Here is a 144,179-nt window from a genome sequence, read left to right as displayed (position 1 = left end):
TAACAGCCACTCTGTAGCCTGAATTTTGCCTGGACTTTTGTCCAGGTTTTTGGCTACACACTTTCTTTTAGTTGGTTCTAAATGGTGGTGTATAAGCTTTTTTTACTTGTTAGCTACATTAGCCTTGCGGCTCCAAAACTAAATAAGGAAAAAAACAGACACCAGCCTGTCTTGGCTCAGATAGACCTCAGACGCCTAACATGTCTTGGCTCATTTTACTTAACTACTGCTAAACTAAACCTATATATGTACAGCTCATCGGTGACTGCCTCTCTGACCTGCCCAGCACTGTCATGGCCTCTCCGTCATCCTTGCAGTTGAGCAGCTGGTGTATATTGGCATCCAGGACGGACAGCGCCAGCTGGAAGATGAGCTTGATGCCCTCGTAGAAGAAGCAGTCCACGACCACCACAGCGCTTTCGAAAGGCATGACTGACAGGAAGAGTGTGAGGAACCAGGAGAGAGAGATGGTGGAGATCACACCAAGCTCTTGCATGCAGTCATACAGCTGAGGTACGTAGACACGGGCGAGTTCTTCAAACACACCCTGATCAACTAATGCACCTGAAGAGAGAATGCAACACACAAAAATCATACAGAGAAGGGTCCGATTTCATACATAGAACAGTGGTATAAATGGGTAATCATTTATTGGGCTAACTTATTATGTGTTAACCTTGAAATCACTTTAAACAAGATTTAGTTTTAAATACTAAACTGTTATATGTTTGACCAGATGTTTTTGGTGTAATCATCACTCACCAACAACTCTGGTGTTATAGTAGTCTGGCAGCATCCTTTCACACAGCGCCACCAACAGCCAGAAAGCCTCCTCCTCTTTAGCATAGAGCAGCAACACTGACGTCACGATGTTCATTGCCTGGACAAAGACAACAATGCTACTGTTTTATACAGCATCACTACAACAGCTCATTTCTCCACTGTGTGTGTGTGTGTGTGTGTGTGTGTGTGTGTGTGTGTTGTATGTGCTGGAGTACAGCCACTGTTTGAGTTCTGGACAGCGTTTGTTCACAGAGTGTGTGTCTGTGTGTGGAAAGCCTGCATTATGTGCATGCACATGTGTTTGCTTGCAGTTGAAAGTATCAGTGCTGTGCTGGTGGAAGGTGCAGGTGCGTGCTGTACGCGGCATGTCGGTTTGTATGATTGTGTGTGTGGCTGGTGGTGACTGATGCTGCAGTGTGTGTGTGTGTGTGTGTGTGTGTGTGTGTGTGTGTGTGTGTGTGTATGTGTGTGCACGCACGCGTGCATATGTATCAGGTCGTAACCTGCGGTGGTGTTGTGGAAACTGCACGTGGGTGTGCACCTGGTGTTAACCAAAGGTTGCTTTGTGAAATGTGTGTGGGTTTGTTTTTATACATTTTCAAGATAATACATCCAGAGTTTACAGGAAACCAGCGGAAAAAACTGGTAATCTACAGCACCAACAAAATGCTGAATATTGCGAAGTGCCTGTTATTTTCCTTTGCCTAAAATAGAACTGGCAAAACATTTTTTGTTTACTCAGGTAAAGATTGGGATTAGGTTTAGTATTAGACTTAACAATTCATAATAAGTACAAACAGTTTTATAATACAAATATTATATATTATTACTTATAGGTCTGTACAAATATTTTAAACACAAAACAATAATTTGCAAATAATGACTATCTGGGCAGTATGCATATATTTGCACAGAAAACACTAAAATTACAATAAATACAAACAACATTATTATAATAAGATATTTTGTATGTCAATAGGTGCATTTCCAGAAATCTCTTATTTTGGCAGCCCAGTATTACTTGCAGTTATCATCCAGTACCTGGTTTGGCTCAATCAATGTCTCATTAGATTAAATCAGCTGTACTGGTGTGATTTGAACAAAACTTTGCAATGGCTGGGGCATCGAGGAGAAATTTGGAAAGAAAAGTCTTCCACTAACTAGCTCACAAGATATGTACTTTCCTGAAAATATGACATTCATACAAGTTTTACCATATTTCTACTTATTTGTATTTATTGTAATGATGTATAGAATTTTGCTTGAATATTTGAATTTAAAAAGCTCATTTATTGCAGAGAGAAATACTTTCAAATAGTTTGTTTAGATGCCCAAGACATTTGTATAGTACTGTGAATATGTATACATTAGGTATGCACACGGTATGTGTGTGTGTGTGTGTGTGTGTGTGTGTGTGTGTGTGTGTGTGTGTGTGTGTGTATACCTGGCAATAGCCGATGTTGGGGTTGCGGAAGGCGTATGCAGTCAGAACTCTCCTGAGGGCAGCGATGCCCATCTCATTCTGAAAGGCTGGATGCTCTGGAAGTGAGCGGTGAAGATCCCGCTCTATCTCCTCTGTAGCCAAATTATACTTCCCCATAGACTTCTCCACCAAATCCTCATAATACCCCGGGTGAGTGGCCATCTCATTAATCGCCCCTGTTCACACACATACACACAGACAGTGTGACCTTTACATTAGTTTCAGCAACAGCTTGTGAACAGGAAATGGTTTTAGGACAAAGGTGTGTGTGTGTGTGCACTACTGACACGACCATGTGGAGAAAGTAGGCCAACAGGTGTGTGCACCCGTGCATGCAGCTGTATTTCTCTACACACAGAAATACATTAAAGTGTGTAAAAGCAGCTGAACACTGTAACCACTTCCTCCCCCATATTTACTCAATGTATCGCACATTACTGAACAATCTCTAAACTGAACACTGCAGAAGGAAATGACCAAGACCCAGCAATGGACTAACAGAAGTCCTGTTTTTGAAAAAAAAGATCGTAGAAATCAATGTTCAGTTTGCTTCTTTAGTTTTACACTGGAGCTAAAGTAAACAAGTGTTCAGCATCATGCAAACTGCAAGCCTCACAAGTCACAACATAATCGCAAATAGACTTGCTTGTGTGGCTTCTAGCACTGTATGACATACCGGCAAAATTACTGACGTAAGTCAGGCTTCACAAAGGCAGATAATATTGTTTTAAGTTATGTAATAACAGTATAGTCAGTGGCACGTGCGTGACTCATTTAGACATGCAGTTTGCACAGTAATACCTGTTGGGCTATAAGTTTCCACTACTTGTCAGCTACATTAGCCTTGTAGCGTAAGTGATAAAACTAAAGAAGAAAACCTCAGACACTACACAGCTCTCAGCTGATCAACAACATATGAGATAAGAGGGAATTGTTGTCTGTCTTTAAGATTTGTGGTGTTGATGGTGTTAATGTTATTTCAAGTGTTTGCAATGCACGCATGTAAAAGGAAATAAACCAGTCACAAAAGAGAAACATAAAAAGAAAGTGTACAGCTGAGACAGCTTAACAAACAAACTCTACCCCTATCAAAATGATCAGATTACTGCCTATCTGCTCTACAGAACATCCACATAAAGAGTGTGAGGTTGCCAAAAAAAATCAAATCAAATCAAATCATGTGAACCACACCATTCAGTTCATATCAGAACATATTTCTGCCTATTATTACATTTATTCCGCTTATAAATCAGACACATAACTTCAGCCAGTGGTGCTATGAAACAGCCGTTGGATGTTTGCAAATATTTCCAATAAAATTTGAATTATGTACATTTGGCAGCCATTGTGTATGAGATGGGAATTGTGTAGCTGCACTGTCAACTTTTATTTATCTTAGCTCTGGACTCTGAGGAGTTTAGCAATTTTAATGTGTACTGCAAGGCAAGAAAATTCTGAAATGAAGCACTGATCTCCTGGGCCTTTATAAATTAAATTGTCTGCAGTTATTTACTGTACTGTATCATCATTCACTGACTCAAGCAATTATATTAGTTTGTAGTCCTTTCTTATCTCACATTTATCATAAAGTGTTTTTGTATCTCAGTGACAAACAATGGAACAAAATCTGACATTGTAAAGGCTTTAAACTGACATAGCAGAAAATACATGATATTATTGTTATTAATAATTGCTTTTTTAAATATTGGTTTATAAGTCATTAGAAACCATGACATTATGTAATTGTACATGTAATTTTACACCTAGTTTTACATTTGTATTGCTTCATGTCAGCTTTAACCTCCCAACATTGGTCGCCCTGCTTATTGGACCGAATTTGCACCCCAGTACAGCTTGAGCATTCTTGTAGTTGTATGTGGGTCAATGTATATCTATCTATGCATGTATGTGCCTGTGTCTCACCAGAAAACAGCAGCCACAGCTCTCCTCTCATGTTCTCTGGAATTCCTTTGAGCACCAGTTCTTTGGTCTTCTCTGTGCGATACATACACACGCCCTGCCCGTACTCTGCAAAGTGATTCTTCCAGGCTTGCTCCTTCAGAAACTCCTTAGCCTGAACACATATCAGCATGCACACACACACACACACACACACACACACACACACACACAAAGTTAGAAAACAGCACATTTCATGTAGCTGTAGAACTCCAGAGCTGACTCGCTTTCAACAACCAAATTTTGATCTTTGTCTTCACTTAGTCTCAGATACGTTGCTCTTGGTATTTTCTCAGTTTATGACTGGAAATGTTTAAGATGTAAACATAGTCATTCAGAGTGGATTAACATGAAACGCGCCATTCTAGAGAATCCAGGCCAGAATGGTTCAATTGTTCAGTGGTGGTTATAGGAACTAGATGTCCGAAGGGGTTAATATCTCTGAAACCTTGCTCAAATTAAGTTATTATATGAAATAGTTAAGAACACACTGCATGATGCCAGACATCAGCATTGTTTCACAATAGTTTTGAGATATGCTTCTGGCCAAAAACACATTTTTCTAATCCATTCATGGCAGTGAGGCACGTGAAGGATGTTCTATAGCAAAATTGGAAAACATGTACCACTATTTTACCATTATCAACATTATATATTAAAAACTCAGAAGATGTGTCGGTTCACTGGTCAATTTGTGTGGTAAATAAAAAGGTTATATATAAAGGTTTCCTGTCAACAACACTGTACGTTGCTCTACAATTAATCATTTCAAATGAAACCAGTGTCAAATATTCCAATAATATCTCAGTGACTGAATTATGTGGAATTCCTCTATACGAGTAGTTAACAACTGTAAGACAGTTTTACTCTTACTGTTCTTTCTCATTAAATTCATTTAAAAATGCATAGGATTCATGTTTATCAGTTGGTATTTATAGTGCATTACTTTTCTGAGTCCTGCTTGCACAATCTCATTTAGCTGGATGGTTATATGGCTCCTTTTCTGTAAGACTTAAAGGTATGATTTTAAGTTACTTTTGCTTAAGGACTTGTGCTGCTTCGGTTCATTTACTCTCTCTTGCACTCTGCCTCCACTCGCCCACTCATGTCAGTTCTTGGACTTGAACTTGTGTGTGTGCTTGTGTGTGTAAGTTCAAAGCCTAGCAGAGATCAGTGCAGTGTATAGGGAACTGTCACTGCGGTGTAAAGTGCGGTTATTTTTTAGCATTTTGTAAATAAGCATGTCATTTCAATGCATGAGCATTCCATGCATGAGTGTTTAGATATGCCACCAGAATATAGCACAAATGTTCTAGACAACTGAAAGTGTTTAGATACATACATACATACATACATACATACATACATCTTGCATTGTTCTGAGTATCTGTCATTTGTTTTGGACAGAATAAACATCTAAAACAACTGCTAAGCATTAGTGTTTTGATAGTGTGAGCAATTCTTTTTGACTGCCAGTGCATTTCGCTACGTTTAGATGACAAGCTTCATTGCTCAAATCCAATTTTTTGCTCAAATCCAATCTCTCTGACATGACAGTTCAAACTAGAGCAGGTAAGCTGAATGATGGCGCACGCGCACTGGAAAGAAAGCACATGAATTCCAAGCCTTCGCATTAAGGTCACATGGCTACAAATTGGATACATATTTGAAGTAGGACCACATATGAAGGTGGCTCAGGTCAGATTTGAGATCTGAGATTTGCATGTCCACACAGCTCTGAAAACACCAGACCTGAGCCATATCAGGGTAAAAAAATCGAATTTGTGCCACTTCAACATAGCCTTAGTGTTTTTCCGTCCTTGTGTTTTGTTCCAATTCCATCTGCACACATTTTTTTTTATCCTTGTGTATGTATTTTGTTTGTAATTCAGATTACCTGCTTTAAATCTACCTGTAAAGCACTTTGCAAACTTGTTTATTACTGTTTTGATGAGCACAAGGTAACATGTACAAATGTGTACCAGTTTGGGGTTGAACTCCTCGGGTGAGCGGCGGCGGTACATGGTCATGAGGGCCTGCGTTGCTGTGGGAACGCTGTTGTCATTGAGGTTGAACTGGCGCTCGCTCTCGCCCTCGGAGCCGAGACTGCTGCGCTGAGGACTACAGGAGAGCAGACTGCCCTGCTGGGAGTACACCTGGACACACACACACGCACACGCACAACAAATAAATAATAAAATAACTCTTTAATCCAGTCTTTATATGAGTTTTCCCCTGTTATTTATTCTTTTATGAGGAACAACTCATTTTTCTGGAGGTTTTTGTATATTTTGTACTTTAATGATCACTACTCTCATTGGCTGACTCAGTAGAGGGGGTGGGGTAGGGGTGTGGCCCATTACACAGTCAAAGTACCACCAAGGCATGTTGCAGCAATGTTTAATGAAAAAACACACATTGAAAGACACTGATTTACTTTAGCTGCTAACAGGGATTTGCTTTTTATGTAATCATCAAGCTAAGGGTGTTGAAATATGTACATTTTTAAGCAGCTCCCAAGATTAAATGCAGATATTTGAAACTCATAACAAATACAAATAAAAATAAACTATTCGTTACTTTGTATTCTATAGGCTGGATGTTGATTCCTTCAGTAAAGATTTAAACTTAAAGCCTGTCTCTAGAGCCTGTTTGGTTACTTCAGTGAGAACAGCATGGTCCCCAGAGAGCCTATTAACATGAAAGAGTCGGCTGTACCAGTCACTAGCACAGAAGTTTGATGTGAAAGTATGCAGACTGGCTGGGCGGACGTGTTTGTTCAAGGAGGGTGGGGTGGTGGGGTGGGGTGCCTGTTCACTGTGACAGGATTGAGCAGCAAATCCTGACAGGACTAGAATCACGAGCCTTTTGTGGAAGGGAAAATGGTAGATGCAAAGACATGCAAGAAAATGCAGGTTTGTTTAATGTCTCCTTCAAAGCCCCAAGCAGACATTCCAAAACTCCTTGAAATACTCTATTGTTGTAAGAAAAGGACTGCAGTGACTCCAGATTGAAGCCTTGAGACTGTTAGAAAGTATACAGCTGCAGACAAGGCAGAAAAGGCAAATGGTAATTATGGTGTCCAACCTCGTCATCAGAGCTGTTGAGGCTGCCCGTGATATCCCTCTCAAAGTAGATCTTGGAGGAGGTCTGCTGCAGGAAGTCTGAGATTCTCTGCACCAAGAAGTCTCGATCTTTCAGGTTGGCAAACAGGAAGGTCATTCGGTTCTTGGTGCTGATGGACAGAGGGCTGGGCAGGACATTGGAGCTGTCTGCCTTCTCCACAATGGTCACCTGTAGGACAGATGTTGCATAATTACACATGAAATTGAGCTCTTAAATTTTTATAGCCTCAAAGTAAAGGTAGAGAACTGGCAGTAAGACAGACAGTGTGATATTAACTTACATACAATAAAGCAACAAAGACAGAGTGATACAGTGATTCTGGAGTACAGTGATTCTAGTATGGTTAAAATCACTGCAACAAAACAGTGCTAACATATAATTTGATACAAAACACCAGTGTTCAATAAATAATTTATTTCTGATAATAATCATAATACATTTTCAAGATTTAAGAGTTTATGGTCATATGTTCAGGTAAAACAGTCACACCACACAATTAAATTCTTACTCTGTACATCAAGCCCTTCAAAGTTACTATACAAACACTACGTACCAAGTAAAGAAATGCAAAAAAATCTACTGAAAAAAAAAATGTATTCATACTGATTAATACACAATATACCAATAGATACAGTACACTAAATATGTTATATAGAACATACCATCACAGCCCAAAGAAGAACAAATGTCTCCAAAATGGCAAATTTTCAGAAGGACGCAAAACCGATCTTTACTTCTAATGTAAGCTAATGTAAAGAGACTTAATTCCAAATGATGAAAATGAAAATTAAAAAAAAATTTTAAATGGATATATATTACAGTGCTCTATATACATGTACAGACACACACACACACACACACACACATATATACACACCCATACATACATAAAAAATAAAGATTAAACAAATAAACATTTTTTGTAAAGAATGTAAAGGATAACAGGTACTTTCAAATTCTGTCAAAAACTGAAAAATGACATGGAGATGCAAGGTTTTCTATCAAAAACACATACATACACACACACACACACACACACACACACACAATATATATATATATATAGCTGCTGTCATGAGAAAACCTTGTATCTCCATTTTTCAGTTTTTGACATAAATTGAAAATAACTGTGACCCTCCATGTTGTGTGTAAATTTCATGATGATCGGACCAGAATAAATAGCCCAAAATGACTTGGGAAAAAATCTGGTTCCATTGACTTACATTAAAATTAAAGTAGGGTTTTCCTTCTCCTGTAAAATTGCCATTTTGGAAATACGAGGTTATGTTCCGACAACAGCGAAATATGTGTGTAAAGCAAAAAACATTTGTAAACCTGCAACTTGAAAAGCACATCCAGTTAGGGGCAGACAGCTGGGTCCTGGCAAGCACTAACAAACATTAACAGAGCCTGACAGCTCACTACATCAGCCTTTCATACTGCCACAATATCTAACACGGGTTTCATCAACACCCACCTATACAAGCACACACACACACACACACACAGAGAGCTGATAAACACTGATAAATGAATCAGGAGCTAGTCTGGTTGGCCATTACTGAACAGCACACCCTATTCATCCACAGCAAACAGCAGATCAAAGAGAAAATTAAAGTAATTACTGTAGTATTATGTATGACTCAATACAAGCACTGCATTCTGTAAAGATTATTATCTGCAGGCTCCCATTGGAGAAGACACCAGCTGGATACGGTGTCACGGTGCAGGTAATAAAACTGATATGCACTTCACAAAGGAGCTAACCTGCTACAGCAATAAGGTCCTGCAGGTGTGTCTTATGTTGACATATATACTGCTGTATTAGAAACCTTCAAGACACTTATTACCTCTGAGCTACGCTTGTCAGGCTGTTTATCTGGATCTAAGCAATTTTTCAAACTTTTCTGTTTTCTGCTGTTTCATCTTCAGCGTCTCTGGCTTCAACAAAAATCAATTTTCAATTTTCATATGGACGTCAGAGTCAATGTAAATAATGACCTATACGATAATACATTAATGGCTGCTCTATTCACTCTGAAGGTTTAAATTAACTATTGGTATATCATCTTTGGAACAGTGCTGAGGCTTCTTGGCTTGTTCATCAATTCTGTACAGCACTGGTAATTTTCTGTGTCAGTCAAAACATCCAGAAATAATTAACCACCCAAAAGGAGGTGAATTACTCATGAGAGGTATTCTAAGCTTCCATGTTCTTGGTAAAGTTTATAACACTAGCATGTCCGAGCAGTTAACATGAATCCCACAGTTCAGATGGGTGACTACATCTCCATTCTCATCCTCAGCCATCCAGCAACATGAACATCTGATTTGTATTGTTTTCTCTGTAACCATGTTAGAGCAATACGTTACAAGAGGCTGTGTGTTAGTGACTTCACACATGACACAGAAGGAGGGGCCCTTAATTCCACTTCCAGAGACCACCCTTCAAAGAGTGAATCCGTCATAACCGTGAAACGTGATTTTGGACGGCAGTGAACCTCCAACAGCTAAGAGTGTTCACTGTTGGTTCCACAAAACTGGATCTCCAAAATCGCATTGAAAGAGCCGTGACTCCAGTGACACCTGACATGCTCAATCGAGTAGGGGATGAATTTGACGTCCGTATCGTGTTGATGTCCGTACAGCTGGGGGAAGTTCATATTGAGCACTTGCAAAATGACATAATAAACTTTAAACTCACTTAAACCATTTACAATTTCCTGCATTGTTTTGTGATTTACAAGTAAATATATTATTTCGAAATTGCCTAAATTACTTAATATAGCATTTATCAGTATTTAGCATGTCCACTTTTTGCCTCCCTTTTAGTTTTTCAAATAGATCTACAGTAATATTTTGAAATACATCCCAATCCCAAGTTCAGTCTTAGAAGTTGGTTGCATTTTCTGTTTCTCACGATCCAAGCAATCCCAAAACACAATGACTTTGACCTCTGGACTCTGGAGCGGTCAGCCAGTCATTCTGAAAACACAGGTGGATTTCTACAAAATTTCTTCTTTTTGTAAGGGCTTTCTAGACAGCTACACATCTTCAGACTAATAGCGTTGAGTTGTCTTCTCACATTGGAGTGACATGCGGAATTCTGTCACATCTGAAGCAAAAGTTTCTCAATTGATTTTCTCCTAAAGATGAAATCTTTGAGTGCTGTTTATCTGATGGTGACAGCTTTGGTGGTCTACCAGTCACTGCTCGGGTGTTAGGAGTCTCATTTTCTCTATCATTTAATTATTTTTTAAAGTCAGTTTTTGGAAAATGTTTTCCAAATTTTCTGTTTTTGACTTTTTTTGACAGTTTTTGACCCCTTTGACTTTCTCCTTTTTTATACAAGTAGATTATCATCTAAATATCTCCTGAAAAAATAATAACTTGGCTGTCTGCCAACAGCCATTCGGAGTGGAAATAAATAAATCAAGGCTGGTTTTGAGTTTGCACAGTAGTGCATGCATATGGAGTAAAACATTATAATGACCTGGTATGAGTACTCATGCAGAAGCCACTACTTCAGCCCAGCTTCAGGCTTTACCCAAACTGACCTCTCTGAGGGGGATGATGAGGCTGCAGGTGGTTTCCTCTTTACTGGTGAAGCAGATGTAGTTTGTGGAGACAAACATTTGGCCCAGGATGTGCATCTTGTTAAAGGGGGTCCACAGCGTGCAGTCCGTGTGGCCGTCCAGCTTCTCGTCTTTAGGCAGGCGGAACAGCGCTCGGTAGCGCTCGCTTTTAGCCCTGGCGTCAAGATCCCTGGAGATGCAGAAATATAAGGATGAGATGAACATAACAGATGACATACTTGCATTCAGACAATGAAATATCAGCTCTAAGAACTTCAAGACATTAGGGCTTTCTATGGTCAACTTATATTCAGTTAATTTGCTAATTGTACTATCAAGCCTTCTGTCATTTCTTCTTACTTTGCCACATCCTTCAACATTTCATTTGTTTTACAAGCAATTTCTTCTTTCATGGTGCATGAAACAACAGAAGACACATCTTAGGCTTCAATCTGTCAGAACGACAATGTGCATCACATGAACATTACAAAACACTTTCTATAATTAACACCATTCATGACTAATGCTGTTGTCTAGAGCAGCTTTCATAGACCAAATACAGGCTCTTTTCTTCAGGAGCAACTTGGAGTTGAGTAACTTTCAACTTTCTGACCAACCATTACACCACTGCAGCAAGTTAATTACTAAAATTACACATTTACACACCTTTTCAGCTCTAACTGATAAACCAAGCAGCAAAACTATTTCTCACCAGTCAACTGAGGTTGAAAGCTTTCATAATTTCAGAAGCACTGCTGTGTGCTTGCTTTGCAAAAAATGAGATTTGCGACGTTCAGTTTTATAAGCTTGGCAGCAAGCCATTTTCCAAAGATTTACATTACAATCTTTCTGCACTTCATAAAATGCTTGAACACTCAAATTCTTTTACAAGGGCAATTTGGGTTCGGCACTTTGCTGAGGCTTAAATCATTTCATAAGCATGCAGCGCAGGTGGTTGTCACAATCTCAGCAGCAGCGCACTGGCACTCTAAAGCAACTGTTAACATGTTCAACTATTCAACTTTGCGTAAAAAGGTGAAACAGGTCGCCTACCATCGACGCTCTTATGGGAAATACAGGTTACCACCTTCATTTCCCATCACTCCATTTTTGATACGAGTGCTAAATGGGGGTGGGATAAAATATTGATACGCTGATGTATCGCATAGCTTTCTTTTGCAATAAGTTATCGATAAACTGGCACCAAATGTAGTTTTATTTATTGAAAAATGTGTGCGCTGTAAACGCTCTGGGCAGACTCCCCCTCCAATTTGATTGACCAGATTCACTACTTCACGACTCCACATGGTGGCGCTAAGGCACTAATGCAATGAATAGGGTAAACCTGCGGTGAAAAAAAAAGAAACTCACAGGGGAGAAACAGTGATGGGAAACTAATCAGACAGGCACTGTCCTCTTTCAGATTGACTGTTATTTGCAAGACCTGACTCTTAAAAAAGCACATGGGCAACACAACGAACATGCATAGCCACTTTCTTTGTCATCATCCTGAAAGGGTTGAGAAAAGAGCCAACATTGTCACAACTCAGTCAGCCTACAATTAATGCGGTTTTTAAAACAAAACTTCCTTTTTACATCCCAGAGGGCAGCCAGTGCTTTTGCATTAATGTATATTTTCTATATATGATTTCTGTATATGATTTCAGTGAGCCACAGTTGTGGATATTTAATATTGAAATGATGATACATGCAGTCACAGTGTGTGTATGGCATGAAGTTAAGCTATGTACTTGTGCATGTTGTACATTGTTTCATATTGGTTGTCAAATTCTGCGACACTAATAAAAAAAAATTCTGCCATTTGCATATTTATGAGTATTTTATTTCCTTCAATTACACAGATATTGTGATGTATCGTAAAGGACTGTCTTGCAATATATTGTGTATCACAGAATCGCAGTATCGTGCCATCATCATTATCATGGGCAACGTATTGTGATAATATTCTATCATGAGTTGTCCTGTGATTCCCAGCTGAGAACTGAGCAGCCTCCCTTATATTTCAGACCACCACAAAATGTAAAACTGAACTTAATAACATTGAAAATAAGGTCAACACACCCTTATCACAGTGTTAGCCGGTTCACTAACTACACTGTTTCATTCAACTGGGCTCAGACTGTTCGTGCGATGTTCGTCCACTTCCTGTAACTGTCATTTCAAATGAAAAGCAGAATCTTGTAATTGCAACTTCATGACATTCAATAACATTCTGAAGCAGCAGCGGACACATTGCTAGCGTACCATAGCAGACTTGCTTTTATGCAGCATCAATTCAATGCACACGAGTGTTAATGTGGTGATAGCTTGGATGTGGCACTAATCATATTTTGACTCCGTAATGACCTCCTCAACCACAGGACCCAGGAATATTTGGGTTAAGTATGAATGCAGCACAAAATGTACTGACGTTGGGACACTTGTGTTTAACAACAGGGTGAGACAGCAGCAATTCTTGAAAACAGTATTTATTTTTCCTATAAAGAAAAACAGCTTGAACCTAGAATTCCTTATATGGGCATGATGCTGGTTGGAAATTACTTCAGAGGTCTATGACTGGTAATGTATTACGAGTAAGGAGGACACTTGCTGAAGAATGAAGTTCTATCGAGATCCAGCAAAATACGAGTAGGCTATAAGCACTTACAAGCCAACTACTTCAGCTGTACTGTGTTTATTTCATGCACCCTTTATCAGTGCACCAGATGCAAACTTTACTTCCTTCTCCTTTCCATTTAGAACCTCACTCTAGCTCTGTTTATTAGCATTAGCAACTAAAGCCATTAACACTGGCAACTAACCTCTTGAGGGCTGACACTTTCTTGGGTGACTTTTTCTTGAGTTTGGGCAGAGAGCGGTCCTGCTCAAAGCCCTTGTTGTCCAGAAGCTGCCTCATGGCGATGTTGGCCAGCTGCTCCATGAGCTTAAAGGTCTCGTTGACATTGAGAAAGACGGAGAAGACGTGCTCGCTGCAGCGGGTGCTGACTCGCACCATGTCCGGCAGCAGGAGGGTCGCATTCTTCTCCAGCTGTGTGATGTCTGCCCAGCGGACCACCAGCTTGGCTATAAAATGGGAGAGGAACAAAGAGCAGTATTAACACCACAGTAACTCCATAGTATTTAAGATTTAGAAGTGAACAACCTGGTAAAGTGATTTACCTGCCAGGCATAAGTGTCAACATCAAGTTTGCTATTTGCTGTTGCCACATGCTTTTTTTCTTGAAATCAAGAAATACTGGATATCATGGATATGTTGATTTTAATTTCAGTCCACAAAGCAACATAAATTACTTTTACATATAATATATATATTTTTACATTTACATTTATATATTTATATTTACACACACACACACACACATACATCCATCATACATACATACATACATACATACATACATACATACATACATATATATATATATATATATATATATATATATATATATATACACATATACACACACATACATATATACAAATACACACACACACATATACACACACACACACCACATACATACACACACACACACACATATATAATATAATATAATATTATATATATATATATATATATATATATATATATATATATATATATATATATATATATATATATATATATATATATATTGTGTGTGTGTGTGTGTGGTGTTGTCGGAACAAAAATTTGTATCTCCAAAATGATAACTTTACCGGAGAAGGAAAAACTTTTCTTTTTCTTTCGGCTGCTCCTTTTAGGGGTCGCCACAGCGGATCATCTGCCTGCATCTTGCCCTATCCATTGCCTCCTCTACTTTCACACCAACCATCTCCATGTCCACCTTCACTACATCCATAAACCTTCTCTGAGGTCTACCTCTTCTCCTTCTACCCAGCAGCTCCATCTCCAACATTCTTTGCCCAATATATCCACTATTCATGTTATACTCAACACATGTCCAAACCATCTCAACCTGGCCTCTCTGGCTTTATCTCCAAACTGCTCCACCTTCACTGTCCCTCTGATCTGCTCATTTCTAATCTTGTCCAGCCTTGTCACTCCCAACGAAAATCTCAGCATCTTCATCTCCGCCACCTCCAGCTCAGCCTCCTGTCTTTTAGAAAGAGCCACAGTCTCCAAACCATACATCATAGCAGAACGCACTACTGTCTTGTAAACCTCCACCTCTCCAGATTCTCTTCCACCTGCTCTCTACTCTCACCACAGATTACAACTTTACTGCTTTACTTTTAATGTAGGACAATGGAACCAGACTCCACCACACCCACCCCCCACCCCCGAAGTAATTTTTGTCCATTTCTTTTGGTCCATTCATCACAAATTGTACTGCACAGTGGAAAGGGCCTCAGGCATTTTTGACAAATTATGTCAAAAACTTAAAAACATACATTTATTATACATATAAATTGCACTATAGTGCATTGACGTTATGAATAATGGCCCTCATTCACTGATATCTTTCCTCAAGAACAAATGTAAGAAAAAAGTCCTAACAAAGTGTCACATTCATGATGTGTTCTTAAAGAACAAAATTATTTAAAACTTACCTAAGAACAACCCCCTAATAAGAAAACATTGATGAATGTCAGTCACTGTGCAAATTGCATAAGAAGGTTTTCTGAAAAAAAGTCTTCTTAAGAATGGTTAGAGAATGAGGCCCATTGTTTTTCTTCCCATAGAAAATTACCATTTCTGTGACACAAGGTTTACGAACAGAGAGGAGATGTTTTTGTGCTTGTATCTTGCTGTAACACTCACCCTCCTTCCCCAGCAGGTAGGAGTAGAAGCAGAGGTGGTTAATACTGAGGTAGAGCCAGCCCTGCCTGGGCACTTTACCCTTCCAGTAACTGCAAGAGTAGTAGTTCACCAGCTTCTCCTCCTCCGGCATTCCAAAGAGTTTCCGGAACTTCGCTATGGCCTCCTTGAACTTATCAGTGTCATCATCCTCTTTGATATCATGATTTTTGTTGTATTCAGCAATGATACCCTGTAAGGGTAGGAGTGAGAGAGTGAGTGAGGAAATGCGAGTGAGAGAGACAGACAGAGAGAGACTGCAAATACAAACACCATCTGTTTCCTATCATCTGTGTCTTTCAGTAACATAACAGCAGGGAACAGGTACAACTCTCTTGGTTGAAAGTAACAAGCAACATAAAACAATAAGAACTAATTTCATAGCATTTACCAAACCAATTTCACCTATATTAAAATTGAAAAGGGGAACATTAATACTCTTAAGAAGATGGTTCTTCAAGGGTTCATTAGCAAAAAGAATGGTTCTAACTAAGACCCACAAGTTTTACAAAGTACCATTTCAGGCTTAAACGGTTCACTGCATAGTGAAATGCTTTTTCTGATTGATAGAGACGGTGTTGTGTTTGGTTCTGTATACAACCTTTTTAAAAATGATTCTATATCGCACCAAATGGGTTCTTCAACTGATACAAGCTTGACATCATAATAATAAAAGAACCCTCTTTTCATAAAGGTTCTATGTAGAACTATATAAACACTGTTGTATGCATTCATGGTTCTAAACAGAACCATTCCCTTTAAAATAGAAACTTTCAAGAACCATCTTTATAGATTTATTCCAAAGCTATGCATGTTTATATGATGACCAAGTGTGTAATATGTTATACAACACATTCATCTGTCTAATATACTGACCTAAACAGTTCATTCAAAAGCTAATAAAAGGCAAATTCAGTTGTGAGTAACTAATCTTGGTCTCATAATCCCTCATGAGGCCTAAGAGAAGGAAGAACTGAGAAAGAAAAGATCATTTAAGTGATTACCTACAAGATCCATGACTTTTATCAAGTATGAATCTGTAGTGTCAGTATTTTTAGAGTCTGACAGGAATAACTGTGGAGTGAACCACCTTCTATAATGAACCTGAATCTCAGTAACAATAGTCCTGTTCCAAACCACCTCTCACAGACGAACAGAACCTGCTAACAGAAATGGCCGCGCTATGTGTTGTTATTGTTATTGAGTGTGAACCTGAATCTCAGTAACAATAGTCCTGTTCCAAACCACCTCTCACAGACGAACAGAACCTGCTAACAGAAATGGCCGCGCTCCGTGTTGTTATTGTTATTGAGTGTGGCATAATACCTCACCTGAATCTTGCCCTTGACGAAAGTAGTGATGTCGTTCTCATTCTCAAAGATGGACAGAGTCTGCAGCAGGTTGTGCTCCAGCCATTCCCAGTGTTCAGTGATCTCTCTTCTAGAGCTCCCTAAGAAATATACACACATACACAGCATAAACTATGAGCAAGCTACTGACAAGCTACTCACCTTAATACACAACATTTCTAAAATAATAAAATGAAAACTGTTAGAGCTACACAATATAGTGTTTGTTTATCATTATTATGGCATTGGCCTTTGATGCCCAAATGAGCCTTCTTACCAATCACAATGTTTTTTCACAGGTTAACGGGCTCACAGTGTTCTAAAGAAACAAGCTGTTCATGTAACACTGACAATTGTAGTATTTTGTCCACATCACCCAGCCCTAACAATTGCGCAAATTTAAGTTTCTTCATCACAATGAAATGGTAATTTCTTCTGTAGCAAAGCTTTAACACTGTCTTTATTTGCCGTGATGCAGCATTACACACTCAGTCAGCTATAAACATGATGAGGCTTTATTGTTTGACATTCACTTTTTATGGAGCATATAAAAATATTTTTGTTTCTTTTTACATTGAAATTTAGAGCAAAGGCATCAACTTCAGCCTGTGTGAGAAACAAATTTCACTTGCAATTAAGTAGAAGTTTAGATTAACAGGTTTTTAAGATGATAGAAATGCATATTCAGTTTCTGACTGGTCATGTGCATTTACACAAATTGGTTATTCTACATAAAATGGCAATGATATGATCTTATAACTTTCATTTAATAATTTATTTGTTATTTTATCTACTGTTATGTTCAAAATTTAAAAACACTAGCTATCACTTGTCCTCCGGGTTCTCCGGTTTCCTCCTGCAGTCCAAAGACATGCAGTCAGGCCGATTGGATATGCTAAATTGCCCCGGGGTGTGAGTGACTGTCTGTGTCTGTCTGTCTGCAATGCAATGGACTGGCGACCTGTCCAGGGTGTATCCTGCCTTCCGCCCGATGACTGCTGGGATAGGCTCCAGCACCCCCCTGCGACCCTGACGGAGAAGCGGCTTAGAAAATGGATGGATGGGATGGATGGATAGCTGTCACTTACAGTACAAATTTTTTAATTTTAAATTTATTCACAATGTAAAGGGCCACAGGCATTTTCAAATAAAAAAAATGCATACATTATACATAAATTGTACTATAGTGCATTAAAGTTAATGATGGGTCTTCTTCACCTAAATCTTTTTTCTCAAATTTGTCCAAGTCCAAGTCAGATTTAACACTGTCTTTATTTGCCGAACATAAAAATAGCGAAAATGACAGAGCTTAGCATAGATATAATACATGGCCTATTAATATATTCAATATTTCTACAGCTCCCTATAGACCTACACTAATTTTCACATATTAGCCATTTGCACTGTCCACATAATAAGCTTATCTTAGCCTCTGCTCCAAGGGCCTCCATTAGTTGACGACCTGCATATACAAGGTTCAATTCATGTCAGATCACTGGAGCTTGACTGTTACTGGCACTGACCTCAAAGAACGTTGAAATTTCAACATTACACTAGAACTTATTAATATATCGCATTTTTAACCAGCAGATTTAGTCACCACCAGCTGGTGAATATACAACGTATCAGTGCTTCAGTAAGACTCTAACAGTAGGCCTGTTAAAAGCTATTCTAACCCGCTTCCATCGCACTACAGTGAACATGTGACCCAAATATTATTTTTAAGTTATCAGAAGAATAAAGACTGCTTTGGTTCATTTATTGCAGCTGTATCACATGAAATTACTGCTACATTACATAATAATCAGTCTGTTTTCGGCTACTGGTGCTCACACGGTTAAAGCATGACCTGGCTTGGTCTCCACTGGCCTCTTTTTGTTTTTTCTTTAATGCCTGACAGACTCAGAGCTGGAAAATCATCCACTGTGCCCAGGTTTCCATTAACAAGACATGGACTCAAAGCAATGGTCCAGCTTGTGCAGTCTCTTCAATATTTATTAACAGCTTTTGTAAGAACCGTACCATCATTAACTTGGTTTCAGCTTCTAAACAATTTTGCCCCAGACAACACCTCCTCTAGACGCCTATTAACTTTTCACACTAAAACATCTATAAGAGCTCACAGTCATTTCTTTTAGACAGCTTAATTTGCAAACTGGAGATAAGATGTGATAGTATGTTCAGGGCAGTATTATTGCCCAGTTATTGCAGTAATAGCAGTTATTTTTAAAAGGCTTTGGAGCTTACTGAAAGAGGCTGTAATAAAGTGAATTCCAGTAATAACTTGCAGTAATCCACGGGTAAGCCATAAACTATTCTTCACAAAGGGAGTATTTAATAAGAAGTACACAGCATCAAGAGTGCTTCGGTAATAATCAAAACAGAATTAAAAGCAAGGCTACAAAGAAGGCAAATAAGGCAAAAATGAGCTTCCTCTGGTGCCAGACCTGGAGATCTGACACAGAATGACACAATGTTCTTTTGGTCAAGATGTTGGTATTTGTCCTTTAACACTGTGTGTGCTCAGATACAGAATCTGAAAGTATAATAATCAAAGAAATATAGGCATAATATGGGACCATACATAATGGCCTGTTATTTCTCAGCTGTGCAGTAATGACTCTCGAGAGGAGTCACTTCAAAAGCTCTCAGAACGAAAACCCTGACCAACATACACTCTGACATACACCGGGACTGGGTACTACACACACACATACACATACACGATCACTCAAAGTGTGATATAGAAATGGATGGATGGTTAGAGTAGGGAAGGAATGAATGTAGGAAGGAAAATGAATTACAAATATACTGTAAACATTAAAGCACACTCACAGTCCATTAAAGAAATTGATGCAAATGTACATACATACATGCATACATATACATACATTCAGAAAGAAAGAAAAAAGAAAAACAAACAAACAAAGGAAGGAAAGAGGAAAGAAAATATTGAAAAATATATGTAAACAGTTTTTTCAGGAACACTTACAGTGCACTAAAGAAATGATGGATGGAAAGGTAGTTGGCAGAAGGAAAGAAAGAACGAAGAAAAGAGAAATATATATGCTGGGAAGTGTATTTCAGGCAGTGAGGCAGTGTGCGTGTATGAGAGAGTGCGAGAGAGAGAGAAAGAGAGAAAGAGCGAGAGAGAGACACTGTGTAATAAAGAAGTGGGTGGACAGAAGAAAAAACAAAGATAGTATGGAAATGTATGCAGTTTGATGAATATATATTTCAGGCACAGTGAGGATTAAACTTTCTGTCCTCCATTGGAGGATTCAGCATCAGAGTGACCGCCACTGTGCAGGAGGTAAAGCAGTGAAGCGGTGAGTGCTGTAAAATCTGCCCACCCCTGCTGAGCAGCCCCCGTCTTGCTCAGACCACATTAAAGACCTGGAGAGAACACTGTCTCCCTCAGGGGGGCGAGGAGTCCCTCCATTTCTCTCTCTCTCTCTCTCTCTCTCTCTCTCTCTCTCTCTCTAAAAATATTCTGACAGCACACTCATAATGAGCAATATCAGAAATGATTCTATGTACAGTAAACATGGAATGAGTAACACCAGATAAATGTAGTCAATCACTTCTGATATTACTCATCACTCAAAATGAGATGAAATGACTGACCAGATTTAAGCCGATTTCATTTGCCAGGATACAATTTTTGCAGAAAGAAATCATGTAGGACTGATTTTAATCTCTGAGCAGAGCCATTATTCGCCTTCACACTACAGGTAAAGTGACTGTGGTTCTAAACCGTCCAGTGAAGACTGAGGGGATGGAGAATATCATACTCAGCTACCGTAAGTGCCAAGGCCAAATTCAATTAAGCACGCTCAGTTGCACTATTCTTGAAAGCCTGCAGCTAAGAGGGAGATTTTTGGCTCTTCGATCAATAGTGCACTAGTAGCAGTGCACATCAGAGTAAACAACACAAACCACGGCCAAAGACCAGAGCAGTTTATATTAGGGATGCAGAGTAATATTGGATATCTGTATTACCAGATAACTGCTTAAAAGATGTAGCAGCATTGGGTGGATATTTAGATTTGACAGATATTTCAAACCAATATTTAATGATGTATTTATTGTCCTCTGGAAGTGCAGAATGTTTAGGCCATGCTGGGCTACAGCACTAAAATGTCTATATTTTATTTATTTTAAAGTATAAAAGTCACACTGGGAATAGATCCACCTGGATTTGCATTACAGATACACATCACATTTCTTTGTAATTCAGGTGGATTTCAAGTGAATATCTATGTTATAATGTGCTGTTTGTGTACTGGCATCAGCAGAAATGTGCATGGAAAACAAGCCTAATTTATTATACATATTTAAAAGTCATTCATATTTTAAATTTACACACCAAGTTGTCTTGGATATATACCCCACCTGACCATTTGAACCCACCCTCCCATTTGAACAATTACACCACTGCTTGTGATTCTATACAAATAAATGATAGACTTTTCTGTAATGCTAATAAACTTAAATCTATTTTATACATTTTATAAATATATCAGCATCAGCATCAACAAATATGTACCTATAACTAAACTATACTATAGCAAGAAACTATACTGGCATAGACTCACAATTCATATATGTTGCATCCCTAGTTTATATAAGGAATCATCGACCTACCAAAACAGCACCTCAATGCCTACTACTCCATCATTCAAGCGCTGAGATCATACAATTACGTGCACACCAGTTAAACACCATTTGAAGGGGAGGAAGATAAAGATCATTGATTTTTGAGCTTTTGACTGCCCCCCCCGTAAGCCCAGTGGGGCATGAGGTAATCGCTGGCATTCTGAGATTGCCGGAGAAAGAGGCTGAATGTGAGAGAATATTCTAGAATGTGGGTGGTGAGGGTCTAAAGAGGGTTACTGAAGACAGCATGTTACCGTGAGCAATGGTCCAGTAGACCAGAGAGTCGGGCGTCTGGTAAAGGATCCTGTACGGGGCCACACGGGCACTGGAGTCCAGCACTACGTCCAGAGTTCCCACTAGCAAACCTGCAGGAAAACAAGGAATTCTTCATTAGTAACTGGAGAGAATGGGAAAATGTGGATCATGACAGCAATTCAACTGCACAAACTTTGGAATGTTAAACTGGAATATAATAATACTTATGAGAGAAAAATACCCCTATGTTTGGGCGAAGTAAATGTATCATTGTCAAACACTGCATGAAAATCATTCTGAAATAATCCAAAATAATCTAAATCAAATTGAAATCTGGGATCTCAAGATGGATAAAGCATCATAATCACAACAGCAATCAAAGTGTAAATGAAAGGTCTCGCAGGGAAAACACTGCTTTGACTGTGTGATCAGAGAAAAATACCTGAAGTGCTGATATTTACACACAAGCTGAGCCTCCAGAGCAAAGAGAGTACAACATATTTACTAAGGAAGTGAAAAGAAACATTCCACACTTCCAAAACTTTGTGAAGCATATGACCATGATGAAGCGATTGCAGTGGAATGATTCACACAGATGTGACACTGGGGATGTCCATTATTACACACCTCTCGGATTTGACAGTGTGGAACTCCACTTGTTAACGGGTTATAGGGTGTATGTGTGAGTGAGACAGTGGGTGAGTGAGAGAGTGAGAGGGGAAATACGGAGTGTCAGTTTCTGTCACCTAAATAAAATGAATCAAAGCCGATCGCTGGGCTCCAAACACTGCTGGAGGCGTCTGAAAAGGCTCTGCTGAACACTTTCACACCTCAGCAGTTTTAGGTTGGTGTGACACAGTTTCACGCATCAAGACACTATGGTTTCACACCAGCTACCAACTAGGCGTGAACATGACAAGAGGCCACTCAGTCCTTTTAAGTGGCCCAGGATCTGCAATAAAACATTCACGCAAAGCTGTTAAAGAGGTGACGATGTAATTAGACAGTGAAACATCACTTAGCGAGGTTGGTTCATTATACGGATAGTGAAGACATGGGAAACAGGTATGGGAACAAATGAGGTTTTAGCTGTAGTTAAACAGCTGCAATGAGATAAGACGATTTCCCAGCTTGTAAAGGTCAAATTTTGGTATCAGAAGCAAAGGTGTTGAGATGGAGCCCCCAACATTCTGCATTTATTTCAGGTTAACTGTGCATAAGATTTTCATTCATAGCATAGGAGCAGTTCTTTCAAAGATTCTTTCAAAAAGCTTACCATACCATACAGGGCAAAATCAAGTTCTGTATGAAAACAGCTAATGTTAATGGCAGCTAATAAAGTCAATTCATTTGTCTATTCACAGCCCACAGTTATGTTACTGAAGTTAGAGCTGATGGAATCCATTACGTTTTCTAAAGCCAGACAATATGACAATATACATCTTTATCATGATAAATTATTTCACAATACAATACAATATGCTTTTCTAAACATATCATGGGTATCATCAGTCCTTGTGGACACTGACCAACTGCATATTTCGTTATAAAGAGAGCTAAATGAGTCCAGTTTGACTGGATTTAGTGCCAAATACTGAATCAAAATCATTGCAATCACAGTTTTTAGAGTAGTTTTTAATGTAGACAGCATAATTAGGCCAGTTTAATTGGATTTAGTGCAATGCAGGATGTAAAGCATTAATACAAAATATTATTTTAATATGTGGCACCAGGTTCTAGTTTGTCTGTTCCAATTTATTAATCTCACCAAAACGAAATGCTGTGATGCGTATCATGTAGTGTGAACATGTCGAAGTATAGCATTATTATATTTTTGCCATAAATCATACAACAAATAAATGGATATAATGCAACGTACAAACAGTGCAAGTATCTTACCTCCTGTGTAATGAGTTGTGATACTACAGATTAAATTGAAGAACAATTTCTCACCTCCAGTTTAGTGCAAATTGGTTCGTTCAGATTAACAGAGAACGTGTATATGGTTCTATATATAAACTTTTTGAAAATAGCTCTATATAAGGGCTCTGCTATTTCACCATGCAAAGACCCATTTAAGCATGAAATGGTTCTTAACAGAACCAGTGCCTTTACTGAAGAACCCTTGAAGAACCAGTTTTAAGTGTGTAGCACCAAGACTAACTCAAGCACTCGCTCAGCCAGCTGCTTCAGGTGACGTGAAAGTCTATTTGGCCTCGCTACAAGTCAAGGAGCTCCGCAGCTTCTCAGCTAATACTGATATTGTGAATGGCTTGTAACATATACCTGCGTCTGACGGCCATACATGAAGGCTCATGAGCAAGGGAGGTGCCATGAGACAAATTATAATACAGTATTTAGCGGCATCTTCTCTCACAGCATATGCCTGATTCTGAGGTGTTTGTAGAAAGTGCCAAAAATCTGCTTTGGAAAACCGAGAGGGCCATGCCACCTGCTGCCACTCCCCCACCCCAAAGTCTTCCCAGTACACCTCAACAGCCTTTGACAGAAGCTAGTGGCTTTGCGGATAGTTGTGAGCTGCTTTGAAGGAATGTGTATGAAAGCAACTTTAGCATAATTCAAAGGCAACAGCATGGCTGCTCTGGTAAAAGCAGAACCATGGCTTTGTGCTTGTCTGCAGGGAGGACTCTCAGTTCTCTTCTGCATCTACAAACTGACTGATGCTCATCCACACAATCTCTCTCTCTCTCTCTCGTTGTTCTGCTCCAGGGGCTCCTTAAATAAGGCATCTGAATACAATTACATATCAATGGCTCCATCTCTCCTACTCACTCCTCATCTGCAACCCTCTTTACTCTGTCCTTCTGGCAGCCTGCATAGAACTACAGGCTGAACAGGGAACTCAGCTGTAATAAACAGATTGTCTAATTTAACAGATGAAGCTGGTGTGGAAAGTGAGCTGAAAACATAAGTGCAGCCAACATATTTTCAATCCAATTAATAATCCTTTGGTTTTTCCACTTACACCATACTTAGACATACGTAGACATGCATACAAATCATAATACCCCCATAACCATATGCTGATAATACGTTTGCATTCACAGAAGTGATCAGATGAGGGAGCCACATTTCATGCTCTAATACAAGCACATGGCACAAACACAAAAAGAGAGCATCAAAGGGTTAATCAGGCAAAACATTGATATAGAAGATGACAAAACACATTATGTGGCTTGACCTAAAAGGCCAGGCTAGAATCTTGCCTGATCACATATGTAGTGTAAGGGAAACAAGGACTTCAAAAGAGACGGCATAAGGGTGGGGATACAAATAGATCACATGATTGCACCCTTAAGCACAGCCAACGATCCTGTTCTTCCTGCTCATCCAGCTCCTTAATGCTTGCACAACATTCTCAGCATTACTCATGTACATGAGGTGTCCTTACAAAACCAATTAAGGCTCACCTCAGCCTTGAATTCCAAGCTTTTAAAAATTTCATAGATTTATAAACTTTTATAAACTATAAAGTTTTTTTTAATATGGGAGAGCAGTAATTTTTCATATGTATAAGGTTTCACATGGGTTTAGTAAAACATACACACTTAGCTGATATTAGTCAGTACTAACCAGGAACGACAGATAAAGATTTTCCCAAAATCTAAAGGTAAACATCAATTACATCTTGGCGGAAATCACCAACATTAAACAGAGGTCGTAAATCTCTTTTATTGAGTCATGGAATTAACATATCTAGCTACTGAGGCCAAATAGTCTCTCAAATTCGTTTTGTAGAACTGACATTAAAGGTTTGATGTGAAATGCTTCATTCTAGACACAGCAAGTCATAATTGCAGAGGTGAACCAGATGGCTGAAGAGAAGAACACCTCTAAAAGCTACTTGACTGTAAATTTTCACCTGAAATAGCAACATTGCCTGATGCCTAAGACATGGTTTTGTGATAGTTTCGAGATAAGCTTTTGTCTAAAATGTATATTTATAATTATGTTCTTGGTGGAGGTACATACAGGATGCTTTAAGGCAAACAAGTACACAGAGGAAACTTTACTATTATCAACAGTCCATACATAAACTCAAAAGACACAGTATATAGGTGCACTGGTTATTATAGTCTATGTATGCCCTGAATACATCGCAATTGCTGGTTACTACAACCACCATTATAAAGAAATGAATCAGTAAGTTTCTTTGCAATGAGCCATTTCACATCTCTGCATGACCTTGTTTCCATTTCAACAGATGAAATATGCAGTAGTCTTTAAATTGATGGACTTCATCTTTAAAAAATTAAAGATGAGTTCAAGTTGCTGTGTTTGTTTGAGTGACAGACTTTCAGGGCAGACATCAAGAGCTTTTCTACTGACTAAAGTTGGGAGCCATTGCAACCAGCTTGAAATCACTATAGACTACTCCACAGCAAAATCTTCTGGAGCTCAAGACATTTGGGCTTCTAACAGGCCAAAATACATAGACAAACCGGTAAACAAGGTGTCTTATGATAAAACAGCCACAAATGGATCCAACTTCCTCTCTCCAGCCCTGACCGTAAATGTGGAAATGTGAGGACTCCTCCTGGCCAGATGACCATTTCGGTTCCTTCTTTAAAAGCTGGTGAGCCGTGCTTTCCTCGCTCGCTCGAGAGGAACAGTTAGGATCATGTGATGTTTTGCATTTAGAAACAGAGGCAAGGTCATTTAGTGAAACCTATTGTCCTGCGAGATCAGCTACATACAATACAAACCGATCTACTGTTCGTCCTTCATGCTGGAAGCCACAGAGCTGGCTTTCAGGCAAAATAATCATTTCTCTCATTATTGTCATGTTTAACTGCAGCCTGCTTTCAGTTCTCTTCCATTTGATTTCTGGCTTCTGCTCAGGCAGAGCGTCGCTCTCTGGTGAAGGCTTAAAATCAATACGGTCTCGAATAACATGAACCTAAGAGGTCTGCGGTGAAAAGCAATAAACTGGGGAGCAGCTGCCTGTATGCTTACTCCTCCAGAGCACAAAAACAACATCCTTTTTCTCTAACCTTTATTCCTCCCTAGACTGTTAGATAAGCTGGGAAACTGGGCTTGGCATTACAGCGACAAAAGACAATGAGTTATTTAATGATATGGAAGCAGAGGTTTGACTGAATTTGCCTGCAAAGTGGCAGTAGGGCCTGTACTGGGGCATGAATGCACATAAATAAATACCTTACTCACTCTTTGTCTCAATAGTGTTTATTAACCTATGGGCATCCATTGGCATGGTCCAAAGTTCCCACCATCCAGGTGGCCAGGCCAAGCTACTTTATTACACCTGAGCTTCTCTCCTCACTTTAATTAAGACCACAATCTCAGATTTGATTCATTCACGTTCTCCAGCTCAGCTCAGGCCTTGGTGCCAAACGTGGATGGTGCATGTGCCTCTGGAGCTTTGATCCAAACCCTGGCTGCTCAGGCCTTCTCCGGGCAAGCTGCAGAAAAGGTGGGGCCAGTGTGCCAGGCTCTCTGCCTCTCCTCTCAGCGCCAACTGGCACTCCGCTCACGCATTTACATAACAATGACATCACCACCACCCACCAGCGCTGCGACTAAGATCCTGTCCCTCACAGGAACTAATGGACTTACGCACATGTGCCCGCTAATTTCTCCAAAGATTAGAAAAATCAAGGGTTTACTTTGCTTGGTGAGCAGCTTCTCAGCATGTGTGCTTGAATTAAGCACAGAAACAACCATCAAATCTTCGGTCAGGTGTGTTTCTCACATGGCCAAAACAAAAACACAGTGTTGCAGGCTCTTGTGGACGAGATCCAGACAGCAAGTGAAAGATCAGAATTGATTGTTCTATTGTGCTTCAAATGGATTGGTTGAGGAACAGCTGCTCTCTTTCTGAAAACCAAAGATGGTTAGGTAGTAACCATCAGAAGCTCCTTACTATTGTCCCCTTTAATGCAACATCTCAAAGCATGATGCAGCTTCAGTTGTTCAATTACAGATAACAACACTGGTGGAAGAGGGAGATGACATACTGACCTACCTATGGATGCTGATAAGGAGACCTAGGAAAAGTAAGTGTCAATTGAAATGCTTCTTAGGAGCTGTACTCAACATGGATTTTCTGCTGGTAAGGTTTACTTAGATAGTCTCTATTGCTGCCAAGATGGCCTACTGAGGAATCCATTCTGCTTGTAGGAGCTCAATGAATGTCAGTAGCCTCAGTTACTCTACTGCACACAAACGAGGAGGAGCTCAGTAATTTCAAGGCACTTTCCAAACACAGACACACTCACATATGCTATGATTCCTGACGGAAAATCTTCTGCAAAATGAGGACTCTTCAGTGGGACAGTCTTTTTTTTCTCCTTCCAAAAGAACACCACAAGCGAGGGCTGTAATAATCTCACAATGATTAAAACTGATTACAGTTCAAATGTACTGTACGGTTGGTGTAGTGTAATGGTTAACACCTCTGCCTTCTACGCTGTAGACTGGGGTTCAATCCCCCCACCTGGGTAAGCACCCTATACTATACCAATAAGAGTCCTTGGGCAAGATTCCTAACACTACCTTCGCCTACTTGTGTAAAAATTATCAAATTGTAAGTCGCTCTGGATAAGAGCGTCAGCCAGATGCTGTAAATGTAAAATGTAAATGATTATGAAATTTCATTCACTGGTGAGACTCCGATTTGTTTTACACTGAATACACAACGTTCTGTGGCATACAGACAGTAAAAGCAATATACTCCATGTCATTTTTAGATTTTTAAGGTACCATTTGGGTGCAAAATGAACTTACAGAACTATGCAAAATTCTGAGATCACCCAAAAAAGAAATCAGAGACCCATTTTCAACAGAAACTGACCTCAACACTAAGTCTACCATCAAATTTCTCTTTGTGTTCATTACAGATTTCATTCTTTTCAGGAGACTTGCTTTCAGATGTCCAAAGAAATCTTTTCCACACCTACAAAGTTTCATCTGTTTAATCAGTGATGCTGAGGTCTGGACTCTGGGGTGGTCAGTCCATTGTTCTCCCAGCAGCTTCCATATGTGATTTGCAAATTTTCTTCTTTTTTGCCCATTTTCTTTTCTCACTAATGCCTTGGAAGCTACGCATCTTTGTAGACTCATAGTGCCGAGTTGTCTTCTCACAGTGGAAGGATGGACTAAAACACCTGTGGATTGTTTTTTAGATCTGAGTTAAGAGTGGAGCTAGATTTGATCTCAAAAGATGAAAGCTTTAATTATTGCTTATCTGTAACAGTTTTGGTAGTCGACCAGGTCTTGCAGGTGGTTGTTAGGAAACTCATTGTCCCTGCACTTTTTAAATATACATTCCAGTTTTTTCCCCACTTTCTTTCCATTGACTTTTTCCTTCCTTGTGCAGCTTGAGTATCTTAAATCCAATCTCCTCACAAATGAATTCTCTGTACTTAAAGGACATTTTGACTGAAGATAAAATAACTAGAGGGGTTCTCTTCCTTTGTTGTTAAAAATCTACTGAAAGATTGTAAAAAAAAGATGCTGCTAAAATTAACTTTACATCAATTTGTCAATGCATGTTTACACCATTAACACCACATATATGCCATGATAATGTATCACATAATATGCCACAAATGCAATTGACATGAAATACAGTCTTGAATAAGCTCCTTCGGCGTTTCACTGGAAACAGCTTTGCTTTTTCACAGTTACGAGAGTCTAAAGAAAGCAAGGCCCCCTCCTCATACAATCCCTCCTGCACATTGAGGGATTATATTGATCCTTCTGCTCTGCTTCTATCGGTGGCCCACTTTAAGCAATGAATGCACACAGCTGGGGCAATGATTCAGCAGGAATGTCTCAGTGAGCTCTGCACACACCCAGAGGAGCCGTTGTAAGCGTGCCAGAGGAGCGTTTTACAGTCGAGAACAGCACATGGTCAGGTGTAAACAAAAACGGACCTCTCATTTGAGGGGTCAACTGAGCAGTCACACGTCATCTACAGCTTGTAATTATACAGAAGTTTTTAAAGCTTTAAAAATGGCCATTATTTTCAAAGGTACTGTATTTTTGCAATTACTCAACTCGTAAAAATGCACGTAGGCTCTATTGTTCACTGTTACGATCTTTCAACACTCTTCTCTACAATGATCAAACCTGGGCTTAGATGTTGGTCTTAAAAAAGCTTTTCCGTGGATAATCCCTTCAGTTCTGTGACTTAAACCAAGATTTTCTTGATTTGTATCCACAGCCCTTAAATGCTGTAAGCTATTAAGAGCAGATTTTGATTAAATAACAATCAACTATTTCTGAATACTTGTGAAACTACAGTAAAGCACTGCTACAGTGATTACATACAGTGAGGAAATATACAGTGAAACAGCACCTATTCAGCCCTGCATCTGGACAGCAGTGACCTCAAACACCTGATATGTGATGTTAACTTGCACGGCCCTTGACCTGGAGATTCCAGACCATAAACACCTAATGTGACCCGGTCAACCATGACATGGCTATGCATAACCATAAACAGCTGAGGTGTGACCTGGATATACCAAACATGGCCATGTGTGACCATAAAGATCAGAAATGGTGTAGGAGGTGGTCCACGCGTCAGGATGTCTCACCTTCAGACTTGGGTGAGGAGTGTCCAGTAGGAATGGTTCTTTTTCCTGTTGGACAAGCTGGACTGTGGGTTGATATTATCTAGTTAAACTAGGAATTCTATGTGAAATGTATCACTGAGCATACGTCACACCTCACGTGTGCTCTGCACGCCTGCCTTCAAAACATCTCAAGCATGACTTGGACATACATGACGAGGACAAGAGTGACCCCAAAACGCCTGACTTGAGGGACTGGTTAGCTGGACCTGCGTGTAGAGTCAGCAATATGACAATATTGACGGACATCGTGACTGAGATTGCGACCGCTTTTCTAAGCAGATCATGAATATCGTGTAACATCATGTATGTTTAATTTGGTTCGAAGCAACACAGACTGTACAATGTTTAATAAAAATAAGCGAATTCATAGCTTCTGATTGTGTTTTTAAAATGTGGGCTTACTTTGTCTGCTGTAACTTATCAGATGGCAGAACAAAATACCGTGGGAGCCTTGAAGTATCGTGATATGACACATCGCACACCTCTACATGCGTGACCCTCCAAACACAAGACCGTGTGATCCAAACACGCATGTTCTCCCCATTCCTGACTCTAAAGCATGAGGTGGACAGCGGTGATCCTCCCAAACACCTGACCCACGACCTGACCGCACGCAGTCATCCCATTTCTAATCACACTCGTTGTAAATACCCCAAACTCGTCACGCGGCGACACCACAGCACGAGCCCGTTCACTCATCCATTCACACAAAGCCAAGGCCTTTACGCGTTTACGCGCACTGCTCAGCGTAGTAACCGACGCTAGTTAGCACTCACCGGCCAGCCCTCCTCCGCCGTCTCCGTGTCCTTTCCGCTTCTGTAGGATGAAGTACGGATTGGCCCTCTCGGTCATCCACAGCGCGCTGGCCAGGAGCACCTCCTCGGGGTTCACCCACATCTTCTTCAGCTCAGCTCGATTCCAGCGCTACGATGGCATCAAAAACACAACAAAAAGCCGAACCTCCAGCGACCCGCGGCTCTCTCTCTCTTTCTCTCGCTCTACCGGCCGCTCTGGCATGAAACGGCACGACCCCCAAACAAAGGCGAGAAATGCACAAAAAGCGCAGAAATCAAACCCAACGGGCGAGAAGCGAAGCGCGCGGTCTACATCCTCACAGGCAGCGCGCGCTTAGCCGTTAACGCTCGCTGCATGGCTTCAGGTCCTCACGTGCGTTAAAAACAAAACTCCTCGCCTCTCGTCGCTGGCGGCGTTAAAGCGAGCACAAGCGGATTATCGATATTGTTACGGTTATTATGGAGCCACTGTTCCCGCACCGCCCCCTCCGCTCTACGCGCTTCCCCTCCACGCTAAATAAACAACGCGATTTTTCCACAGCTGCTCTGCAGCGCCCCCACAGGCAGCGCCTGCAACTACAACTACACCTCACGTTGAGTTTTTTTCCCCCACCTGTATTCCGACAAGCATTTTCTGCATTTTCTGTATTACCATTACCACCACACTACTACTGCTGCTACTACTACCTAATAATAATAACAATGATAAGAATAATAACAATAATGTCATAAGCTTAAATAATATATCAGCTTTTTATAGAACAAATGAAACTATAAAACAAAAAAATGCCCTTGTTTATTAATTCTTAGTTGGATATTCACTTTATTAATGATTGTATATGCATATCTCTGGATTTAGTCATCGTTAATTGCATTACAGTCTTAAAATGTGCTCTTAAATTACAACAAAACTCCAAAATAAAAATTATTATTTATTTCAACTATAATAAATAATATATTGTAGCAATATTATAGTTTAATATCGAAAGCACTAGTTTTTCGTTTGCTTCAATAAAAGAAGTAGTGCGAGACAACAAGCCAATCCCAGCGCAGGTGAGCGGGGATAGTCGGAATGGTCGGAAAACGGGTGGGAAAATGATGCACAGTTGCACGTCACGCCGTATGTCACCGTAGTGGGCGGATCATTGAGGTAGGCCTCAGTTTAGAGAAAGATGGTTGTTATTGTAGTTTTCAAACATTTTTGGAATTTAATTTTATTGGTATATTTTTTATTTACAGAAAGGGTTAGTAGTTGTTTATATTAACTGGAAAATATTCACAATCACACCAGAAACTGAAATTACAACCATTTCAGAACACACTATGCGTTAACAGCATAACTTATGGTTTGTAACAGTGACATTTAAGTGTTATATGTGGTTGATGAAACTCCCTCTGATGGGTGCCATGTATGTCAGTGGTCCATGACAACATGATGATGTGGGTGGTTCACTATTGCCCTCAAATCAGTGTGAGTGTAGAGCTAAATCAGATGTGCTAAAGGTATGAGCCTGCTGAACTAGGAGCATTTTAGATGATAGATAGATACTATTATTATATTAATACCAACCTCGACCAGCATCTCACAAAACGAGATTTCCCTGTTTGAGACTCCATGATTGGGTAGTTATTGTCTTCAGCTTATCTGGCCAAACTGGAAAAAAAACTTGCTTTTTAAAATGACAACCCAGCACCTCCCCCGCCAATCCAACCTCATTAACCGCTAGATGATGAGCTGGTCCGAGTAGCTAAACGTGCTCTTTGTTTTGGCAGTCGCTTTTGCCTGGGTCAGTGGGGGGAGAGACGCTGAGTTTCGGCAGACAGAGGTTTCCCCCTGACAACCACAGGGAGGTGTCAATCACAAGTGGGAGATAAAGCTGTTTTTTTCATGGTTTCACAGCTTGGTGAATGTGTTTGTTTTTGTTCCTTTACAGTGATCACTTTCCTGTCTTCATAGACCACAGGAAAATAACAGCGCACTAACATAATGTAGAGAAATGGAACGAAGTTGATTTGGGGTTTGTGGCCTAGAGACAACGGGGCACATCGCTAGACTGACAGAAAAGGTAACAAACAGGATGTCCTTTGAACCACATTAGTTCAGAGGGCCTAAACACAATCCAAAAAACAAAAACATGATGAATGAAAAAGCCTTTATATAACTGGATTATGTGTTGAGACAACCTGTGAGCATGTGATCACTGGGAACAGAGAAGTGAAATACTTTTCTGAGCCAACTATCAGATCCCTCTTGAAGTTCTGTAATGATCTGTAATGAGTTTCACGACTCCAGATATATCCCTACATGAACTCCTAACCAGCTTTATGCTATTACTCACCATGTTGTTGTGTCTGTTATGTGCCTGTCTATATATCATTGCTGTTGTGAGAAAACCTTGAGGCAAGTTTAAAGAATCAGAATCAGAAACTTTGTTAACACTTTTTTTTTACCTCCATAGAGACTATATAACACATTTACAAAGTGTCCTTGAGCATTTATTAACAGCTTAAGTCAGTAATGACAAGATGACATAAGAAATGGCATTGTATTGATGTAAAGAGTCTCAAGCTAAAGTGACAGACATTTGTTGACTTTATAACACTGTTATAAGATAAGATAAGATAAGATAAGATAAGATAAGATAAGATAAGATAAGACAAGATAAGATAAGATAATCCTTTATTAGTCCCACAGCGGGGAAATTCACAGTATTACAACAGCAGCAGAGTAACAGGAGTAAGGCACTCAGTAATAGAAACGGGAAACAGTATGAACCTTATCAACATAAACAACATAAAGCTAAATTTACAACAAAATAAGATAATTTACAATAAAATAAGAGTTGCATAGTAATCTGTATTGCACTTAGCATATTAGCATATTGCACAATGAAAAATGTTCGCATTCTGAATGTAGAAGCATGACATGAAGCATCATTCAGTAGCAATGACACTTATAAGATGCTTATAATGCTGCTTTATCAGTTCCGTATGTTTCTATTTGAGTATTTCTTCTTCTACTCAATTACAGAACAGGAATATGTATATTCATAGGTATGGGAAAATATGTATGAAAATATCTGACTTAAGTTCAAGGGCATTAAAATGATCTATATAATTGATTTAAGGTGTTTTTATGAGACCTCTGCCTTATAATCATGTCATTACCTGGAAATGATGTTTTATAACAGGGTTATAAACGGAACAGACACCCATCATTTTAGTTTTAGGTGATTTTAGTTTAGTTCGATGTCAATGCAGTGCCATTTACTTCATAACAGATCTTATGTAATCTTGGGTTTACTGACATGATCTGGTTATAAATAGTCAAGTATTGCTTAACAAGTAGTAATATATTCATAAAGCATGTGATATGAATATGAAGTCCCTATGTAGATAGTTTTCAGCTAAAGAGTTACTGTATATTTTTATTCTCCAAAAAGATATTCGGATGGTACTATATATAGTTATTTAGTACTGAGGTTAAGTATTGAGGTGTACAGTTATACAGTAGATATACACAGTCTCTATAGTTGAAAATGTGAGCAACACAAAGTAAGACTGACAAAGTAAAAGCCTGAATAAATGAGTGGAGAAACATAACTAGTGCTTCCAGACAATTGTAATACATGATACCATTAATACCAATAACATCCCAGTGTCCTCTATGGCATGTAGTAGGAGTTTCAGTCACAAAGAATACTCAATGGCTAGTGTTTCAGTGACTAAATTCATATGTGCGTTTAGATCTATGGGAAGGACATGACACGTGATTCACATATGAAAATTGCTACATCAGTAAAGCAAAAAAACTTAAGAACTCTGTCAAGCACCACCTGTTGTGCCAGACAGCATTTGGCAGCACTCTCCACCACCATCATCAAACCACCAACTGGGGGAAAAGTGCATGGAAGCTGTTCTTGTGGCTTGTGGTGGCCCAACATCTTACTAAGACACCCTTTGTGGGTGTCTGTTAAATTGTCTTCTGTATGAAGTATATTATGCACATTTACGTTACATTTGTGTGCACACGTGCAGATTACACAAGACAGAAGCAGTAAGTGGGGCCTTACAGGAGATTGGAAAGTTCTTACATAACATTTTAAACCCTTTGAGCCCTTAATGGCTCGATATTCAGGTCTGTGCAAAAGTGAAAGTTTGGGCACCGCTGGTCAAATGACATGTTGATTTTCTAAGTCAAAGTAAGTTAACGCATTCTCCACAGAGAATATAATTCTGCACATTAATGCACAATTACTGTTTACTGGGAAAAATGGAGCATGAAATATGCCCTGTGCAGAAACTGTGCACTACAATTTGTATATTTAATTTTGCTGTCTGTAGAGAATGTGTCCTGTTTTTGCTTAAAAAAACTACAAAACCAGTAATTTGACCAGGGGTTTGCAAATAATTGCATACATTTGCATATAACTGTATGCTGACCACATCCTCTTGCTTATTATCCAGTAAACCTTCTGGAATGTGCTGGCCATTGTAAGGGTTAATCTAAGGCTTATTGCTCAGTGACTAACTAATATGCAACCTAGGTGTTTCTGCATGTTGAGAACCTGAAGTGGACTGACTGTTTCTCGTCCTTGACATTTCCCAATCACATGTTGACAACTTCAACACTGACTAGAGAGCCACATTAGTCATAATTGATGCAAACTAACCACTTCGTCCCACACTGGAGCTATAAAATGCTACCACCACGCTTCTTTCTCTTCCTGTTGTTCCTTTCTGTTAAGTCTGAAAAGTTTTAAGGTGATGCCCCTACATTGCTGGTAAAGACACAATGGTTTGCACATAAGCACATTTATCATTAAGAGGCCTTAGCCACAAGACCAAAGCGCCCAAACTGTAGCTGCCTCCTGTGATAAAGATGGATAAAAAATAGCTCAATCTCACACTAGAAAATCTGAAAAGGTCCTTATAAACAGTACTTTTTTTGAACAAAACTATACATCACATATATTATTAAGCCAATTATTGGCAACCCTGCATTACCTACCTTGTACTCCCATAAGGCTTGTTGAGACTGGATAATACAGAGAATGTAATCTGAGACCCCTCCACCATACAGAATGTCTTCAGATCCTCCAAGGTGCTAGCTCCTCTTCAGCTCACAGACCACAGCTTTTCAATGGGGTTTAAGTCAAGGGACTGGAGTGGCCTTGTCAAAGGCTTCACTCTGTAGATGTTGACCTTTATTTATTTGTTTATTCGTTTGCCTATTTGTGGATTTGGACATGTGTTTCTGATTATTGTCCTATTGGTATCCCGATTTTAATTTAAAATATTACATATATTAATCATGGATTCCATGATGCCTTGCATTGTAAGGTTTCCAGGGCCTGTGGAGGAAAAACTTCACAGATCCTCCACCACACTTAACAGAGGGCATGGTGGTCTTTTTTGTATAATCATTCATAACCATTCATTTTCACACCAAAAGCACATTGAGTATTTTTTGCTAAAAAGCTCTATTTTGTCTCATCTGATCACAGAACCTAGTTCCAGTCAGGGACTACTGAACTCCATGTGTTTAAGTTTGTGGGTAAATGACAGAAGAGGCTTTGTTCTGGCTCACTTTCCATAGTGTCAGGATACAGGTGGAGTGTAATTGCAAATTGAGACTTGATGACCCCAAAATGCTGATATCTACTCACTACAAATCTACATCCCTAAACCCCAGAGAAACTGTTGTAGGTCTAACCATTCTTTTCACTGAGTGATGGAGCAAAATACACTTGTGTCCTCTAACTGGCAGGTTCACTACAGCTGTGGCTGTTTTGAACTTATGAATTATTGTCCTAAGAATGGACACAGACCTTGATTCATAACAGTCAACACACTTTTGTAGCATTTCATTTGTGTACTCTAATCCTCACCATGTTATTGAATGACTAAGGGAATTTGGCCTCTGTGTTACCTCATATTTACACCCCAGTGAAACTGGAATGCATGACTGCTCATGAGAGGAGGGCAAGGGAGGGCAATTATTGTGGCATGTTTTAGTTATAAATATATATATATTTAGTTATACATACATTACATACATTTAATATATACATACATTGGATACAAACTAAAAATATATGAATAATATTTAATTATAGGTTACATTTCTGTGTTATTTTTAGTGGTGAATTGACTGCACCAAGCTTATATATATTTATATATATGTACACTGGTGTGGTGAAGTACCTGAGTTGACCCACTGACCTGAATAGATCTGTCAACACTTACCAATTCTGAAATGAAGTCTTATAGGCTCGCTGCTGTACTTGCAGTTGCACCGTACTGAGAGTAGAGTCAAACTGAAACTGAGAAAACTGTACTTTCTCTGTTAGCTTCCCTACAGACTCATTTCTTGGCCATAAACTGGTAAGTGATTTGAAACTCACTGTTCTGAGGTTTTTACAAAGGTATTTTTGGTGACGTCTGTTGAAACTCTCATCCATTTACCAGTGATAGTCAAAGTCCAAGGAAACTATTTACATCTAAATGTACATTTTCTTCTAATATGGGAAGTGAGCTAATGCCCTATAGGTTTGATGGTGTAGGATGTGAAAGTAGATGACGTACCGCATTGGAAAACACAATGATGGTTAATAAGAAATGTTTTAGGGAAGTTCAAATTGACACAATACAAATTGACACTGATTTCAAGATTTTTCGATCTTACAATTTATCAGAAAGATATTAATACACTCTCCAACAAAGGGATAAAAACTGGCACTAGGGTTTTAACTTCAATGGCTTATCTTCAGTACCTTTAATTCAGAAACATAATTGAGTCATTCTTGTTTAAACTTTTGAGTTTTTTGAGTATTTTTTGAGTTACATTGACTCTATACACTCAGCCTTTTATTTTAGCTGAAAACCTATTTTAAAATATGAGGTTATGAAAAGGCACAAATACATTATGTGGCCAAATGTGCTGTTACTTCAATCATACTTATATGAGCTTGTTGGACATCCCATTTCTAAATCATGAGTATTACTATAGAGTTGGCCTCCGTTTTGAGGCTGCAATGATGTCCACACTTCTAAATTCTGGAGCATGTTTGTGGTGTCTTTTTGTTTTTTGAAACCTCTAAATTGTCAAATATAGACTACTTACACTTCACTGTTCACACAGTATTACAGTGGCCTACTTTCTACCATCACTGTGGTTTCCCATTTTGTTTCATAAGAAACAATAGGCCCAAAAGAGGAAAACCTTACACACTAAGCCCAGAAAATACTAAGTTCATGCTCCAGCGCCTCTCTTTTGAACTATCAGGTGAGGGACTGTGACAGGACTTCTTGTGGATTTGGACCCATGAATGTAATTAATAGCTTTTTCTTAGAAACCTCTAATACATCAAATGTATACTTACACAAACATTATTTACACAGGCTTAAACTCTTCTAGATCACTGTACAGGCACTAGCACACATCCACCACAGTGTGTTGCCTTTCAAATGAGACCATGATAATGACCTCAGGCCAAAGCATGCAGGAACAGTGCTCCTTTTACTTTGGATAAGCCATTTCAGGGAAAAACTAGTAAACAGGTTGACTAAGTTAAAAATAACTTTAAAAAAATTAAAATAAAAAAATTTAACAAAACCATCCATCACATTTATTGGCACCCTTGTGTTTGGGCCAAAAAATAGCTGACAAAATCAAATTTACATCTGATAAACTCAGGATTCTAGATGATAAACAAGATCACAAGATATGATGTATACAAACAAGCACCTGAACATAGTAAAGCACCTTTTACTCTATAACCATACTGCAACCTTCTAATGAGCACCTCAGTGCTGCAACAGTCCCTGTTACTGACAGTCGCTGTATATCACTGTGTAATAGCTGTGTACAATAGTGTAGTTATGATTAGCATAGTTTGCATAGCCACTTGTTCCTTCAGGTAAACTTTAAAAACAGTGTTATGCAGTGTCAGAAACAGCATAAGCAAGTTTATTTGAGATTACTTAACTTCTAAATGTAGTTTTTAACAAACATGTGCTTGATCTAGGCTAACAGTTTACACAGTACTAATTGGTGCTTTCGTCACTTGTTAGCTGCATTAGCCTCATAGCTCCAGTGGAAAAACCTAACTTGTTTTGGCTGATCAACTACATTAATGGGAAATACTGGGGAAATGTGTCTGTTTGATTTTTGGACAAACTCTAAAAGTTGCATATATTTCTTTGTATCCATATTAGCATTCCCATTGACTTCCTTAGCTACAAATTACAGGATCAAAACAGGCCTTTATGTATTCACAGAGAGAGAGAGAGAGAGAGAGAGAGAGAGAGCGCACAAACCACTGCATGAAGAAAACTAGTTCTGGCATGCAGTGGAAATGCTAGTGCTGCAGTGAGTCTTGCTTGGACTCTTCCTCATAGTCTCCTCTTCCTTCTTTTCTCTCTCTCTGTGCATTTTTCAGAGTCTAAATTTAGCGCACCTGTTTCCTCTTATTGCTCAGGCAGCGAAGACAACACGTGAGACACCGTGCTCTGTTTCCATGCCAATGCGGCCTGTAAAGCCCTCCTCTACTCTCACACCATCATGACTAGGGAGCCAATGACAGGGAGAGAGTGAGAAAGAAAGGGGGAATGTGAGAGGGTGAGAGGGAGAAGGCAGGAATGGAAGATTCGGGAGGTGAGTCATTCATACAGCCACAGCATGCTCAGCTGTCTAGTTAGTGGAATTAATCACATTAATTATCTATGCGCTTTTCATTTTAGATGAACGAAGCCTGCGCTCACATCATGACTATATTTAAAACAACAGCTACATCCAGCAGCCTCAGGCAGATGTAGAGCCATAACTAGCAGGAACTGAGGGGTTACAAAGGCCTTCAGAAGTCAGGATTAACAAGGTGCACCAAGGAAAGGAAAAGAACAAAATCGCTTTTGGTTTCCAAATTTAGCTTCATTAGGTTTGGTAGAGTTAAAAATCTAATATTTAGGGCTGGGAAAATAAGATATTTTGACAATTGACAAAAGTATCAACATCTTTAAAATGATGTAAAACTATGGGTATTTCACAGTTACACTATATTGCCAAAAGTATTCACTCACCCATCCAAATCATTGAACTCAGGTGTTCCAATCACTTCCATGGCCACAGGTGTATAAAACCATGTACCTAGGAATAGTGGAAGTGATTGGGAACGACAGCAACTCAGCCACAAAGTGGTAGGCCACGTAAACTGACAGAGCGAGGTCAGCAGATGCTGAGGCACATAGTGTGCAGAGGTCGCAAACTTTCTGCAGAGCCAATCGCTACAGACCTACAAACTTCATGTGGCCTTCAGATTAGCTCAAGAACAGCACAGAGAGCTTTATGGAATGGATTTCCTTGGCCAAGTAGCTGCATCCATGCCTTAAATGTAAAGCGCCGCCACTGGACTCTAGAGTAGTGGAGGCGTGTTCTCTGGAGTGAGGAATCACGATTCCCCATCTGGTAATCCGATGGACGAGGCTGGGTTTGCCGGTTGCCATGAGAACGGTACTTGTCTGACTGCATTGTGCCAAGTGTAAAATTTGGTGGAGGGGGGATTATGGCGTAGGGTTGATTTTCAGGAGTTGGGCTCAGCCAATGTAGTTAGTTCCAGTGAAAGGAACTCTTAATGGTTCTGCAGACCAAGAGATGGACAATTTCATGCTCCCAACTTTATGGGAACAGTTTGGGGATGGCCTCTTCTTGTTCCAACATGACTGCACACCAGTGCACAAAGCAAGGTCCATAAAGACATGGATGAGTGATTTTGGTGTGGAAGAACTTGACTGGCCCGCACAGAGTCCTGACCTCAACTTGATAGAACACCTTTGAGATGAATTAAAGCAGAGACTGCGAGCCAGGCCTTCTCGTCCAACATCAGTGCTTCTGGCATTGACCATGACTTAATAAGGCATTATCTCATTCCAATGCCTTACTAACCTGTGGCCATTACTTATTGATCTCATTCCCATGCCTTACTAAGTCAAGGCCGCATATTAGGATCTTGTTCCCACACAATAATATGGCACGGCTATGTATTATTTTTCTCTTCAAAGTTTTTTTATTGAACATCTTAAGCATTAATACACTATATAATACACGTTTTATTTTTTGTCATTATTTCAACCCCCCCACCCAAAACAACCCCCAACTGTTGCACAAATGCAAATATAGATTTGAAAAGATTAATAAAGTATTAGCATTTAAAAAGGAGAGAAGAAAAAAAATGATAAATTACAAAATATGTACATTACTCCTGTGAGAATGAGATTAGCGAGGGATCCATCTCCCTAATTTGATCCAAAACCGGTTGCCAGATTTTAAAAAATTTGTAGGCACAACCTCTTATAGAATACCTTATTTTTTCCATAGTCAAATTGTATAAAAGTTCAATAAACCACATTTTAAAAGTTGGAGGGGACTTATCTTTCCATTTAAGTAGTATTTGCTTTCAAGCTAAAAGAGTAGTAAAGGCTATAAGGATTTTATTATTTTGATTTAAATGAGAATACTGTGGTGCAATGCCAAATATAGAGATTATGGCATCAGGCTCTATTATTGTCCCCAATATATCAGAGATAAACCTAAATGTAGACTTCCAAAAATCTTCAAGTTTTGGACAAAGCCAAAACATGTGGTACAGAGTTCCAGGCTCAACTTCACATGGCTATGTATTATTTTTAATTTATATATGATGTCACCAGCAGGGCTCTATAAATACCAGTTTACCGCATGATGTCTGAAATGTTTATGAACACGAGGTTATGTTCATGAGGTAAGAAATCGTTTACCCTAAAATTTCACAGATCTAGAGCTTTTAGAATGGGGTTGCCAGATAAGACCCAGAGATTTTATTAGGGTATCATACCAATGGAAAAAATACCAAACAAAAAATGTGACTGTATTAAAATGGCATAAAAAGTGAAATGTTAGTTTTACATAAACCTATTCATTGATTCAATATGAACAAAATAATATATCAAAACAACTGTTGCTGAAAGTCAACTGAAAGATGAAACAGATTGTAGTTATTAATGAGGAAGTTATGCATTTAAATCAAGTAAATTAAATGCATCCCTTTTTTCAGTGCACAATGTTTTAACTTTAAGAAAATATTCCATAGAGACAGACTACAGGAGTTATTCATTTAGGCTGCCCTCACTAGTTTATAAATGAGTCTAATGATTAGACAGCTGGCCAGACAGCACAGTATAAGCCAACCTACAACACAAGCATGTATTCAACTGTGAAAAAGTGAATGGTTAGCATGATAAATGATGATAGATGACTACTTGTTGATAGTTAGCTGATCTCACCATCACATAGACTACTACATAATGTAACTCACAGAGCAGCACTGGACCCAGCACACATTCACTCACAGTTTACTGTGTAAATTAGTCTTTCACAGCAAGATATACTCATGATTAAATGCAGCATCCTTCTCCGAAAACTGATTGGTACCCTGACGGCAGATTTTCTCCATAAAGCACAGTTGATGCTTTATTGATGATGGCTGGTGGTGCTGGCTTGGGAATTCTCATTAAATCAAATAAAAATAAAATCAAACTTTCTTCTCTAATTTGTACACGAGGTAGGACGGTCTTGTCACTGGATTTTAGCTGCAGAGTACACAAACGCTTCTTTGAGTACGTCTATACTTTAGACAAAGCTTTAGGGCCTTCTCTAACAGAATTCTCAATTGGGGTTCTTGGTGTGTTCTCACTGGCTATGCTCACATGCAAAGACTTTTGCTAATCCAATTCTGATTACAGATCAAAACTGAGGTGTTTATGCACAATCTGATGAAAATCTCTGTTGACACTACAAGTAATCCGATTTAAAATTACGCATGCATAGAGAACTTGATGAGCAACAGTTTGTTAGGTACCTGAGTTCACAGCTAGTGCGCTCATGTTTTTTATTACTTTGAAATGATGGCAGATTTCTGGAAAACGTACTTCACATGCACAGACCAGTTTCTGCTCCCGCCATTTTGAGCGTTACACTTTCGCTGTGACGCGATCGCACATGTGCAGAATGTACTTAAACTTTCTGATTGGTAAAGCAATCAGATACAGTCATTTACACTGCTATTACTCTTCTATTCAAAACACTATTCAGATACAAATTGCATTCAATGGCTTCAATCAGACTAGTCTATTCCGATTGCAGTGCATACATGGACGTATTGTATTCTGATTGAGCTATTGGCTGGATTATTCACGGATTTTTAGGCTATTGTTAAGCAAAACATTGCCTTGGACTTGAGTTTGGAAGTTTCAGTGTGTTAAATCCATAAAAATTTATTGTGAAATGCAAATGCAAATATTCTGATGGTGTTTTTCCTGTGTATTTGTAATACATAAATAAAAGAAATGACAAACTGCTTATTAATTATTAATAAATATCAGTACATCAGTAAATGGTAGCAGATCTACTAATGTTATAGAAGTCTCTGACCCAAAAAGATTTTGGTTTACATAGATTTGGGTAACAAACTAGCTATTATTTTAGCTATTTTAGCTAAATACAGCTGAGACACCAGACATGTCTTGCTGATTGATGGTATGGGAATTTTTTTCTGTGATCCATTTCTTCAAATTGAAATTCAACTTTTTCAAAATTTCTGCATTTCATTTTAATGATGTAAACAAAATTGTTCAGAGTGGACTGCTCTGTTCTAGTGAAAGCCCACTACTCTAAAAGCTACCTCACTGAAAGCTATTACATTAAATGACTGTGATATATGCTATCTGATGTTGGAGGCATTGTTTTATGAGAAAGCTTGTGGCCTAAAATGTTTTTTTTTTTTAATCCATCCATGCACTCTCAGGAAAAAAAGGTACGACACGGTCACTGGGGTGGTACCCTCAGGGGTACATCTCTGTACCTTTAGTCAGGGAACATAACTGTACCATAATCCATTGAAAGTATATTTTCTAAGTTGTATTGACTCCATACACCTTGTCTCGCCTCCAGGCTTTTAATTAAATGGTTCTGTTTTAAAACATTACTTTATAAAAAGATACAAATATCTACTTTTTCACTAGGAAAAACATATTTAACACTGTTTGTACCTTGGTGAACGAATCATGTACCTGTATGGTACCGTTATTTTTAACAGTGTGGAGGAAGATCACATGTGGGGCATTGTAAGGCAAAATAGATTAAGATTGTGACCCTTATTAGTCCCACAACGGGGAAATTTCACCTCCGCATTTAACCCATCTGTGAAGTGAAACATCACATACACTCTAGTGAGCACACACACTAGAGGGCAGTGAGCACACTTGCCCGGAGCGTTGGGCAGCCCAATCCTCAGCGCCCGGGGAGCAGATGGGGGTTAGGTGTATTGCTCAAGGACACCTCAGTCATGTGCTGTCCACTCTGGGCATCGAACCAGCGACCTTCCGGTTCCCCAAACTCCAGCGCATGACTGCCCCGCCATAGACCCCAAGGAAAACTTCTTTTGTCAGATTCACCACGTTACAAATAAAAAACTCAGAGGATGTGTGTAGGCTCACTAGTTATTTTGAATAGTTAACAAAATGACTGTTTGTATTGTAAACATCAAGACCTCTGGCTCCTGTCAGCACCACTGTAAAGAAACCTGAATCAATAGGTTTCTCCACCATGAACCCATTTCACATCAAGCCACTCTGAATGACTAACATTTTGCTTTTATAATGTGAATATCTTTAATGAGATACAATTCATAAAACAGTGATAAAGGCAAATACAAAACACGGAAATCTGAACCAGGATTGGTGTTACCAACATCTCCAGGGTTCCTGCAGTTCAGATCAAAATGGAACATCAGTGCCCTCTAGTGGTTAATACATGAAAAAAAAACATTTCAAACTGGCCTTTTATCAAATGAATAAACTTTGGAAACACTTCAGTATTCTGCATTGTAAAAGCGAAAGACTGAGTAAACCAGAGAGAGGAAATATCGACCAGACTGTGCAAACTTTTCCGTTCTGATATTATCTGCCTTTGTGTGACCTCAGGCTCACAGATGTTATCAAATACAGTGAAGACAAATTCTGGTGAATGTTTGTGCTGGTGATTCTTATTCTGATACTATTACATGCAGCATGCAGCTTCTCACCAATGCACTTAAAGTTGTCAGGGCCTTTGGATTCACCTCCATTGTGACCTGAATGATTCTCAAACTCGCTGTGGGCTGCAGTCTTCCAAGAATGGCAGCTTAACATTTGTCATTAAACACCAGCAAATGCTGGGTTGGTGTGCAACACATATCAACAACAATGACATTCTAAGACCTTCTAAACTCTTAAACCCAAAGAGTCTTTAACAACTCATAATTACACTAAAAAAGTGATGCATTAATTTACTTGATTCAAATATATGCATCATTTCTACACTCATCAAATGCAAATTGCATACAAAAGATTTTCCAAGTAAAATAAGTTACACATTCTCTATAGAGAACACATTTCTGCACATATTAATGAATGATTACTATTTATGAGCTAAATTTAACATATGAGGGGCAAAAGGAAAAGTTGGCCTGTGCAAACTAATGACACGTTCTGTATTTTTTTCTATTTATTGTTTCTTTTTAATATGTTAAACTCAAATAAATATAAATTATGCACTAAAAAGTGCAGGAAAATGCCATATTTAAGTGATGTGCAAACCTTTGCATATAACTGCATACATTACATCATATATTAGACAGTAACTTCAGTTTACTTCAGTCTTTCAGTTTATCTACACGTAAATAAAGAAAACACAACCAACACTGCAACACCCTTCAGTAAAACATGCATCAAAATAACATAACTGAGGTAAAACCAGACAGTTGAGACGTACAAAGCTGATGAAAAACATAGCAAACTCAAAAACTCAACCTTATTATCCTAGGCTAAAGCATTCTGGCGCAGTGGCACAGAGACAAATCAGAGTTCAAATCAGAGCAACAACAAGGAAAACAACTTAAAAACCTAAACCTAAACATAATACGCTAAAGCGTACTCTCATGGTGTGCATAAAAATGTTTGTGGTCTGTTTGTCTTACCTGTGATGACGAATCGATGCATTGAAGTAAGGTTAGACCTTTGCTTTGTCATTTTTTTGAAAATGTCAGTTGATGTCAGTTTTTGTAGTAAAAGTACAGAGTAAGTACCAAAGTTGCAGCTTTTTAAATTTGTTTTTGGATCCAGACGGGTAGAAAATGACATACTGTGCTGTACAGAACCTCATTTTTAAATGTCCCCAGTTACATCTTTTAACCACAGTAGGAGTTTCAAATTCAAACATTGTTGAACTGAAGGCTTGAGGCAGTAGTGGATAGGTAGTTGCTAAGCAGTGATTGGAGGGCTGAGGAAAAGAAGGTGGAGCTTGGCAAAAAGCATGATTTGATTACCCATAATACAATGACAATGTTAAGATATATTCAATATTTAAAGCGAATCTGCTTAATATATATTCTTTCCCAATTTGATTGAGTAGGCCTGTGAACAACCTGGGTAGGCCCAGGCCTGCCCAGGCCTAGCTGTGGTTTTACCCCAGTTTAAGGGGATACAAGTTTACAGGGGCATTAAAAGCAAACAAAATACAGGGGACAAAAAAGGAATGAAATAAAACACAGATTGAACTGATAAATCAAAGCTAAAAGACACATCAGCTTCTGTTATGGAGAAATCAAACTCAAAACACAAAGGAAAGTGAGGGTGATCTGTTATCGTGTGGTTTTCATGTGAGGGTGGATCCCTGTTCACATGTGAATGGAGCAGAGAAACAGGGCACTGCTATATATTCTCTTTCCATATATTCTCAGGTGGGAGCAAAAAGGAGGTTTCTGGTTCAGACAGTAAAAGTAGACCGGCCACCAGTGCTGGTCACATCGGCGATCGTCCTCACTCAGGTAGTGCGAGTCTATCTGCTGAACTAAGGGCAGCTGAGCAGCCGATTCTGTTCTTATTTTATCCTTTACGCTTCATATAAAAGAGATTAACAATCAAATGAACAATCAGAAAGTAACAGGAACAGTAACCAAAGAAGAGAGAGGGTTTAATTTTTGGATGTGCAGTTTTGTTGTGCACATTTGTATTTTGCTTATCATTATGATGCAATATAATGTTTTTTAAGGGTTCGAGATTACGTGTATATACGAGATTAATGTGTTTATTTAAGAGTAAAAATTCCCTGCCTTAAAAGAATGTAAGTAGGCCCATTGTGAGAAACACAAGGCAAAATAATATTATTATGTTCATTAGATGGTAAAATCATCTTCATCATCATCATCATCATCGTCGTCATTGACCGCTCAATCCAGATAGGGTCGCAGTATGGTAAAATCTCTTTGCATAATTTATCAATGACAGGTTATAACATCACTGACTATGGCTGACTGTTTGGGGAATTGTAAGATCAGATTCTTATTGGTGGACTGGACCAATTGACCTGACTGGCTGATAAATTCACATCGCTACGAACTGCAGTGCTACCCACTCAACTGAGAAAGGACCATTAGAAACCATTGGGGTTTAAACCTAATGGTGTTGCTTTCTAATGGGAATTGGCTTAATACTTTTAGGTCCCATTAGGAAACAATGAAGTGCATTTAGAATCAACCACTGGCCTCCTGTTAAACCATTAGGCTCCTTTACATTGTGATATCAACCCATTAAAATTAAAATTAAAGCAGCACTATGTAAGATTTTTTGTTAAAACTGTAAGAAGTAGGACTGCTGAGTCAGGAGGAAGAAAAACGGTGTCAGAGGTCTCAAAAAGAAAGCCCACCTTGATGTGAAAAGGCCAAAAAAATGCAAAATTTGACACTATACTGATGAAGATATAATGACAAAAGCAGATAATTCACTTACATCCTCAGAAGACAAGTCCTTCACTAAATTTCGACTGAGTTCTCTTTCGATACACTTTCAACACACTGTCAATCATCAGATTTGTCCGCTTGTAGGGGTCTGAAGCACAACTGACATTACCAAAAGTTCTTCCCTATGTTGCGCACAGTTACAGGTTTCCACCAGAGAGGTCTCCAAATCCCTGAACCTTACATAGTGCAGCTTTAAGCAAAGTCAAATGGATACTTTACCCAAAAAGGCTAAAGCAGCTGATAATATCAGCTAATAATGATCAAAAATGCAGCTTATAACCTAATATTACGTTATATATTCTTATGGTATCTCTATAGGTTTTTTGTAATGGTTTGGCTTCCAATGTTTGCATGTAAGTCCCTCCGGAGCAGAAGAGCATCTGTTAAATGAATAAAAGTAAATGTACATGAAATAAAAGCCAATGTGCATAGTTTTAATGAAACATACACGTTTCATTACACATGTATGGCTTCATCAATTCCCTGTTTGTTTGTTGCTGGTTTATGCTGGTCTCAAGCTGGATTAGCTGGAGCATGCAAGTATCCAAAACAGGAGCGTGGACATAAGTGGCTCCAAAATGGTAACCTTATAGGAGAGGAAAAAACCTTTTCACTTTCAATGTATGGCAAAGTAATGAGATTTCCCCCCGCCCAAGTGACTTTATAGCATTTCTATTAGCCCATTCATCGTGTAATTTTGTAAAGCACAGAGAGGCATGTTTTTTTTTTTGGTTTTTTTTGGACAGCGATGATATGCTGGTTTCGGTGGTGACCACTATTACAACTTCCATTGCTGCTGACCAAGCGTATTAGCATCCAAAACACAGCATTTGTTGTGCTAGTTTTTTCAACAGGGTAAAGGACACAAACCCCAGATAGCCTGGTTGCCTAAACCAAATGAAGCCATTTTCATAAGATGATCCCTTTGAGATAGATGGCGGTTCCCTGAACTACTCTTGTCCTGCTTATTTTGGGATTTTCTTTACTCTAATACATCTGCTGGGTCTGTATCCACAAAGCTCCTCAGTAGGAGAGTAGAAGAGCTCATCTAGGGTCTGTTCCTGTCAGTAAGGGAAATAAGGAATCTGATTCTAGAACCAGGGCCATTTTCTGCTGTAAGCATTTTAGAGAAGTGGATTGGAGTCCCTACACCTCCAGGTTTACCAGAAAATCAAAGTGCGTCCATTCATTTTGATCACATCTTCCATCAAAATGAATTATTATAATAATATTCACATAATAAAAGTATATAAAATAAACGTGAATATAATATTCATTCTTGTTCTATTAAAAAAAGGGGATGAGGGGGTTGCTCCCCCACTCTAAGAGCCCTTTATGAATACATGCCCAGATCCACCAAGAAGCTCAGTAACAGGTTTGCTGGTTGGAAACCACTGCCTTTGAGTGTTTTACTTTCTCCATTGATCCACATCATCTTTGGTTAATTGCCTTTTGTTCCCTTCATACTCTAGAAAACCTTTTGATAAGCACAAGCATAACGTTAGACTTAAGTTACATGACGAGAGTAAGAAGAAGGAAGATACTGCAGTCTTTTTGAGCAACTCCCTTGTCTTCAAGTGTCCCAGAAAGGTTTTCTCACAGGAAAACTTGACTTAAAATGTCTTATGCAACCAGACATGTCATCATTCATCAATAACAACATGGTCTGTAAAGAGAGTGAACCACACGAATGGATGCTATGATGCAGGCAGTTATATCAGTCAGACTCAAAGCACTATGGATTGTGATAACCACTCAAGACACGACACAATGGTTTGGAAAAACTCGCAAATAAAATTTATTGTACCTCACAATCATAGACTCAAACACGTGCAACACTGTACTAGAACAGTATACCAAGATGGCTGAATATATTTACATTGTCCTCTAAATAACAAAAATAGCAATACTGTTTAACTCTGCTGGATACTGTATACAACCTTCATCTTCTGTAATGACCCTGAAACCTGTGGTTACTTTAAAGGTTGAAATAACCACAGTCACCTAAACAGCATGTATCATATAACATCCAATAGCCCTCTTGCGACATTTGCTATCAGATCACCCTGCGAGCTTATTCAGGAGAACTTGTGTGTTTCATGTGTCAGCCTCTCTGAAAAGGAGATAAAGTGCTTTCTAGGAGAGTAAGTACAACTGGCTCACAATAAGGAGCCTTGAAGCGAAAAAAGGTTTCAAATCTGGCATCTTGGAAGAGGATCGATATGTAGAGGACCAAAGCGCCAGAAGGTCAGCTATGGTAGAGTAGCAAACACACTAACATTCAAGCGAGGAAAGGCAAAGGGGTGGCCTAAAAAAGGGGACAGTACCGCACCCCCCAAACCATTTTTCTTCATTAGCAGAGGAAACCTTGCTTGCCTAGGCTTCTTAGGCCCACCCGAATGGTATTTCTGAGAAAACTGAGAAAAGGTTTTGCATTAAAGGCTAAAAGGCTAACGTGTCATAACGTAAAACCCTCAATGGTCCAGTAGTGTCTGCAAAGTAATACTGAGGAGACCAGGAGAACTGTGATTAGACTGCTGCAGCTTAAAGCATGCTGCAGATATGCTTAGAGGAAATGCCAAAGCATTGGGTGGAGGTAAAGCTTAGGGTAGTACGGGTAGTATATGCTTATTATAACAGTCCCTGCTGGAACAAAAATGTCCATGTAAAGACCTAACAGCACCGGGATGCACCAAAACCATTCAAAGAAACATAATAAAATACAATAAAACACTGAAATAAAGCATGTCAATGTAGATGCTACAAATTCATCCCAAACTCATTCTGGCTGTGCTCACATAAGGCTGGTTAGATTAAGGATTCAGCTGTGTAAATTAATCCAAGACGTCTGTAAAACCAGGCCATAGGGTAGCACGAAACAGCCTAAATTCTAAGATCATAAACTTTTCCATCAGAAATGATTGTGGTTTGCAGTAACTATTGAAAATAAATGACTGAATTAGCACCACAATACAAAAAAACCCATAATATTCAAACCATTTATCACATTTAGATGGAGAGTCCCTCTATAAAGCTGGTCTTATATTAAACATAAGCTAAAGAGTGATCAGACGTGACTGTAAAACCAGTATAGACTAAACATCCAGATCTATAGTGACAGATCACAATGACTTGTGCTTGTTAACTTAATCCAAATTAAGCTCTTTATACCATCAATTCAAAGCCCAGCACTGAGGCCACAGGCCCCACACGACACTCACACGTGTAACTGATCTAAAACGATACATACAAAATAAATACATAAACGCTCTGGTCTGTCTTATATACATATATGGCCAGATGTACACAGAATCAATGAGGAAAACACACAACACACAAAAAGCTGTTGGAAGGAAGGGTGTAAAGTGAAACAGCTGCTTTGGTTAGTATTCTGAAACATTCTAATGTGCAACTGAATGCTCTCCACTGTCAGGAACAGGTACGTGTGTGCTTATCATTTGGCAAGTTCTTGCAAGTCAAAGGGAAATACACAAATACACACAGAGAAATGAATTTTCATTCAAGCTTCTGTGTAAATTACCTACTGCAAACAGGGATAAGGACACGTCTGCAACAACAGGACTGCATTCACATTCATTCTCCACGGAGGTGTCCTCAAAAGATAAGCACAAAGACACATAAATGATGTGAACTTTGAAAGGAAAATGCTTAAAACTAAAGAATGATGGGTGAGTAAATAAAAATATTCAAACAAAAGCAGGGGGTAAAGTACTAAAGGTCTCTGAATTTCTCTATTTCTCCTAATTCCTTACTGAATGTAAACAGGGACGGCTATTTTCCTTGATTTTTATTTGTTTTTTTAGAAAAATAAAACTTTGATATTAAAATAAAAGTCCATCATTAGACTTTTGCTCTCCTATACGCACTGTGCAATAAAAAGTGATTTGCGATTTGACGTTTTCTGTGCACACCGAAACCGTTCACACCAGACATTCACACCAAATTATCACACCACTAATACGCTCTTGTATCAAAAAAGAATATGGGCAAGTTACGAATATATATGAATATATTTGGCAAAGTGCCTTAATCTGACTTCTGTGTGGAGTAAGGGAGACTTTCAGCAGCTCTATCGATTCTCCTATGAGGACACTTTGGGAAGAAACAACAGACGGCTCGATCTACTGCTCTTGCTGACGTCTTTGAACGTGAACTAAGACATTCAACACAACTGCCGTCCCACCTTACACTGAGAAAAGACTTGTTTTTCATGCATGGCACAACAAGATGAATGCCGGGAAAAGTCGCCTTTACAAGCTCAAGTGGCACTTCAGAGGACATGAAGCCTACAGCAAACGATTACATTGACTAAAGAGAATCTGGAAGGGGCATGCTCTTCAAAATAAAGGTTCTTAAACGGTTCTTGACTTGCTCGTATGGTATAAGTAAAAAGCTATAATTGCTATAGAACTTTTACATTATGATTACTTATTTGCAAAAATGGTAAATAAAGCAGTGTGTCTGAAATCTGTCCACGGATGGTCCAGATTAGAGCCAAACCAAACTAATAACTGCTGCTATGATGAAACATCCACTGAAATGTTTTTTAGAAAACCACAAGCCAGAGGCCTTCAAATCTGGACCTTAAATCCAGTTTCCGGCCCTGTATTTTGTTTGGAAGTTAACTGACCTTTTGATGTAACTGACTGTGTTTCATTGTCATAGCAATATCCAGGGCCAGAACAACTCTTGCTCCATGGCAATGTTTCCCAATATAGTCCTCAGGCCCCCATCCAGATGGTCCATGTTTTTGCTTCAACTTTACTCGCAACACCTAGGGATAAAGGAAACATGTGGACCATCTTGGGAACCAGGTCGGGATCCCCTGTTCTATGGCATTACTCTAAAAGACCCCTTTTATAAAGACCCTTTATTTTTAAGAGAGTAGCCAGATGGACTCATAAGATGAACCAAAAGTAACTTACTTTCAGTTCAACTTTAAATTGAACCCAAAACCCAAGAATCCAATTTAAATTGAACCTAAATCCCAAGTAACCAGTATTTCAGTACACCCTGATCCACCACCAATTATAAGCCAAGTAAAACAGATGTTTCTAGAACAAGTCATTTATGTGGCCTAACTAATTAACATTTTATGCCTCACACCAGTTCATGTGTAAATAGTGACTGACGGGGTAGTTACCAAAGCACTCAGGCTTAGTCTGGGCTGAATTGTTTGCTCCTCAGACCACTCAACCAGACCTGGTAATGGAGGGATAACGTAAGTCTTGATGCTACAGTAAAAGCTCTGCGATGCAGCCGAATTCGAAAGACACTAAAATGGCAGCCAATGTGCAAACTACGAGCACTGGTGACCTCTCAAAGGAAAATTTCACACATAACACAGGATTGTATTCCAAACAGGTACTGGTTCATCAGCGCTGGCTGGATTGCACTCAACTTGCGTTTGCCACAGCAAATGCAGTAAGATGTTCACATCTATACATATTTGTATATATAGATTACTTGTTTCATTCTGGGATATATTTGTGTATGCTGGCAGTGATCCCACAAGGAAATTCAGGGTCATAATTTCCAGAGTCCAAAGGGTTGACTGATCCGGTATGGAAATAGCCAGAAACTGGCCGTGTGCTTTTCCCAGTCCAGTAACGCAAAAGTAGCTGAGCAGAGAAGACAAGACCAACCTGGTGTGAATACAGTCACAGAGAGCGCAAAGAGAAAAGCAGATTTTTTTTTTTTTTTGGTAAATGAACGTTCTGTTCTTGGTAGATGCTGATGAGGCCGTGGGGGACAGTTAAGGAGGCTGCACATCTGTGATGCTATATTGCTTATGGTCTTTTTGTAGTGTAATTTCCACCATGGTCCTGTTCCATACTTGGCTCCATAGGAGCCCCCTCTAGAGCTCTGTCTGCGCTGACCAGGCTTTTCACTCAGGACTTGGTCTCCTCCTGCTCAGCTCCAGCAGAGAGTTCTACATCAGACAGGCCCACTTCCACAGGCAGGATGAGCGAAGTGTCCGAGTCGCTGCTCAGAGGCGGCTGGTGCTCACCTGAAGGCAGGAAAAAAAGGAAAAAAAATTATGAAAGTGTGACACAAACAGCAAAACTGAGTAAAATATTGAAGGGAACTGAAACTCTGTTTGTACCGTATAGTGTTTCATTCGAAAAGCAGTCCGGTCTAAAACACCAATGAGTTTCAGAGCTAAACTGAAGGGTGAATAGGACATATAAATGCACAGGTTTTCATGATGTCACAAAAACAAATTCAATACAGGCTGTTTTTGCAGTTCACTTTCTGTACATGTATCTTCTGGACTGGGAAGTGAACACTTTGAAACTTTGATAATGTTTGTATATTAAATCAAACTACTTTATTTTAAAAAGCAAGGAAAATTCAGATTTCCAAGATATAGGGCTTTTATGTGAGTTTAGCTGTGAGTGAATGTAAGCATGATGGACACATATACTGGTGATCAGGCAGTTTTAACTACTCTCTATTTTCATTATACACTGAGTAAGTGTTGGGTGTTCTGCTAAAAGTCACAGAGACCTGTGCCACTAGGCTGAGCCAACTATTTAGTATTTATAACTATTTAGACTAAACTATTTAGTCCATTTGTTTGGCTATTCCAGGACTAGACCTAACACTGGATTTGATTATGATGTCACCAATATTAAATAATAACAAACTAGTAGCAAATACACAGATGGGATCACATCTGGATTAGAGCAGAGAGGTTCTGAAGCTGACTCACCATACAAGGGACACAAATACTTTTTTTACACATCATTAACAACACTTTTGCATTAAGCAGGTAGCGCACACAATAAAACAGGAGGATTCAAAAAAGATTCCATCCCATTTCAAAGTGCAATATTTTTACAACCGTGATGTGCCTAGGAACCAATCACATACTAATTGAAAGAGGGGGACATAGAGTCTCTGACCATCACTGAAAGATGGCTCCCTTCAGCTTGTGAGGAGATGTGACCCCTGAGCAGAAAACGTTTTGCGTACTCCACTTCAATAAGAGCGAATCCGTCATAACTGCGCAACGTGATTTTTGTCTGCAGTGAACCTCAAAGCCAGAGCGTTCCACAAAACTGGATGATCTCCGAAATCTCATTGAAAGAGCTGTGAGTACAGGGACACCTTACATGCTCAATTGAGTATGGGATGAATTTGACTATTGTGTTGATGTTGTCTGTAGAGCTGAAGAAGGTTCATACTGAGCACTTGTAAAATTACATAATGCACCTTATGCTCACTTAAACAATTTACAATTTACTGCATTGTTTTGTGATGATTTACAAGTGAAATAAATCATTTTGAAATCGAATTAATCTTTTTGAATCACCCTGTATAACGCTAAAATAATCTGAACAGTCTGAACAGGAAATGGATAATGAGGCCAAGCTGCGCCTTTGCAGTGTCCACAACCATTTCTGCTGGAGCTAGAAAAGTTACTGACCTAGATTTATGTGACCCAAAAAAAACAGAGCACAAACAGGACATTCAAGAACAGGAAAACAAGCGGAAATACACAACCCCTGTTTAAAAGAATCTGAGATAGTTTGACATAATAACGGTTCATTTTGATGATGAGTTCATATCATTTCTTCCCGGATTCTAAAATTAATAGAGAATTCAGAACTACTACAATGTCCAAAATGAAATGAAAATTTTATTTGAAAAAGCTGATTTCCGTAAGTTTAAAGTTTAGGTGAGTTTTGGTGCAATAAAAATATCTGCCAACATGGTCTGGACTCACTGACAAATGGATGACATAACATGTAAGGGCCTGGAAATACTTTGATGGTGGTTCCATGTAGACAATGCAGAATTAAACCACTAGAGGTCAGAAATGAGCTACATTTTCATCCAAAATCCAAATTTGACAAAAGTAGTTTTGCTCTGAGTAAGTCTAAATGATCACTTTACACAAAACTTTACGCTTTCATGTTGAATGTTCAGTAGGTGATTTCTGGGCTTAATGGATGGAGCTGCAGTAACGCCACCCACGCAGACCATGCCTTTGATGTGCTATTATCAGCTGAAGCAGACAGAACCCTTACAGAAGCTCTGGGCAAGTGATGCTAGGAAGTCTCAGTTATCTTTGGAAAGATTACAGGCAAGGACAGCACATGTGGTTCCATATCTTAGCTGTTATCAAAGCAGCTGATTTTTCCATTACAAGAAACAGAACAAAGACCTGACTGGAGATCCTTACCTCACTAGCAAAAAAGACCCAATTTACAGAAATACTGAGCAGAGACATACTAGTACATTCAGGAGACTTAGTTTTGCCTGTATGACAAACTGGCAACTCCCAAAGTGGCTTCATGGCCAATTTCAAGAAAACATGATCTTAAAATACAGTAAGGAGAGACAAATATTCACTCACTGTTATTTTTGTTAGTTAATATACTTCTATTGCTATTCACCTCAAATATTCACCCATAACAGCACTTATTAATCAAAGTTGTGTACAGTCAGATCTGATCATAAAAAGAGTGCATGCAAATTTCACTGACAGTTTTGTTATTCCTCTGTTCTGTCTCTTTTTACTTTTACAATCAAGCTCACTTCTGTGGGCAAATATAAGCACAATAGCATATATTTAGTAGCTAACCAACCAAAACTATTATTAACACCATCTATAATAAACATTCAGAATGAAAATATAACTTTGTTATAATAGAGTCACATCATTCCACCGTTTTTTTCTACTATTCACATCATTCACAAATCATTTTACTGTTTTAAATAAATAAATAATTGTTTTATTCATTTCACCTATAATTCGTTCCAGTCATTGTAATCTGAACACTATAAGATTTGGCTAGTAGATGGAGCAGTGAGGGGTGCACTCACTGCTCCACCTTAATCTACACCCACAAGACGCTGAACACCATCGTTTTATTGGCTCCCTACTGAAAAATCTGCATGAATTAAGGCGTGCTTCATGTTAATGATATGTAAATGAGGTACAGATAGGTTGGCACTTGATTTCACGCACGGAGGCTGATTGATCATTTGTGGTCCAGTTCCACTTCATTGAAAAGCTTCATGATTCAGGTGCAGAGTAGTCATTAAAGGCAGTTAAATATGTGCTCTTTTGTTACACACCTTTGATGAATAATTTTCCATTGTCTTTTGACTTTTCACTTACAAACATGCACAAAAGCAGTATGTATTCATAAGTATAAACATACATATGTATAAAAAACTAAATTGATAGGGAAGAAAGTACAGACACACCAAATGAATAACAACACTGCTTCACGGCAGAGCAAATTACAATTAAAGCTTCAATAAGTCTACTTTAAGCAGTAATTAGCCTTGTAGATCATTGTGGTTAAATTCCTCTTGGCAAACCATCTTTAGTTCCCCTAGTTATGAGGGTCCAGACCTGTTTGTGTGAAATTGTGCAATAGAAACATCTTTTGGAAATGGAAACACTTTTTTTTCCCCAGCATTAATGTCTAGAGGTTTAAAATAGTGACTAAGTCCTTTTATACCTATCGATTTCACGTTTAAACATCTCTGTTTATGAACACATACTTTTCTGTTCTAATGAATGCATGCATACTTTCTTGTTGAAGTGCAAAGTCAAAAGACATTATATTTGAAGTACATATATGCACTGGTATAAAATTCAATAACAAAAACAAAGGTGTCTGAATACTTGTTTCTCTTCATTGTATGTTCTAAGAAACAATTTTAAAACAGCAGGAATTCATCCGAACGCTGATGTGATCGCTGCCTCCTGGCCCCCCCTTTCCTGCCTATTCAGTCCTTAAAAGTAGAGGAAACATGGCCTGATGGACTACGGAACGGGATGTCAGCAGGGTTGTGGAGGATCCATTTTAGAGCAGCAGAAGGGACTGCAGATGAAGAAACTGTGCAAGTGTGTTTGAGCATAACAGTGGAAAAGCCAAATGTCCTGTTTAGCTGCTGAGGTCGAATACTGCAGTTGGCGGAGTTCGGCCAAGCTTTGGCTCCTACATCCCACAGTCGGCCCTTTTTGATGTTTTTATACTCAAAATTATCTACACACACTAGGAGCAATGTCTGAGCTAAGAAACTTTTTTGCATGCCAGAAGGAGTTATGCAAAGTGGATGCCACAGGGTTATACATAACCATTAACCCAAACGGAAAACAGAGGAATTCGTTTTAAGACAGTTTTCAAAATACAGTGAGCGTGGGGAGCAAAATTAAATCCCACGTTGCTGCCTTTTTCATCTTTACCTTTAAATTTTATTCTTCGAATACAGTACTGATATAAACATGCAACTGAACACAATTACTTTTCCCTCCCAGGCCAAACTAGAAAGTTAGCTAAACAACAGTAGCTAAAAAACACAGGCTAAAGCACTATTATCTAATAATCTCTTACATTTCGCCACTCACAAGATCTCAGCTCAAGCTCGTGTGAGCTCTGAAACAGCATGAAGAAGTGGGCATAAAGGCACTATTGACCTTCTGTGCTTGCTCTGAAGTTATGGGCGTGTGTCCATCCAGTTAGAGCTGGAATCCCGGCGTGGCTCACAGGAAGTGGACCAGACCAGGATAAACAATCTGCAGGCTGCCCCATATACAAGAGACATGGCCTTATTGGCACATGGTAAACCTTAGTATCCTAGCGTGTGTGCTATGTTAAGAACATAACTGCAAATATGGTGTTTTTGTTTATTCAAATTGGTATTGACTGATTTGGGTAAAGTGTGGCAAAAGGCTGGGGGGTTGTGAGTGCAGATGCATAGCAAATATCTGAAAATTGTAAAGGGGTATGTGGACAAACTGCTTAAATTATGCATAAATCAAATAAAATGTCTTAAAACTTTAGGCTTTAAATGATTAAACTTATTTCAAATAAAGCATTATAAACTACTATAAACTATTTGGCACCTACTAGGACTAGGATTATCAATACCAACTTTATGTAGCTGAATATTCTAAAAATAATAATATTGGCCAATATCATTTTACATGATTAAAACTTGAACAGACAGCAATAGCTGTCGTCTTTAAATGATGTGAGTTGTCATACGAGTTACATATGAGTCATAATCAACATATCTTAGAGCCTTCGAAGTCAACTAAACTATTAAATTAAAAGACCATTTGATTGCAAGTTTAAATGCAGTGTAGTATAGTGTGCTACTGTATATGTACTATTGGCAGAAACCATAAAAAAAACAGAGAGGAGCTCCAGTCTTACAGAGATACCAAGAGCTTTAAGGATGTTTATCCTGCACATGGGAAAAATTCTGGGGTCCTGTTCCAGATAGTCATCATGTCGCTGAACTGCATTCACACACTCAAAGGTGAGCAACTGGATGTTGCAAGCAGTCTCAGTAAAGGTCAGCATAAGAGCATGATACCTTAGTGACTGATTCTGTAAATATAAATCAATCACTTCTCAAAGTAATGTTGTCTGTTTATTATAGTTTTTAAAAAGTCACTAATAAATATAAGTGTTTTATCAGTCACATTCTGGTACCAATAATCAGTGTAACCATAATATCAGCTGTTTTTTAAAGCCAACAAACAAAATATCGGTGGGCTATAGCACCTATTATGAAACAAATATGTCAATTATGCAGTTATTATAGTGAGAAACTAAACTGTGTCCTACATACTGACCCTTGGGGTTTAAGGACTTCTGACAGTTTAATATTCACACAAATACATTAACGGATCAGCAACATTGTAAAAAATGTATCATTCAAACGCAACCTAAGAAAAGAAACTAAGACAAAAGGAACCAAGGTAACAGTTCCTGGAGGTACATGATGGCCCGAGGTTGTGGGTAATGTAGTTTGTGTGACTAGTAGTTTGTACTTACTGCTGGCGATGTGGTGACCCTCATCAAGCTGTGAATCGTGCTCGTGGTAAAGGTGTGGCAGGCCAACTGTCCTCACAGCAGGGTCGAGCACCACAGAGCTCTCGCTCACAGTCACGTCGCTGGCCCCAGTCACAGCGTTAGTGGGAGGGCCGCCCAGTGACAGCTCGTAGTCAGGGGGAATATCATCAGAACAGTCCGCGTTTGGCTGCGCGAGCGAGTCAACAAGAATTAACATTAAAACATTGTTTATGTAACATATAGGCAATGATTCCACTTTTCTGTTTTGCAGTCGTTTATACACGATGGTAAAGTTTTTCAGATGTGTTTCAAATTTGCTGTGGATACATGGAAAAAGGAAATGCTCCAGGATTTTATAACTCACAGCAATTACAGCAATTGACCTTTAACAGCTGCACAATGTCTGGACTTTTTTCACCCAATATGTCAAATTCAGCAAATAAACTATGCAACCATGCATTCAAATGTAAAAAAGCAGAGGAGGACATGTTTACTTTCACTTCAAAATCAACCAAAGCATGTCATTTGGCCAGGGTTCCCAAACTTTTGCACAAGAGTACATGTTCTTCCTCAATACCAGTGCAGTACAATTAACACAGGATGATCTTAGGGTGCTACGTGCTTCTGAAAATAGGAACTGTGTGATCTTGAAAGTGATGAGGCTGTAGAATGGTAAGCTCAAGTTGCTCATCTGCTGGAATTCTACAAAAGATCTAGTTGTTGTGGTGGATTACATTGTTTTTAGGAACTGAAAAGAAAAGTCAAACAAAATGAAATGTTTGACTGAACTGTATGACTGAGGGTTTAAATGGAGCCTGGTACAGCGTTACTGTGTATGTACTGACGTACTGAAGCCATAATAAACTACAGAACGGCCTCCAGTAGAGCTCCAGTCTTACCGGGATGCCGAGAGCTTTGAGGATGTTCATCTTGCACATGGGACAGGTTCTGTGGTCCTGCAGCCATGGGTCCACACAGTTCTTATGGAAGACATGCCTAAAAAACACAGCAGTCTTAGAATGCTATAATATAGCAGCAAATCTAATACTTGTTATATACTGCCATCATGATGCCCCTGACCTCACCTTGACAGTCAAACCTCTGTACTTAGCAATTACATTCTGAATTTTCAAGAATCTCATGACATCACATAAGGTCATGACCCCTAATCTGGGGGACATCTATACTATAACATTCATTATAGTTGAGAAGAAGAAAGTTATTTCACCATACAAATAAAACCACTGAAATCTAAAAGCTGTCTTTGTTCTAAAATGTGGTATGTAAGAAGAGCTGAATAAGTCATTCAGGATTACACTGGCATGCTTGATTTTTTGAAGCTTACCGGCATGGCAGTATCCTCACTACATCATTGGGCTTGTAGCCTTCGATGCACACAGCACAGTTGTCAAAATCTGACTCTGTTTCCTAGAAATAAGAGTCAGAGAGACAGTGTTATGAGCATGTGGTTGTATGTCTGTGTGTGTGTGTTTTTGCTAATGGAGATTTCCTAGAAACAGAGCAGGCAGGGACAGCTCTGCAGTAAAAGGCATGAAGCATGTCTAATGAGAATGAACTGCACACAGGCAGTGGCTACAGCTCTTATGGCAGGGCGAACAGGGTGAGGACAGGCTTCTCAGGCAACCAGCCACCTTTTAAATGATTTTTCCTTTACCCCACACATAGTTGATCAAACAAGACACTGTGGTTGGGTGTCTAGTTTTGACCCAGAGTTACAAGAATAACGCAGCTAACAAATGATGGATATAGCATCAATTAACATTGTGCAAACTGCATAGCTAAATCATTAGATTTTTATTTGAAACTGCATCAAGTTGTTAAGCTTTTAAGCAGTGTTGCTTATATGGTTTATGACACTGTATGACATACTATTACCTATAAAAATGGACAAAATTCAGATAGACTACTGCCGTTTTTAGCTACAACTTACTTTTTTTTTTAGACAGGTTTGAGGTCTGTGATGATTTAGGATGCAGTTTACACCATGTTAATTGGCTTTTTTCCATTGGCCATTAATCATTACCTACATTAGTCTTGTGTCTCCAATGTAAACTTAAAAATTTACCTTCAGAGCAAAGCCTTTATTAATCAACAACATGAGATAAAAATGGTTGTTCTCTGTATTTCAGCCATAAAATTCCTTAAGATTTTCCTCTAGGCTCTGCTTCTACATTCTGTCTGGGTCACAGCTCTTCACAGAGTAGTGTTCCTCCTGTCTAATGCACTGAATGCCATTCATGAAGACAATGCTAATTTGCTGAAGAAATAAATCAGAGGCACAGCGCTGAAGTCAGGAGGACTGGGGTCTCAGACATGCCTTGTACAACAAGAAAAGAAGATTAAGATTAAGTGACCCTTATTAGTCCCACAACGGGGAAATTTCACCTCCGCGAAGTGAAAAACCACATACACTCTAGTGAGCACACACACACTAGGGGGCAGTGAGCTCCTTGCCCGGAGCGGTGGGCAGCCCAATCCGCAGCGCCCGGGGAGCAGTTGGGGGTTAGGTGTCTTGCTCAAGGACACCTCAGTCATGTGCTGTCGGCTCTGGGGATCGAACTGGCAACCGGCAACATTCTCTATTTTTATGGTGCAACATACCTGTCTAATATACAGCACTATGCAAAAGTCAGAGACCACCATTCGTTTATTTATTATCCCATCAAAACGTATTTAGTGAATCCACACTTTATGTTTATTCAGTTATTTACTTGCTTTCAGTCTTTTTAAAGAAATCTGCAGGGATATTTTTCCAAACCTCCGAAGTCTCACATGTCCAGTTTTAGTGTTCTAGTTTTTACTTTTTTGTCTATTTCTTTTTCTCAGTAACAGCTTCTTGATAGCTAAACACCCTTTCAGACCCATTGTATTAGGTCTTCTCACAGTGAAAGGATGGAGAGAAACATCTGTAGATATGTTCAGATCTGAATCAAGAGTGGAGCTTGATTTTTTTTTTCCTTTCTCTCAAAGATGAAAGCTTTAAGTGGTGTTTATTTAATGGTGATGGGTTGGATGGTCTACCAGTTCTTGCACAACTGTTAGGAATGCCATTTTCTCTGTATCTTTAAATCATTTGTAACACCAGTTTTGGAAACACCAATATTTCACTTTTTCCTTTAACTTTCTCCTTCCTTATGCAGGTGGCTTATATCTAATCTCTTCACATACACTATATTTCCAAAAGTATTCACTCGTCTGGCTTCACACGCATATGAACAGTGGCAACCAATTCTTAATCCATAGGGTTTAATGTGATGTTGGCCCACCCATTGCAGCCATAGCAGCTTCAAGCCTTCTGGGAAGGCTTTCTACAAGGTTTAGGAGTGTGTTTATGGGAATTTTTGACCATTCTTCCAGAAGAGAATTTATGAGGTCAGTGATGTTGGACGAGAATGCCTGGCTCGCAGTCTCCACTCCAATTCATCCCAAAGGTGTTCTATCGGGTTGAGGTCAGGACGCAGTCATGTTGGAACAGGAAGGGGCCATCCCCAAATTGTTCCCATGAAGTTGGGAGCATGAAACTGTCCAAAATCCCTTGGTCTGCTAAAGCATTAAGAGCTCCTTTCACTGGAACTAAGTGGCTGAGCCCAACTCCTGAAAACCAACCCCACACCATAATCCCCCCTCCACCAAACTTTACACTTTGCATAATGCAGTCACACAAGTACCGTTCTCCTGGTAACCGCCAAACTCAAACTCATCCATGGGATTGCCAGACGGGGAAGCGTGATTCGTCACTCCATAGAACATGTCCCTACTACTCTAGAGTCCAGTGGCGGCATGCTTTACATCATGCCATCTGATGCTTTGCATTGCACGTGCTGATATAAGGCTTGGATGCAGCTGCTCAGCCAAGGAAATCCATTCCATGAAGCTCTCTACACTGCTCTTGAGCTAATCTGAAGGCCACATGAAGTTTGGAGGTCTGTAGCATATGACTCTGCAGAAAGTTGGCGATCTCTGCGCACTATGCGCCTCAGCATCTGCTGACCCTGTGCTCATTTTACATGGCAGTTACTGTAGGTCCCAATCGCTTCCACTTTGTTATAAAACCACTGACAGCTGACTGTGGAATACAAAGAAAATTTCACGACTGGACGGCATGGCATCCTATAATGGTACCATGATGGAATTCACTGAGCTCCTGGAGAGCGACCCATTCTTTGACAAATGTTTGTAGAAGCAGTCTGCAGGCCTAGGTGCTTGGCCTTATACACCTGTGGCCATGGAAGTGATTAGAACACCTGGATTCAATGATTTGGATGGGTGAATGAATACTTTTGGCAATATAGTGTATGTTCTGATGTTTGAAAAAAAAATGAATAACTTGCACTTAACGGCTGTGTTGACTGTTACAAAAGAAAGGATTTAAGAAATAAAAGGTCTCTGTCCTTTGCACACTATTGTATAGCTCCAAAGCAGTGAAAAGCTGAAAAAATATGATGTGCGGGTGATAAAAAACAAAAAACAAAAAAACAAACAAAAAAAAAATCAACAGTCAACCTTGTCCCCCTTCCTGATAGTCCGAACTTGAAGCTTGCTGATGGCCTTCTTTGCAGCATCCCCCAGTCGCCTCTGAAAAAGACAAAAACACTGCATGAGCCCCAGAACAGTCAGCATGCTTCACTGCGATGAAACATCCTATGTTCCTCTGAGAGAAAGTTCTGGAAGCTCACAGCATCACACTGGGCTAACCTACCTGAGTGAACACATCAGTTAATTATCAGGTGTGTTAGAGCTTGCAAAACACCAAACCCTGCAATACTGCACTCCTCTGGGACTTGAGTTGACACTGCTGATCTATGTTTAGAGCTGCACAGAGGTCTAAAAATACTACTGGTACGGATGACTGATCAGTTTGTGTTGTAAATAAATGCAAAGTGAACTAGGAAAGTAGCTGTGCCAACAAACGTTATCAGTAAATGCATTATTTAAATGCAATATTTTGAAATAAAAGTAAAAATTTTGGTGCCACATTCACTTTGATTATATTTACCTACCTCCTAAGGATAAAGGGAGTAGGTTCCACTGTTCAAAATCTTGTTTCATACGGATTATAACAAAATATTTAAACTTATTAATGTTTATTTTAAATGGGAACTGATTTAGTATGGCTGGATTATTTACATTATTTATGGGCATGAGTTCACTCTTCTCAAAATTTATTTTATATCCTGATACTTTACTGAAACTATTTAATGCATTAAGTAATTCTGGTAAGCTAGACATTGGATCAGATATATATGAAAGCATATTGTCCACATATAAAGAAACCTTATGCTCTAAACCTCCTCTATGTATCCCCTTAATCATATCCTCGCTGCATAGTAATATAGCTAATGGTTATATGACCAGTGAGAAGAGGAGGGGCGAGAGGGGACATCCCTGTCTAGTACCTTGTTCTAACTTAAAAAAGGAGGATAAAGTGTTATTTGTACGAATTGCTGCCAGAGGTGAGGCATAAAGAACCTCAATCCATCTGATAAATTTTTGACTAAAACCAAATTTTTTCATTGTGTAAAGGAGATAGTCCCGCTCCACCCGATCGAATGCTTTCTCAGCGTCTAATGATAATAATATTTCTGTATCTCCTGGTGGGGTGGGACTATAAAGAATATCAAATAACCTGCACATATTAAAAAATAATTGTTTCTGTTTAATAAATCCAGTTTGATCATCTGATATTATAGAATTATTAATTAATTATTAATATTAAGATTTTATCTAATCTTTGAGCAAGAATCTTGGCTAAAAACTTACAATCTATATTAAGAAGCGAAATTGGACAATAAGAACTACATTCCGCAGGATTTTTATCTCTCCTAAGAATTAGCAATATAACCGCCTGACGCATGGTAAGAGGCAACGAGCCAGAGGTGTATGATTCTTCACAGCAAAAGCAGAGCCAGCTCTCCAGCAAACGTCCTAAAAATTCACTGGGGAACCCATCAGGACCCGGATTCTTGCCATTCTGCAAAGCTTTTACTATGATCTATATGTCTGTTACCTTGTTCGTCCTTTATTTCGGCAATAGCTTGATTTGCTATTTTTTGACGCAACTGCTGAGCAAGGCTCCACCCTGTCTTCTCACTATGCTCATATGTCCTACAACGTATTTTATTGATCATGTTTTCAGCATGTTTTGTGGAAAGAAGATTATATTCTGTTTGTGTCAACAATCTCCTTTTATACATATCAGGGGATGGACACCGGGCCATTATAACATCTAGTTTCAGAATCCCTTTCGTTAATTCCTCCAGGCGTCTCATTTGGTTTTTCCTTACAAAAGATGTGTATGATATTATTTGTCCTCTTAGGTATGCCTTCATTGCTTCCCAAATCGATAAGGGAGACATTCCTGGAGTTGTATTATGTAGTAAGAAAAAATGTATTTCATTTAAAATAAATTTCACAAAATCCTTGTCAGCCAGTAGTAGTGTATTTAGCCGCCAGGGATGGTACTCATTGTGTGTTGTGGGTATTTTTAGATTCATCACCATTGGTGCATGGTCTGATATCACAATGGCCTGATATTCACAACCAGTAACTAGGTGTAAAAGATGCTTGTCTAGAAAAAAATAATCTATTCGGGAGTATGTTTTATGAACCTGTGAGAAGAAGGAGTAACTCCTGGAAGTTGGATTGTGGAAACGCCAGATGTCAATATTTTTATAAGTGTCCAAAAAGGTTTTGATTGCCTGAGCAGACTTTGAAAGAGAAAAAGGTGAGGATGGACTATGGTCTAAAGATGAAAAGTTGCAGTTCATGTCTCCTCCCATGATAAGATGAAGTGTTAAGATAAGAGCTGTAAAGAAAGAACTATCATCCCAATTTGGTGCGTATACATTAAGAAGCATTACTGGAGTATTATATAATCTACCTGTTACTAATATATACCTGCCTGTTGGGTCAGCCTCCACATTTCACATAATAAATGGGACTGTTTTACTAATAAGTATTGCAGCTCCCCTTGACATAGAATTAAAATTAGAATGATAAACCTGTCCAACCCACCCCCCCTCAGCCTAGAATGATCACACAACCGTAGGTGAGTTTCTTGTAAAAAAAATTCCTGTCCCAATCTGCTTCAAATGCGACAATACTTAGCTACACTTTACCGGATGATTCAAAGATTTTACATTCCAGCTTGTGAATTTTACCTGGCAACCTGTCTTTTTACTCATTAGACATGTGCTAGTCATGTATTAGTTATAAGTGCAATGCAATACTAAGGAAAATAAACCGCTAATATATCTAATAACACAGCACACCTTAAACAAACAGGAATAATAATAAAATAATGGTGCAGTAGAAACACAACCCATGCCACCTAACATAACAAGGTGCTTTAAAACCCCTATGCAACAAGAAAAGCACACTGTGCTTACAGGAGGGAACTAGTGATACAAGCAGCTCCGCTGAGTACTTCAGGAAAATAATAATAATAACAACAATAACAATAAAGTGGCCTATAGATCGAATAAACTTATTAGGCAAAGCACTCGGTTATGAGAAACTCCATTAGTCCACTTGTTGTTTGTTTTTTTTTTTGTTTTTTTTTACTTCAGTGAAATTTGTAGTGTCCGAGTAATCAGTCCCACAATGTGTGCCTTTGTCTTTAGTTACTCACCAATGGAGTGTCAAGTTTCAGCCGTGTCTTGCTATCTACCCAGTCTGTGTCATGTTGGCCCTGACATACGCCATTGCCTCCGCTGGGTCTTGGAACTCTTTCTCAGTCCCATCATGTGTAATGCGGAGCCTAGCTGGGTAACACATGCCGAAACGCGCACCTTTCTGCCCATGGAGGATGCTGATCTAGCGTGGGCTACACTGAGTGGATAATCAGGGAAGATGAAAATCTTAGTGCCATTATACTGCAGAGAACCAGCCTCCCTGGCTCGACGAAGAATGTCCACACAGTCCTGATAGTAGTGAAGTTTGGCCACAATAGCACAGGGTTTGCCACCATGCTGCCTCAATTGCAGACCACAGTGCGACCTGTCTACTACAACCTCCTTCTCCAGACGCAGGGCCTCTTTTAGTAGTTATGAAACCGTGGCAGGCGAGCTCGAGCCAGGACCCTCAGTCACATTGAGAATTCGGATGTTCCATCTCCTCATTTGCCCCTCTAGGTCAACGCATGTCTCCTACAGACCAGCTACATCTTTGCTAAGCTTGTGCACGGTTATTTGCAGAGTGGTGATATCATCTGAACATCAAGCTCATCCTTTCATTACTCCTTGTTTCTTCATTGTTCCTCATCATTTTCTTTATCACCTTTAATTCACTTTTGTGCTCCATCTTATTCAGTTAATGTTATATTTTATAACTTCTTATTAAAATAACAGAAAACACAGTAATAATCTTTTTCAAATTCCTATAAATATAATCATCTGTGTACCTTGGTGCTTATCAAACACTTGTTTATATACTGGCCCTTAAGGAGTTCACTTGAAGGTCTCTGCTGCTTAGAAAAGTTCTGGTAGTTTCCAACAAACAGACAAAGAGTCTCTCTCTCTCTCTTACACATACATACAATATACATACACACATTACAACACCCCCCCAAAAAAATTAATAGAAGTGAAACTGATGTAGGCTTTTAAGTGAAAGCACTTGTGTTGCACATTTAGCAGCACACAGAGGAATACATTTGAAAACATGCTTTATTATTCGAATACGTCCAGAGGAAATCAGTAGGTTTTTGTGTTGGAGGAGTAATAGAGCCTCTTCAGATGAACTAATGAGCCAAAACTATAGCTAATCAGTACAGGACTGGATGCTAAAGGGGACTTTCATCGGTGGACAATGGCGTCTTCTTATCAGGGGGTGAAGTGCCAATGTTAGTTTTTCTGAAAAATATTTTTGCTTTGTTTCTGGACTTAACTAACATCAGCTAGAGTCTGGAGTCTGCTCCATGGCAACACACTCATGTTAAGGCAATTGTGATGTGTAGTAGCAAAGTGTGACATAATACAGTTATTTACTCACAAATACATAAAACATAACATCTCCACCTGACAGAAGTGTTGGTCTATACATCTTATAATGAAATGACAAATACCCGAATAGTGATTTCAACACAAATATAAGCACATCGAATGGTTAAACAAGAACCTGTGCACATCCCTAATGTGTGCGTACCTGGTTGCGATCTCGTGCGTTAGCGTAGCGGAACCGCTGGATGTAGTAAAAGACGAGCCAGGCCAGTGAGATGATCATGAGGACAATGAAGGAGATGGAGACGAAGACCACGGAGGTGCGGCTCACATATTTCTGGAGGTTGCGTGTGCCAATAGTGATGTGCATGATTACGGTCACATTCTTCTCCAGCAGGGCCACAATCTCCCGCCCTTTCGGCTCTGGGATCATGATGGCCACCACGTCCCCTGTTCCTGAGGGCCAAAAGGATAGAAAGGTCATATCAAATGGATATGCAGTTACAATGCCCTGGGGTGTTAGCACTGGGATAGGAAAGCAGAATTATTGGTTTTATTATACAGCATACTGGACTACAAATATAAGCAAATAAATAGCAAGTGCTGTTATGATTTATAGCTTGTGACTCGTGCAGCAATGGAGAAGCAAAGCCATGAAAAAACATTTGACAAAACTGTGCCCAGATATTTAATGCATACTCATGTGTTCAATGTGCATTTACTTTCAGAAAATTCAATCGCAGCCTTGAATGAAGTTATAAAAAGACAAAAACTGTCATCTGTGCGTATGTGAAAACTTGATATGAGTGTGGGAAAATGTGCCAAATCACCAGAAAAACTACTCCCACAACGCTACTACATTTCCCATGATGACTAGAGGACAGTCACTATCAGATGAAGCAGTCTGTAGTTTTGCTGGTCTGTAGCAGCTAAAGCTGCTTGTCTGTGCTGATCCTGCTGAAGTAAAAATAGTTCGCATCAGGAGAGCAGTGTGTGCAACAATGAATAATTAGCGTCATACACAGTGACAGCACTGGCGCTAGCATGGCAGAGAGAGAGCCGGGATGAGCAAACAAAAGCGCTGCCGCTCGGCCTGATCAATCTCTATGGCAACAGCATCTCCTGCCAACTGCCAATCAGGTCACACCTCATCCGACTTTCAGAACGTTCGATTGTAACGTGAGTTTCATCCAGGGTGGCCAGGTCAGACTATATGCCTTACCGTGGCAGTCCTTGTCTTGCACTAAGGATGCATTAAAGAACGCAGTTAATCAGCCAAGACATGTTTAGTGTTCAAGATTTATGTCTTTAGTTTAGAACCGGGGCTGCCAGGCTAACGGCGCTAACAAAAGCTGGAAGTAAACAGTCACCGAAACAATTTGCACAAATATAAAGACGTAAACTGGTGGTCACTGATGGAGACACTAGTTTCTTCATGTACATTCTAGCTGAAACACACACAGTTGAGGCTCATTTGTACAGAAAAGCGGGTCCTCAAATTGGTAATTGCACAATGTATTGATTTTTTTTTTTTTTGAGTACACTTGCTTAGCCTTTCTATTTTCTGAAATAACTTATGACCTAGATGCAGTTTGAGTGGGTCGTAAAAGTATTGGTGGAAACTTTTAGTGTTAGTTAGCAATGTCTTGGCTCATCGACTGCATTCGGGATAAGGGGCATTTATGTACATTTGCCAAACTACTGCTATAAACTAATTTTAAACATGAATCCACTGATGGTCATTGTGAGCTTTTAAAACTCCCTATGTATGGAGACTATCAAACTTTATACACACTTCTAGCCCTCAAGAGCAAATTTGGCCCTGCGCTTCCAAAAGTCAGTTCAATGGACAACTTTTACAATTTTTACAAGCGCAGTCTGCAAGAGCAGTCTCCCCTCTGCACAGAGGCTCCAGTCAATTACCAAAACACCATTTACTCTGGATTATGTGCAAGCACTGTGAGGCATTATGCCATGAATTAAGTCTTTGTATCAAATTGGCTGATGCACTATGTAGGCTCAATGCAAAACAGAGGCAACTGTGCCAACTATGTGCTTGCCTCCTATGTAACGTTGTACTCAGCCCCCCAAGGATCCTAGGTGTGCAACTGCTGCAAAGCTGTAAAAACAGCAACATAAAACTCTCCAGAGCAAAAAAAAAAAGCTCCACCTTTCGCTGCACTGCGGTTAAAAATAGACACACTCTATTTCAGTTCTTTGACTCCAACTCAGTGGAAAGTCCTGACAGGCCTGTCACCTCATCTCTGCCTCGGCACATCAATCAGAACTCTCTCATTCAGCCTCTTCAGCAGGCTGAGCAGATCTGGACCTCTTCCAGATCAGAAGCAGACATTGAGGAGTCCCCAAAGAGAAGTGTAAGCACTTCCTACAGCCTTCCATGAGCAGAATCTAATCTTTCACTAGGGGAAGCTCCAAATAGCTGCCTGCTGAGGGAAGAATCGATAACACTGGGGAGACACTTGTGAGGACTTGGAACTCAGCCACATCTGAGAACAGGGCGGCCATGTTTAAATTAAGCCTTTCTTTGTGGAGGTCGGAGCACAGCAACCCAACAAGCACAAACATTACAACACCGGCAGCTGATTGATGAAATCATTGCAAATGGGAAGAAGATTCTAAAACTGCATAAGTAGGAGGACATTCTAGAACAGATTAAATGGGGAGAACACTGTAAAATAATGTGCAAGGCGAAAACATTCAATATGAATGGAGAAAATACTGTGTGAATGTGGATGGGGAGAACATCCAAAAAAAAAAATGTGTAAATGAAGGAACCGTTCTAGAACAGAATTAATAGGGGGGCATTTTATGGTGTGGTGGAATAGTGTGAATGACGTAGATACATGATAGAACAGTACAGATGAGTAAGATCACTCTGGAACAGGCCTCCAACTTCGGACCTTAAATCTAGCTTCTGGCCCTGGAATTTGTGATTACTGGTGACAAGTCCTGTCTTCCTTAGTTACTGTTGCTATGTCCATCAAATTTTCAGCTGGACCACCTTGTGGCATGTGTAGCACGTGTGCAAACAGACTGAAACATTGACTAGCACAACAGAATTTAGACACACACAAAAGAGTGCATTTGAAATAATAATAATAATAATAATAAAAAACACTATTATTTAAAAATGAACTTGCTATAAAAGATTTGCAGCACATACTTACATTTTTGAGAAATGACCAAATATAAATGTATGCCAAAATAAAGCTAAAAAGGATTCTTTAAACCATGTTCATATTAACCAACGCTTTAATTACCTTAGAGCAAACATAAGAATCTCCAGGATTTCAACAATGAAATTGGCTAGCTCAATAAAAATAGGAAACTCCGCGAGCTGCGCTGCTGGTTTGTGCTGTTGCAAGTGAGCAGCTGCATGACGACTTCATCCGTATGTAGCTAGTAAAAGACATACTCTACCACCTAGTGTACCGGCCTTTAGTGCTAATGCCAAATTAAGGAAGAGGATAGCATAATTTAACAAAATGGCTTAAACATCACTGGTAAAAATATTTGGTATGGATAACTATAGCAGTCCTCTGCTTCCTTACAACCACCAACCCACCACTATTAGGGGAGTGATACAGAGCAGATGGACCATGAGGTGACACCATGTTACCCTGACAATCCTCTGCTTGTAGATGGACATAAGAATCTTGTATCTGGTGCTAGTTTGTAGGCTATAAATATACACAGGCGCGCAAAGAGGGACCAAATTGAACCAACACCCAGCATTATCACAGTATGTCTTTTATGCCTTTACGTAACATTTGCCCTCTAGATGATCAACGACTGCATGTCTCTGAAAACAGAGAGACCAGTGTAAAAGGGACAAACAGCAACTAGTAGAATCCAAAGTGATGGAATACTTATGGAGAAGTAGCAGAGTACTGAACTTTAAAAATGCAGAGCGCCATAGGGCTCCCGAGTGGTGCATTGGACCTATCCATCACGAAATTGTGAGTTTGATCCCTGGTGATGCTATAGCCATCCATAGCTGAGAGTCAAAGACAGTACAACTGGCCTCGCTCTCTCTGGGTAGGTTGGATGGTCCCCCCACCTCTGAACGTGATGCTAGCCAGCGCAGGAGTCTGTTAGCTGATGTAACTGATCTGGCAGTTGGTGCTTTCCTCCTAGAGCGTTCAGCTGTTCAATGACATTGGGCAAGCGTCAGGTCGAAAAGAAGCGATGGCTGGTTTCGCAGGTCTCGGAGGACGCCTGTGCTAGGCTTCGCCCTCCTAATGTAGATAATTGGGTAAAAATAAAAAAATGCTAAGTGAAGAGAAACCATTTTTTATTGGGTGGAGAGACATAAATTTATAAAGAGCACACTTACTACCTATGGTAGAGGTACATTCTTTGTAATAGAACACCTTGTGTGAAATAAAGTGAAATAACTTTTTGTGATATATAACAGCAATCGACTGAAGCTTTTAAACTTTCTGTTGTGAAAACATTTGCAATAAGCCTAAAAACAAGCCTAAGTAAGGCCCTAGGTAAAACCAGCTATCACCGGATGTAATAAGAAACATGAAGTGCAACAAAATATTCAAATTACAAAGTACAGACAATTACTCGGAGCTACTCAAGTCATATGTATGGCAAAGTTCAAGAAGAAGTCACCACCAACACCACAGTTAGCTCAAGAAGGCCCTTATTTCGCTCAATTTCCTGGTGATAATAGCATTTGGTCAAGTCACAGCAATTTAATCTGCCCTCCCATATGGTCAAGATGAACATGTCCAATAGAAATCAGTCACTGCAGAACATAGTTTTGCGGCATCTATTTCTGCACCAATACTCTGGTCAATGACTGACAACCTTTCACGCATAAGTAAGTTTAAATGCTCTTAACTTTCAATGGTCATTCAAGTGACAGGAATGCAGCCTCCAACTCAACTCTAAGTGTCCTTATGTCTACGCAGTCCTTCACTTTGCAAAGCTGCTTTGGCCCATGCTGTCTTGGTGTTAATGCATTAGGGTCTCGCAGCCTAAGCCTTAAGCCTTCGACAGTACTTTTCACTCATTAGAGAAACTACAGCCATCTGCGTAGGGAGATTGCTGGTCCTCTGCATAGGTGAATTTCTCATTTATATCGATAGAAAAACATGTAAAGAACAACAACAAAGAGTTAGAACACAATAACATGGATTACACTGGATTACAGCTGTGCCCTCCAAGCCGACGAAACCCAGATCTGACCATCACTAGAGAGTCTGGTGGGTTTTGTTTTTCAAAAAAATAAATAAATAAATACTCTGACAAGGTCAGGACATTGTGTATTACAGTTGAAACCACTGATACTTATAAGTATATTCAAACTTTTGCAATTTTTGAATTTGAATTAGCACTTAAACCACATAAGTACACATACACTGACTGGCCAGTTCATTAAGCACACCAACCTTGTACCTACACCCTTTGTCCATTTGATCATGTCTATTTATCATAAATGTGCACTTTATAGTTCTACAATTAACAATTGTAGTCCATAAGTTTCTGTGCATAATTGGTTAGCCCCCTTTTTCCCTGTTCTTAAATGGTCAAGACCCCCAAATGGCTCCCACAGAGTAGGTATTATTTGGGTGGTGGATCATTCTCAGTACTGCAGTGACACCGATGTGGAGGTGTGTTGTGCTGGTACAATCAGATACAGACACAGCAGTGCTGCTGGAGTTTTTATACAGTGTCCACTCTATTAGACACTCTTACCTTGCTGTTTTATCTTGTTGATGTAAACTCAGATCAGATAGCTCATCTGTTGCTTCACAGATTGTGTTAATCATCTTCTAGTTCTTTATCAGGGGTCATAGGACGCTGCCCACAGGATGATGTTGGCTGGATTTTTTTGATTGGTGGACTATTATCAGTCCAGCAGTGATACTGTGGTGTTTAAATACCCTAGCAGCACTGCTGTGTCTGATCCACTCATACAGACGCAACACACTAAAATGCCACCAACTTGTGTCACAGCAGCGCAGAGAATGATCCACCACCCAAATATGAACGTGTATAAAGTACTGCTAGAAGTCAGTGTATAAACACGGTCAGAAGTGTACTGAACATTCTTAATAGCACTTATTACAATGACAGGTCTTCAATTAAATCTTTGTTACTGTTTACTGCTATGTGCCTTTCTCAAGGGAACAGAAGCAGTGATGACAGAAAGGGTGGGGACTTGAATCTAGAGGCTTCCAGAACTATGTGAACCGCACCGATATCCAGAACTGAACTAGGAACACTCCAGCTGCTCCAATGTTCCAGTTCCTGGCGCAGAGCCCAAACCAACAGACCCAGCTAGCCAGCTAGATGCAGTACTTTCCAAAATGCACGATTCATCATTCTCCTTCTTTAAAAAGGCCTGGCCAAAAATAGCTCGTGGGTATCTGGGTGAGCAGAGTCGATAGTTGGAGGGCAGTATCTCTCCTTAATGCTGAACTGTGGATTCAGCTGGTGGCTCTAAGGTGCTGCTGAGGCCAGGATTATCCAGAGCTCTCACTGATCATTGTGAAACACAAACCTCTATTAGCGCTTTGTCCATGACCCTGTGAACAGGCATCAGTCGCCAGTCAGATATGGAGCCTGCCGCTGGAGTTGATGAAGTTAGTCTTTCTCTCATTTTACTCTAGATAGCACCAGAGCCATTGATAAAGAAATATAGTGGAATTAAACCATCTTTATGCACAATAAAATTAAACCATCTTTACTAATTTGCACAATAAAAAAATTTTCAGCTAAAGCAATCATTAAAGCAACTAAAATGGTTTTATTTAGGGTAAAAATAAGTATGCATGTATATATGTTTGTTTAAGGTCCAAGAAAGTCTGTGGTTAAACCATACAATTACTAGGTGCTAGAAGACAATACCTGGATGCTGCTCCTCTGGCACAATCCAGATCACATCTTCACATTTACTTTGGCCAATAATAACAAGTAAATATTCCATTAAAAAAACTGAATGCTAGGAATCAAATATTAGATTGCCAGTTAGACATTAGTATTTCATACAGGTGGCACTCACTGTTAGAAATACATTTTTATTGGTTTTATGTTTATTTTAATTATGAATATGACTTTATTCTAATGTATATTGGGATAAACTCACTGCTGAGGAACACTGTTTAAAAATTTGCTTAGATGCCTAAAACCTTCGCACAGTACTATATATGATACATCATCACTAAACAGTATTATTTCTATATTTCTTTTATTAATACATAAAATGAAGGACAGTAATATTGTCTCTTTCAATTGACCTGATGATTTTTTAATATGAGGCACACTACTGATTTTATCAGACTACTGGTGAAACTGAGACAGCTGCCAATTACACTGAACCCAAATGAAAGTCTTTGTCATCCACACACAGCTTCTAGCTGGACTCTTTTAAGATGGAGTGAGTAGTGAGTAGGTGCTGAACTGGGATTTATCTTGGTCCTACATGCAAGATTTTTTTCAGAACATACATACTGTTCCTCATGAACAGAGCTATGTATGGATATTGATTACCAGTAGGCTCATAAATGTGAGCGCTGATGGGGTTCCTAAGTGTGCAGAAAGCAGGCTGAGTGTTCTCAAACAAACTGGCTCTGTGTGCTTTGTTACAGGTGGTCCTCAGTAAAAGACACTCCTGTGAGCGTTCTGGCGTTTTTCCAGCTTCTTGTGGAAACACAACGGCTAACTCATTTTCTCCTGAATAAGAGGACTAGTCTGTTTCCACCCTCTTCTGTCAATTCCTGTTACTATCAATCACCTGTTCATCTAACAGAGTCTCTTCACATTTTCTCTCTCTCTCTCCATCCATCTGTCTGCTCCTCTTAGGCGGTGCCGTTTGGATTGAGACTGGAGGTAGGCCAGCTGCGGCGCAAATAGCAGCAGACGCCTGAGCTTTCCAGCTCCTGTTCTGGGATCCTCCTAGGTGATTAGAGTCTTACTCTAGTGCTACTGTGTGTATGTTTTAGTACATTTTCTGAATGAATAAAAGCTAATAAAATAATACATATAAGACAAAATTCTGTTGTTCAGCAAATACAGTAAAACATTTTGGTTTGGTTCAGACCTCAGTTTCTGAGCCAAAGCTGAGTTTTGTATCATGATTCAGTATGAAAAAAATTAACCATTTATAACCAAATGTAAACTATTAAAAAAAAAAAAACAGCAAGCAAATTAAAATGTAAACATCAAATAAATTAAATCTAACCATCACTTCAATTTTTTCCGTTTATCAAGAGAGTAGCTGACGGAACAATTACAGATGTCCACCTATCCTTCACAATCCCAATACATCCTGCCTTACTCAGCTCTTCACAAAGTTCTGACTCTGTTTCTTCGTCGGCTCGTCTTGTGTACTGAAAGGCAGCGTGCTTAGAATTTCATACCAGGGCTCAAGCACATTTATCAACAATCAGAATCCCTCACTCTTTATGACTTGAAATTGGCACCTATAAATAAAACTGAAAGGTTAGGAAATGGAAGCTGTGAAAGATGCTATATAAATAAAGCATAGAATTATTATGACGTAACACAATTGGCTGAGTGTAGTCAGAGGTAGGGAAGAATCCAGCACCGAATATTGCTGGAAATGTTGGCGAAATAAGGTTTAAATAACTTGCGCCTCAAGCTGAACCTTAGGCTACCAAACAAATCATGGATTTCGGTTTAGGTTCAGAACCATTACAAATAACTTTGCAACAAAACTGTAAAATTTAAATGCAACTTTAATGTAATGTAATATTGTCACTATGGAAGTGCATTTCTACTAATTATGAGTATCCAGATAGTGGATATACAGTTACCCCTACTGAAAGTAAAAGCAACAGCAAAAACAAAAGTCTTCAGACGAAATTTTGCTTCCTGATTAAGGGGTAAAAAAAATTTAAAAACATTTTATTATTACTAAAAAAGTCCTAAGCAATCAGAAGGTTTTCATGTTGGATGAGCAACAGAAGATGCCTCTTCAAAAGAACTTACGAGCAATAGGTGCTGATGAGGACTTGTCATCTTCTACACTTGGTTATTTGTCCTCAGTGGATGATACACCAACAAATTACTTTGCCAGAATTTTTTTCCAATGTTTCTGGGCCCAGATGACAGCTAGAGTAGTTAGCCTAATTAGTGAAAATGCTGAACCTGAGCCAGCTGTGTGCTATCTCAGCCATGTATTCAGATTCAGATGCATTGTACTAGCAAGGTACAACATTTACTCCCTGCTCCTGTGCCCATAATGAAACACAGCAAATCCCAAATAGCGGTTTCAGCATTTGAATTCTGACCTCAAACGGTTAATCGAGGACTTAAGTACTCATGCACACTCCTAATTCTTACTCCATCTAATTTTTGCACCAGTTCTATTGGGCCATTCATCATAAAATGTAAAAGGCAGCTGCTGTTTTTAAACTAAAACAAAAAAATATGGTGATATGCATGACCCAGTGGCCTTACATTGTATGAAAACAAATGCATGTGTATAGCCCTCCTTCCATTTCTTCAGCCAACACATCAGCCCTGTCATAACAGCCTCTCTCCTCACCTACTCATAACACGTCAAACAGGACCCCTATTATGACCAGTACACACAAGGCCTTTAGTGTCACCCTGCAGGAGATAACACTGCACAGAGCTCGACACCGAAGTGCTTACGTCCACAGTGAGCTCAGCGCACATCGCCCAAGTATGGTTTTACTTCTATACAGCCTGGGGCTTGCATGAATGTTTAGTAAGGGTAATAGAATCTCTCGGTTTAGGACTTAACTACACCTCTGGAAAAGTACAAGGTGCATAAATAAGCAGAGTAGCTTAATGCTTTCAGCAAACACAAGCATCTTCTATCACAATGGCTCTAATGAAGAGTATGATAACTGATATCAGGGAAGAGAAAACATTAAGTACAACAGAAAGAAGACACCTTTATATCCCCCCACCCCACCTCCATTTATCACCATAGACACAGCAGTTAACATGGCCAAACAAACGCAGGCATGCACTAGGATATCACTGCTGTAACAGCACTTCCTCATCCTGTACTTCCCTCTCACTTAGTAGAGGGAATCATGCTTAAAGATGGAGATTAGGCTGAAATCCAGGTCACTTTAGAGCTTCTATGTCTTGAGTCATGAGTTCCAGAACTGACTGGCTGTGTACACCACATGAAAAGGGCGAAGGCAGTAAACGCAGCCCTACTACATCACTGTGATAACCTGCTTAGTCACAGAAAAGTTGAAATTAACTCCAGATTAAAGCCATCCAGATGCTGCTAGATAGATAAAAACAGAATATAGGACAAATTAAAGTTTTGGGTTGATTTCAGGTGAGTGCTATACCAACACTTACTGGCCATAAAGTGGACAAGGTAGGGCTGAAAGATTTGTTTTACATCAAAATCTGAATTTCAAAGAATGCACTTTTTAAAATCACAACAGCTGTGAATCTAATTTCATCAAATGGAGGAATTAACCTGATAAGCTTGTGAACTACCAGTACAGGAGTTAGACTAACCAGAAACAACACCCATTTGGTGTTTACATGACAACACAACCACACCTAACTGGCAGTCTGGGACATTTAAAGTTTCCAGCCAGAAAAAAAACCCAGTGTGTGACAGAGTACCAAAAAGTTAAAAAAAATCTGTGCTTATTTTTAATATGTTGGATGAAAATTACATCATAAAGAGTTTGTGAAAGTATTTAAAAAGGAATAAGAAGATGCAGAACATGAAAAGAGAAAAAAGGCAAGAGTCTAACTGGCTTGTTAATGTAAAGTGAGTGAAAAGAGACAGGCTCATATAGACCAGGAGATTCCCTAAGTGTTGAACAAATTTTAGCCCAATCCAAATTTTTGTTAGCAGTTATTAGATTACTTCCAAGACCATCTGATTACTAAGTCCTTTATGAGCTGGATCAGGTATACTGAGGCAGGAATTAGTTGAAACTGCGTATGGCAAAGAGGGCCCAGAAGCAGGATTGGGGAAAAAAAATAAAATAAAAAATACATACTGATATTTGGGATGGTCAGTTTTCCTTGTGGAGTGACTGACTTTTCAGAGGGTTCTGGAACATTTCTGAAGAAGCCCTGCTTTAGTGTCATCATCCATCCAGGGAATACAACCTGGACTACCCAAAAATCGACACAATGCAAAGAATAGTTTTTCTGCTCCAACCTGAGACCAGATTGAACTCGGTAGAACAAATTCAGAACGAATTCAAACGGAGATGAGAAAAGAAATGAATCCACTTATTGATGGAGAGCATTTAGAAAGCTAGCGTACATCTTACTCATCCGAGACAAATCCTGGATGAAAAACAAAACAGGTAGTAAATACGCCCAAGATTAAGAGGCTTGTCTTGAGGCCTCGGGATCATTTAAGGTACTTTACGAGTAGAACCAGGGACACGCTTCATTACTTACACAATGCAACCATTCACTCTGTCACTCTGTCACTGTTGGCTGTTATGAATCAATAATAAAACATCAAATGCTGGCCTGGGTTAGTTTCTGGCCTTGGTTATTTTCTGATGAAGCTTGTTAAGTCAGAAGAAAGTGAACTTAAGATACAGTATAAACTCAGGCTGTACACCATCCCGCAGAACTCAGCTGCTAATCAGAGCTAACAGCACAGTGTGAATCTTTCCACTCAATAAAGCATTAATAAACTCATTTAGGCACGGAGAAACACTGCTCCATAATCCTGGGTATACAAAACATGACATTATCCTTGCTTTACTGCCTTAGGATAGAGTTTGTAATTGGAGTGAATTTATTAGGACTGTGCTGTCTAATCTTATACCGCTGGTGGGGATCCACGCTTTTGTTCCTACCAAGGAACAAGATTTTTTAATGAGTTTAATTAGGTTTTCTATTAAACGGTTGCAATAAAAACTCTAGAATCTTATAGATACATCTTATGGCAAAAGTATGTGGACACCTTTACCCAGATGAGACTGCTGGACATCCCATTCTAAAACATTGGGGATTAATATAGGGTTGACCCATCCTTTGCAGCTGTAACAGTGGCCACTCTTTTGGGAAGGCTTTCTGTAACATTTTAAGAGTTGGACAAGAAGCCCTGGCTCAATTCCAATTCATCCAAAAAGTGTTCAGTGTGGTCGAGGGCAGGTCTCCATGCACGTCACAGGAGTTCCTCCAGACTCAAACTATGTCTTTATGGACCTTGCTTTGTGCACAGGGGCACAGCTATGCTGGAACAGGAAAGGACCTATCCCAAACTGTTGCCATAGAATTGTAGGCATATAATTGTCTAAAATGTCTTTATATGCTGCGGCATTAAGATTACCCATCACTGGAACTAAGGGGGACAAACCCTGAATACAGCCCCAGACCATTATACCTCCTCCACCAAATTTTGCTGTTGTGTTCTCATAGGAGGCAGTCTGCTAGCATCTGCCAAATTAAGATTCTTTTTTAAGACTGACAGATAAAAATGGATTAATTCATTTCAGAAAACATGTTTCCACCACTTTAAAGTCCAGTGTTGGCATGCTTTACACAACTCCACCTTGGCATTATGCATTTTGACCTTAGGCTTGCGTGCAGCTGCTCGGCCATGGAAACTCATTTCGCTGAACCCTCTGCTCAGTTCTTTTGGTGATGTTGTTTCCAGAGGTGGTTTCGAACACTGTAGTGATACACAAATGAACTTCTGGCAAAGGTGGTATCCTATAGCAGTGCCATGTTTAAAGACACTGGGCTCTTCAGTATGACCCAATCGACTATCAATGTTTTTATAAACAAGATTGCATGGCTATGTGCTTCATTTTATCTACCTGTTGAGTGTGGCTGAAACACCTGAACTCAATAACAAGGAGGGATGTCCAAAGCAGCTTTGCTTTTCTGACCATTACTTCAACTAAGAGTGGAAAATATGGAAAAACCTATATGATTTGCATCGTGATATTTCATTTTATTGAGATTATTGAATAACTTGGAACAAAACAGTGTCACATGTTAAAAAGGTCTATGGAAAGATGGGATGCACCAAAGTTTCAGTAACTTTTGGCCAGAAATGGGTTATGCATGACATTAGACAAGTCATTTGTAATCACTGCTTATTCTGGGAATTAAGAAAGGGAACAACACTCAAGAACTTCTCTACCACACATTTGATATGACTTGAAAACAACCTGCACAATATGCAGAATAAACAACAGAAGCAGAACATTCAGCCTACATACCCAAAATGAGTAAATGAGCTAGTGACATAATTAGCTGACTTTTTGGTACTATGATCTATATACACTTGTCGCTGTTGCTGCTGTCGTTCAGTACCTCACAGCGGTACAGGACCGGCAGTGGCCTGCAAAAAACCGCCACTGTGATAGCATTACTGGACTAGCCACAGCATTCCTGGTGTTAGCCACTATATTTATTTATTTATATAGTGTTTTGAACACATGCAAATGTGATGGTAATCAGTGTTGTGCTTTTCAGTGAAGTTTGCATGCTGTTGCATATGAAAGGGTTTGCTTGGACTTCATATGCCGAAGTTCAGCACCTGTATTTCTGGAAAAATACCCACATCCACATTTTTCCACCACTGCAGCTGAAAGCTTTGGGAAAAGGGAAGTCTTGACAAAACTTTCCGTTAACAGCTGAAGGGCACAGCTAGTGATGGGAGAATTTTCAATCACTGCTCTGCTGAAAGATGGAACAATTGTAGTCCATCTACTGTAATAATAATAATGTAGCAGAAATCTGTCCATTTATGATACACGCTGTTATTCAATTCAAAGACGTGCACCATGAAGTAACTGACCACAACAACAATAACATGTATTGCCCACCCCTAACTTCAGCAGTCTTTCTGCATGAGCAGGCGACCAATACTTGGTGGACATGCAGAAAATGTTCTATTTATTATTTGACATGCAAGCTATTTCTTATGCTCACAAATGGGTCACGAACCAACTGTGTAAAAAAGCCTTGAGCAAGAACAGCAGCATGACTTCCTTTCCTAACAATTTAACCTTCCCTATTTGGTTCAATAGTTTTGTACATGGACTGTGAGTTTGTCAAGGCAAGAGCAGGATCTTGTTAGTGTTTCTTATACTTTAGAAAAATATAATAGGGGCACATGTAAAAGCTTGAGGGTTTTGTATGGTGATAATGTTTGTGTCTTAATATAAGGCTGGGAAATCTTCCAGGTCAAAGCTCAGAATGTCTACACTTCACATGTTATAGCATACAAACGCAAACAGGCACCAAGCCATGGCCTGCCAAAAGCACATTACTTTTAAGCTAGCAATGAAGCCTTGTTCAGTGAGCTCAGTGAAAATGACTGCAGAAAATGTGGTGTGAGCTTCTTCTTTTCACATGTTTCACTTTAAGGGCACTTCTACAAGCATTTTCAAGCCACGTTTATGCTAAAATGCTGATTTCACTGATTTAGAAATGCAGCCCTTCAGGAATCGGAGTGCAAAAGTGCATAGGTGGTCAGTTAATGGTGCATTTTTACTGTGCTATCACTACCAACATGAAGATGTGTGAAAACAGATTTACTTCATAAAACAATGACCACTTAAGTCTGTTATTCAGCATTACAGCACACAGGCTACCTCACATTTAGATTCATAGGAGGCTAAATCAAAACACCAATGTTCTTCAGTGTTGACAGAGGGTGCCATATTGGTGGCCAGCTGTGGCTGTTGAATTCATATATTCAACCAAGTCTGCACCTGGTAAGAGAAAGGGTTCGCAGTAGAGAGAGCTGCTTGGGTTCCTTTTATAGGAGGACATAGCTTTGGTTCCTATGCTCAACCAGAGGCAGCGACAGAAACAGAACACAGAGAAGTTTACATATTTACATGATTGCACAAACAGATCATTTAGGTCACTACACTAAATAAACCATTTTACTGAGAATAATTAAACATCCACTGTTGACCCGAACCAAAGCACGCTGGAGCACTTTTGAACTCTCACTGGGTTCATTTCTAAAGCAACTTTAATACTGTATCAAAAAACAATGCTTTAAAGACCTCTCATGCTCTTTCAAGAGGTCCCCATTTCCATCATTTGAAGCATTTTACAGGCTTTGAATATGCATGTTTTCAATACTACTTTAACCCTTATGTGCTGTTCATTTTCAATGATTAACAAACGAAAAATGTGATGCAATTTACTATTATTTCAACCTCAGATTCTTGATCTTTGCTCATTTTCTGTGAAGAACATATAACACATTTGCAGTTCCTTCACACTGTAAACCCCCCACACATTTGTATTACACATGTGGTGTAGGGGTGAACCCTCAGGGAATAACAGTGTGGAAGTGCTGTGTCCCTTCACTCTGTTCTCTTCCTACATGGCATGCTGTAAGAGTGTGTGTGTGTGGACATCATGGACAGGCTGCTGACTGGCTACAGCTGCTAAAGGAGATCCCTATGCTGTCCACTTGTATATTTTAAACATGATATTTAGTAACAGAAACATCACCACCACACAAGACTTAAATATTAACAAAAAAGGGTCTATATAGAACCTTAAACAACACGTTCACCATCAATGCGAATTCTAGCATCAAATGGTTTCATATAGAATTTGCGGTTATAAATAGCACCATTGCTTACTAAAGAAACCTTTGAAGAACCATCTTTTTAAATGTGAGGAGCTGTACAGAATCAAGACAATTTAATGCATGAAACAGCAAAAAATGAACTGAATATTGCCAGAATTGAAAATCCATAGTTACTGAAATTGAAAATATACGTATCACTACACCCCTGTGTTAAAATACAAATAGTGTGGCATTTCAAAGGCATTGAAAACGTCATTGAAATGCCTAAAAGGAAGAGTTTAAAAATAAATGTACACAATAATTGGTGTCCCAAGTTGCCATTTAGCTCTGCACTGCAGCTAACAAGTAAAGGAAATCAATGTCACCAACAACCGTTTCGGGTGACAGATTAGTACTAAACTAAACGAGTAAACTAGGGACACTAAACATGTCTTAGCTGATCTCTGACTAAAAAGAGAAATTGTGCAAATACCAGCGAACCATTTGTTTAAAGGGTAAGACGAGCTAGAAAAGTTGCCAGAGCCAGCTTTAATCCCTACCTTGGTGAGGCATGGTTATAGTTTCGTTGGAGTTACTCGATCCCACGTTGAAGATGACCACGGCGGAGGCATTGAGGCTCGCTGCGAGCCGGATTTTCTCTCGGTACGTGCAGTTCCCCCGGGCTATGAGCGCTATCCATGGGCTCTGGTGGTCACGGCTGGTGGGGAACCTGGTGTTACTGTCGCAGGCCTGCCTGTCGTGTCCAGGCGCGGGCAGCAGCACGGTCCCCCGAGCCTCCCGCTTGGGTGAATGCTCTCCGTACCGCCCGCACTCAGTCTTCTCCGTCCGCAGCTCCGAGGTCACCGGGTCCACGTAGGTGATGTTGACAAAGGCCGTGTACCACTCTTCTTTCTCGGCCACGGTGAAGTCCAGGCACAGCAGGTGTACGAAGCAGAAAGACAGCAGCCACGTCGACAGAGCCAGGCTGCGGCACGCTTTCACCAGCGACACTGCCATGATGCTCTAACCGACCACGGTTGACCGTTGACTGTCTATGCAAGTCAACCTGCTCGCCCGCTCTGCTAGCTTAAGCGCTAGAGAAGGAAAGCCTCGAAACCTGAACTACCAAGCAACTGTTTCAATGAACTGCCTTTTAAGTAAACGCGTAATCTACTTTTTTACTGAACACAGCGAAACTAATACGAAACATTAATTCTACACGGCGCATCGCAGAGCTCACTTGGCCCAGTGTTGTTGTGGCTGAGCTCCAAGCGAAGCGACGTCCGACTGTTGAACGAATCGGTTCGTTTGAACAGAATCTTTGTAGTGAATCAGTCAAATTGATTCACTGATGCAACAAACTGAATCGAACTGTTTTAGTTTGATTAAGTTTAGGATGTATATTTTTTAGGAGATACATTTTTATCAATAGAGACATTTTGTTTTGCAATTTAGAATGAATTGATGGTCTTGTGAGGTCCCTGTGCACTGGAGGCCTCAGGTACTCCAAAAAAAGCATATACACCTTTTGGGACACTTACACATTTACACCTACAGGAGCTTTTATGACATCCCATTCTAAATCCATAGACATTAATATGGAGTCGGTCCCCCCTTTGCAGCTATAACAGCATTGACTCTTCTGAGAAGCTTTCTGCAACATTTTGCAGTGTGTCTGTGGAATTTTGCCCATTCATCCAGAAGAGTGTTTGTGAGGTCAGACACTGATGTTGGACGAGAGGACCTGGCTCTCTGTTCTAGTTCATTCTAAAGGTGTTGAGGTTAGGTCTCTGTGCAGGCCAGTCGAGTTTGTTTTCACCAAACTCACTCAACCATGCCTTTGTGGACCTTGCTTCATGCTGAACCTGAAATGGGCCTTCCCCAAACTGTTCCCGCGAAGTTGCATACAAATTGTCCAAAATGTCTTGGTATGCCGAAGCAGATTTCCCCTCACTTGAGCTAAGGGTCCTATGTGAATTCCTGAGAAACAACCACATAGCATTATCCCTCCCCCACCAAACTTTACAATTGGCACAGTACAGTCAGATAATGTTAATTTCCACTGATGCAGTGGCGGTGTGCTTTACACCACTCCACGTGATGCTGTGCATTGTGATTGGTGATGTAAGGCTTACATGCAGCTGCTCAGCCATGGGAGCCTGTGCCATGAAGCTCCTGGGGCATAGTTTCTGTGCTGATGTTGATGTGAGAGGAGGTTTGGAACTCTGCAGCTACTGAGTCAGCAGAACGTTGGCAGCTTTAATGCACTATGCAGCTCAACACTTGGTGACCCCACTGTAACTTTATGTGGCTGAGTTACTGTGGTTCCTAAACACTTCCACTTTTTCAATAATACCGTTCACAGTTGATTGTGGAATTTCTAAGAGGAAAGAAATTTTATAAACTGTTTTGTTGCAATGGTGACATCCTTTCATAATACTCCACTCAAGTAAAGTGTTTCAAGTATATAAGCTTTTGAGGACCCCTAAAGCCCCTTGCAGTAAGAGGGCCCTAAGCGCTGGCTCCAGTGGGCCAGTCAGAAGTCCACCTGTATGTATATTGAGATGAGAATGAAGTTGATTTGTTATTCAAAGAATCACTGAATCGGACTGTCTATTGAATGCAATTGACAGTTCGAAAGAATCGGTTCAAGCAAAATTAATCTGAGTAAATCGTCACTACAGCTGATGTTGCCAGGTAAAAGCCACTCGGATCTGCGAATTTACGCTTGCAGCTTGTATCACAGAAGAGTCTACTGTAAGGGACTGTGAAATACATGGCAACCCGCTTAGATTGTCGTTTGATCCGTTTGGAGCTCAAAGACCGCCCTCTTCTGGAGTGGCGCCCGAGCAGTCGAACTAAAAACGTTCAGCAAACATAAAAAAACAATTTATAATTCAGTTTAATATAAATTCCTAAATGTTATGATCAAAGCAAAATGTAAAGACTTTTGTACATGCGTCAGTGAACACTGTGCTGTAGTGGTAATAAGGGTTCCTATCAGGAACTTTTATTTGGTAGCTCTCGTTTCTACGGCGAGGTTTTCGGTGAGGACCCGGCTCGCCAGCGAAGTAGCTAAGGCGGCTGTGAGGACAGACGGTTTTGTGTGGTATGTTTAAAATGGTTGGCAGTTTTCTGAGAAGTGTTATATAGTGTAGTTTGTGTGTAAATATCATTATATGTAGCGTCGATAAACCACGCTCGAGGCTGCTGACAGAAAGCTCAGCCTTTCTAGTCTTCTGTGCCTTAGCTTAGCTCTGTTTCCCAGTCCTGCTCCTGCAGTCCGTCTGCCCTGGACATTTAGTTAGACAGCCAGCGTGTTTACTGCTGTTTCATACGCTAGATGTGTTTTATCAGCTCACTCCTGAGCCCTTCGTGAAGTTAAAATGACAGCAGGAGGACTACAAAATGAGGCGTAGGGTTGACATGAATAACCTGTGACTCATGTTGCTCAGTCTTCCTCGTCTCTTCTCCTGCTCCTGAACTCGAGGGTGGATTTAACCTAGTTAGGTTGGTGAGTTTGGAGCTGCGTCCAAAACCACATAACTTACTACTGTACTACACACACGACACCAGTCAACGGACTTCTAGTGGTAGTGTGCTGTTTTTGACATACAATTTAGTGTGTTAGTATGCGGTTTTGGACGCAGCCTGGTGCTCTGGGCAAAAGACAGGAATAAGCCCCCCCTGGTGCATACTATTAAATTAGTTGAGTCTCTGGGCTTATCTTAACAAATTTAGTTATCTTTAGTGTCGTCAATATGCCCAGTATTTTTCATTTAGAGATTGTTGTAAGAGTGTTAAAATATGAAAGTAATTCTAGTCATTTTTAAGTAATTATATTAAGTGAAATTAACTCGCTATACCATCAGATACTTTGGCTTATTGTAAGGAATGGGCTTGAAGCAAAATGATCTGACGGTCTAATTTAGATTGGTACAGATATTAGAGAATGATTAGCATTATTATTCTGTTCTGACTGGGAAAAAAAAACAAGTTAGATGTGAGATTATAGTAACAACTCTTTGATCTCCACCCACTTTTTGCATTTATCTGGTGCTCTTGGTTAACTTTATTAGATTTTCCCTCTCAATACCCAGAATATCAGACTAAAGAACCCTCTCTCCGAACTCTAGATTGTCACTTAATTGGTTTCTCATAGCAGTTTGTCTTTACAGTCGTCATCATGTAAGAACATGGAATAGTCCATTATAACTGGGTCCTGGGGCATTGGAATTACTGAAAATAACTGCTACATTTGCAGATAATATCTACATAGTATATATGCTTTGTATTTTAATGCAATTGTTGGCTCAGGGGGCCCTAGGTGGCTGGATCAGCTTTTTCCAAGTCCTGCTCCTGTGGTCCACTTGCACTGGACAACTGAGCATCAGTGGACAGAACTGTTGACCACATTGTCTTAGACTAGTACCATTTACAAAAAACAACTGTACAAAATGATTCACATTCTATAGCTATGATGTAGAAATTAATATGACAGTTATGCTTCTAAAAAGCATGTGTGTTTTAGACATATGCCTGATAACTGCCTTTCAAACTAAGAATATTGTAAATTGAGAGAGCTGTAATTGGGAAGAGGGATCGTGAGATCGGCCACAGGCTGGGACAGGCGGCAGCAGTGATGCGGTCACTGTACCGGATCGTAGTGGTGAAGAGGGAGCTGAGCCAAAAGGCGAAGCTCTCTGTTTACTGGTTGGTCTACATCCCAACCCTCACCTATGGTCATGAGCTGTGGGTAATGACCGAAAGAATGAAATCACAAATACAAGCATCAGAAATGAGCTTTCTTCACAGGGTGGCGGGCTACACTCTATTTGATAGGGTGAGGAGCTCGGCCATCCGGGAGGAGCTCGGAGTAGAGCCACTACTCCTCCGCATTGAGAGGAGCCAGCTGAGGTGGTTCGGGTATCTGATTCGGATGCCCACTGGACGCCTCTCGGTGGGGGTGTACCAGGCACAGCCTACCAGGAAAAGACCCTGGGGTCGTTCTAGGACCCGCTGGAGGGATTACATATCTAAGTTGGCCTGGGAGTGGCTTGGGGTCCCTGGGAATGAGCTGGAGGAAGTTGCGGGGGACAGGGTCATCTGGGATTCTCTGCTCTCCCAACTGCTACTGCGACCCTATTTGGACTAAGCGGTTAACAATGATGATGATGATGATGATGAGTTAGCTGTAATCTTCTGTTAGTAACTCACCCTGGCTAAGTGGTCTCTGGTTCATGCTGTTTTCTCTCTGGGTAGTTCAATATTTGAGAGACGGACAATGCCGAAGAAGAAGACCGGTGCCCGCAAGAAGGCTGAAAATCGGAAGGAGCGAGAAAAACAAAATCGTGCAAACAGAGAGAATGTTGATGTGGCAAAACATCCCTGCAATTCAGGCATGGTAAGAGTGTTGGAAATGCGCTAAAATGCACACACATCATATTATTTTTCAAAGTTTTTAGTATTCAGTCCTAAACTTTTTAAAGCAGAGGGCTTCAAATTTGGATCTTGAATGTAGTTTCCAGTCCTGGACTTTAGTTACCAGTTGGTATAATACTAAGTTGCCAATAAGTTAACTGCCAGTGAATATGAAGATTCAAGATGAGGAACTGGATCAAATGTCTAGATTCGAAGACAACTGATTTAACAGGGCACTCTGACTAAAATAAAATATTTATTCATTGCTAAATCTGTCTCTAGAAAACAAGTGAGATTTTCTGGTTTAAAGCTCTATGAAAATCCTTTTCTGATTATGTATCTTGAAAGTAGGAAGAATTTTAAAAAAGGTTCATCTGCTTTGAAGTGGAATTAAAGTGGGAGCAGACTGTTTTGAAAAGGCTAAAAGCTGATGAATGAAGGAAGCCAGAGAGTAAATGTTACGGCTAAGAAGCTGAATGCGTTAGTGCAACTGACTATGGTCTTCAAACCACTTTTTCAATGAGGAAAATGGATTAGTCAGATGAGGAGGATGAAGATATTACATCTCAGTTTAACTTCTTTTCTCTGGCCGAATCAGTTAAAAATTGAATGAAGATGTTTTCTTCATGATTTTGTTCGACAGTCAAGGTTAGAGTTTGGCTGTATTTATTAGCCTATAGATCGGTGGCTAAGCTAGCAGTTAATATTGAATGACACCAAAGGGATTTACAAAGAAATTTTATGATGTATTTGTGTAATGCATGCTGGGTGTTGTAGTGAGAGAACAGTGATGAACAAAAAACATATTCTATATATAATCAACATCTATGCGAGTTCTGTCAAACTGATGAGACAGAGGGCTATAACACCATGTTGCTGACTACTGCATTACATAACAGATAACATTGAACAGTAGTTTTAGGCTGAAGTGCCCCTTTAAACCTGTTACTCCTGTTGGTAAGTTCATATATTGTTCTAATAGATATATTTGGTTGATGTTTTCAGGACTGTGACAAGTGTCTAAGGTGAGCTTCCTCATTTGATTTTCATCAAGTTACAGACTATTTTTTGCCTTTTGTCACAACTTGTGCAACCAGCTTGAAAAGTAAGGTTGGTATGGTAGAAGACCCTGTTTGGTATATTTTTATGTTCATGTTTGTTGTTTCTTTTGCATGTTTTAATGTGTGTTTTATTTCCTACTAGACGACAGAAAAACAGAGCATTCTGCTACTTCTGTGCTTCGGTGCAGAAGCTTCCAATGTGTGCCCAATGTGGTAAGTTGTACATCATGTATTATCAAAGTCAGACTAATATCCTGTGCTTGATAACATATTGATAAATAATTGAAGGACAAAACATTATTTCTGATAACACAAGTTCCAATGTAGATGAGAGTAAGGCACCAAAATTTGACCAAATTGGACCAAAAGCCTGCACTGCCCAAAGCTAAATGACTAGTCATGTTTCTCAGCAGATGGCCATATTGTTTATCTGTCAACTTTGCTCAAAGCCCATAAAGTGTCCAAATGTGAATCTTGCTTTGCATGTTTGCAGTTTTATAGCATCAATCATGCTGTAATGGGTTTTGCTCACTGTTTTCAAAGGAAAAACAAAGTGCATGAAGTCCTCTGACTGCGTCATAAAACATCCTGGAGTACACAGCACTGGAATGGGTATGGTGGTAAGCAAAAGATTCTCATTGTACAGAGACAAATCATTGGTAATGTCAGGATAGTTGGTCCAGAATGTGTTTTCAAAATTGCAAACTAGCATTGACGGACATTCTCCAATGCAGGCATGTCAGACTGGCAACTTTCTGGACCAAAGTGGTGTGGATATTAGCATTTACCCTCATCTGACACTGACCGTTCAGTTCATGAAGGCCTTGCTAGTTAGCTGATGTGCTGATTTAGCTGATTCAGTACTTGTGGGCCAAAACAAACCAGCCATTAGGGGTGTACTTTGTGTACTTCTGGTGCCGGTCCCAAGCCCGGATAAATGCTGAGGGTTGCGTCAGGAAGGGCATTCGGCATAAAACTTCTGCCAAAACTATCATGCGGATCACAAATATGATTGCCATACCGGATCGGTCGAGGCCCGGGTTAACAACGACCGCCTCCGGTGCTGTTGACCAGCAGGGTGCCAGTGGTAATTGGACTACTACTGTTGAAGACCATCAAAGAGGAGAGGAGGAAGGCGGGTTAGAAGGCAGCGAGAGAGAAGGAAAGGCAGGAGTGTGGAGGTTAGAGTAGGGACTCTGAACCTAGGGACAATGGCAGAGAGCTTGCAGACATGATGGAGAGAAGGGAGGTAGATATTCTGTGTGTTCAGGAGACCAGATGGAAAGGAAGCAAGGCCAGGAACATTGGAGGTGGATTCAAACTGTTCTATCATGGTATAGAGAGGAAGAGAAATGGAGTAGGGATAATCCTAAAGGAACAGCTTGTGAAAAGTGTTCTGGATGTAAAGAGAGTGTGCAGTTGGAGTGACAAATGGTTTCAAGGTGAAAGTAGGGTTACATCAGGGATCAGCTTTGAGCCCCTTCTTGTTTGCAATGGTGATGGAAAGGTTGACAGATGAGGTCAGGCAGGAGACTCCATGGACCATGATGTTTGCAGATGACATTGTAATCTGTGGTGAGAGTAGAGAGCAGGTGGAAGAAAATCTGGAGACGTGGAGATTTGCACTGGAGAGGAGAGGAATGAAGGTCAGTAGAGACAAGACGGAATACATGTGTGTGAATGAGAGGGAGGCAGGTGGAAAGGTGAAGATGCAAGGAGTAGAGGTTGTTAAGGTGGATGACTTCAAATATCTTGGGTCAACCATCCAGAGCAATGGACAATGTAGAAAAGAGGTGAAGAAGAGGGTGGAGACGGGTGTCAGGGCTGATGTGTGACAGAAGAATAGCAGCAAGAGTGAAGGGGAAGGTTTACAAGACAGTAGTGTGTCCTGCTATGATGTATGGTTTGGAGACTGTGGCTCTGTCTAAAAGACAGAAGGCTGAGCTGGAGGTGGCAGAGATGAAGATGCTGAGATTTTCGTTGGGAGTGACAAGGATGGACAAGATTAGAAATGAGCAGATCAGAGGGACAGTGAAGGTGGAGCAGTTTGGAGATAAAGCCAGAGAGGCTAGGTTGAGATGGTTTGGACATGTGTTGAGGAGGAATAGTGGATATATTGGTCAAAGAATGTTGGAGATGGAGCTGCCGGGTAGAAGGAGAAGAGGTAGACCTCAGAGAAGGTTTTTGGATGCAGTGAATGTGGACATGGAGATGGTTGGTGTGAAAGTAGAGGAGGCAGTGGATAGGGCAAGATTGAGGCAGATGATCCGCTGTGGTGACCTCTAAAGGGAGCAGCTCAAAGAAGAAGTACTTGTGGGCCAAAACACTGAAGTCTGCAATGTTTTGGCCCACAAGAACTGGAGCCTGACACATGCTCTAACGTGACTGGGGGTTGCAGGCCTCTGCTGTTTGGCAATGAGTTTATTTAAAAAAAAAAAAAAAAGTTAGTTTAGAAGAAATCATTACTTTGTTGCTGTTTCACTGAAATACTAATGTTCACAAACCACAGCTATTTGTCCTGCTGTTGCAATGTGGGTCAAACTTTCAGCTCCGGCTTCCTGGCAGTAGAACCTCTGCAAACAGATTAAAAAGTTCAGTTGCACAAAGGAATTAGAAGGCATTGAACAAAAGGCATAACAAGATGTTCACTGCAGACATGCTTGAGAACTAGGAATAGGAATGTAGGCCAGTTTAATTAGTTTACATTAATCAAACCAGGACAAGTCAGATTGACCCAGTGCAACAAGAACATGTAAGGAAGGTTCAGGCAGAGCAAATGTGACGCCTCCATCAGCAATTATATTCATCACTCCTTCACAACAGTAGTGTGGAGAAATGAGGGAACAAACAGAAAATTGGCATAACAAAGACTTGTGCTTAAATGGGAGGGCTTGGGGGCATTTGCCTAGGACCCACTAATCACCTCCCTTGCCTGCACAGAGTTGCATTACAAAGGAATGTTACTTTAATAGCCTGTAATAGCATTTGATGGGAGATCCTTTTCTGGGCTGGCGCCTGCTGTTGCTACAAGCGGTTGTGTAACCTGAACATACCCTTTTATTGTCCAAAAAAAGTGAAGTAAAATTAAATGAGCAGGAAAAAGAGCATCTAGGCAGTATGTAAATGTGTGCTACTCTGTCTGGCTTCAGGTCATTTTTCTGATATAAAACAATGCAAATGGCCATCAGTAATACAGATTAGACATGAGTAAGCATACACTATATTAACAAAACTATTCAGTCACCCATCCACATAATTGAATTCAGGTGTTCCAGTCACTTCCACAGCCACAGGTATATAAAACCAAGCACCTAGGCATGCAGACTGCTTCTACAAACATTTGTGAAAGAATGGGTCGCTCTCAGGATAGGATGCCCCCTGTGCCACAAGTCCAGTCACGAAATTTCCCCTCTACTAAATATTCCAGTCAACTGTTGTTGTATTATAACAAAGTTATAACAAACGATTGGGAACGACAGCAACTCAATCGCTACAGACCTCCAAACTTCAGATTAGCCCAAGACCAGCATGGAGAGCTTTTTGGAATGGGTTTCCATGGCCGAGCAGCTGCATCCAAGCCTTGCATCACCAAGCACAATGCAAAGCATTGAATGCAGTGGTGTAAAGCATACGGCACATACTTTTGGCAATATAGTGTTTCTTAGGGAGGCTTTACACAGTAAACCTTTCATGTTAGTTATATGTTGTGAGTTGTCTGCAGCAGTTTCTGTGCAACTTGAGTTATATGAAGCAACGTGTAGCACAATATATTCAGTTATTCTGGTAGGTAGCCAAGTTAGCAGCTCGTAGTTTTCATAAGTTGTGTTATTCTTGCTACAGCCGGCGAGGTGTAATTCATATATTTGCAAGTTTTTTTTTAAATCATTGTGACTTTGTGACTTTTTTGTGACATCTTTGTCACTTTTTATATATATACATGTATATATGTGTGTGTCTTTATACATGTTCAACATTTGAAAATAATGTTTAAGTAGCCTTTACAGTTAAAGCCAACTTAATGTCTCTCATCCTATACTAGACGCACAACAAGTTTATCATGAATGGCATCTCAGTTTTCTCTTCTTTAATAACTTTTTTCTATTTGCATTTCAAACAACTCTGAGCTCTGTGTAAATTTATGGGCATCAGTAAAGGAGAAGATGAGTCTGGCTCTGTCAAAGACAAAAACAGCAGGCTAACAAAGAAGAAATAAAACGATGGAACAAACAGCTGTTGGCTCTAATACAATTGGGAACAAACGTTCTCTTTGAGACACTCGCATTTGTTGTCTTGGCTGAGGGACCAGAGTCGTGGCAGGGGAGATTCTCCTTTTAAATCACCCAATAAACTTTTCTGTTTTTTGATCCGATGAAATCAGTCAATAGAAAGTATGTCATTCTACATGTGACATCTGTCAACAGTCGAGTCTCTTAACGGTTGAGTTTCAAGTGGGTTGCAATAAACTTTTCTGTTTTTTGATCCGATGAAATCAGTCAATAGAAAGTATGTCATTCTACATGTGACCTCTGTCAACAGTCGAGTCTCTTAACGGTTGAGTTTCAAGTGGGTTGCAAAACACTACATTATGCAACTCAAGTGCAGTTAGTTTTAATGTAGATTTAAAGCCACCAAAGTTGCAAGAAAGTTTCACAAGGTAAAGCCAGTCTTGACTAGCTAGGTTAAATCTTGGAAGTTCATGAGTTTACGTAGCCATTAAGACATTCATAATCATTTTTTTCACAATAGACAAATTTTGTCCTGATCAACAACATATTGTCAGGGTCCTAAAATCTTATGTACATTTTTTCCCCTACATGGTTTGATCAGCAGTTGTCCTTCACATTGTGTGAAATGTTCATGATGAATATAAAAATGATTTTCATCTATTTTGCCTTTTTTTTAAGAACATTTAAGTATGCAGGCATGTACCAGTCAATTTCATATATTATTACTTGCTTTTCCACAATATTTTATCTTTTGTTGGTCATATCATCTCTATTTCATGATGTAAGAAAATGACTTTTCCAAGGTACTGGTGGACCAAATGAACCCTGTCACAACATGCCCTACATATCATAAAAGTTGACACATTGTGGCTCATAAAAATGGCCTTGTTGAAGATACAGTCAGTTTGTTATGTAATAATCAACATCCACAAAACCACAGTTTTTCTCTGTTTACTCATTCACTTAGTTAAGCAATGGTCTCACTGTTTGCACCTCAACATGACTTTTACAACACGGGTGTTACACCTTCAGGCCCTCAGAAATAATTTCTGAGATGAGAAAAAGCTATAGAAATCCTGGGACTCATTGATTTATAGAATGTACTGATATGTTTTTGCTCACTAGGGGGCAATATGTGACTTCTGTGAAGCCTGGGTGTGCCATGGGAGGAAGTGTCTGAGTACCCATGCCTGCTCCTGTCCACTTTCTGACGCCGACTGCATCGAGTGTGACCGCAGTGTTTGGGAACATGGTAAAAAAAAAGAAGAAAAAGTGTGTGTGTGTGTGTGTGTATGTGTATATATACACACACATACATACATACACATATACATATACACACACACACACAAATAATATACGTGTGTATATGTGTGTGTATATGTATATATATATATATATATATATATATATAATGTGTATATATGTGTATATATATATATATATATATAATGTGTGTGTATGTATGTATATGTACGTACGTATATACATACATACATACATACATACACACATACACTCAGATACACTCGGAGGGACATACATACTCACACTTACCGGCCACTTTATTAGGTACAATTGCTTGTTAACACACATAGCTAATCAGCCAGTCGCATGGGCGCAACTCAATGCATTTAGGCATGTAGAGGTGGTCAAGACAACTTGCTGAAGTGCAGACCGAGCATCAGAATTGGGATGAAAGATGATTTAAGTGACTTTGAACGTGGTTGTTTGTGTCAGACTGGCTGGTCTGAGTATTTCAGAAACTGCTGATCTACTGGGATTTTCACACACAACCATCTATAGGGATTACAGAGAACGGTCTGAAAAAGAGGAAATATCTATTTCAGTAGATCAGTATTCAGTATTTCAGGAAATAGCAGTTGCGTGGACAAAAATGGCTTGTTGATGTGAGAGGTCAGAGGAGAATTGGCAGACTGGTTTGAGATGATAGAAAAGCAGCAGTAACTCTGAGGAATGTTTCCAACTCCATGCTGAAAGTATGCCACGAAAATTAAGGTAGTTCTGAAGGCAAAAGGGGGTCCAACCTTTTACTAGCAAGGTGTACCTAATAAAATGGCCTGTATGCGTGTGTGTGTATATATATGTGTGTGTATGTATGTATATATGTGTGTATGTATAAACTGCAGATCTTAAAGGTTTATGCCAAATTAGACTGTATTGCATTACTTCTGTAGTCATATGGCAAATTTTAAGGCAGTAATTATTTCTACTGACCAGTTTGTCATTGAGGAAATGTTATGTAATATTCCTCGATGCAGGAGGCCGCATTTTCCGCTGCTCTTTCTGCCACAACTTCCTGTGTGAGGACGATCAGTTTGAACATCAGGCCAGCTGTCAGGTCCTAGAGGCCGAGACTTTTAAATGTGAGTTTGTGGGTATTTAGTATGAGTTTGCATAATTTTCTCCATTTGCTGCCTTTCATATATTTAGAATCATTCTCTCAAAATGTGTCCCGATTTTAGGTGTGTCGTGTAATCGACTGGGGCAGCACTCTTGTCTTCGATGCAAGGTGAGGCCTTTGTTTGTCCTCCAATACATATTTTGTATTAAACACTTCTGAGCTGCAGAAAAGGCTGTGCAGTGTTGAAAGCTCTACAGTGTATATTTGTCTCTGTAGGCCTGCTTCTGTGATGATCACGCTCGAAGCAAAGTCTTTAAGCAAGAGAAAGGCAAGGCACCTCCATGCCCAAAGTGTGGACACCAGACGCAGGAGACCAAAGACCTCAGCATGTCCAGTGAGTCTCTAGTACTCCAGTGCAATACAGAAGAGAAGTTGGTTGAGAATAACTTTTAATGCTCTTCTTGTTTGGTTTCTTGCAGCTCGCACTCACAAGTTCGGCCGGCAGAGTGGGGCTGATGACGATGACGGTTACTATTACGGGGCATCAGGCTACGATTCCTACTGGAAGAGCGTTGCATCTGGAGGAGGCCAGGAGGAAGAGGACAATGGAGATGATGATGACTATGAGGACGAAGATGATGAGGATGAAGAGGAGGAGGAAGAAGAGGAGGAGGAGGAGGAAGATGAAGCTGATGTGGAAGAAAAACTCACCAATCTGAATCTTGGTGCAAGTTCAGCTAGTGGAAAAATCCACTGAAGTAGTGTTGACTGAAGACGTGCTGCAACTCTCATATAAAACCACTTTTCTTTGAAAATCGTGTAAATTTCAATAATTGATTGGCTTAGACTTATGCCTCACCATAAATGCAGTCTTCAAAACTGGTCTGATTGTCTTTCTTTGGCAATTTCTTATGCAGTACTCAGGCCTGATAGTTTTCCGGCGCCACGCCGGAATCCGGCGTACCGACGTGCCTGCGAGAAAAAAAAAGGTTCTCCTAGTGCAGGGGTCGGCAAACTTTTTGACTCAGAGAGCCATAAAAGCAAAATAATTGGAAATTTATTTCAGTGAGAGCCACATAATGTATTAAAACGACGACGACATCTCACTCTAGCGAACGGGGGAGGGGGGGATGGGGAGTGACGACGCCGACATGTCAGTCAAGCGAACCGAAACTAAATACCGGACGTTTCTGATATTCCGCCCGAACATTTTTTTTAAGTCTCAAAAATAAAATACGTTAATTAAATTGATTATTTTCAAAAGCTGAGCCGCATTAGAGGCTCCGGAGCCGCGGGTTGCCGACCCCTGGCCTCGTGATCTGACCATAGGATCTGACGCTTCTCTTGATCTGACATGCGCAGGTTTCACTGTAACCAACACCAAGGCCGAGCCTACTAGCCATTAAGACAGTCAGACACAGGGGGGGCGGGACTTGCTTTGACCAAACAAACTGATAGATTCAGTAGGAAATCCCGGGAAATAGACGTGCGAATTTTTTTCCACTGTCAACGCGAAACGTATAAACTCAGCCATGGAACACAACTATATTAAGCCTGGGGAATATTTATTAATATATTATATTAATATATATTAATATAATATAATATAGAAGCAATAAGGTATGTGACTAGTTAAAAACAGGTATGGATTCCTGAGCAGGCTTGCTAGTCCCAAGAGTTCTGGTAATCTGCACAAGCTTCTGAAATATAGGCTTATATTGGGTTTGTTTATCTCATGTCTGAATGTTGTTCATGTATTTCAACAAAATCATTGAAGGGACTAATTCAAAAGCAAAAACTCTTTGACAGTAATGAAGATCAGGGTTATACATAGACATATATCTGCACCCAGGGGCCAACAAGTTATGTGTTAAGTGTATCTCATACATAGCACCCCCACCCTGCTCACCTCCCGAGCAGAGAAAAAAAGTTCAGGCTCAGGAATTTTTCCCACTATCACCCCTGAGTACTGCAAAGATTGTATTTGGGCCCAGAAGTGAAAACAGATACTTTCCATCTCTCTAGTTGTTTAGACTGGAGTTTATTTAAGCCTTTTTTGTTTACATTCTGCAGTTTGCCACTGATAGATGAATCATGAAATGTAAGACCCTGTTCATGCAGTTATAGTGTAATGGCATGGCCAGTGCTTTCTGTATCACAGTAATCCAATAAAGGATTAAGATGGCCTGTAGACCACGCTTTGCACTCGCTCACTTGTGGAAAATATGGTGCAGGATGACTCATCTGACCACATCTCTCTAGATGGCTGCTTCTCCAAAAATGCAATTGTTTTTGTAATGAGGTTGTTTTTGTGCTGCAACCCTGCTATAACATCCCTCAGTGTAGTTGTCGATCGACCGTTCTTGCCAAGTTAGTTAAATTAGTTAACGAGCTGGATTCAAATTGTATTTTCTTTTCTGTTTAAAAGAAAAAAAAGCTAATTTAATCAAAAGTAGGTGGCAAAGTTTTTTCTGCCTATTAATCCTTTTTTACCGTTGAGTTGAGACGCAGCGGACGGTGTAACCGACGATGTCGATATTGCTAATGTCATCGTCCGACCTCCCACTGTCTTGCGCTGCTACGCAGTTTGCGCAAGTCCCGTGCGAAGCTCCTCTTTGGAAAATCTCCAGTGTAGATGCTGGAGAGCGCTGTAAAGTGAAAGCTCCCCTGCTCGACTAGTCCAGGGCAGGGAGGCACCGCTCACTGTTTACTCAATGAATTTGGAGCAGAGATGCCTTCATTCAAAAGTCAGACCTCATGGATTCTTTGAGGTGTGACCCTCTTCATGTGGAAGCTGCGCTAGGCTCAGACGTTCTCTATTACATTACTTAATCTTTTTTATTCCGGACTTTGGCATGATGACAAAATGTGATCCGGAGCTGCGGTCGTGGTTACATGGCCACCCATTAATTTTGCGCCGATGACCATCCTTTTGACCCTCTACCTGATTCTGTTCTTGGGATTTTGGAGTAAACCTAAAAAACACACGTCAAAGGTAAGGGGGAAAAAAACATGTCCGTCATCGCTGGCTTGTCGAGCCAAGTTTTTCTCGTGGAGCCATTTTTGTCACGCTGTGGAGATCAGCGTCCACGTTTAGCCTGGCCGCAGTTAATATTGAAATGGCTCCAGATGGCTGAATATGGAAGTACGTGCAGGCGCTATGTGGTTTGAAGTAGGTCACATCGGCTGTGTATGCAGTTTAGCGTAAACCCCGCGTTGCTGTGTCAAACTGGCCAAAGTCTGCTGGCTTACAGCCAGGAAAAACACGGGACATTAAGAGTTAATAATGATTGGGGTATTTTTATTTACTGAAGCTTTTCTTTAGTGCGGAGCCCTGGAGATGACATTGATTCATTTTTAATAAGTGGCCAAACATGACTATATTAGGTCAAAAGTTCTGAGTAAACTTGCTCATGTGTTAATTCGTGGCACCAGTATATTAATTCGTCGCCACGTCGTATGTGAGCGTTATATGGGGCCCTGCTTTTTTTATAGCTGCCTTCCATTAAAGAGCTGCGTGTTTTCATTGGTCGGTCTGGACTGTTTATGCCTGAAAAATAGTGGTTTTCAGAGTTTCAGTCATGCACGTCATTATCCAGTTACACTAGTCTTAAACTCTGACCGACTGCAGTGAGACATGCGGAGGCAACGTCGTAAGTTTAGGCTCGTATTTTAGAGGCTGAAGTCGAGGCTCCGGCATGGAGGCGTCTGTCTGTTTATCGTCAAACACTGAAAATCGAAAGGGTTTGAGTGTCGCTGATAGTTCGTAACGCTTCATGAGCGGCTCGCATGTTGACGCAGGTCATTTTTTCCCCTCGTCCATACTTTCGGTTTCGAATCCGAGTGGCTGCCATTCCTACTCCACTCACTCTCTCGCTCGCTCACTCACTATCTCTCTCACTCACTCTGTCACTCTCTTACTATCTCGCTCGCTCACTCTGTCACTCACTCTTGCTCACTCACTCACTATCTCTCTCGCTCACTCTGTCACTCACTCACTCACTCACTCACTCACTCACTCAGTTTCTCACTCAGTCTCTCTCTCGCTCGCTCACTCACTGAAGCTACGTAATGCGTCAGGAACGCCCGTGTGAAAGTGGCTTTTTCAGCCCAATACGAGCCTGAACGACGCGCATGTCCTCCTCAGAAATGTTAAAGCGACACCCTACTAGAATTCAACGGTTAAGATGCAAGCAAAGTCGTTTAGAGTGGTTTAGTGTGGAGGGGTCCGTTCTAGAGAAACGTTTAAACGTTTGTAATGGTGGTAAGATAAGCCCACCTCTAAAAGCTCCCTCACACAACGTTATTACAAACGAAATGGTTAGGGCACGACGTCCAAGATGTTGTTTTATGCTAGTTTTGTGATCAACGTTTGGCATAAAAATGTAATTTTAACAATTTATTTTCATTTATTTCTGGTGGAGGGATACATGAAGGGTGTTTTAAGGCATAATATTCCCCAGAGGAAACTTGTTTTGTTTTTGTCAGATTTACCACTTTTTTACCATCATCAGCATTACATGTCATCACTGTCCTAAGACAAAGAAGTAACTATAAAATAGTAACTTTACAGGAGACGGCAACACCACATTTCACTGTAAGTTAATGTAAAGAGATTTTAATCCAAGTGATTTTAGAGTATTACTATTGGTCCATTCGTCATGAAATTTTCACAAAATGTGAAGCACAGCTTCTTTATCACAAGATAAAGAAGGACAACATCGGAGATAGGGCACGTTTACATGCACTGAATAATCTGATAAGTGCAGAAAATCATATTTTGTCAGTAATCTGATCAATTTGTTTACATGTACTTGAGCAGTCGCATAATGGGAAACTCTGTGTTTACATGAGCCAGACAGTAATCAGATTTATGCTTTGCAACCAGCCATCAAACACATAGAAGAAGACATGACGTAAACGTAACTCAAATTTCATGCTGCACCTTTTTTTTTCATCTCTCCAAAAGTGTTTTGCTGCGAAACACTGCTTGTCTGTATCTACTACCGCTGTCTGTTTTCACGCATGCGTAGACCGAGACATCCGAAAGAAATCCGAGTAAGAGTTTGCATGCACTGAGAAATCTGATTACTGAGCTCTGACTTACTCTTTATCAGATTTCTTAATTGGATTTCTAGATTTGAGTATGGTGTTTACATGCCCATCAAAATGATTGGATTACTGCAGAAATCTGATAATCATTGAATTATTGAGTGCATGGTTTTCTTTGGACAGTGATAAATCTATATAGGATTACTGGTGGTTTTGGATAGTAAATAAAATGACTGTATTTGCACTGTAGTCATTGCAACTTCTGGTTTCTATCGCCACCACTTTAAAGAAATCAGAGTCTGCAAGTTTCTCTATAAATGATGTGATTTCTTTCAGGGAACCACAAGATGCGTTTGTCTCCTCTGGTGCTTTGGCAGTAACCTGGAAAACCATTTGAACATCGAGGTTTGGAATTCTTTCTTAATTCTGAGGTATATCACTCTCAAACAATAAGACTTTGCTTGTATTTGATAAAAGGGGTAGGACGGGTCAGCGTCACATGCCACACATTTTAAAAAGATGGTTTTTCAAGGAAGGTAGGCTGCCTCCTGGACACCTCCCTCGTGAGGTGTCACAGGCAAGTCCACCAGGGAGGAGACCCCGGGGAAGACCCAGGACACGCTGGCGTGACTATATCGCCCAGCTGGCCTGGGAGCGCCTCGGAATCCCCCCCGGAGAGCTAGTGGAAGTGGCTGGGGAAAGGGAGGTCTGGGCCTCATTGCTTAGGATGCTGCCCCGTGAGCTGAACCCCGGAGAAGCGGAAGATGATGGATGGATGGATGGATGGATGGATGGATGGATGGATGGATTTTGGTTTGAAAAATTCAGCTGCATGTGCTGATCATATTACATGTATTTAGCAGAAGCTTTTTTTGCTGGACAGCCCAGTACGTCGGATAAGGGCAGTCAGTGTGGGAGGACCCAAGTTATCCTCCATGCATAATAGAATTTGGGAGGGCTCTATATAGTGGGGACCTTCTCCGAGATCAGTGTTTTCCAGGAGGCTTGCTGCCTAGTACGTGTAAGTCTTTTCTCTGAAACTAGAGAAAGAAGCTGGGCTCTCTGCTTTGTATACAAAACTTGAAGTAAGGGTGTGATCTTAGAATCCTGCATGTATTAGCAGTTCACTGAAGTACCTTTTGTCTTCTGAGAAACATTTTCTGTCCTAGAGCGATGCAGAGAATCTTGTTCATGCATTTGTTAAAAGCAGAATTAATTACTGTAATTCTGTTCTGTCTGGGCTTCCTAAAACAATTCACCTGCTACGGATCCTAAGAAAATCAAAATAGAGAGCTATTATCAGCCCTGTGTGGGAAGAACTGCACTGACTATATAGTTTAGGATACATTTTAAAGTTCTGCTACAAGTTTTTAGGGTTCTGAATAACCTTAAAGCACCACAGAGTGTCTGTCTGTTTATGTTCCAGCATAAAGCAGGTGCTTTATTATCTTAGATTTTATATGAAATACATATAATGAAATGCACTGTGCTCCTGTTGCACTGGCCACCGCCCAACAAAACTCGCTCCTCATTTGCATAAAGTTAATAAAAGTTCAACTCCTGATCACTGTGTTCACCTACTTTGCACCTCTTGCACTCCTACAATCCTCCGCCCTCTTTCCCTGTAAATGAATGGGAGGTAAAACAAAATCACTTTGCTCTGCAGTGTTAGTGCCCATTTAAATATTATATTATATTTAATGGAGCTGAAACCTCTTTGCCCACCCAGAGAGACAGTCTTATCAGGAATCGAGTTTCTGTCTGGTTCTGAGAAAAACTCATTACTCCATCATCATCATCAATAATGGAAGAGTAGCTGAGTGTTCTAACTGAATGTTCTTGGCTGCTTGTTTTTGCTCGAAGGCTTTTATGACGTGCAATACATCAAGCAGAAGGTTGCCAGCATTGAAAGACTCACTGTCCGCACCTTATGTAAACAAGAACTTATGATTCATGGAGCACGCAACCATTCTTGAAGTTATTCAAGACAATCTCTAACCATCTGCCCAATTATCTACCCACCATAATCAATTCTGTCTAGCCTGTCCTGCATCCCTGCATCCTGTTCCTGATGACTGAAAATACCACATCACCTTTTCATTTCTTTGTGCCCTTTCTTTAATCATGCCATATCTCAGGTGTCTATTATATTAGATGACTTGAAGCACAGAAGCCACTGCTTCTGTAAAGAGACACATTTATAATCAGTGCTTTTCTCTGTATATACAGTCATTTTATTGATGTCTAAGTGAAAATAATAATACACATTATCTCCAGACAAAACATTTCTGAAGTTTTAGTTACTGATTTTTAGTTGCTCAATTTAATATATTGGAAAAAACAACAAAAACATAGTGCATTTGCAAATATTATAGCACTTCATATATATACAGGGGTTGGACTATGAAACTGAAACACCTGTCATTTTAGTGTGGGAGGTTTCATGGCTAAATTGGACCAGCCTGATGGCCAGTCTTCATTAATTGCATTTTGCACCAGTTAGAGCAGAGTGTGAAGGTTCAATTAGCAGGATAAGAGCACAGTTTTCAGCTCAAAATATTGCAATGCACACAAAAAGAGGACAAATTGTTGGTGCACGTCTTGCTGGCGCATCTGCAACCAAGACAGCAAGTCTTTGTGATGTATCAAGAGCCACGGTATCCAGGGTAATGTCAGAATACCACCAAGAAGGACGAACCACATCCAACAGGATTAACTGTGGACGCAAGAGGAAGCTGTCTGAAAGGGATGTTCAGGTACTAAGCTGGATTGTATCCAAAAAACAAAACCACGGCTTCCCAAATCACGGCAGATTTAAATGTGCACCTCAACTCTCCTGTTTCCACCAAAACTGTCCGTCGGGAGCTCCACAGGGTCAATATACATGGCCGGGCTGCTATAGCCAAACCTTTGGTCACTCGTGCCAATGCCAAAGTCGGTTTCAATGGTGCAAGGAGCGCAAATCTTGGACTGTGGACAATGTGAAACATGTATTGTTCTCTGATGAGTCCACCTTTACTGTTTTCCCCACATCTGGGAGAGTTACGGTGTGGAGAAGCCCCAAAGAAGCGTACCACCCAGACTGTTGCATGCCCAGAGTGAAGCATGGGCTGGGATCAGTGATGGTTTGGGCTGCCATATCATGGCATTCCCTTGGCCCAATACTTGTGCTAGATGGGCGCGTCACTGCCAAGGATATACCGAACCATTCTGGAGGACCATGTGCATCCAATGGTTCAAACATTGTATCCTGAAGGTGGTGCCGTGTATCAGGATGACAATGCACCAATACACACAGCAAGACTGGTGAAAGATTGGTTTGATGAACATGAAAGTGAAGCTGAACATCTCCCATGGCCTGCACAGTCACCAGATCTAAATATTATTGAGCCACTTTGGGGTGTTTTGGAGGAGCGAGTCATAAAACGTTTTCCTCCACCAGCATCACGTAGTGACCTGGCCACTACCCTGCAAGAAGAATGGCTTAAAATCCCTCTGACCACTGTGCAGGACTTGTATATGTCATTCCCAAGACGAATTGACGCTGTATTGGCCGCAAAAGGAGTCTCTACACCGTACTAATAAATTATTGTGGTCTAAAACCAGGTGTTTCAATTTCATTGTCCAACCCCTGTATATATATATATATATATATATATATATATTTTTTTTTTTTTTTTTACCAAATTTTCTCCCCAATTTAGTTGTTTCCAATTCCACCCGCTAGTTAGGACTACCCCAATCACACAATGCTACCAGCACTAGGAGGGTGAGGCCTGCACATGCTTCCTCCGAGACCTGAAGCCACCGCTTCTTTTTGAACTGTCGCTCACGCAACGTCATTGAACAGTCGAACGCGCTCGGAGGAAAGCGTGAACCCTTTGCATCATGAAAGGATTCTTGAGATTGATGGAGAATGTGCTGTAGGTGGTTCTATACAGGAGCTTTTGGAAAAGCGTTCTATATAGCACCAAAAAGGGTTCTTCCATTGGCTTGACCTCGTAACAGTAGAAGAGCCCTTTTCGGTGCTATATAGAACCCTTTAAAAAAAACCCTATATAGAACCATCTACAGTGCATTCTCTATCAATCTGAAGAACCTTTTCATAAACCCTTAATAATGCAAAGGGTTCTTTGAGTGTTCTTGGTTCTATATAAAAACATTCTATAAGAACCATCATTTTGGAGAGCGTAGTATAAAAAAGTACACCCTGAATTGTGAGAAGATTCCCTGTGATCCTGTTTATACTTGTCATTTCATGCAACTCATGTTCACATAATGTTTAGATAAACATTCCATTTCCACCTGGCTTATAACGGCCTCTTTGTTAAAGGTGCATGAATCAAAATGATACATGGTAAATAGGAGCACTACATCTACACAAACCACATTTTTTAGCTCTTTTTTGGCCCATTTTGCCAGGCCTTGTCATGATTTTTCTAGCAATGTTAATTTATGTGTATTGCTTTCATTAGACATCGATAAACATATGACGTTATGCGTAGTGTTGTTTGACAGGAGATTAAGACACATAGTCAGAGGATGCCCATTATAGTACTAATATAGATGACATTTTCTAAATTAAATCATCTTGTGGACCATGATTTGCCATTTGTGAAATAATGATATGACGCTCAACTAATTGCTGCTTAGCAACCGTCTCTAAGCACTGCTTCTTCTGGCAAGTGAATGAAAAAATCTGCCAGAACTTCTCACAACAAGTACAAGTGGCAAAGTTAGTCGCAGTTGTCAGGGTGAGAGAAAGGTGTGAAAAGGTGTTACTGAAGAACGTGTAGATTAGATACTCTATTCTAATCAGCTGAGGCTGTTTTTATATCATTCCTGAAGTTGAAAAACTGTTGGGTGAAACTCAGTGGAAGACCATAGTCACAGCTCAGTCGCAAATCTGTTAAAGTATAAGTAGCTCTGAGGCAAAATAAACATATCTGAGTTATTAACATTCAGTTTAATATAATGTCTAACATTAAATAGCTTTGTAGAAAAATATTATGATCAGTTAGATAGCTAGGTTAGCTTTGCTTAGCTGCTTACCTTGCTTACAGCATAATGAATTAGTTGGATCAAAGATCAAATTAGTTGGACCATATTTGTGATTAAAATGTTCTGAAAATGTTTTGAAAATAAATAAAAATGCAATTAAATATGTGCAGTCTTTCGCATTTGTTGAGGTTTGCTAAAGATGGCATATCCTCAGGATCTAACATTGCATCAATTTTAGTCTGACTATCTGATCTCTTTTGTAGGTGATTTTGTTCTACAACCCCATTTTTGAAAAGGTTGGGATACTGTGCAAAATGTAAAAGCAAAAAAAAATGCAATGATGTGCAGATAATTTAAACCCTGAATTTAATTGAAAATATCACAAAGACAACATACGTGTTGAAACTGAGTAATTTCATCATTTTAAAAAAAGTATATGCCCCTTTTGAATTTGATGCCAACAACACATTCCAAAAAAGTTGGGGACAAGGGCTACAAAAGGCTGGTAAAGTTGTGTAATGTTAAAAGAACATATAGTATTTGATTGGCAACAGGTCAGTAACATGATTGGATATTAAAAACATCCCAAAGAGGCTGAATCTTTCAGAAGTAAAGATTTAAAATGGACAGAGGTGAAGTCTGTGGAATCAAAATTTGAAATTTTTTGGAAATTATGGATGCTGTGGCTAAAGACCGGTCAGCTTGTTGTCAGCACACAGTTCAAAAGCCAGTATTCATGATGGTATAGGGGTGCATTAGTGCACATGGCATGGGTGATGTGTGCATCTGTGAAGGAACCATTAATGCTGAATGATATACATGTTTTGGCAACATATGCTGCCATCCAGATGACGTCTTTTTCAGGGAAGGCCTTGATTACTTAAGCATTGCTCTGTATTAAAAGAGCTGGCGTGCTAAGCTGGCTTGCCTGCAGTCCAGATCTGTCACGACTGAAAACATTTGTCACATTATGAAATGAAAAATATGACAAAGGAGACTTTGAACTTTTGAGCAGCTGAAATCCAGTCAAGAATAGGAAAACATTTCACTTTCAAAACTACAGCAGTTGAGCTTCTGAGTTCCCAAACGGTTATAGTGTTGTTAAAAGTAGAAGTGATAAATACAGTGGTAAACATGCCCCAAATTCAAAATGCAAATATTTTTCAAAAACAATAAAATTTCTCAGTTTCAACATTTGATATGTTGTCTTTGAAGTATTGTCCTTTAAAAATATAGTTTGCATGATTTGTACATCATTGTACTGTATTTTTATTTACATTCTGCCCAGCATCCCAACTTTTTTGGAAATGGGGTTGTGTTAGTTCAATTAGTTCACTTAGTTTTCTAGGTCAGAATTTACCTTTCAGATAAATCATGAACTGATGGTTTTTGGTCCAGCCCACTTGACATTGGACCGAGTGTAATGTGGCCCACAGAGGGGAACTCTCAGGACCTTCTTGGCCTAATGATTTCAGGAACTAAAAAATGTATGTCTGTGATTTTTAGTTCATTATTGCTCAACAGAATCAGTATTTAAATTCTACAAGTATTACAGTACTCATCCTATCTTGTTACGTATAGGATGTGCTATCTAGGCAGATATAGCTAAGCGAGCCCCCCTTTTTGGTTAGGATTTCAAGGGCCAAGTACGTCAGACTAACCATCAACATAATTACGAAGTGACAGAGGAATCATCCAAAACAAATTTGATTTCCAGTAGGTTAAGACCAATTTTGTAAGAAAACAAAACACCATGCTAAGCCTTCTGGAAATACCAGATGCATCACTGATTGAATACGTGCAGCAGGCGAATCAGTAGGTTGTTACATATGGAAAACAGTGGCAGCAGCTCTATACACAGCTTACTACTTAAAGACTCAGCGTGAAACTGCTATACGATAATATATATTACAATAGCTGTCATAAATTTCCAGAAATGTCAGTGTTTAAGACATTATTGGGACCAATGGATTTTCCATTCCACCTTAAACACTGTAGCAGTTACATTCTTGTGATTAAACGCGCCAGAATGCAACTGCTGCACCAAAAAGAAGTTAACATCAGATGCAACAGAAAGTGTTCCAGCAAATCCCTGTTAGCTTAGTCATAACAAACTATGAAGGTTGATTTCTCATGTTTTGAGTGGGTTTTGACACTTTGAAATTTGAAGGCTTAAATCTTATAGTGGGTTTTCCTCTGATACCCTTTTACCCAAAATGAGTTTGACCCCCATGGAGCTTGCCTGTAAAGTTCTCTCTAATATGTGACCCACGCTTCATGTTTGACAGCTTGGCTGTTCATCTTCTGTGTTCATCCTGTGCTGACTCTAGAAGATGTTTTAAATGACAAACCTCCTATTAAATTTCCTATACTCAGGAGGGAACAACCCTTCCTGACCATTCATATAACTCAGATTTTCTCAGGAGATAACAAGTTTGGACTAAATTTGTTCTTGTGCTTGAGAGCACCATTCTGGCTGCTGGTTAGGGAGTTTAGCAAGCATTGTGACTTTCATGACTGTATACGTGACAGGAATAGGCTGAAGATAATAAGTGTGGCAGTTAATCTTCGGACCCGATTTCAAAAATAGAGCCAGTTTTGCTGCATGTGCTCTTCACCCCCGTAGCAAATGAATAGCTACTTGCAAGGACCCCGATTCATTAAAGTTAGGTATGATCAGCTGATTGTAAAACCGGCATTCAAATTTTTCACCAACAGCTGCATGTAAATTTGAACATAACCTAAGGAATGCTTCCTTTGAAGTAAATAAGAAAAATTATCAATTTTATCAACCAGTAGGAACATAAAATACTAAATAGTAATTATAATATTAGATGGCACATCTGAAAAAAAGGTGAAAAGTCTGACAAGAAACTAAACCTGTTAATTAACAGTAAAACTTTGTTTTCTTAATGTTGACAAAAAATTATGAAATTAGTAATTTCTTAGATAAAGCTAACTCTTACTGTAATTTAACAGTTTCACTAGTTAGTCATTCTGACACAGTATTTACCATAATAATCACATATATGCAAATGTCTGTGAAATACGTGATTATTTGTTGTGAATTCACATTCTATTACTGAAAATTAACAATACTATTAAAATACATTCTATGTACAATTTATTTACATGCATTTAACTTTTTTTCCTCAAGAATTATTTACGGTACTTTGACCATGAAAATACTCGTTTTACAGTGTAACTAGTTCAGTTTACGTGTAACATATAACTGAATCTTTATAAGCTCATTAGTTCTTCAGTTGTGTAAGCAGGGAGGACAGCACTGGGTGAATTATGGTGTGCTTTATATAAAGTCTATGTATGCAGGGACAAACTGGATGTGTTTGCAAATAATATGTAAATTAGAGATCAATTTGTTTTCACACAGCAGAAATGAACTCATCAGTTTTGCTCGACTGCTTGTATCAGTGCTATACAACAGTTTCATGAATCAGATATTAAGTAACTCATACTTGATCCTCTGCACTCCAGTCTGGGCTTGTTTACATTGCGTCAAGGACAGAGTCATAGGCTCATCTAACGGATGTGTTGTGTACTCTTAGGATGTACTAAGAGTACACAACACAAACAATGCAAGATTTATGGCAGTATAGAGACATGCTGACACTGTCAGATAGACACCAGAGCAATACAGTAGAACAAAGGCTCTGGTAATTAGCATCAGAACTGACTTTGCAGGAGTAACAGTGGAAAGTTCAGTTATTATATACAAGCCCATTTCCCAAAAAGTTTGGATGCTGTGAAAAATGTGAATAAAAACAAAATGCAATAATGTGCAAATCAATTATATTTCATTGAAGATGCTTCAAAGACAACATATCAAATGTTGAAACTGAGAAATTATATTGTTTTTTCAAAAATATATACCCATTTTGAATTTAATACCAGCAACATGTTCCTAAAAAGTTGGGACAGAGACAACAAAAAGTATAGTTGTGTATATAAGTCTGTATATTTCAATTAGCAAGTTTCAGCAAGACAATGTCAAACCACATTGTGCATGTCTTACAACAGCATGGCTCTGTATTAAAAGAGTCTGGGTGCTAAACTTGTTTGCTTGCAGTTAAGCTGTCACAACTGAAAAATTTGGCACATTATGAAATGAAAAATATGATAAAGGCGACTCTGAACTTGTGAGCAGCTGATTGTAATCATAATTTGGTACAATTGTAGCACAGAGGAAAGGCCTAGGCTGAGAATTGCCAACAAAGGCGTGAGGCTAAAAAGTTCATCAAAGAAAGATGGGTGTTTTATCACCTTCAGTACTTCAGTGAAGGAATTTCAGTGCTTAATGAGCAAGAGCTGATTAACTGTGCTCCATGATACCTATTTTGGATTTATTTTTGGAAAAAAAGAACTGTCCAGGTCTGTCATGGTATGGGGTTGTTTCAGCACCCTTGGCAAATATACCTTATGCTTTTGTGATGGCACCATCAATACAGAAAAGTACTTTGAGATTTTGGAGCATTGGAACATTTGGTCCCTTCGAGACATTTTTCTCCTGGGATGTCCATGCATATTTCAGAAAGACTCATTACAAAGGCATGGCTGTGGAAGAAGAGGGTGCGGGTGCTGGACTGACCTGTTTGCTGTCTCAAACTGTCCCCAATAGAGAACATAAGGTGCAGTTTAAAATGTAAAATGTGACATCAAAAACAAATACGTTTGCACACTGTAAAACCTGTTTGTAGGAAGAAAGGGGCAAAATTACACATAACTTCAGTCTCGAAATGGCTTTAAAGTGCTGTGAGAAGGAGTGGCAACTTTACAAAATGACAAATGCTTTACTGTCACAACATTTTGTGAAATATGTTGCAAGAATCAAACATCATAAGGTCAACATCAAGTGATTTGCTGTTGTGTTGTTTTCAATGTAATACAGGTCAAAAATGATTTACAAATCATTGTTTTCCGTTTACATTTTAATCTAACATACTGCCTCATTTTAACTGATTTGGGGTTGAGCAATGGTCAGTCAAGTGGTTTAACCATAGCACAGAGACAGCATTGTTGTGAATGTCTTAGTCTTAAGTTAAAGTGCTGATTCCCAAATCCTTCTGTTTTGAAAAACAGGTAGGCCTTTTAGACACAGTTTGAAAATGGGGCAAATCATATTTAATGAATAGAAAGTTTCTGGTATCACTGAGAAATCATTCATCAGAAAACTAACATTTCTTATGGAGTCCCACAGGGTACAATTTTAAGGCCTTTGCTTTTCTCCTTGTACATGTTACTTACAGTTTTGTTATCAGGAATCATAAGAGGAACATTCTAGCAATGTTCATGAGATGTAATTACACATGTATAATAAATGTTAAATTACATGTGATTCTTGTAATAATCAGTAGTACAGTGAAAAAAAAGTGCAGTAAATGCAAAATCTGTATGTTCTGGACATTTTAATCAGGAGTTCAGGAATATAAAATTTCCAAAGATAGTATAAAATAGTATGTGAATCATTTTTACATGAATTACTTTTAATGATTTTATGCTGTTTTTCATGTCTCCTCAGCTGTGCATTTTTGACCACTGTGGATGCTCACCATGAAAGCAGCTTGGTAGAGCTCCGGGTTTTGCTGCAAAAAGGGAAACATATATTTGAAGTAAGACATAATAGTATATAAGCTGCATGTTGCATCACTTTTATATTATTAGTTAATCTTTTTGTGGCTCTTCTTTAAAGTATGTAAGTAGTAGAATGATTGTAACCACTATTTCTTGCACGCTGTCTATTGATTTTTTATTAAAATGTAAAATTAAAAACATTTCATTGTATCCTGAACTGTAATTATGAGTAGTGAGTTAATTTGCCTGTGATATTTAAACGTTTGGTATTAGGCAGAGGTTATATTCACTCTGTACACATATCACAACTCATCTTTGTTTTATTTATGTATTTTTTTTTAGAATTCAGATGCCCTATTATATGCTCCACATGCAGATATAGATGTAAGTTTGTTTGAGTAATTTCTTTTTTTATAGTACTTAACTCAGTTTTATGACACAGCACGGTCATGTACATCTATATGTACATATACATCTATATGTACATATACATCTATATGTACATATACAATCATATGCAAAACTTTAAACACTCCAGGTCAAATTACTTGTTGTGAAAACTTGTGAAGTTAACACAGCCTCTACAGGGAACAAACTTAATATGAAAGTTTTCACTGAAATTGAAGGGGAAGCTTAAAGGGACACGTGTCAACATCACTGAATGTGTCTGGGATTACTCAGGTTGTGAGAAACATAAAATGCAACCAACTTCTAAGACTTAACTGAGAGCAAGAAATGCAAAGAAGGGAAGCTGTGTTGAAGGCAAGTAGTAGACAAACTAAATTAATATTATATTTAGTTGTCGAGGCATCTTGTGTAATTTCCAGTTTAAGATGTTTCCTGCTTTTCTCCTGTGCTGAAAAATGAACAACCTGTACATGATGGCCAGTTTGACTGGAAATTAAATTAATGTGGGTAATACTTTTTGTATGTTTCATGCTGTTAATCACATTTAATCTCCATTTGCAGAAATGCACTCCTTCATTAATGTACTGCTACCTGCAGGAGTTGTATGTTATTTTAACAGAGGCGAAGGACTCAGGATATGACAATGAAATCCAGTCGGTATTCACTCTTATTGATACATACAAAAACTGCTCTGATGTAAGTCCACTGTGTGATTATTCTTCTGATTTTTTTGTCCTTATTTTTGTCTGACTCAGAGCTAAAGAATTATTGTATTTACATACTATCATGCATTGAAGCTGTATCTAATACAGTAAAATCAGGTTTGGGATGTAATGGGATCAGTTATTGGGAATTCGTATTCAGAATACAAAAATGAAGTATTTGCATCCAGTCCAAGTTACATTTTGTAGTATTCAGATTAAAGTTCCTTTGCACATTTTTAGGGTAATGTTTGTAGAATACTTACCCACTAAATTAAAAAATAACATTTTATTAAAAAATTACATATTACCTAATTTAGATTTAATGGACAGCATGTAGCCAACATGCTCGTTAGACAAACTATAGAGGACCTCAATCAACAGCGTCTTTACACCAAAGTTTCTACTAAAGCCTCAGTAGACTGTGATGTAGTCAGTGTGATTATCTGAGTATTAATGAGCTCTCCTAAAGCCTGAGTGGACTAATAAACCAATGTGATGATCAGTTAGTATTCTTAGTGTTACTGAGCTCTCCTAAAGCCTGAGTGGACTAATAAACCAATGTGATGATCAGTTAGTATTCTCAGTGTTACTGAGCTCTCCTAAAGCCTGAGTAGATTGATAAATCAAAGAAAAAGGAATGATCAAAATGAACAGTCCCCTCAGTAGTGGATGTGTTTGCGAGTGATTAGTGTTTGTGTTTGTGGGACCAGCTGTGGACTGAAGCAAACAGTGAGAGAGAAAAACTTCATTTAAATGACAAACTAATTATTCATGAAATGTATTAATAAAGAAAACTGGCAACCAGTAACAGTGAGGAACAGTGTGAATTAAGTAAAAAATAAAGTTTTATCAATCTGCCCTGCAAGGTTTTTATTTTTGGTCTAAATACGTTGCTTTTACATACCATGGCATGGAATATGGAATGGAACATAGTGGAATATGTTAGTAAATACATTTAGAACAGTGTATTCAGTATTTAGCCATAACTACATTTTGCTGATTATAATAATAGTACTATAATAATACTATAATAATACTAACAGTTTGCTTTTCATGCTTAGTTTAAAGCAATCACCTTAACTTCTTTGTTTTTAAAAACTTGTAGACATGCCAACTATGGGTGTTTTGTGATTGTCCATTTGGTCTGTTTTTTGTAGAGCAACTGTCCAGCATGTGAAACCCACCTGGTAGCCAACTCAACAGTGTTCATGAAAAGGATGGAGGAGTTTATTCAGAAACTGTTGTCAAGTAAAAACACAGACTGTGATTAACACCCTAATCTTGATGTAAATATCATCCATGTCTTTTTATCATGTATTCAAAAATACTATAAATGTATTAATTTCTATATATTTATGAACAAAACAGCCACATTATACACTTATTTCTTGCCTCAGGTCAAATGTGTTAATTTGCTCCACTTTCTAGTTTTAAAAAATTATTTTTTATATCTATTTTTGTACTATGGGGCTCTTTTCTGTAAACATACCATACAGTTGAATGTAGGGCAAATATGTAGCCATGATGACTAGAAGACAGGAGCTGAACTTTCTTGTCTTGGACTGAAAAGGGCTCGTCGGAGTGTTAGATGGTGTTTATTCCAAAGCCAGGAAGACACTCCTAATTTTATCTTTATGTGAAGCTAGGGGACGATGGTGCTGGAATAAGGTTTCATGTATCTTTGTATATGATGCTGTTTGTTGTGTTGTAACATTCTGGCCTATAAAGTACTTTTTATGTCCCTGAAAACAAACATATAAATATATATTATATATGTTTATGAATATATAAGTTTATATATACTACCTATAATAATCAGAAAAGATACTGAATCTGTAGGTTGAGCTGAATGTTTAACCAGCGCTGTGTTGTTGGTGTCATGTATCTGTGTTCTCACGAAGGGAACAAGCTCACTTTGCATAAAGCTTAGCTAATACTGCATTATAAGCTTACTCTCTATAAGCTTATTCAAGTGTGTGAGCAGGGAGGAGTTTTCTCTCACCTGCCTCATGTGTAACTTGATATGTAACCCTTCTGTATTGCCTGTACTGTATCAATAAACATGGTCCACCCTCTCTCTCGCAGCTTCTCTCAAGCAATTTATGAGTTTTCCATTGACATCACAGTGCCTACATACCATAACCTCAGGAACAAAAGAGAACTCTTTTTTTTAAAATAAAAAACATGGCTGCTGCAACCCTCAACCCTCCCTCCAGCTTCTTTGCTTTATCCAGGATAGCACAGGCTGTGCTGCAGTCGTGCCGAAACCCAGGACGAGGGACGCAGACATGCTGAGGGAGTCTTTACACAGGAGGAAGAAATCATCAAGACCTTTGTGCACGTGCACTTGGCTGGCTGGCAGGAGCCACAAGCTGCTTTTCAGGAGGTTAAAAAGCAATGGAAGCAGCTTGAGGTGCGACACCCCTCAGTGAGGCGGCACCCCTCGGCATGCACAGTGGAAGGAGTCCACTTCTCTCTGTAGCTCTAGAACGTAGCGCTCCCTGTCAGCTCCCTCCTTGGACCAGAGCTCTTCCTATCAGATCCAGAGATGAATCTGCAGCTGGTGGCACAGGAAACATTGCAGTCAAGCAAGCTAAAATGAGTCTACAACTGGACAATTATGCAAAACATATTTATGTACATAGAACATAATTATGTAAAACTTTATTTACCTAGATGCCCTTGCAAATAAGAACGTTGTTTGGTTTTGTTTGCTGTGTTCTCCCTGGAAAGACAGTAACACCTCTGTGTCTGCTGGGTCTTAAAAAAACATTCACATGTTTGCAGTTGTGTTGAGAAGAAGGAGAACTGACAAGCCAAAATGACCAAAGAGATCATTCTAGATTCTTACAGCAGTCAAACAGTTACGGCACATAATACGAGTGTTTCTGTTTGTGTTTATTTGAACTTGTTCTTACACCTGTTCCCTTTCTGTTTCCAATAGTATTGCGCAAACAATGGAACAAAAACTTAGAAACCATATTTTAAACAAAACAGAGATACATATATAGTAGATATTTTTACATGTTCTTGTTAGAAACTGGATGGTGTACATGCACACACCTAAAAAAATGGCTATATGAACTTAATTCAATTATACGACATTTTTCCATTAAGTCAAATTGTGTGAAGTCAAACTACCTCAAATGAACCTAACAAGTTTATAACATCATCGTCATACACTATATAGAATTTTATTTGCCTCCAGCTCCATCTTTCTGTGAGAGACACAAATGTAATTGAAAGAAAAATTCTTAACATATATCAAGGATGCGGGGAAGTGTTTCGAACTGGGGCTGCTAAAATTTTAAGCAGCTTATATGCATATATGCATTATGTCATATACCCTGTGACATCAGGCAAAATTACATCCCTTTTTCCATTAAACATTTTTGCAAACACAACGTTTCACTGTGTGACACCCTGTTCTCTCTGCTCGCTCTCTCCCTGGATGAACTTGATGCAAATGAGCTGAGTGGTGACTAATCAGATTGTTCATATGTGGCGTGATAACTGATTAACACCCAGTGTCATTATTCAAACTGAGATTCATAACTCCAATGCACAGTGATGCACAATGAGCAGGAGATATAATTACTCAGAAAACAAATTACATATTCAAAACAACAATAATAAGTTAGTTGAAGCTTTACAAAACATTGTCGCACAGTTTTGGACCACAGAACTTTTACTCGATTTTAAGGCTGTCCCAGAGGCATTATAAAGGAGGAGACAGATTACTGTTTGAAATATGAATGGGAAAGCTCTTCATGCTCGATGTGATGTCTGTTTACAGGAAAAGTCTCAGCCCTCTGTAAAAAGAGCCAACTGGTTTGCAAGAAATGCCACAAGTGGGAAAAGCCCTGTCTGTGGAGAATTGCGCACGAGCAGTAGCCAGAACGAGCTGAAAAAACATGTTTTTGTTATTGTTTTTTTATTGAGTCAAACTCTACTAACCATTTACCCTGCTGTTGATAATGTCACTAATGACTGCAATTATATATTTATCAGCATGGCTTTCAGTTTCAGATTTACAGGTCTCTCTCTATTCGAAGGGATAGAAGCCTGATCTTGTATGACTGAGAATAACTGAGGGCGTTGCTAAAATAGCTGCCAAGTGACACACTTTCCCGTAGGGACTTTGATTGTGATTAAGCAAATGAGAAAAAATGTAAAAACTACTTGCCCTTTTCCTGATTTACTTCATTATTGCCTGTGTCTCACTGAACCTAATATTAAAGAAATGGAAGCACCAGTAAACACATGATGCATTATTGAATATTTATTTTGGTCACACTTTATTTTCGGTAGTTCTCTATAGATGATAAATTATTTGAAAAGGTTTTGCTGACAGTTGATTGATTGACATTATTAGAGTTAGAGTAGGCATTTCAGTTGAATTTAATAGGAATATAGCTGAACGTTAGATAAAGACAAACTAAACACATACAAAGCATCTACAATACAATATAGAAAATAAAGTGCTACCATTATTTCCTTTATTTAAAACTACACTATGTCTGTCTAGGGGATTTGGAGACCTCTCTGGTGGAAATGTGTAATTGCATGCAAGGTATAGATGAACATTTTGGAACATCAGTTGTGCTTCAGTGGAATTAAATAGATATATAGTTAAATATTAATTAAAGACACACTGCGCACCTACAAAGACTCTACAGTAGACTATCAAAATAGAGTGTTATCATTATTTCTTTCATTTAAAAGAAACCTGACTTGACACTTCTGACTTTTAAATTATTCTTTAATATTAGCACACATCTGCCCTGAAATGACCCTCATGCAAACATTTTACGCAATATGGTCAGTAAATGATCCACATTTGTCATGGACCAAAAAAAACAACAATTGAAACTACCAGCAACATTACTAGTTCTGAATAGCTCACAGCTGTTCATGGACAGGGTAGAAGGTGAAAAAAGGTCAGATACTTCAAATGCTGCTGCAGCTGTAACTGACAGCTGTTTGAGTTAGCTGTTCAGCCAAGCTGCCACATATGGTGCAAATTCCAAGCAAGCTGTTCTCATTATCATGTATTCATCCACATTCACAGTCACATTAATGGAGAAATGCGCCTCCGTAAGTCGGTAATGTTGACTGACTAAGCTCAATAATCCAAATAAACAGATTTTATTGATAATGAGATTCAGCTGACTGAACACAACCTACAGTGCATCCGGAAAGTATTCACAGCGCTTCACTTTTTCCACATTTTGTTTTGTTACAGCCTTATTCCAAATTGAATTAAATTAATCTTTTTCCTCTAAATTCTACACAAAATACCCCATTGTGACCATGTGAAAAACGTTTTCTCGAGAGTTTTGAAAATTTATTAAAATTAAAAAACAAAGAAATCATATTTACATAAGTATTCACAGCCTTTGCTTAATACTTTGTAGAACCACCTTTGGCAGCAACTACAGCCTCAAGTCTTTTTGAATATGATGCCACAAGCTTGGCACACCTATCTTTAGGCAGTTTTGCCCATTCTTCTTTGCAGTACCTCTGAAGCTCCATCAGGTTGGATGGGAGACGTCTGTGCACAGCCATTTTCAGATCTCTCCAGAGATGTTCAATCGGATTCAAGTCTGGGCTCTGGCTGGGCCACTCCAGGACATTCACAGAGTGGTCCTGAAGCCACTGCTTTGAGATCTTGGCTGTGTGCTTCGGATCGTTGTCCTGCTGAAAAATGAACCGTCGCCCCAGTCTGAGGTCAAGAGCGCTCTGGAGCAGGTTTTTATCCAGGATGTCTCTGTACATTGCGGCATTCATCTTTCCCTCTATCCTGACTAGTCTGCCAGTTCCTGCTGCTGAGAAACATCCCCATAGCATGATGCTGCCACCACCATGCTTGACTGTAGGGATGGTATTGGCCTCGTGATGAGCAGTGCCTGGTTTCCTCCAAACATGACGCCTGGCATTCACACCAAAGAGTTCAATCTTTGTCTCATCAGACCAGAGAATTTTGTTTCTCATGGTCTGAGAGTCCTTCAGGTGCCTTTTTGCAAATTCCAGACGGGCTGCCTTGTGCCTTTTACTAAGGAGTGGCTTTCGCCTGGCCACTCTGCCATACAGGCCTGATTGGTGGATTGCTGCAGAGATGGTTGTCCTTCTGCAAGTTTCTCCTCTCTCCACGGAGGAACGCTGGAGCTCTGACAGAGTGATCATTGGGTTCTTGGTCACCTCCCTGACCAAGGCCCTTCTCCCCCGATCGCTCAATTTAGACGGCCGGCCAGCTCTAGGAAGAGTCCTGGTGGTTCCGAACTTCTTCCATTTACGAATGATGGAGGCCACTGTGCTCATTGGGACCTTCAACGCAGCAGTAATTTTTCTGTATCCTTCCCCAGATTTGTGCCTCGAGACAATTTTGTCTCGGAGGTCTACAGACAATTCCTTTGACTTCATGCTTGGTGTTTGCGCTCTGACATGCAGTCAACTGTGGGACCTTATATAGACAGGTGTGTGCCTTTCCAAATCATGTCCAATCAACCACAGGTGGACTCCATTTAAGCTGTAGAAACATCTCAAGGATGATCAGTGGAAACAGGATGCACCTGAGCTCAATTTTGAGCTTCATGGCAAAGGCTGTGAATACTTATGTAAATATGATTTCTTTGTTTTTTAATTTTAATACATTTTCAAAACTCTCGAGAAAACTTTTTTCACATGGTCACAATGGGGTATTTTGTGTAGAATTTAGAGGAAAAAGATTAATTTAATTCAATTTGGAATAAGGCTGTAACAAAACAAAATGTGGAAAAAGTGAAGCGCTGTGAATACTTTCCGGATGCACTGTAAATCAGGATCATATGAAAAAATGACATCTGAGTGAAACATTCATCACTATGTTTCCACAAGGCCACTGCACCATTGTTTCTAAATGTCCAGCAATAATAAAGGGAAAAGGGAAATACACACTCAAAGTCTTCCAGGCCTTCAGAGAAGACCTAATGATTTTTGAAAACTAAAATAAAATACATAAATAAAATAAGATACATGTCTATGATTTTTAGTTCATTTTTATTCAACAAAATGTATGTTAAGTCTAGAGGTACTACAGCACTGCATTTCATGGTTAAATATAGGATGAGAACAAAAGGGTTAAATTTGTGAAACACCCAGCAGGAAATTGGCCAAAGTTAAGATTAAGAGACACTTATTAGTCCCACAGTGGCAACATTTAACCTCCGCATTTAACCAGTCCGTGCAGTGAAACACCACATACACACTAGTGAATGCACACACACACTAGGAGCATTGAGTACACTTGCTCAGAGTGGTGGGCTGCCCTATCCGCAGCACCCGGGGAGAAGTTGGTTAGGTCCTTTGCTCAAGGGCACTTCAGTCACATACTGGCAGCTCCTGGGATCAAACCAGTGACCTTTTGATCACAGGGCTTGTTTCCTGACCTCCAGCCCACAACTGACTAAAGGTAGGGAGAGTATGGTAGGGAGCATTGGACTGAAAAGTATGGATGCTGAGACTTGGACCAGATCAGATCGGTGGAAAGAGGCATTGTCCCAGATGAGTGTATCTCATCTGCTCTGCATCATTTTGGTCTTGATGCTGTGATGATGGTGTGTAGTTTGTCTAAAAATGTGAGTATATGGGCTGTGTTGTAAGAACTGCAGAATTATTAGCCTTAGTATTGTTCATATTACTTTTTAAAGATATATTAAAGTAAGCTTATGTTTACCATTGAAAGCTTAATGGTCATACTGTCCAATTCTAAGAGCTAAGAGTCATAAGTCACACATAAGGCTGTGTGCTGACTAACGGTGGAATGCACAAGGACGTCAGACAACAGGTAATACCTCGAAGCTGATAGTAGTAGACCCTGGGATTAGCACACCACACATGTGTTTCATCTTGTCAGATAAGCAGAGCCATTGTCTGGAAAGCAGGGGGAGTTGATAAACACAGGAAATACCTTAAGCTGACCTTGCAGACGCGCTCACGTCTCAAGCACATCCTTACACTTTTATGATATAGATTGGAGAGATGGGCTAACGCACACATTGGAGGCTGGGGTAAGGGTAAGGTAAGAAAGAATTCTGTAATAAAACCATTTGTTTCACTTCAGTCTGATCCACTCGTCTCAATTTTTTTTGCATTAACGAACACGCAGGACTGGTTTCGTCCACAATTTTGGTGACCCCGACATGATGCAAAGGAGATCATTTGAAAAACAGGCTTGATCTTCCTCCTCCATTACTCATCACAGGCACACCATTTAATAAGGTAAGCAGAAACCTTTTTAAATAACTGCTAAATTAGCGATGAGTAAAAGAGGTTGGAACAAGTGATTCAATTTAAAGGACTGAATTGGAACAAACGTAAGGTGAAAATAATGGAAAATGTTTTTGGGTAAATGGTGAAGTGACACTGAGTGATTAATAAGGTATGGTGTTTGTGTTTTGCCGGGAATTGGTGAACCCCTCCCATCATCTGACGAGGTGACGGGATAAGGACTGGGTTGAAAGCCTCTAAAGTACCGGGTTGGAGTCCCTGAGGGTGGTCCTCTAAAGCGCCCATTCATGATAAGTTTGAAGTTCCTCACATGCAGCAAACCTAACGGTGATAACTGAGCATTGTGAGTCGAGCAAGTAAAACGTAGAAGACGTCTTGGTGAGTACCAGTTTTTGATCAACGTGGCTGAATACGGTAAAATAGATTTAGAAAAGGAATTGGATAATACAGCTGGGGTGAGCAATTGGCAATAGAAAACATTGGAGGAACAGATAATCATTTTGGCTAAAGCTGTTTATGACTTAGAGATTGACCCAAAAAAGTTGAAAAAAGTGAAGGCAGAAACGGAGAAACATTTAAGAAAATGGATGTTGGATAAAGAACTGTCTCCCCAAGACCAGATTTCTTTGGGACAGGCGATAAATGATTTTACAGCTAGAGCAATAAAGGAATTAGACGAGGCTAAGGCAGAGCATGAAAAGGCAGGAATGTTTAAGAAGGGAAAAGCCAGGAAGAGGTTATCAGATGGGGTCTTGGGGAGACAGTTCTTTATCCAACAGAAGGTCAGAAGGTCAGAAGGCTGAAGTGCACATATAATGGCAACCTGGACAGAATGGTGCGGAGTGGTGGCCAAGTATCCCCACCCTCCTACGATAACCTAATGCCAGGCATATACCCCGTCATTAACATACAATAAGGCACAATAGACATAAGACCGCAACAGCCTGGCCCCTCGACGTAACGTACTGAGCGCGTTCGGGAGTGGGTGTGGCAAACCCAGAACCAACCATATGCAGCCCAGAGCACCCCGCTCGAACATCATTTTAACCCCAACAACCCCTTTGGTAATAGGATAGCACATGAAAAACCAAATGCACCGAACGTATACACAACGTCTGAGGGTGACCCCACCTCTCAGCAGCGCCCGACCCAGCGTGGCTCCCCACTCTTATGTATTGTAGGAGATGGTGCACAAGGGAACGGAGAGCCATGCTCCTTGGTGATGGAAACGGGGGGTTCCCCGGACGGCATCCAAACGTGTGGTGGACAGGCCATCCTGAAAGGCATGCCAGATTATGTTAGAAATAAAATAGAAGACGATTCCAATATGGGACCAGACGCCTCACATGACTTATGGCTGAAAACCATTCTTTTTTATATGAACAAACATAAGGGACAGGTAGACACCAGGACAGGTGAAGTAGACAAACTGCAGTTGGAGCTGATGAAAGCTCAACTGGCAGAGGCTTGAAAGACTTTATGTGAGGACAAGAAAAAGACCAAGCCTGGTAATATGGTCATCACCGCTGCTGAAGACAATTCTGTTAATTATGCAGGGCGGCAACCACAATCACAATCGCACATTCCACAGCCGCTGCCTCCCCAGACCCAGCTGTTGCCATATCAACCACAGCCAATTGTGGTTCAATATCAACCCACACCATATGGGGGTCCGTACAGGGGACATGGTAGAGGCAGGGGGAGGGGGCCGTGGTTCGCAGCAGTATGATTTAGGCTGCTTCAGATGTGGCGCCATGGATCACTGGGTACGACAATGCTCCCATCCGCTGACAGGAGCACCACACCATTCTCAGCCTCAGCACCAGGCCACCTACTACCCGGCCCCTCACCCAGGTGCTGCCCCAGGGGGACAGTACCAGATGAGTCCATGGGGGGGAGAGCACTGACGGGGCCCACTGGGGGACCCTGATAGCGTGGCCATGGCAGAACCCATGCTATCACTGACTGTGGGGCACCTGAGATTGCCATTCCTGATTGACACAGGAGTCACTTTTTCTGCTATCAACTCCCAACTTCCACCAGATATGATGAGCAGTAACTATCTCTCAGTCAGAGGTTTCTCAGGGGACTCAATGACTCTGCCCAAAACCAAGCCATTGGTTGTCTATAATGGCTCTCAGACTGTCACGCACACATTTATCATTGCAACTCAAGCACCAGTGAATTTGTGTGGATGAGATTTGCTGATGAAAATGGGGACGTCCATTCTGTGCAGCCCCATAGGACTGACTTTAACCTGGCCAAATGGTCAGGTCACAAGTTGTTATGGCAAGAACGGCACAAGCATGTTTTTATTATCTGCCACAAATGATGACATGGTGGATATTTATTGGGGCCTGATCAATGATACAACCACAGGGGCGTTGAATTTATTTAACTAATGGAGACCATGGATATCTCGGATGGAACGCTATCGTCCTCCTCCCGACCCCCCTCATCTCACCCTCTACTACGACCCTTCGGCGGATTTGCCCTATTATGATTTGTTCCAATCTGAACTGCAAGATGCAGAGTGGGAAGTTTTTTCTCCGGGTATATATGTTGGGCCTGAGGGCGTGGTGGCTCCAATTACACTCACACCAGCACAATCACAGTGGTATAGAATGTCTTCCTCACGGCGCCACATATTTAGTTAGCATTACATCCGAGCCACATGGCAAAGCAGTTAGGGGGCATGACCAAAAGGGCAAACGCTGCCACCGATTGGGTACAGACGCAGATTCCTTACGTTTCCTTTTCCGAAGCCACAAAAACATATTTTATCAGGGGTGAGACCCATAATCATATCACGTTGACACATGATTTGTTAACTAGACATCATGGTTGTGAGACAGCTGACCATATTGACACCCCTGTCCTTTTGTCACGTCTCCCGGATGGATTGTGGTCTGAGGGCCCCGATGACGTAGGGCAAATACAACAAACTCCAGTGTCATTTAAAATGACCTCAACTCAACCAATCTGGCTTCCCCAATATCGCCATAAACCCGAGGCTATGGCCTCCCTAGACCAAACTATTGATGCACTCCTCAGAGCTGGAGTGCTAGAAACATGTCAGTCTAGGTGGAACACTCCCATTTTGCCAGTTCCAAAGAAGGAACCTGGGCAGTACAGAATGGCACATGATTTAAGGACCATTAATGCAGCCCTGGCCACCCAAACCATCCCCGTTCCTAACCCATATACCCCACTATCTGAACTAGACCACAACAAAACCTGGTTCACGTGTGTAGATCTGGCCAACGCCTTATTCTGTGTTCCAGTACATGAAACGTGTAGAGACATTTGCGCATTTACACACCGTGGCAGACAGTACTGGTACACACGTTTATCACAAGGCTTCGCCCTTTCACCTGGCGTTAAAGCGTTAAAGCAAAGTTTGTCACTTGTTCTCTGCCTGAAGGTTCCATTTTAATTCAGTATGTGGATGATCTCCTGATTGCTGGAGACACCCAACAGGCTTGTATTGAGGCTTCAATAGCAGTATTGGAGAAACTGGGCGAGTGCGGGTACAAAGTCTCGAAGCAAAAACTGCAATTTTGTAGGTCAAGAGTCACCTTTCTCGGCAGAGAGGTCACTAAGGGGAGTACAGGTATGTCCCCCGAGCACCGGTCCTCTATTTTAAGCCACCCCAAACCAACCACGGTCGGGGACATGTTGGCATTTTTAGGGCTGGTAGGATACAGTCGTTCATACATACCCGATTTCACTGGTCGCACCGCACCGCTTCGAGAGATCATAAAGTCATTAGGGATTAGCGTTCATTGAAAACAGGAACTAGCGCATGCGGCTGACCTTGCTAGACCAGACTACACCATTCCATTCTACCTGGATGTTTCTGATACACCCTCAGTGGTTAATGGAGTGTTGTTTCAGAAAAAAGGGGGAGGTAGACAGGTGTAAATGTACCTGAGCATTCCTCTAGATTTAGTAGAGAAAAGACAACCAAGTTGCATCAGACATGTTGCAGGACTAGCCAAACTAGTACAAAAAAACAGCACACATATTTGCAGGATATCCATTACATGTGCTGACCACACACGGAGTGGTAGCATATATAAATTCTCAGGATCTTCACACTCACTCCCTGACGGCCCCCAACATTACTTACACTCACGATGGGATTAACATGGCAGATAACATGTTAGAAGGACCCCCGCACGAGTGTGCGAGAAAGGTAAAAATAGAAGGGAAAATAAGACCAGACCTCAAGGGCACGCCAATAGAAGGGGCACTAAATCTGCGGACAGATGGGTGCGGTTACAGGGGAGAAGGCAGAGAAATAAAAGCAGGGTTTGCGGTAGTACAAGAAATTAATGGGGAAGTAGATGATTTTTGGACAGTGATTTCAAAAGAAGTCAAGAATAGTCCCTCAGCTCAGAAAGCGGAACTATTAGCAGTCATTGCAGCGCTCGAATTAGCAGAAGGTAGGGAAGATTGTGGAAGTGTTCCCCACTATGAGGGAAGACAGCAAATCAGTGTGTAAAATGTTGATCAATCAATGGATTCCCAAACATGGGTTTCCCCAAATAATTCACACAGATAATGGTACTCACTTCACAAGTAACGCCTTGGCATGGGACACATGAACCAAACACTGAAATCAAAATTGAACAAAATTGTATACTCTACAGGGCAAAATTGGCTGGACGCCCTACCAATTGCATTAATTAGCATCAGAAGCTCTGTAAACAGAGCTACAGGGTTCACACCCTTTGAGCTGATGACAGGTAGATCTTTTCTGGGGCCCCATACCACGCTAGCGTGTAAAGACATACAGAACAAATCTCACCAAGCCTATTTTAATGAGCTGAAAGCATTGTGTCAAGCTTACTCTGTGCAGGTCCGCTCCAAGGGGGAACCAGAAACTGACACCCCTCCAGAGGTAGCACTATCTGAGTGGGTCTATCTGAAAGTTATCAAGCGGAAGTGAGCCCAGGTGGACAGGACCCTATAGAGTGGTCAAGCGAGCTTCTCACGCCGTTCGGCTGAACGGCAAAGGTCCCGCCTGGTACCACCTCTCCCAGTGCAGACCAGTGCACCTACCAAAGGCAGAAAAGAAGCCCCCACCCAACAGGGCAGAATAATCCCCGGGGACAGAGGCACAACAAGGAAAGTCTACCCTGCCTCCAGCGCAGAAGGGCCAACATCTAGCAAAAAGCACCTTTACACTCATACATATAGTTAATCATTGTTCGCTAGCTTTTAGGGGTAACACGTGGTTGTTCGGAAATGACAGAACACAGGGGTTTAGGAGACTCTCCTCAGGAGACAGAAAGGGACCTGGAGAAAAGGAGAAATGTGTTTTATATGCGGGCATGATTATTTTATGTATGGTTGGTATTTTTATGCTCTGTTTTGCAAGCTCCGCTCAGACCACCTTACATGGCAGCTCTTCCCTCCCCAATACTACAAGTGATAATATCACCCAGATAACAAAGTATCTTAACATGAACACTTCCGTTATACCCGACCATATCACAGCACCACCGGACATAGTTAAAATTAGAAGTAGACGATCAACTACAAACAAAGACCATTGTATTAGTAGATATGGGGGAATAGAATTAGACTACACCCTAGGTAGCTCCACAGCATGGACATTTGATCTGTGTGAACGTCATTAACTGCACAGGTCAGAACTCAACATATAGAGGTTACAACGTTTATCTTTGCTGGGATCTGCAGGTCACGACTAAGTGTGGGTTTGGTTGGAGCTGGGATGATAGATGGTGTAAGTACTGGCACTCAGTGATAAAATATACAGGTAGATGGCAACCCACCTTAGCTGCAAGAGACGCTTACATTCATAAGATAGATTGGGAACACATGTCATTTCAACGAGACTTTAGCAGGACTCAAAATCCATTGACCTTATCTATTAATTGGGAGAAATCGATTATGGATGCACATCTGGGTAGGACTGGTCATTCACCATACCTCATATTAGGAGTAGATGTATCGGGTAAGGACCCATTGGGGTTAATTAAAATAAATATGTGCAATAAAGTTGTATCAACATCGGTTAATAGCATAATTAATACATCTACCCTCGCCACCCAGGAGGTAAGTGATCCAGGGCTTAAGGGCTCGGACTATACTAAGTGGTCACCGGGTGATATTGTTAAATTAACTACAGGACTCGCAGGGGATAATTTGTTACTCAAATAGTTAGCAGCTAAGGCTGGGGAATCTGGGATGGAGGACTGCGTGGCTTGTGCACATGCTATCCTTAGCCCCAGCTCCTTTATTTCCAGACACAGATACGACAGGTTTTAAATGTATGATTGAGCTCACAAAACAAGCAAACCCGATTAACTGTACTACATTAGCAGGTATTTTCCCAGTCATAGCCAACACGATGGGTACGGGCCCATTCAGAGCACCACTTAGCGGCAATTTCACCTGTTTTAATCGCACTTACATTGATGGCACCGGCCGAGGTAAAATGATAGGCCAGATTAACCCTGATTGGTGTCACATTACGTACTCAGGGAATGCCTCCGTAGGCTCATGGGCCAGAGCAGGGCTATATTATTACTGCGGTGGCACTATTCTTTTAGTCAGGATGCCCACTCGTACATTCGGTCTCTGTGCCATGGTAAGGCTGGTGTCTCCAATATTGTTAGTAGGTCAGAGACAGGCTAATCATATTGCTATACATAGGCGAAAACGTGAAACCACAGAGGATCACATCGACCTCACCAAAAATTCACCCACTTACATAGACCCTATAGGGGTCCCAAGGGGGGTTCCCCGACAAGTATAAGGCAGTTGATCAAATAGCCACAGGATTCGAAAATATTCCTATTATCTCTGCCCTCTTCCCCATCACCCCCGACAAAAATGTATATTGCATCAATTACGTTAATTACCAAGTCATGCGCCTTGCCAATTTAACCAAGGTAGCCGTTGAGGGCCTCAGCGCACAGCTCTCAGCCACGTCTTTGACGACTATACAAAATACAATGGCCCTAGACATGTTTTTGGCGGAAAAAGGGGGTGTCTGGAGGATAACTCAGTGATCTGGAGGATAACGTGGAACTGAATCTGGGTACAATTTATGCTTAGATGTTATGTCTGAATGTCTGAAAAGGGGGAATTGCGGAATTATTAGCCTTAGTATTGTTCATATTACTTTTTAAAGATTTATTAAAGAAAGCTTATGTTTACCATTGAAAGCTTAATGGTCATACTGTCCAATTCTAAGAGCTAAGAGTCAGCACATAAGGCTGTGTGCTGACTAACGGTGGAATGCACAAGGACTTCAGACAACAGGTAATACCTCGAAGCTGATAGTAGTAGACCCTGGGATTAGCACACCACACATGTGTTTCATCTTGTCAGATAAGCAGAGCCATTGTCTGGAAAACAGGGGGAGTTGATAAACACAGGAAATACCTTAAGCTGACCTTGCAGACGCGCTCACGTCTCACGCACATCCTTACACTTTTATGATATAGATTGGTGAGATAGGCTAACGCACACATTGGAGGCTGGGGTAAGGGAAGAGCTGTCATGCGACTATAAAAAAGGGAGTCAGATGAGAAGGGGTCAGAGCTTACTTGGGAGATACATGATGCATGTTCTCTGTTTGTAACCTCTCCAGAATTCTGTAATAAAACCATTTGTTTCACTTCAGTCTGATCCACTCGTCTCAATTTTTTTTTGCATTAACGAACATGCAGGACTGGTTTCGTCCACAGAACCAATGTCTCCATTCTGCTGATTACAGCATGTAGTGTGAGGTTACCACCATGTTGGCCTGGGACATTCAAAATAGCTGTGGCAAAAAAGACAACATGTTGTGTAGTTCAGCATAGACCTACCATAAATTTACATGGAAAAAGGTTGTGTGTGCAGTGTACAGTACTAGTATTAATGCCACTTCAATGTCATAATTCTATGAATTATTTCTCGAAATATTATGACTTTTTTCTCAAAATAGTACATCTTTATTCTTGAAGTTTCACAATATTTTTATTAATAGTGGGCCTAAAATGCCATCGTACAATGAGAGAGTGGATTACTCAAACAACAAAAATGACTTGTCAGATAAAGAGGACAGTAAAAGTAAAGCTAAAGTTAGCAAGCGACCTGGCTATAAGATACTATATAAGATTTATAAGATATCAGATTGGCCTCTGTTCACTTGCTATAACATATGTGAATAAACATAGAATTGCTGATTTCTTTACAAATTTGTTCAGTGACTGAGGTAAGAGTTACTCCAATGCTAGCTTGGCTGTATTCATTGGCCTAAAGATCGGTGACTTGGCTAGCAGTCAGGATTGGTCGATACCACATGAATTTCTAATAGCTGCATGATGTGTTTTTATAATGCATTCTGGGTATTGTAGTAAGAGAACATTGATGATTCAAAATAGTACAAAATCAAACATCACTGCATGATATAACAATAAACAGCACTCTAGTTTCTCTTTTACCTGGCTCCAAAACACAAGACTTAGTCAGTATTTGAGTGGCAGAAAGAAAAGCATTTGTCAAAGCTGGCCTGTGAAGGAGACTGGGCTATGATTCCTCACCAGTAATGTAAGTCAGATATCAAATTATTATATTTTTGTTTCTTAAGGTTGTGTAAGCAGTTATTAAGCCTGATGACCACTTACTTTTTCCGTATGGGTGATATTAATGCTGGAAAACTGTCCCTTAATCCCTTCATCAGCCCAACAGTGTGACCAAAGTTTGATTACACACTTCTACAACCTAAGAACAGCTCAGCCATTTGCTCTGAAGTCCCTGTAGTTACTGAGTAATAAGCCTTGGTATGAAATAAGTCTGTGATTTTAAAGGCTTTGATTATTATTAATATAAGTTTTTGTTTAAAATTCCATTTTGTCTAAATATCTCAAACCATTCAGTGGGACAGTATTCAACAACATGGAAATCAGGAAGGGGGCAAAACCTTTTCTTTTATGGCACTGTGATGAGATTAGAGTAGTCAGATCTTTAGTGCTCCAAGCAAAGTGTCAGATTACGATACACCACCATGTTTGATTTAGAACAGAAGCTTTTGGAATTTGGAAGTAAGCTGATCTTTTCATGCCTGGTTTATACTGTGTGACAGGCACGTCTCACGGTACAGCATTTCAAATTTCAATACAGCACAACCTGTCACACATGACAAGTGTAATCATGCATGGGTCCAAGTTCCACTCAGGTCCTGAAAGAAAGTTTATTAGGGAACACGGACAGCTGGAGGGAAGTCTTAGGAAGAAATCTCCATCAGTCCTGTAACCACAGAAATCGAAGTCACTAACACAACAGCTTACTGCATGAAATATCTCCAAAAAAAAGCAAGAAAAGAAAACATGACTAATCTGTGCATTTGAAAAGTCTACATTGAATTTGTTGAAGAAATAGTGTTGTATAAACCACCCCACCACTTCATTAAGCACACGTCCTTGAATATACATTATTTGTCCATTTTATCAGCTTCACTTACCATATTGGTGCACTGTAGTCTATCTGTGTCTCTGCATACTTTGTTAGCCCCCTTTTACCCTGTTCTGTAGTACCCACAGAGCAGGTACTATTTGGGTGGTGCATCATTAGCACTGCAGTAACACTGACGTGGTAGTGGTGTGTTAGTGTGCGTTGTGCTGGTCTGAGTGGATCAGACACAGCAGGGCTGCTGTAGATTTTAAGCACCTCAGTGTCACTGCTGGACTGAGAATAGTCCACCACCCAAAAATATCCAGCCAACAGTGTCCTGTGACCACTGATGAAGGATGACCAACACGAACTGTGCTACTGTCTCTACAAGGTGGACCAACAAGGTAGAGTGGACAGTGAGTGGACCCAGTGTTCAAAAACTCCAGAAGCACAGCTATGTGTGGTCCACTCATACTAACACAACACACACTAACACACCATCACCATGTCAGTGTCACTGCAAAACAAGTGTGAAGCATTTTGGCTTAAATCTGGGTGGGAATGTAGACTTTGAGTGAGAGTTATTATTAAACCAAATCAATGTCTTGTGGAGGCAGAGGTCAAAGCAGTGATCAGTAGTGGAGGAAATGCCATCCAGATGACGTCTTTTTCAGGGAAGGCATTCTGCATGTATTACAACAGCATTGCTCCGTATTCAAAGAAGCTGCTATGGTTACAGATGCTGTTCTGCAACATAGCAAGATGTTTTGCTCATATTATCAGTCATACTCTGAACATTAAAGGTTGCCAGAGTAGAGGTATTCTGGGCGGATCTTAAATGAAAAGCCTTAGGTGGAGCCTTACAACAGTAAAACAACAGAAAATTTCACAAGCATTCCACCAGACAACTTATTATAAGATCATGAGTGGGCTCACATGATGACTGGCCCTTTTTAGGTAACAGTGGCCATTTAAATAATCTTGCACATGGCTTTTTTCCCTATAAACCCATCTTATAGAATAATAAAAAGTATAAAATAAAAATACTCTAAACACCATACTAAAAATACCAAGCTTAAAAATAATAATCTTTAATTTTTAATGAGTTAATAACACTTATTACAGTTGTATTGCTGCACTCTGTGTCATGCACAGTGTAGAAACATATATAAATATACATGCACTTTTTTTCTAGATTTTTACATCAACTTGTGAATGCACAAAAAATATTTTCCAATAAAATTAACAGAAGTGAATAATAATAATAATAATAATAATAATAATAATAACAACACAGTGAAGATGAACAAGAGTCCACGATGTCTTGTCTCATGAGTCCACTTTTCCATAGGTCCCCTCCGGTGGGCGGTAATACTTGGGGAAGGCCATCAGCTGCAGCATGTTAAAAGCATACTTCCTGCATTTTATATTCTTTTGAACGTTCTCAATCCGGCAGCCATGTCTGATTTCAGGAAGATGGAGAGAGAGGGAGAGAAGGGAAAGGAAAGGATGACAATGGATTTATGGCAGCATGAGAGTGGTGGTGATCATGTCCATCTACAGCAACAAAACAATGAAGTGGCTGCAGCACAGCGAGCCAAAAATAAAAAAAGGCATCTCAACAAGTGGCCATGACTTCAATATTAGAGATAAATCTCATGTCTCTCTGCAAGACCCAGCTTTCTTCATAAGCTTATTCAAGACATTTTGACTTCAAGTAACAACACAAACTGGACTCACATTCACGTCCAATACCCTGTAAGATCTTTTGCCCTTTTTTGTACATGTTTGTTCTGTGTTTCTTTTCTTCCAGTAAGTGTCCAGAAGTAAGCACTGCTGAATGAAGACTGGAACCTACTCCTGATTTCATGATCGTGAACAGATGCCACTGCAATATTGTTCAGTATGAATTCCACCCTTCTGCAGATAATGGTGCTAAAAATAAAGTGTCATAAAATGCTCAAATTATGGAAAGCAGAATAAAATTAGGCAAAGGGAAAAAAAACACTTGAGTTTAAACCACATGTCCTGCAGAGCACATTGTGAATTTATATTTGTACCATTAACTTCAAAGCTAATTTCTTCCCAAACTAATAAAGAAGAGCAGCATAAAGGAGACTTTAGAGGCAGGGGAGGAATTGGCCTGAATGAGCAGGGGTGTTTTGAAGTGCCTCGTTGGAAATGCAAGGATTACAGGCTCTTCCCGTAACGCTGATGGGGAAGGGCTGGAGATGAAGCAGTGAAGCTGAGATCAGGCATTGCTCATATTGCAGTAGACAGTGGGGCAGAATTGAAGTTCTAGATGTCATTAAAACCTGTCTTATCTTGCAAGCCAGACTTGAGTCTGGTGTGATTCATCACTCAATGTGGCCAAGATACAGCCTACTTTGATAGATAGGGTAAGTGACCAATCACAAACTGTTTTAGAGTGATGCGTAGGGGCAGAGCGTCATAATGGTACTACAGCAAAAACAGACCTGTGAGAAACAAGGTGGTGTGAGTGTGAGGATCTTGTTGACTAGCAACTAAATGATCGAAAAATCATTAAAAACTATGTACAGTACAGACCTATCATTCAGTAGTTTGAGACTTCTGCTACAAACTTTGAATTTTTAAAAATTAAGAATTGTAGCTACTAATTTTATATTTCTGTAATATATCCGTTTGTCGACAAAACCTTGTATCTCCAAATTTTACTTTATTTTTAATGTTAGTCAATGGAACCCGAGTTATTTCCAAGTAATTTTTTTTGGCCCATTCATCAGGAAATTTACACACAAGGGCAATAGTTACTTTTGAATTAGGTCAAAAACTGATAAACAACAAAAACGGAGATACAAGGTTTTGTTCCAACAACAGCAATTTGTAAATGCAACATTAGTAGCTCACAGCAGATGGCAAAAAACCCAAACAAACAAAAAAAGACACTATAACACACCAATGCCCTATAAACAGTCCAATTTTTGTTGTTAGCTTAAAAATCTGAGAATGGGTCCTATGGCTTCATTTATTATATTCTCCTCATTGTTGTTTGGCCAGGAAGCTGGCTTAACCCCAGTACTCTGTTTCGAAAATATCAGCATGATATGAAAAACAAATACATGGTGTCCAGTCAAATGTGTTGCATCATGCTGACATTCACATCTGGTTTAAACAGCTTGGCTGATTATAGAGGGAGTGTTCTAGTTTTTGCACAGTGTTAGACGATCTGAGCACCATCTGTGAGCAGAGCTTCTGAAACAAATGGTGCATTTAGTCTTGATCAACTTATAAACCGTCAACTCAAAACTGCCAAATAACTAAATTGTAACTCCCAGTTTTTGCAGTTTGCATTTGGGTGGTCAATGGCACCTAGTAAATTTATCACAGGACCAATATGGATTATTGCCAGTGCAGTCTACAGCATTCAGAAGGTATCAGAGAAGGTATCAACTGGTGTTTTGTCACAAGTAGTCAATTCAGATACAGTTCTGGTACAGTTTCCTTGGTTCACAAGTTTAGGTGGATCAACTGAATGTACCATTAAACGGGTTTCCTACGGTATCCTCATATTCTACACCAGAGATGATGAGTCACCTCCAAATGTGCATTAACTGTATCTACAATGGTAAAAAAGACACAAAGGAATGCACCTGAGGGGTATTAAGTCAAGAGGATCATGCAGTGAGAAAGGACACGTGAGTAAGCTTAATCCAGAGCTGGCACGAGGAGAGACAGAGCTAGAGCTTTAGCCCCTGTAGGAAGAAAGTTAAGACAGCACAAGTAAAGTTATGGTATAATCAGCGGTTTATTGATATTTTGCAAGCAGAAAAACAAGACTTAAAATGAGCCACACCACCAGCAGGTGTGAGCTAACAAGCAGGAGAGCGATTGGGTAGAAGTGGCGGGACGCTGGCTTGTGATTGGCTACTGAGCCGGCCTCAGGGTCGTCCCATTGGGCACCTTCTCCCTGGGCCAGCCGACTGCTAAGCAAATCGAGAACAGACAGAAAGAGAGAGAAACACACACACACACACACACGTTACAGAGGGTTAGTACAAATAAGCCAATGCAGCCTTGACCATACACACACACACACACAAACACACAAACACACACACACACACACACACACGGGTCCCAGACATATGAGCGATGTCTTAGGGATTTGGTAGGTGCGGTCGAGGGAACATTTTGTGACAAGCAGGATCTCTCAAACTGTGCACTCACTCACACAACTCCAAAGAGCTGTAACCCTCAAAAGAAATTAATTTATTTATTGTTATTCTATTTTAATATCCTCTTAGCTAAATACTAGTTAACAGTCTGTGTGTCTGATCTGTCTGATCTATTCAGTATGTTACACATCATACATGTGTTACTCACCAAGACAAACTGTGTGTATGTGATACATATTTGGTGAAATAAGTGATTCTGATTTTGAAACTAAAAGCTCAACAGGCACCGTATCTTAATCAGAACATTACTTTTTGCAAATTTCCCCCTCGGCCTAAACGTAGACAGTCAGTCAAAACAAAGTGGTACTGCTTTCTTTTACAGTCACTTAAGTATTAATCAGAATGAGATGCAAGGGAAACTGCAAGTGATGGTAAAATTTCAAAACAGTCTGACTAACATACACTATTATATCAAAAAGGTTCTAGATATTACCTGAGTAAGTGTGTGGTACAATCTTTCTGGATAAATGATGGTAAGTAATGATATGAATTTTTTGTTTAAATTTTGGCAAAAGCAGATAACTCCAATAGGCCTTTCATGTTTAGAGTTAAACAACGGCATGTAATAGATAGTTTTTGTGCAATATTTTACATCTTTTAACATTGAACAAGAAGGTAAAGTGCTGAAAATTGCTAAAAGAACAGCATATTAATGGGCAATATCACACATTGATAAGATTATACCTCAGTAAATGCTAAGGTCAAGTCTCAAATGGTTCACTGCTCCCTATACAGTTCTAAAACTCAACTTTTACACCCAAATATTTTACACCAAGAAAGTGGCTCTCTGTTAGACACACTGTGCTCTATTTAGATTCAGTAGCCAATATTTTAAGACCTATGTGCTGCAACTTGTAGAGAGAACGAAGTCGTTTGAGATTCTGCCTAAAACTGTTTGCGGTAGTGCTGCGTCTCCTGACCCGAATATTGCGTGCTGATTCGCTGAACAGATTTATTGGGTTTCTGCTCAAGAACATTACTGGCATTTGACTGTTTCTGCTGCAGAACATGAACCTGCAATACCTTGACAATGAACAATTATGGCTTTTGTGACAAAACATATTTAGGGTTCATAATGTGCTGTGTTAAAAATAACTCAAGACGGCTTGTTTTTAAAAGGATGGCTCTTATCGTTCTTTTCCAAATGAACTCTCTAAGTGTTACTGACAGTGCTTGGTGTCCAAACATTGGTGTGCAAACTTTACTAAGGTAGAAACAGTAAGTCCCCCCTTTATGCAAAACCTGCAACCATCGTTTCCCATTATTTGATTTGGGCCACTTTTACCTGCTGTGTAAACATAACCTTATTTGTAGAACCACTTTAATTAGATATACATGAGCATCATTTGAGGCCCACAGCAACTCCTTTGGGTTCAAGTCAAGACTTTGACAAGACAACTTTTAAAATATTCATTTTGTTTCTTTTCAGTCATTAAGATGTGGACTTTAGCTTTAGTTCAAGGACAGAGGAATAAACACTCTCCCTAAGAATTCTCTGATAATCAACAGAATTCATAGTTCCTTCAATACTACCAGTCCAGGCTCTGAGGCAGCAACACATCTCCACACCTTCCCTCTACCCCCAGGTTTGAATGATGGTATGATGTCTCTATTGTGAAGTGCAGAAGTTGCTTTACAGCAGATACACTATTAAATTTGAGCTGACCGGACATGTGTTGTCTAGAATATTATGTTTTGGGCTGTTCTGTTCATAGAACAATTGTCCCAAAAAGCTTAGAGGTTGTCCAGGCCCTTTAGTTTTTTGTTTCTTTTGGTTAGCAGTGTTTTCTGCCTTGCTGCCCTTTTAGGAGTGGCACGTTGGCCCATTTCTCAGTATGAAGCCATGGGCTCTGACCTTAGCTGAGGCTAGAGAGATGTTTTCCTGAAAATCTAGAAATTGGCAGGCCGCCCTAGGGTACCTAGGGTTCGTAGATAACAGATCTCACATTAGTAGTTGTTTTGTACCATTTGCAGATGAAGAGATTACAAGAGCTTTTTTCTTCTTCTTTAGAGTCTTAAAGTCTTTACATGCTGTGTGCTGATTTAAAACGGTTAATATACAAGCACTAGTGGTGTTTCTTTTAAAGTTACAAAATGTACCTTGAACTGAATACAGTTAGTTAATTTCTGTTAATTGGATTTACTGATTTGTTTCTGGTGGTTATGTGGTCTTCTCTGGCATCTGATACCTGTAATCTGAATCAGTTACCATAGAGGAAAATCACATAACTCACAGTTTCCAAGGACAAGGAGAAAAAGTTCTTTGAAAATGTCAATGTCAAGGCTAAATATAGTATTCGCAGCCCTCATGAAGCTTGAGCTTTTTCCATTCCATTCTATATTTATAGACAGCAGTATGTTATCCAGCGTCAGAGAACATATAAGCAAGTCTATTAGAGAATGCCTAGTGACTCGCCACTGTTTGATATGAGGGCTTGATCATTTTTTCATGCAGTTTACACAGTGCTACCTGATGATCTGTAAGCTTCAAGTACCTGTTAGCTAAATTAGCACCAGCACAAAACTAAAGACGCCAAACTTGTCATAGCTGATTCACTACATACACTACAAAATATTGATTTAAAGGCAACGAGAAATTAAGGGAAGGAATCAAGCTATAGCAATTCTATGAAAAATGTCATACAGATTATCACTCTTGATCTACGGGCATCCATGTCTCTCTGCACATAACCTGACTGTGCCAAATTCCATAAACAGTGTTCTCATAGGAATCACTAATGAGACCTAATAAAACTTCTCCAACAGCACTGTTTGCTTTAAATATCTACATTGACAGTACTTCAATCACGTCGCCTAACCCTAAGAACAAGGAAGAGATGTTTTCTAAAACCACATTAGTGATAAAAGACAACTCATTCTGTCCAGCAAAGAGTTTCGTTTTCCTCTAAATCACGTGATGCAGATGATTTCTTCATTTCACATTTGCAACAAAAAAAGAGCTGTCTTTGATTCATCAAAAAGAAAAGCAGCAGATGTCTTTTCCAAGTGTCACGCTGTACATATTTGGCACTTTGACAACAATTCAGAACATGTTAGTCTAAATACACCTGAACAGACAAACACACAAAGCGTGAGTGAAAGTAACTAAGCTAAGTGAGAATGATCAGAAAAGCCCAGAATGATCTCATCCTTAATCACATTAACCAAACCTAATCTGCTACCTGCTCCTTAAATAGGGAAGAGAGACAATAAACGGGCTTTCAAGGTCACTTACAACACATTAGCTGTGAGTTTAAACAGGTTCAGCCTGCCTGCACTCCTTCCATCTCCAAAACAAACAGTGTCACTTTATCTCTGCCCTGCAGCCACAACAACAAATCAGTTCCCTCTGTGAGCAACATAGCAAAGTGACCTGATAACCAACACAGCACAGTGTCTCATGGAACACATGAGAAAATCTGAATGGTGTCGGTGATCATTTGCGTGGCATGATAATTATGGTCTGTTGCACCTGATGTACCATAATGTCATCAGAAGCCTGTAAAAATGTACAGGTGATTTAAAAATATTCAACTGATTTTACAATTATTTATTTCACTTGTAAATCATTAAAGAACAATGCAGCAAATTCTAAACGGTTTAAATGAGCATAAAGTTCCTTATGTAATTATACAAATGCTCAATATGAACCTCCTCCAGCTGTACGGACAACATCAACGTGAAAGTCAAATTCATCCCCTACTCATTTACATTTACGGCATTTGGCTGACGCTCTTATCCAGAGCAATTTGATCATTTTACACAAGTAGGCAAAGGTAGTGTTAGGAATCTTGCCCAAGGACTCTTATTGGTATAGTGTAGGGTTCTTACCCAGGTGGGGGATTGAACCCTAGTCTACAGCAGAGAAGGCAGAGGTGTTACCCACTACACTACACCAACCACTACTCGACTGAGCATGTCAGGTGTCACTGTACTCACGGCTCTTTCAATGCGATTTCGGAGATCATTCAATGTTGTGGAACGAATGCTATGAGCTGTTGGAGGTTCACTGCAAAATATAATCACGTTGCACAGTTATGACGGATTCATTCTTATTGACGTGGAGAATGCAAAACAATTTGTGCTCAGGGGTCACCATCTCCTCACAGACTGAAGGGAGCTTACGGTAAAAGTCAGAAATTCTATGACCCCCTCTTTCAATTGGTATGTGATTGGTTCCTATAGGTACCTCACAGTTGGCGCTTTGAAATCGGATAAATCTTTTTGAACCACCCTATATACACTCGTGTCCAAATATTCATGTCCATATCCAAATGACAATTTATTGATTTTCTAAGTGGAAAAAAAAGTTAATATGCATAATAAAAAATAGACATGTGATAAATCTAAATCTTTCATCCTTCTTCTTCACTCCACAAGAATGAATATAAAGTTATTCTGAAATATTAAATGTGTGGAGAACAATGAAGAGATCTAGATTATTGCAATATGACATGACTTAGTAAGTTTTTTCAAATGAATAGCCATAATGCCTCATATATTCAACGAGCGATTAAATCTCACTGTAGACTGGAAATTACAGTAGATTTATTGCAGCCAAAAATTATTTATGTCTAAATAACAATTTGTTGTTCCACAAATTCTTGAAAATGTATTAAACAGACATTGCAATTATTATTTTATAGCATCTTTTCTCTTTAAATTAAGTGGTGCCATTTGGGTAAATCAATCTTTTAACAGTGACAGACTAAAAAAAATCTATAAAAACATCTTCTGAGTGAAAACAAAACTCCCTTAAAGCTCTGAGCTACAAAAAAAAATCCTCATGCTTTTCTTGCAGCTTTTTTTTATTACTCTGAACATTTTCATGTTGTTGGTAAGAACATGTAATATAATATGGAGCCTAGAACAGCTGTACTCCAGACACCGTTCAGAGAGCACAGGGCTGCACATTTACAGACTAGGTGGGTTGGAGTCCATTATCAAGTCCTCCGTTATCTTTACCAACAATTTTAGGAGATAATAAAATATACTGAACTCTCTCTTGGAGTTGGACACCCATTAGTCAGATTTAATGTTGCGTAGGAGGCACAGACTACTCACTTCTTAATGGGTGATTTATGACTAGAGCATTTTCAGAATTGTGTTGTTCCATCTGGTTTGGCCAAATATTTCAAGCTAAGGCATTTGTTTTTCTAAGCAGCTGTGCCTGCATGTAAAAAAGTTAAAATGGTATGCTGTGGGACTGCCAAGTGGGGTGACTATCATCATGGTTGATCCCCCAGCAATTCCACAACCATCTGTGGTCAGTAGGTTGGGTGAGTAGGATGGTCCCACATCAACTCCAATCTTTAATGTGATGCTTGTGGTGTTTGTTAACTGACATAAATGTAAGTTAGTGTTGCAAGTTGAGCTGTACAATAATACTACATTAACTGCAGCTTCTCAAAGGAAGCACATGCTGGCCTTCACCCCTCTAGCTTGGTAGCATCATGCGTTGGGGGAGATCTAGCTAAGGGGGAGGAACTCACAATGACCAAGCTGGGGGAGATTGGGTCAAAAAAAGCACTGTTTAACACTGGAGTTTGCCAATCAGTATCACGTAAGCCAATGGTGTCCAGTCTTATCTGCAAAGTGCCCCTGCAGGCTTTTATTCTAATCAAGCAAGAACACACATAAAGCTGTCAACACACATGCTTTATTGGAATAAAAAAAATCCCACACTGGCATTTTGCGGATGAGTTTGGACACCCCTGACATCAACAAAGCGCATGTGAAGCGACCATGCATCCAGCTTACACCGTTACTACACCATTAGTACAGAGCAGGAGCTGCTAGAACTTGGGAGTATGTGATTTGACTAGATCTTTGAGGAGCCGATGCTTCCCTCACATATCTATAGTGTATTGATTAGACACACATTAAAATTGATTAAAAATGGAAGCATTTTTCTGTTCTGTCAGACAGATGACTAAAGACACTCCTTCTGAACAACATAGTATTTCTGAGTGGTTTGATGCAAAATGGTTCCCTATAGAGAAACGTCATGACTTTGGTCTCTTTATGGCGGTGGTGATAGGAACTAGATGTCGTGACACCTTCACTAATACAACCGTGTTTATTTGTGATTCAAGGAATGATGCCTCTTATCCATCAACTTATTTACATGTATTATATCTGGATGAAGGCAATAAATGGATCATCTGGGCCAAGTCCTCCAGACTCGCTTTGTTCATGGAGGCAGTCAGATTGTTGGACAGATATGGAGCCTGATGGACCTTGAAACATTCTCACTGAACTGCAACCACGGCCTTTTCTCTGTTGCACTCAGCCATGTTACAGTAAAACGTGAGCTTCACTCACTTTACGTGCACAGTCACTTTAGTCTATACATTGTCTGTGGTTTTATTTATCTCTGTGGCTGTGTTACTAAAGTAATGCACTGATAAAATTACACACGGACAGATTATTTCTGCTGTGAAACAACAGCTGGTCTATTTTCTGTATTGTCCTGTGATTAAAGATTGTAAAGTTATTGTTTATTGTAGAGAATAATTTATTGTGTGTTTGTATAGTTTGTCCAGATTTCTATTTATTGTCTGTCTGCACTGTTGTCTGCTGTGGTTCTATGTTAAAAAGAACCCTGACTATTGAGACATGTAAGCCTACATGTAGTGTATATGTCCAATCCTATTCAAATATGATGTGTAAGCCAAGCTTAATCTTTTACATATTTGTAACAATAGACACAGCCACTCTTGATTTAACTCACATATATCATTCAGCCTTTACAACTTTAGCTACAGTGTTAAATTTTTTTTGCTTTACATGTGTACGTACTTTGCACTTTTTTGATTGTCTTACTTTCAACAGGCCTGAATTCAGTGCAACCGTTTAACATCACAGAGACAGTGGTGATCTACTAGTAGAGGGCTTTTGTCTGTTTGTCATGTTTTTATAATACAACCCTATTTCTGAAAAAGTTGGGGCGTTGTGCAAAAAAGCACAAAAAAAAGCAGAACATAATAATGAGCAAATCAGCAAATCATTAAAACCCTAAACTTAATTGAAAATAGTACAAAGGTAATACACCAAATGTTAGAACTGAGAAATTTTATAGTTTTTTTTTTAAATATATGCCAATTTTGAATTTGATGGCAGCAACACATTTAAAAAAATTGAGGTAGGAATGACAAAAGGCTGGTAACGTTGGGTAAAAAACACCACCTAGTGCTTAACTGGCAACAGGACAGTAAAATGACTGGGCATAAAAAGAACATCCCACAGAAGCTGAGCCTTTCAGAAGTAAAGATGGGGAGGGGTTCACCACTTTGTGAAAGACTGCATGAGCAAATAGTTCAACAATTCAAGAATAACATTTCTCAGTTTAAAATAGCAAAGAACTTAAGAATTTCACCATCTATGGTACATAATACCACTAAAAGAATCCAGAGAAATATCTGTAAGGGACAATGCTAAAAAAACAAAACTGGCTGGCCGGGATCTTCAGGTCCTCAGGTGACACTAAAACAGACATAATTCTGTATCCCTGCACGGGCTCAGAAACACTTCTGAAAAGAACTGTCTGTGAACACAGTTTGTCACTGCATCTACAGATGCAAGTTAAAACTGCACCATGCAAACAAGAAAGCAAATGTAAACAGCATCCAGAAACACCACTACGTTCTCTGGTCTGAGCTTATTAAAATGCACTGAGGGGAAGTGGAAACGTGTCCTGTGGTCTGACGAATCAAAATTTGAAATTCGTTTTTGAAATCATGGACACTGTATCTTCCATGCTAAAGACCACCTAGTTTATTATCAGTGCACAGTTCAAAAGTCAACATC

General features: G+C 39.8%; 5 protein-coding genes across 13 annotated transcripts in view; 2 read left to right on the top strand and 3 right to left on the bottom strand.

Annotated features, from left to right (window-relative positions):
- tbc1d9 (TBC1 domain family, member 9 (with GRAM domain)) overlaps positions 1 to 31,947 on the bottom strand; it is a 45,307-nt gene extending 13,360 nt beyond the window's left edge. The window contains exons 1-12 of the mRNA XM_017717643.2: positions 31,412 to 31,947; positions 22,011 to 22,121; positions 17,080 to 17,198; positions 15,713 to 15,941; positions 13,749 to 14,010; positions 10,909 to 11,116; positions 7,313 to 7,519; positions 6,208 to 6,381; positions 4,190 to 4,340; positions 2,228 to 2,442; positions 763 to 880; positions 279 to 564 (exon numbers count right to left, since the gene is read on the bottom strand). Of these exons, the coding sequence (XP_017573132.1) occupies positions 279 to 564; positions 763 to 880; positions 2,228 to 2,442; positions 4,190 to 4,340; positions 6,208 to 6,381; positions 7,313 to 7,519; positions 10,909 to 11,116; positions 13,749 to 14,010; positions 15,713 to 15,941; positions 17,080 to 17,198; positions 22,011 to 22,121; positions 31,412 to 31,532 (2,201 nt within the window). The 5' untranslated portion in view covers positions 31,533 to 31,947. The remainder of the gene's footprint in view (positions 1 to 278; positions 565 to 762; positions 881 to 2,227; positions 2,443 to 4,189; positions 4,341 to 6,207; positions 6,382 to 7,312; positions 7,520 to 10,908; positions 11,117 to 13,748; positions 14,011 to 15,712; positions 15,942 to 17,079; positions 17,199 to 22,010; positions 22,122 to 31,411) is intronic.
- Positions 31,948 to 50,082: 18,135 nt separating this feature from the next.
- rnf150a (ring finger protein 150a) lies at positions 50,083 to 85,931 on the bottom strand. The gene is made up of 7 exons (XM_017717644.2): positions 85,202 to 85,931; positions 69,318 to 69,568; positions 64,677 to 64,748; positions 61,498 to 61,580; positions 61,052 to 61,148; positions 60,135 to 60,339; positions 50,083 to 54,331 (listed from the first exon to the last, which is right to left on the bottom strand). Exons 1-7 carry the CDS (start codon positions 85,656 to 85,658, stop codon positions 54,213 to 54,215), a joined length of 1,284 nt encoding a protein of 427 aa, XP_017573133.1. The 5' UTR covers positions 85,659 to 85,931; the 3' UTR covers positions 50,083 to 54,212.
- Positions 85,932 to 87,615: 1,684 nt separating this feature from the next.
- Positions 87,616 to 98,686, top strand: znf330 (zinc finger protein 330). The gene is made up of 10 exons (XM_017717645.2): positions 87,616 to 87,750; positions 89,904 to 90,045; positions 91,068 to 91,087; positions 91,266 to 91,336; positions 91,667 to 91,743; positions 96,475 to 96,601; positions 97,632 to 97,736; positions 97,836 to 97,882; positions 97,991 to 98,108; positions 98,194 to 98,686. The coding sequence occupies exons 2-10, from the start codon at positions 89,926 to 89,928 to the stop codon at positions 98,469 to 98,471; spliced, it is 963 nt and encodes a 320-aa protein (XP_017573134.2). The 5' UTR covers positions 87,616 to 87,750; positions 89,904 to 89,925; the 3' UTR covers positions 98,472 to 98,686.
- A 1,625-nt stretch (positions 98,687 to 100,311) lies between these two features.
- Positions 100,312 to 116,552, top strand: il15 (interleukin 15). Its single transcript, XM_037538886.1, has 6 exons — positions 100,312 to 100,709; positions 103,103 to 103,197; positions 113,304 to 113,394; positions 113,699 to 113,740; positions 114,326 to 114,460; positions 115,626 to 116,552. Exons 1-6 carry the CDS (start codon positions 100,635 to 100,637, stop codon positions 115,737 to 115,739), a joined length of 552 nt encoding a protein of 183 aa, XP_037394783.1. The 5' UTR covers positions 100,312 to 100,634; the 3' UTR covers positions 115,740 to 116,552.
- A 16,676-nt stretch (positions 116,553 to 133,228) lies between these two features.
- inpp4b (inositol polyphosphate-4-phosphatase type II B) overlaps positions 133,229 to 144,179 on the bottom strand; it is a 578,351-nt gene continuing 567,400 nt past the window's right edge. For 7 of the 9 annotated variants that reach the window (XM_037538633.1, XM_017717646.2, XM_017717649.2 and 4 more), the window contains one exon: positions 135,922 to 136,118. In XM_037538633.1, coding sequence (XP_037394530.1) covers positions 135,941 to 136,118 — 178 coding nt within the window. In that variant the 3' untranslated portion in view covers positions 135,922 to 135,940. Of the gene's footprint in view, positions 133,616 to 135,921; positions 136,119 to 144,179 lie in introns of those variants that run through there. The other 2 variants (XM_017717648.2, XM_017717647.2) reach the window with 2 other exon arrangements.

This window comes from Pygocentrus nattereri, chromosome 5, assembly GCF_015220715.1.
Source record: "Pygocentrus nattereri isolate fPygNat1 chromosome 5, fPygNat1.pri, whole genome shotgun sequence".
In the NCBI taxonomy this organism is placed as follows: domain Eukaryota; kingdom Metazoa; phylum Chordata; class Actinopteri; order Characiformes; family Serrasalmidae; genus Pygocentrus; species Pygocentrus nattereri.
The sequence above is the reverse complement of the archived record's forward strand: the minus strand, read 5'-3'. Positions and strand labels throughout refer to the sequence as shown.

What these genes read in the sequence shown, in the direction of transcription:
- rnf150a (XM_017717644.2), bottom strand. Translation starts at nt 85,658, where the DNA reads ATGGCAGTGTCGCTGGTGAAAGCGTGCCGCAGCCTGGCTCTGTCGACG. An exon ending in ACGCACGAGATCGCAACCAG is followed by an intron (nt 64,749 to 69,317) that starts GTACGCACACAT and finishes TGTCTTTTTCAG; the next exon opens with AGGCGACTGGGGGATGCTGC. An exon ending in GGGTCACCACATCGCCAGCA is followed by an intron (nt 54,332 to 60,134) that starts GTAAGTACAAAC and finishes TCCTGCCTTCAG; the next exon opens with GTGAGCACCAGCCGCCTCTG.
- znf330 (XM_017717645.2), top strand. Translation starts at nt 89,926, where the DNA reads ATGCCGAAGAAGAAGACCGGTGCCCGCAAGAAGGCTGAAAATCGGAAG. An exon ending in GACTGTGACAAGTGTCTAAG is followed by an intron (nt 91,088 to 91,265) that starts GTGAGCTTCCTC and finishes ATTTCCTACTAG; the next exon opens with ACGACAGAAAAACAGAGCAT. An exon ending in AGAGGCCGAGACTTTTAAAT is followed by an intron (nt 97,737 to 97,835) that starts GTGAGTTTGTGG and finishes TCCCGATTTTAG; the next exon opens with GTGTGTCGTGTAATCGACTG.
- il15 (XM_037538886.1), top strand. Translation starts at nt 100,635, where the DNA reads ATGACCATCCTTTTGACCCTCTACCTGATTCTGTTCTTGGGATTTTGG. An exon ending in CTAAAAAACACACGTCAAAG is followed by an intron (nt 100,710 to 103,102) that starts GTAAGGGGGAAA and finishes GATTTCTTTCAG; the next exon opens with GGAACCACAAGATGCGTTTG. An exon ending in AATTCTTTCTTAATTCTGAG is followed by an intron (nt 103,198 to 113,303) that starts GTATATCACTCT and finishes ATGTCTCCTCAG; the next exon opens with CTGTGCATTTTTGACCACTG.